This window comes from Thamnophis elegans, chromosome 5 (assembly GCF_009769535.1).
Source record: "Thamnophis elegans isolate rThaEle1 chromosome 5, rThaEle1.pri, whole genome shotgun sequence".
In the NCBI taxonomy this organism is placed as follows: domain Eukaryota; kingdom Metazoa; phylum Chordata; class Lepidosauria; order Squamata; family Colubridae; genus Thamnophis; species Thamnophis elegans.
Window position 1 is genome coordinate 67014003 of NC_045545.1, and position 144179 is coordinate 67158181.

The 144179-nt window shown below is 37.9% G+C and overlaps 1 protein-coding gene across 2 annotated transcripts; it reads left to right on the forward strand.

Moving 5' to 3' along the window:
• Positions 1-29015: 29015 nt before the first annotated feature.
• CBFA2T2 (CBFA2/RUNX1 partner transcriptional co-repressor 2) lies at positions 29016-111076 on the forward strand. Of its 2 annotated transcripts, none has more exons than XM_032218849.1 (11): positions 29016-29136; positions 91872-92015; positions 94007-94248; positions 97120-97209; positions 98792-98973; positions 101459-101709; positions 102629-102714; positions 104062-104257; positions 106502-106573; positions 108962-109152; positions 110469-111076. In XM_032218849.1, exons 1-11 carry the CDS (start codon positions 29094-29096, stop codon positions 110757-110759), a joined length of 1788 nt encoding a protein of 595 aa, XP_032074740.1. In that variant the 5' UTR covers positions 29016-29093; the 3' UTR covers positions 110760-111076. The 2 variants fall into 2 exon arrangements, with proteins under 2 accessions (XP_032074740.1, XP_032074742.1); XM_032218851.1 differs by having other exon boundaries at positions 108965-109152.
• Positions 111077-144179: the final 33103 nt, after the last annotated feature.

Consider the following 144179-nt stretch of genomic DNA (forward strand, 5'->3'; position numbering starts at 1 on the left):
TTGCCAACAGAACTGCACCAACCACATTCACAAGCAGCCCAACATGATATAATTTTCTCCTCTTCGGTTAGCTCTATTGATCTTGCCCATAAACTCTGGGTAATGATTTCCAATCCACATGGAAACGGGCTGTGGCAACTAAAATATCATTCTTGGGTTTGTCTCCAAATTTTCTATTCAATATGGAGTCTGATCAGACCAAAGCACTCATTAAACAGCACATAACAAACAAAGAACGCCAATTGGATCTGGCCAGGACCTCAGACTTCATTGTCAGTGGATCCAACAGGCATTCTGCCTCCCCCATGGTATCTCTAGCTTACCTTGAAGTACCTAGAGCAGGGGTGTCAAACTCGTGCCCTGTGCTCTAGATGCGTCACAAGCTGGCCACACCCAGTTTAGCGAAGGGGGGGGAAGTCGTAATGTCACATGACAACTCCATGATGACAAAAGTTTGACACCCCTCATCTAGAGCCTTTATTCCAGCATGATGTCATGCTCTCCCCACAGCTGCCCCTGAAGGCCGATATAGGATTATTCTTACTGGATAAGAAACAATACCCCAATGTGACTCTGGATACACAGAAACAACATATCTAATCCTGTACCACAGACACATTTGTGCTAACTTCATCTCACCCTTATTGCATAAACAATTGCAGCACATACAATTTTACATCATTCTATCGCTTTCTGGCACCAACCCTGTCAGAGCATAAAAGATTGCAAAGTTCTTTTGCAGCAGCACTCAAATTAGATGGATTTGTGTTTGAGAGACTATAAATTAGATTTAAGGAGGACCCAGTTCACCAAATTTAAAGTGTTTTGTAACTTGATACAAGTAGTCCTTGAGTTATGAACATAATGGAGCCTGCCTGTTTCAGTCATAACTTGTGGTAAAGCAATTGGGTCACATGACTGACCAACTTTATGTTCCTTTTTGCAGTGGTTGTTAAGTGAGCACCATGGTCATAAAGTGAATGTTGTTATCTACGAGCGCAATTTTACTGAAAACTGAAGTAAATGCTGGTTTTCAGCAAACCTGCTCTGAATGTGGTCATGTCACTGTGGTACACTGCAAATGGCCATACATGCAGCATGGTTATTAAGAGGCTGAAGTGTAGCCACATGACCATTGGGGCAACCATCAGATCTTCAAATCTGTAGTGTAAGTAACCTCTCCACCCCATTGTCCATCATAACTTTAAAAGGTCACTAAGTGACAGGTCATAAGTTGAGAACTACCTTCAGATACAGTATTCCAAATGCCAATCTATTATGCTCCCACATTCCTATACAATACTCCTACCTTTTCTTTTACATACTCATTTTTAATCGATACACCGTTTATATCTTCTGGTTTCTAACAACTTTTTTTGACCTTGACATATTTAAGATTTTTTTCAATTACTGTATCCCACCCTCCTTATGACGGGAAAAAACGATTGGATTTGGTTACTTTTATCATGTTGGACTGCTCATGAACTTTGTTGGTAAAGAGTCCATTCAGCCTTAGTATTGTGATCTTGCAGTCCTCCAGAAATGACTTTGGACCTGCTTTTTAAAAAGTCATCTCTATGAAATGGGAGCTCTTCATTCCTGGGAATTACTTTGCTGGAATTTATGGGCAAACTGTGGTTCAATTTTAATTTCATCTGATATATAGTAAGAAAGAACAATTTGGCCATGGAGACCAAATTTCTCTTCTACAGGCTGAAATTTGTAAAATTTGTAAATAGCAATTATCAGTCCGCTGAAATCTGAGCCTAGAACCTGACAGGGATTTTTTTTTACTTGCACTGTTGCAGCAACACTGAAATATTTTAACATGAATGGGGTATAAAAATGGAAGAGTAATTAAGGGGTGACAAGACTGAATCTCACCTATTGATCTGAGCTATTGCTTTATTAGAGGTTGTATCCTGTGGCGGTCATTCACCACCAGAAAGAACATTGTTGGTGGAGTAGACCCCCCTCCTCTTTTCAGCTACTACGCTTTATATTTCTCCAGGGAGCTGGAGGTCTATCAAGAACAGATTGGAGGGAGGTCGCAGTGTAGCAAGGAAGAAAGCAAGCAAGGGGAAATGTAGTTATGCTGTGCTATTGGATGTAGCTTTACATTTATGCAGCCTACTTGTCCTCCAAAGAGCTTCAGGCAATGTAATTCTCCATCCTTTTTTTTTTCCCACAGCAGTCTTCTATGAGATTGTTTAGCCTGGTTTAATCACACACTTGTTTGGCTTAGGTTTTATGATCTATTCTTTCTCTTCATGCAGCAACAGTGAAAAAAGGCTTTGACTTTCCTATACAAGTTTGTGAACTTCTTCAAATGCATCTGGTTGGTCATTGCCTGAGCCAGAATGCTGGATTCAACAGGGCCCTACATTCTTATATTTAAACCATAATTTTACAGACCCTGTGTTTGAAAAAGGAATCTGCTGAATTTCTACCTGCGTCCTCATTAAAAAATGATGCCCAATTTCTGAGATAATCAAGTTGTTCAAGTTATTCTTTTATATAGTTTTACTATACTCTTGCTCTTGAATTCTAGTGCTACATGGACACATCTGTGCAGTTTTCTTTGCAAAATCATGAAGGTATTTTACTTGTCACTTCCCTTCTGCTGCAACTTTTCAAAAACTTTCAAAAACTCTACAGTCATAGGGCTGGCAGGGACCTCCAAGGTCTTCTAGACCAACCCCGTGTGCCCAAGGCAGAGGACCTTATTTTACCTGACTTGTTTGCATTATTTCCAGGATTAATTATAGTACAAATTGGACCTGCAATTCACATATACATATGATGCACATCTTGAATCAATAACATCAGCATTAATTATGGGGGAAAATAGAAATCTTGAATGCCTGGGGTCAAAGAGTTAACAAGCACAACAAAGTACTGTAGTACTGCACCCATTTCATCTCATAAGACATTTGAAAATGAGCAAATTTTTATAGGGTGGTTTTCCCCCCCTCATTGCTTATAATTCCAGAGATCTTTTACATGGTATCCAGGATCTGTTTCTGCAAAGTTATCTGCTGTCCATTTTACACCAGTAACTAATCATTTATGTTTGATAACTTAGTGAAGTCTGTAGCAATGAACTGCTGCATGGTGTCACAGGTAAGAGATGATGACTTCAGTAGTAATAAATATAGGTCTGGGAAAGAGTTTGCTTTTGCTACAAATGTCTTTGTATATAATGAATGTAGAAAATGGGAATGTAAAAACTGACAGGTAAGGAAACAACCTGATTCATTATGCAGAGAGTTATAAACAGTGCAACTGTGTAATGTCATCTACCATATCTTTGGTCTTTTAAGAGAAGAGCCAAGGTGGCGCAGTGGTTAAATGCAGCACTGCAGGCTACTGCTAGATCAGCAGTTCAGCGGTTCAAATCTCACCGGCTCAGGGTTGACTCAGCCTTCCATCCTTCCGAGGTGGGTAAAATGAGGACCCAGATTGTTGGGGGCAATATGCTGACTCTCTGTAAACCGCTTAGAGAGGGCTGAAAGCCCTATGAAGCGGTATATAAGTCTACTGCTATTAATGGGTGGGGAAAGTATAAAAGGATATTTTTAAAAACACAAAAAGGTATTTTAAGCTGCTGTTAAAAATACAAGATACATTAGTATGACAATAAATGTACTCTGAACAGTGAATATGTTTTTAAGAAATCACCAAGCAGTCCTCTGGTGTAGAATGTAGAAGCCAACTGCCAGGCTGGCCTATCTCATCTGCTGGTCTTGAAGGGTTTTCCCAAAAACTCTACCGCATGTCCTCCAGCTGGAGCCCCTACAAGAAGGAGTATCTCAGCTGTCTTGAGCCTTCCTAAAAGAAACAAGATCCTAGATTTCACAGTAGTTGGAATATTTGCCAGTGCAACTCCCCCTTAGACAACCTGCATTGTCCTTCTGAAAAGGGACAATGTGCCATAGCTCAGGTGGCCTCAGATGCCCAGAATCAAGTAGAGCTGTCCTTGCAAAGATAAAGCAAAAGGTGTATGATAGCTGTTACTATGAAGAGAAAAAAGAAAATATTTGGCTGCCCACTACATCCTTTGAGCTTGGTACTGAGCACAGTTGTCTTTTCTTCCACAAGAAGGCTACCATCTCATCTTCTGCAAAGAAATGTGCATGATATCAAGGGTCAGAGCTTTTGCTGAAGAAGGGTCTATAAACTTTGCCTCCTTGGGACATCCAGCCATATAGATAGATTAAATTATGCAACCTGCTCTAGACTTAAATTTAACTTGTAATTTCTCTAGTTTCAGAGTGATTTGCCATAACTCTATAGTCTTTTCTTGTGCTAGAATCATTAAAGGCATTCTTTCAAGCATTGTTTTGTTTCTTCTCTTACTGTTTTGATATTGTTTCAAGCAACATAGCCATGTTTTCTCCTCTTAAATCTTCAAATGATTCCAAACTTGGAAATAAAAAAATAGAATACAGTTTCAGATCCAACATTCTGCTTTGATATAACTGACTCAATCTTTGTTGATTGGCAATGTCGTCTACAAAAAACACAGGCTTTGGTCTGATCCTGTGATTCTCATTTTTTTTCTCGTGAATAGGGGAGGGAATGCTATTTCTTTGTATATTTTTTCTTTTCTTTTTTCCTTTCTTGCATTTTTAGATTTTCTTTCATTTCTTTTTCTTACTTTAGATCAATTTGTATTAGTTTTTATTTTATTTTCCAAAATATTTAATAACAATTATATAAACAGATTCCAAGGTATTATGTAAAAGAGTGAATGTGAACACTATAAAGATGATGAGAAATAACCTTAGCAAGAAACACTCAGTGACTTTGAGTAAGTTGTGTTCTTCAATCCAAATGAGTGTACAGTTTGTTGTGGGGATAAACACAGCAAGAATAGTCATGATGTACTCCTGATTAAATTATTACTTATAATGCACATATGTACAATCTGCATTTTCTATTGGTGCTGCATGTATTTATATAGCTAGGCATATTTGTGGAAGGATATTTCTTTTATCTAATTCCTAGCTTGCAATATCCTTGTTTCCAATGCCACATGCTACAATAACTCATCTAGTTGCCCAATCAATACTATAGATTGCCATTTCAGGCATTTAACCAGGTCTCCACAAAAATGTTCCTAATTTGTGTGGGAAAATAGTACAGCCTGTACTGCAACTGCTCTTCTGATTATTTTTGTCATATTATTCCAAAGTGAGAAGGGATAACTTCTTATCACAAGAACAATTTGTACATCAAAAAATAGATTCTAGTTTTAGGCGGATTGTGAAGACTGCTGTGCCAGCAGCAGGCATTTCTTCAACATCTTTCTCTTCCTGAAATCTATGAACCTGCCTGGTCTCTTGACCTTCAAGAGATAAAAGTTAATTAACACCTTTTAAATATGGAGCACTTTAGTTATTTAGATGACTTCCCTGCTGCATCTGTAATTCTCCAGAATTAGGTGGTTTTTTTGTGTAAAAACTCAATCTATAATTTTTGTGATTATGTATCGGTATTTATTGTTTTTGTTGTTTTCTGAGCAGGAATACAACAGCCACTCTCAAGCTTCAAATCTATATTGTACTTATCATCTCCTGCACACTGGGTCCAATATCACATTGTTTCTATCCTAATCCTTAAGCATTACATAAGGAAAAGATAACAGCATTTAAATAAGACTTGTAACCTCACAAATGTGCAAAGGCAAATTTGGGCTAGCACAGAGGTGGTATTCAGCAGGTTCTGAACAGTTCTGGAGAACTGGTAGTGGAAATTTTGAATAGTTTGCAGAACCAGTAAATACCACCTCTGACTGGATTGTGCAATAACCTTCCCCTGGAGTGGGGAGGGAATGGAGATTTTACAGTATCCTTCCCCTGCCAAGCCCACCAAGCCATGCCACTCCCACCAAGCCACACCCACAGAACCAGTAGTAAAAAAATAGAATCCCACCACTGAGCTAAACCATGACCCATAGGGAAAAAAAACAGAAACCCATGTTAGTTAACTGCCAACATCTAGGCAAAAATATGACAGTGTCAAGTACTGTGAAAATCAGGAGATTCAGACAAGAGCCGAGGTGGCGCAGTGGTTAAATGCAGCACTGCAGGCTACTTCAGCTGACTGCAGTTCTGCAGTTTGGCTGTTCAAATCTCACCGGCTCAGGGTTTACTCAGCCTTCCATCCTTCCGAGGTGGGTAAAATGAGGACCCGGATTGTTGTTGGGGGCAATATGCTGACTCTGTAAACCGCTTAGAGAGGGCTGAAAGCCTTATGAAGCTGTATATATAAGTCTAACTGCTATTGCTATTGCTAATTGAAATAAGTATTAAGATTTATTGCAAGCTTAAGTTCTCTACAAAAATTTGAACTACTAGTGAGTAAGGGAAATTAATGGGAGTCAAGAATTCAAGGTGGGCTGGACTTAGATCTTTGTGGGCATGCAGGGACTCATGACTAATGATGTGTTTGACTCTTCCCTCAGGCTCAGCCTGGTCATCCCCTACAGACACAGTGACAAGTAGTAGAAAGAACTTTGCTTGGCAACCAAGTAAAAAAGTGAATTAGATGAATAAATGGCCTGACTGTATCTCCTGTCTTCTGAATAAATTTCAAAGTATAAGCAATTAAAGAAATGATAAACAAATAATGAACTAGGAATACACAAATTTCTCAATTTTGCTATTGCCATTCATTCATTCAAGCACACTTTCTCTCTAAGGCCTTTGCATGAAATATTTGAGTTATCATACTGGATGTAATAGGAGTTACAGTTTGATCCATTTAGAAGAACAACTGATATGTGTATAAGGCTTCAACTTATGACCAGTCACTTAGTGACTGTTTGAAGTTTCAACAGACTTCCTGGGGGCGGAGGTGTACTTACACCTGGATTCAAAGTTATGATGGCTGCCCCTCTATGTTCATATGACTGCACTTCGGACACTCAGTAACTGGGCTGCATGTATGGCTGTTTCCATCATCTCATAGTGATGTGACTGTGTTTTATAATGGTTTTGCTGAAAACTAGCATTTACTGTTGGTTTTGGCAAAACTGGCTCATAGCAAACCATTGGTTTGTTAAACTACCATAGCGTTCACTTAATTACTGTGGCAGTCACTTAACAACTGGTATTTGCTTAATGACCACTGCAAAAGGGCCGTCTGATCAATTACATAGATGATCTAATTCTTGATAATCACAAGTTAAAAGCTGTAACTTGTAACAGGGGTTGTAACTTGAGGACTACCTATACTTTGTAATTTATAGTTCTGGAGATACTGGACTCTCAAAACAGATGGAGGGTTTTTGCCATCAATAATGTCAGAAGGATCAAATACTTTCTTTTCCTGTGGTTTATGCCCAAGCTGGAAATCCAATAAAATATGCCAATCATTCAGTGGAGGTCAAAGAAAATATATTTATTCAACTCAAGATGGCCAAGTAACATTAGGTAATATCCATGATAGACTGTCCTCTATCTCCCTTCTTATAGGCTTTAGTTTAAAGATTTAGTCAATGATCAGTAGACTGAAATGTGCTAGCTTATTACAATAGTTCTGTTCTATTACCATGAAGATCTTTCTCCTTTTCATATTCTGTCAAAACAGATGTTTTCTTATCTATAGTTAACCACAATGTCTGTATATATGGGTATTTTATCTTCCCTATGCATATTTCTTCCTATGCATAAGATATGTCTTTTTTATGTATGTTTTGCTATGTGATGTTTGTTTATCTATTGTGGCAGGAGCCAGCCTTTTCCTTTAACAAAATAGAATTGCTGCTACCTAGACAATCTTTCATCAATTCTTAATTTAGACTTATTATATGCATATAAGGAAAATATAGCAACAATGGGACAGGATAAGTTAGCAGATAAGATATTTATTTATAGAGAAAGTTATGGCTTTAAAAAGAATTAAACTCCGGCTGCCCAGCAGAACCATTTAAATCACTGAGCTGTTTTTTTTTAAACTTTGGCTGGTCCCAGTCACTAACATAGCAGCTCTGTTTTGTCCTCTCTGAATTTCCAGGCCCTCTTCAAAGGCCTCATAACAGCGGATCCTGCTGTTAAAATATGTTGAGCATTGGTTGAGAGCTGTGTTGTGTGATTTTTACAGCATTCACTCATCAAGTTGGGCATCGGGATCAGATGGAAGGATAGAAGAGTGGACTTTTAAAAGCTCCTCTGACTTCATTGGTACTGCATTCCACCATAGGGATACCAGCTGTGCATCTTAAGGAAAAGACAAAAAAGATGTACTAGCAGCTGCATCCCATATGGAGCAATCCCAAAACAGGGTAAACAGGATACATTTAACTTCTTTCAACTCTCTTTCCAGTATGTAAATGACATGAGCTGAAATGAAGGCCATCTCTGTATGTGTATATTAGAAAGTAATGCTATATCTTTGGCCTTTTAGTAATAACACTATCTCAGACAGGAATGCATTACTTTCTTATATCTTAAATGAGATCTTATCTGAGCTTTTAAAATCAAGTATTGTTGCCAGACAAAATACAATGATCAGTGCAATGCTTCAGTGACAAAATGGTGCAGGCAGAGGTGCATCAACTATTAACTCCAATACTTCGACCTTCATAAGGGATTCACTGTGTGGGAAGCAGACTCAATTTTCGGCATTTCCAATTAGAAAAACCTCTAGAAAAGCCACCCATTAAAGCCAACTGGGTGACTTTGAGCCAGAAACACTCACAGCCCAATCTACCTCAATCTACGATTAGGACTATTTTCTGCCTCAAGTTCATGTGTGCGCATGTGCGCATGAGCGCGCGTGCACGCACACACACACACACACACAAATAAAAAGGTGGATACAATTCTAAAAATAAACCAAACCAGGGTTGATAGAACTCTGTAAGCTTTTTGAAGTATGTCAACCAGCACATAACATGCAGGTACATTCATTCGTATGCGTGTATAGGATCAGAGGTGGTATTCAACAGGTTCTGACCAGTTCTGGAGAACCAGTAGCAGAAATTTTGAGTAGTTCAGAGAACTGGTAAATAGCACCCCTGACTGACCCCTATACTCTGCCTCCCGAGTCCCAGTTGATCAGGAAGAAATGGGGACTTTGCAGTAACCTTCCCTTGGAGCAGGGAGGGAATGGAGATTTTACAGTATCCTTCCCCTGCCGCACCATGAAGCCACGCCCACAGAACCTGTAGTATTTTTTTTTTGAATGCAACCAATCTATAGGATTGATCAAATCACACTGAACTACTTTTCATAAACCTGGTGCTCCCTAGCTATATACTCTGCCTGTCTTTCTGCCTGCCTATCTAGCTGTCTAGCTATCTCTAGCTAGCTAGCTATCATCATAAATATTGGTCCAACCTATCTGCGGTGCACCAGGTTGTGAAGAGATGCTTTAAGCCATAATACGGTTTGTTTCATTTTAGCTTAGTAGAGTATTTTGGCTTGTTACCTTCTTGAAGGATTATAAGCAGATATGAAGAGGGTTGCTCTATAATTCATCTTTTCCTAACCTACTGACTCTGAATCTGTATATATGTGTGATCAAAGTGCCAAGCTTCATTTTCAGTATATTTTGTACTCCATGCAACAAACTCAGTCCATTCCTAAGTGCTGCCCAAGGCAATGTAGCTAGATTCAAAGCACTTTTGCCAAATCTCACCTTCCCCTTCTTTAAGAGAAACTCTTCTTGGCCTTGAATCTGGAGGGTATTGCTTGGTCCCAGTGCTGAATCTAGGTTGTGTCCTTCCTACTTACAACATTCTTGCAGCACAGAAGTCACACTGAGGCTGCCTGGAGAATAGAGGAAGTTCAGTGTCAATGCCCAATATAATACCTTTCAAGGAAGAAATCTTGGAAGAATCACCTCTAAAATATGGTGACTAGACAAGAATGCCTTGATTCTGATCAAGGATATGATGATAGTATGAAAAGCAACTACTGCACTGGGGGAAGCTGCTTAGGTGAACTGACTTTTTATGGACTGCGTCTGACCTATAGTCTAAAAGTTGACATTTTGGATGTAAATAAGATGGAGTCGAGAATACATTATGGCCTGGGAGCAAATATTGTACTGTCTGAAAGGAAAAAATGATAGGAATGATAGGAAGTCCATAACAAATAAAGAAGACCAGGATAGAACATGCTGTCTGCCCTTCCTTCATTCTAGCTGCAGTCTGGTGATAGCAAATGTGGATCTCTAATCTAATAGCCAGGCCATTTAGTGCAGTGGTGGGTTGCAGGCGGTATGCCCCAGTACAGGCGTACTGGTGCCTGCCCGGAGTACTGTATACAGGGCGGGGCATAACCTTTTCCTAGGGGGTCACAGCAAGATCGACAGCAGTTTACAACTTCCGCGACACCTCATTTTAAAGCCCATAAAAAACTGAATTGAATGAGCTATTAAATGTTAAATTTGCTTTAAGAATGGCTGGAAAATTCGATTCGGAAGAACAAAGGATCATTGACAGAATAAAATGCATTGCCTTTCGAGAGGCTCGCGATGCTGGAGCGACGTTTATCAATCGAAAATGGATTGCAAACAAATTGAAACGTCATCCGGATTGGGTTACTGATAATTGGAACAAAACAGCCCAAGAATGTTTCACAAAATTTGGAGAAGGGCGTCCTCTGCAACTGTCCCAAGAAAGCAAAGCCATCATTGCAACTGGCAGTCGCAAACAACGAAAAGGAAACCGAAAAGTGGCCCAAGAAATCCTTCAAATTCGTGGAAAACGAATGACGTCTGGCCGGGAAATTCGCCAGATCTCAATCCGGCAGAGAACATTGGGGCCATAATTAAGGATGAAGTGGAAGCTCTGATGATTCAGGAGCAAGGTCAAAATCGATATTCGGTTGAAACTTTGAGAATGAATTTGGAAACTGTGTTGAAAAATCTGGAAAATCGAACGGAACTGTTTGAAGATTTGTTGTGTTCTTATCCACCTCGTTTGAATGCTGTTCGAAGGGCTAATGGTGGTCATACTGACTATTAAATCGTGTCAATAAACTCAGTTTTTGATGGGCTTTCGAATGGTGTATGAATTATTTGTGTTGTTATTACAAGTGTTGCTGTGACCCCCTAGGAAAAGGTTATGCCCCGCCCTGTACGTGCTCCGGAGGGCCCACCTGCCCGCCCGTTATCCTTACCTGTCTTTAAACTCTTTGGCACTTCTGCACACGTGCATTGCGCATACAGCACCTGTGCGACGCTCCGCCAAGCGGCTGGAGTGTTGCAGAGGCTCACGGAGGCATCGCTGGATGATAGAACGCATGTGAGTTCATGTGGAGGATGCTGGGCCCCGTTGCAACCAGTACGGTTGCAACAGGAACCAGAACCCACCACTGATTTAGTGGTTAGCAAAATATCTAGGTGTTTAATCCTAGTTGAAAGTTTTGATTTGACAAGTAATATAGAAGTCTGGTTATGAATTTATTTCCCATTTTGTTTTCTGGGCTACGGAGGGGGTATTCAGCAGGTTCTGACCAGTTCTGGAGAACCAGTAATAGAAATTTTGAGTAGTTCGGAGAACTGGCAAATACCACTTCTGACTGGCCCCGCCCCCATCTATTCTCTGCCTCCCAAGTCCCACTGATCAGCAAAATTGCGTGCGCACCGAATTGACAGTAATGCCAGCAGCAATTCACCCCTGGTCTAATAGATCAGTAACAAAAGCCAAGGCAATTGTGTTTTTAAGTGCTGTTGAATGCAACAATTCAACTACTTTGTTGACAGAAAGCTAGATAAGGTGACAAACATAGGCCTTGATTATCTGGCCTGATGCAAAGCCACAAAAAATAACAACAACGAAGAATCATTTGATATACTGCAAAATGTCCAGCTGTCATGGCAGAACTGCAAGATTTATTTTCTTAAGGATGCAGGAAGCCAGACATTGTGATCCATTTCCATCCATCCTTTCCACCAAGGTGCAGAATGGACTTATCATAATAAGAATCATTGGTAATTAAACATTCATGTCCTTCTTTCATGTCAATTTGAGAGTAACCTGATAACATACTGTATGTGAGTATGAAGACATTTGAACAGTCCAGAAATTGTAAGAAGAAGATAGTGACTTCTAATTGTTAAAGAGTTCAGACTCTGGTAATCATAGAACACTAGCAAATAAGATGGCTGTACTGTATTTATAGGGGGGAGGGGCAGATATAGCAAAGACTTTCTGTAAGTTCTCCTTCATAAATCCTTCATGAAGGGTTTAATATTGGATAATGGTTTTTGCAGGAATCTGTATTCTAGAAATGATATTGAGAATAGAATCACAAAACTTCTCTGTTTCCAAATATATAAACAAAATCTTCATTTTTGGTTGGTGAGATAGAAAGGATTTCCTAATGTGAGGTGTTGGGGGAATATGAGACGTCATGGCTGGGAGTTATACAGTCCAGATAATCAGAAGCTAAACCCTGAATATGCAGGGTTATGAGTCTGAAAGTGTGACTAAAGAAGCTAAACTTGCAGAGATTCCTGATGTTGATAGCAAGACAGAAAAGATCCATTTGCTCAAATCTAAGAACTGAGCATAAACACTAGCCATTCATAATTAGAGCTTCAAGAAGGATACTGAGAGGCTAAATAGGAAGTGCATACTGTAAGTCACACCTGTGAAAGATTCAGTAAAGTCTGCTATAGAGTGCAGGTCTATTTCAAAGCCTACTTGAGTCTATAGTATAACAGGAATGACTAAACGTGGAGCATCACTTTGAATGTCTCAGATAAAATTAATTTCTGGGGGACATGGTACCTGATGTCTCAGAAACTGAGTCTTCATTATTTTCACAAAGACCAATCCTAGAGAAATTGAGGTACATTTCTTTCCCTACAAGTATTGCACTTAGTTGGTGTTTCAGAAGTAGTGGAAGTAGCGCAGTCATGCACAAAATGGTCAGATTCTTCAGAGAATTAAACAGTATAGGATATAAATGTAATAAATATGAGAGTTAATTATTTGATGCAGTATTTCACATAATTCTAAACAGCTGTGATTTAAAAGTCTGCTATTAATATCATTCAGGGACATCCTGAATGTATGTTTATTTGAATGTTAATCCCTTTACAGTCACTAAAATGTACTCCCTGGAAATTGTGTATATAGAGCTGAAGGTTTAATGTGTTTTTGTGTCTCCTCAGTAATCTTGTTTAAAATCTCATTGTTACTTGAATGGCATTTTGAAGAAGGTTGTTATACAATTATAGATCAACCATCAAATCAAATTTTCAACTTAGGGTGGGGGAGGCAGCCTATAAATGACATACTACAAAACCTCCAGAAGGAAGTGGATTCAGAAACATATAAAAATGAGTGACAACTGAGTAGGAAACTCTTGGACCATATGGCAGCCTTGAATGGTTATTGCAATGTTGAAAGAGAGCTGACCAGCTGGGGAGCTAGTAGTTGTTTGCAATGGTAATAATGGGTATCAGATGGTTGGTATGGAATAGTTTATGGAAAAGAATAGATAATAAGCTACACTGTTTGTCAGGAAATAATTTCTGATTTTTTTATGCTGAATTTTTAAAAAATATATTCTCATCTTCATTTATCCCTTGTGACTGTGTTTCTTACTGTAGGAAGCATGCTGTAATCATCAGAACTTTTCTGTAAATTTAATAAAATGTATCATACATCAGCCATCAAAAGTTATTGTGTATAAAGTAATATGCAGCCACTCCCAAAACTAATATAAAGAGGAAGTCATCCTAACTATGAGGCTAATTATCCCCTCAGTATCTGTGAGTTGTATAGGATTAGGAATGTAACCAATCTGGGCAAAAATTCAAGGAGAAGAAAAAGAAAAGCAGAACCCTTATTATATCCAGATATTCTCTGGCTTCTTGCTGAAGGAAGGAAGTTTAACTGCTTCTTAGAATAGCAAGCAAATGCCAGATGCTTTTCTGAGCCATAAGCTTCTGCTGAGAGCCTGAGGAGTTTCTGTGTGCCAAGTTTTCAAAGTGCAAGGAATATGGCAATTGGGAGACAGATTGGACAGAAACAAAATTAGGATCCCACTGGACATAACTGCATCTTTAACACTTAATGAGATCATCTATGACCAGAATTTCAAACAGAACTCTGGGTCTTGCACCAAAATCCACCAGCTTCCTTTTTGGAAAAACAAATGATTTCATTCGTATTATTGTTATCTTTCTTCCACATAATACTCTATGTACAAATGTAATATTACCAGATCCTTACTGTAGCAGTCTAGACTGCTAGTAGATTACTACTATACTAGCAAAGAATTAAGAGTTGTTTACTTCTCTTTGCTACAGTCTGATATTCCTCAGTATTTTTACAGCCCAAATCTGGTAGTCCTAGTAAAATGTTCTAATAGTAATAAGTATCAAAGTTATAAACATCTTATTTCAGGTTGCTTTCAAAGAAGTTTTTATTCATAATGCTCCAGTACAAATGCAGGCTCCAATCAACATTAAAGATCCACAATTTATATACTTTATTTTTAAAATGTGGATGCTACCCTCTTCAAGGGTAGCTTATATATTGATTTATAAAGTTTATTTGTTGATTTGATTTTTGATGCCAGACAACTTCAAAGCTAATTATTGAAGAGAATTTTAAGAATCTTATTACAGGATCAGGTAAATGAAGTATTAAATTAAAAGATTTGTAAGAAATGATACTATTTAATAGCTCTACCTCAAGGATGAAACTACAGAAAAGACTTGAATTTACTCCTTAGGTTTAGCTCTTTTCTATCCTTTCTAAACTGTTACATAGATGGAAATAGAGCAGGAGAAAAGTATGCTATTTTTGTCCTTTCTCTGCTATTATGGCCCATTTATAGAAACTTTATGGAGCAAACAGGGTAGACAATTTGGTGCCGCCAATCCCCCTTTTGCTCTTAGATTCCTCTTGGTGCCCACAATTATTCTCTTGACTTAGAAAGCTTATTGTAATAAAATAATAATAGTCTGGGATCCTGCAAACGACAAATTGTAGCATCCGTTATAAGAATATGTTTGGCTCACATATGCTACATGTTCCTTTGCTATGGTAAAGAAGATGCACAGACTAACTTCTGGTGAATACATACTTTGTGACCTGTCAAATTGTAAAAATCATTATAATAGTTATCTTGCAAACAGGCAAATCTTCTATGACCCTGGGTACTGCATTCATCATAGGCTCTGAACATTTTAAAAGTGTTCTCTCCCAAATGTTTCTCCCCTATGTTTTCTACCTCTTATATCCATGGAAAGTCTATGCATAATTTAGAACGCTAGAAAATCGAATTGAAATTGAGAGAGCATCTATCAACAGAGAATGATGTATCCTACAAAGAACTAACTCCTACATGTGGATGGTAATTAGGGGTTGTATGTCCTTCAAATTTCTGGAGATTGCTGATACATCCCACACAGCTGGGTAAAATCAAGGAAGTAAGAACTACACAGTCTTCTGTGAGTTTTCTTTAATGAGACTCTTGGGGAGCATATAGAATCTTGGAAACTGCAAGAGGAATTTCTAATCCTCATTTATAGTAATTTCAGAGGTTTTTTTTTTAAAGGTTTGAAAAGTTTGTTTTTAGTTTCTTTTTTTTGTCTGCTGGCTCAATTTCCATTTATAAGAAGCTGCCAACAGATTTGCCTTCTATCTCTTTATTGTTTATGTCAACTTTCCCTTCCATTACTTTCCCAGCCTCCACATCTTTGCTGATCACAATCTTTGAATGTCCTGCAACATGAGGGAAAAACCTCCTATATTTGTCATTTTGATTTAAGGTGTAAACCTAGGCATTGTGGTCTGCATGTATTGTCTATTCTATGTGGCAGTTTCTCTCCAAAGTCTGTCATCTTTTTTGGTTCTTCTCCCTAAGGTGCTTTCCAGCTATGAACTGAGCTTTGTTGCTTTTTTGCTTCAAGCAAGAGTTGCAGCATTAACACCGCTGAACAACTTGTCATAGGAAATCATCAATGTCAGTCTCAAAGCCTACTTTTAATTGGCAATGAATGCCCCTGAGTGTTCCACAATTTGAGATTTTATTGCCCTTCTTTCCTGTACAGCTACAGAATGGTACATTCTTCAGTTTTGTTTGGTTGTGGCTTGTATGTTTTCCAAACTGCTCTAATTCAGACTGTCATGCAGAGGGTGTCATCAGCATGAGAGCCAATGGAATCTGCTGTCAGCCTGTCAGAAGCCAGATGGTATCTGAAGTAGCCATTTGTCTAGTTTGCATGACTCCAACCTGAATGAAGTACAATTTGGGAAACAGTTGCATCAGCAATGAAATTAGGGCCATTTTTATTTTTTTGGTACATTCAGGTATCCAGAATGAAAACTACATATTTTTACTCTTATATTTTCCCCATTTTTAAATGCCAAATATTACAGATGTTCTATTGAATAAAAGAGATAAGATTGGACTGGTAGGCTAGAAGGTCTTAAATCACCTTGAATTTAATTGATTAACATTGGACATAATGTATTCAATATTGCACCAAGTAATGTATACAGATCAATATTCTAGTAAGAGTAATACTGGCCATATTGTTCCCCAGAATCCTTCTAATAGACTAGAAAAGATCGCTATTAATTTCAGAGAAAAACCTGATTGCAAGCACTGGTTGGATTCAGGAAGAATGTTTTAGAATTTAAGTGACAAACATATTTACATTTCAAGACCGTTTTGAAGTAATTCTATTCAAGCACCATTCCAAATATTTACCTAAGCACATGGACAGTGATTAACTATACTAAGTGTCCCTATTTCCAGCATTGTACAGATGGTACATCTATTCACATGAGCCAGGGGAGTTTGGTATATGCATTTCCGTGAAAACAGGAACTTCAGTGACAGTTGTCTACTCATATGGAATCCTTCATGATGCAACTTGATATGCAGACATCATGGGGAGATGTACATCAGGTCTGCAATGTCAGGGACAAATCTACTTGACATAGCTCTGTTTCTGCTTAGATGTTTTCATAATAAAACTAATTCTTAAGAGGCAAACATCATAAGCATCATCTCTGTCTGAGATTCATATTAGACCAGGATTGTGATACAGTAGGGAAACATATTATTTCTCTGTTATTTCACATTATCAGTTTTCTTCCCAAGAAACTGAGGGACGCTGTATGTTGAGCTATCCTAATACTCTTATCTTCTCCTCTCCAACAGTACAATACTGATGGAGAGATTTGAGGCATGGTAACTGCCAAATGAGAACAATTTCAGTGACTAATTTATTATATATAGGTTACAATCCTCTTTTCTTTCAAATATATAGACAAGTTATGGGATTCAATTCTTTAAGGTTTTCAGAGAGAGAACATGTCAATCTTGCATATGTCTTACCTTCCTAATTGTTAGAATTGGCTAGCAGGATATTTGTCTATAGGGCTGCTCTCTGCCCATGTAATATAATTGAATCTGGAATCATTCCAACATACAGCTCTCACCTGTGACTCCTTGAAATACTATTTGTGCATTGATGTCACACCCCAGCATGTATACTAGCCAGCTGTCTTATTTGGTAGTGAAGTTTGGATGAAAGAGGGTCTTCTTGAGAGCTGTGTACACAAGTTAAGGAATAAGAATGGCACTGAGATATAGAAGTAGCCAAGTGCAGAAATAACAATAGGTATACGTAAAGATAACTTGTTTTTTCAGTTGCTTCATGTTATTTGGAATCCTCTTGATCAAAATAATGTGCTCAACTGTTTATTTCATCTCAAAGTACATAGATGCATAAATGTAATTCCTATTTGCAGTACTTTGAAGCAGCTGTATCTTTCCCCAATTCCAAAGCAAAAGAAGAATGAATAAACAATGAAGATAAAACACAGAATGGGTTGCTTCATAATTGTGCTTTGTTTTTTTAAAATATTTCCTCATTTTCTGTTTCAGGATAGGCAGCATCCTTTCTACATATAAGGCAAGAAAGCACATAATACTATCTAGCCTCCATGTATTTGTCACTTTAAATGGTAACGAAAAGGGCAGGGTGGCTAAAACTATGACCCCAATTGTACTGGTCCAGATCCAAAGAATCTCTACAGATTGACAGAATGTCTGCTTGTGTAGGTTGGCATCTCTACCATCAGCCAGCCATCTGCAACTCCTTCTGCCTACTCCCGTATGAGGAAAGAACCTGGACTATATCATCCACTGCCAGAAGCAGAAATACTACAAATTGACAGAAAGCCTGCTGCTATGGGGTTGGCATAATAATCACCAGCACCCTGACCCCAAGTCCACCATCTGCAGCTCCTCCTGCCCCTCCCTCTGGAGGGGAGAACCTGGAACATGTATTCTGACAACTGCCAGAAACCAGGAGAGAACACAGATTAGTGGAATCATTGCCTTGTTGTCTGGCATCTTCATCGCCACCCAGTCCTTGCGGCTGAAGTTCTTTCTGCTTCCTGTTTCTGGAGAGAAAAGCTAGAACTCAGTCTGTAGCTGTTATGATTTCCCATTGAATTTAGTGATTTAACAAACAGTGTTCTGGAAACCCTGGGGTTTCTTGGATTCTTATCAAAGGCTACTCTGTGAAAAGATCAATAATAATGAAGTTTTCCTTACCCTGCCAATATTCTGCACAGTTACTATTCTATTGATTATGTTCTCTGGTAATATAGTCTCAAAACATGTCAAACAACGATAAGGCCGATAGTCTTGACATGAACTGATTTGCAACACTATTTGCCTGTTCCTTCCTTGCTTCTTCTAGCACTGTATTCTGGCTGGCTGGCCCTTGACTTGTCCGCCCTCCCTATCTCTGTGTGCTGCTTCTTTATCCTCCTTTCTGTCTAAAGTCCACCCAGCCTCTGCACATGACTCTTTCCTGCTATGGCTTCATGATCTCCTTGGCACAACCAGGCTTTGTTGTGTAGGGTGGCTGGGCATACTTAATTTTGTATTTATCTGCATCTCTCATATTTTTGTGGCAACACCTGCATGGGTCTCCAGGGACATATAAATGGTGGTTGGGGAATGTAATTTTGCTTTGAAATGTTTCAGTCAAGTTGGAGGATTTTTTTCAAAACTTTAAATGAGAAGAAAAACAACTTTGTGCATACCAAGAGGTGCACAAATGCTGGCTTAAGGCATTGAAGAGTAATTTCTGAAGAGAACTATACACAGATGGCCTTTCTGAATGAAATGAACTGGGGATGGCAAATAAAAATTATGGAGCAGCTGGGTTAACTGTTTTCACTGAATATAGCTCGGGTTAGTTGAACACTGTAAAATCATTATGAAGCTTACTGTGCACAGCAGTATTTTTTCTAATCCAATGCAGTTCTGAAGAATTTCTCAACTGTGTGTATTTGCAAGGTTTATGTAATCAGAAGTTGGGGGAGGGTCAGTCTTGAAAATCTATCAGTGCAAAATTAGAGAATAATTTTTTCTCTGGAAAATTAAAAACCTGAGTGGAAAGGATAGCAATAGCAATAGCAGTTAGACTTATATACCGCTTCATAGGGCTTTCAGCCCTCTCTAAGCGGTTCACAGAGTCATCATATTGCCCCCAACAACAATCCGGGTCCTCATTTTACCCACCTCGGAAGGATGGAAGGCTGAGTCAACCCTGAGCCGGTGAGATTTGAATAGCCGAGCTGCTGAACTGCAGTCAGCTGAAGTAGCCTGCAGTGCTGCATTTAACCACTGCGCCACCTTACCTAATTTCCTAAAATGGAAATTCTAGAGAGAATCTACCAAAATACGGCAACCAACTCCTTCAGTCTGGCTGAGTACATTTTCAGATACCTGGATTGTGAAGGTTCTATTGATTATCACAGCATTAAAAACTATTTAGACATGGGAAGATGATGCCTCTCAAAAAAGCAAGATGGACAAAATTCTCAAGTTGTTAAAAAGGGTTCATTAGCTTGCACTTTCTCCTACCATTTTTGTGCTGATCTGACTTCAATTGATCATGCTGTGCAGGTTCAAGTGTAATTATACAATTTTTGAATGGCAATTGCACCTTCTTATTGATTTTGACTACTAGTCCAGGTTATCTGCAGCAATTAGTGAAGGGATGTCATTTTTCCCCTCCCAGAGCCACAGATCTAAATGGGTCTCTTAGGAATATTGAGTGACATGCTGAATTCTTTTTTTATTTGTTTTTGTAGGGTGGGTGGGTGGGTTGGGGGAAAATAAATGTTCTAATCCTCCTGGAGGCTAATATGTTTATGTCTTAACATAAATGGTTTAAAAAACAAAGCAAAACAGGATCATTTTCCTGTTAATTTTGGTGACAGATTGCTGGATCCTTCTGAAAACCATACAAATGAGCTTTGAACAGCTAAGATTTTGCTTTTCCACTTCAGCCCAGTGGAATTCACTAAATAAGAATGAAGCATGGCACAAAAACTATTATTCTGTAAAGTTACAAAATTATAAGTGTTGAAGAAAGAAGGAACAAATGGTCTGGTATTTTATAATTGATCTCAACGTTACAAAAGTGATCAGGTAAAGTTCTTTTTTGATTTGAGGAGCCTGCCTGCAGAAATTATCTTGATTGATTTTGCCTCATAAATAGACTGAGCTAGACTGCCTGCATTTTGCCATGAAAAATGTTTCTTTTCCTTCTCCACCCTCAGAATCAAAGTGCAACCTTCCCCTTTTGCGTTACAGAGGCATTGGATTCCACACTGTTTCTCCTTGTGGGCCCAAACCAACTTTTCTTTGCTATAGTGGGAGAAAACACCCACCATAATTGCCCATTCCTTGTTGGCTTGCTTTTTCCTCAGCCTCCGAGCCCACATACAGTACCAGCTCCTAGGTTAATGGGTTTACTTTATCATGCCTAGAAGGTAATGGTCTTGGCAAGTGGATGTTAATTTGTTATTCTAAACCAGCAGCTGTGTGGTGGGTTTGAAAGAGCAGGTGGCAGCCTAGCAGTCACTGGGGAGAAGTGGGAGGGGGCAGCCTAGGAGAGGAGAAGGTTACTCAGGAGTTCACCATGTCCTGTATTGATGGATTAAGCATCTTGTGACATCAGATTTTGGATTCATGCCAAGTCTATTTATTCTGTTTCATATGCATATTCCCCACTTCCCAAGATTTACTATTAACCAGTCTTTACTTTCAGATAAATTCTTTGATGCTTCAGCTGTTGCCAAGTTTTTTTGCTCTAATTTCCTGATCTATTGTTTCTCACCCTTTCTTTAAAAAGAAGCTTGGGAATACAATAATGAGTTGAAAATTGCAAATTATATGTTGGAGTCCTCTTCCATAAATGTTACAGCCTAAGCTCATATTGGCAGGCTTTGAGTGGAGAGAAAGGAGAAGAAAGTGTTTCAATTTTCACTCCTAAAGAAACAGCAAAAGAATGAAATATATGTAGAAGTACGTAATCAATCAAATTACTGATCCTCACATGAAATAAACTACCCAAATTCTTCTGTAGATAATTCAAGTTTTGACTTTTTATCTTGTTTTCAGTTGATTTAAAAACGTTACTGCATCAAATAATCTTTTTTGCTTAATATTTCCCATTTGTTCAACTGCAAAAGATGCTGGCTTTCCAGAACCATTTAGATTAACACCACAACAAATTTACTTAGAAAGGAGTTAGATGATTTGGCAGATTTCAAGCCATATATTAATTCCTAAAATATAAATATTTTTTAAGTATTTATATTCAAATAAATAAATGAAAAAAATCAAATTGATAATTTCAGTATTAATATACTGATATTTGCCTAAAGATTCTTAAGCTATATATGGGATGCACACAATTTGAAAATACAAGATTATTATAAATAATCAATTTTACAACACAGAATCTAGCCGCAAAAGGAAAATGGCAGGTTAGGGTTGAATATATTTGGTTGTAGGCATATACCTGCCAGTAAACCCATTGATTTTACTAAAATTTATGAACAAATGAGCATGCTTATTGTAACATTATGCTTTTTAATAGTCACTTTGAATATGTCCATTTGGAAGAGAACAATCAGATATACCTTAAACTAAAAAAGAATTTCTTGAGCTCTTTGTAATGCAATCAAAAGCAAATGGAAAGACTCTTTTCAAAGACTAATCCCTCTGAAACATCATGACAAAGAGCAGTATTAGTATATCTGGATGAGATAGAATAATTGCAAATTCAAAATATTTCATAACATATAAATTAATCAGATGGTGAGATAAATCCAGTTATGCTCCAATTCATATAGAATATGAGTGAAAATGTCCATAACTGATATTACAGTAACCTGTAATGAACAGAAAAATACAGATTAAAACAAGATATCTAACTATTCATATAGGACAATAGTAACAAATGAATTATAGTAAAAATATAACTAGTCTATTTATTAATATGATCGCATAATTTCATTAGCCTCAGCATAACTTAATAGTTTAGCATTCTCTAGATTTACTTCTGAAATTTTTATATTTTTACATTTTTATAGAATTAAATTAATAACCCTGTACTATTATACTGCATTTATAGAATTGGTTTGCCAAATTTATTTGACCTTGAATTACACATTTTAAACATTGGTAAAGAGTTATTTTGGTCACTGATTTTCTGACTTGTACAGTAGACTAATTCTTCAGCCACACTCTCCGATTCTTCTTTAAAAGTATTAGCCAGCAAGCAAAGATGTTAAGAATATACAAACTTATCACCTGATTAATGAAACAAATTGTCTATGGATCTCAATCTGGAGCACAGTGGGACTTCAGTTCCCCTAGGGTCATCAAGCAAATTTCCCCTCAGGAAAGAGCTGTTGTTCCTAGCATCTGCTAGGCAGAATGCTCCCAATGTCTATTTACTTTTCAAAAAGCAAATACTAATTTCAGGATGCTGTTTACGTAACAAAGCGCATATAGCTTTAAGCCATTGCCTTTTTCTAGGTGTCACATGGCATTGCTGTGTATTTAACATTTTACTGTATGTTGTTTTGCTAATGGCAGATGGCAGGCAGTCTGCTAGGCTAGGCACTGAGATAGGTTCCTGCTATTCTGCAAGTGAGAAAGTGTGAAGTTTGTAAAATACAAGACAGAAAAGTTTTTGAACAACATATCTGAAAATTTGAGGAAAGATACTTGAAAACTGCTGATTGGGGCACTGAAAGAGAAGTTAAAGATAAATTTGTCCTGTGACTGACTTCCAAATACTGACTGTAAGCAAAATTATTGCCCTACACCAGTCTTTGGAATTCAACTTTAACATGACCATAGTCTTTGTGTGTGCATGCATGTTTGTCATTCTTTTATTGAAATGTATTTTGGGTGGAAGCTAAAAATCAAAATGATCTATGTGCACTTTTATTTCATATTAATTCTATCAATGTTTTAATAATCCAGCTTTGGGAAAACATGCATTTTAGGCAGGCCAGAGCAGCATATTAGTGATGCTACCATAAAAACATCAGTTAGGTCAGAAACTTTGCCTATTTTGTTTTAGATTTATTTGACAATCATGTCATTACGGTATATCACCAGTATAGTATGCTCATGATACTCATTTATATATCTCCAACCTGGATGAAATGAATGATGCTCTGGACATTTTTTCATGGTGCCTGGAGGCTGCGGGGGCTTGGATGGGGAACAACAAACATCAGCTGAACCCTAGTAAGATGGAGTGGCTGTGGATCGGTTCTTTGGCATCCAGGAGTTTATTATCTTTAGTTTTGGATGGAGTTGCACTGGGCTCACAGTTCCTGCTCAAACAGCAGGTGGCAGCTGTAGCTAGGAGAGCCTTTTGCTCAACTTTCTATTGTGTACCAGTTACACCCTTCCTGAATAGAGAGGCTCTCTGCTTGGTTACTCATGCCTTGGTCATCTCCCATCTGGACTATTGCAATGTGCTGTACATGGGGCTATCCTTGAAAAGTATCTGGAAACTTCAGTTGGTAAAGAATGTAGCTGTGCGAGTGATCCTGAGTGTCCAAAGAATGGCACATATAGCACCTTTGTTGTGTGAGCTGCATTGGATGCCAGTTTGCTTCTGGGAACAAATGTTGTGGACCCCATCAGTTAAAGAATTCCAACTGGTGGGTCCTGGAAGAGAACTTTCTCTGCCATTGCCCCCACCATTTGAAACATCTCCCCTCAAGAAGAGCCAGGCCCCCACTCTCCTGACATCCCAGAAAGCTCTGTGCTCTTGCTTAGGGAACGCAGAGGAACTCGCTTTGAAGAATCCTTTCTTACTAGAAGCTTCAGGAAGTACTGTATAATGATATCATTTTGCATCACAAGGTGGAAAAAGAAGGGGAGGGCAAGTACATTTTGCTGGACTGAGAAACCTATAACTCTGGATCAGTGGTGGGTTTCAAATTTTTTTAGAACCTCTTCTGTAGGTGTGGCCTGCCTTCTGGGAGTGGCTTGCCAGCCATGTGACCAGGTGGGAGTGGCCAACTTGTAAAATGTGAAATTCACTTAACAACGCTCTTGCTTAGCAACCAAAATGTTGGCTCACAAACTCTGGCATTTGAAGCACACGAGTCTTAAATCTGTCAAGTTACAAGATCCTTGCACCCCTAACCCTTTAGAAAAAAAAAACATCAGGGGTGTTCAAACTTGACAGCTATAAGACTTGTGGACTTCAACTCCCAGAATTCCTCCTCCAGTCATGTTGGCTCAGAAACTCTGGCATTGAAGTTTGCAAGTCTTAAAGTTATCAAGTTACAAGACCCTTGCACCCCTAACCTTTTAGAAAAAAAACCTCCAGGGATGTTTAAACTTCACAGCTTTAAGACTTTAAGGTTTAGATAGGACTCTTAGAGGTGGGCAGGGTGATTGGTGAGCCAGCCAATCAGTGAGCGGTGGACGGGGCAAGCATGGTGCAGATGGGCGAGGAAGGGAGCTGGAACCGGTTCTAAACGGCACGGTAAATTTGTGGAACCTCTTCTATAGAAGAGGTTAGAACTGTCAGAAACCCACCTCTGCTCTGGATCCATCCCTCAGGACAGAATTTCTCCACTTCTGGTATGACTGCCTTGAAAATGATCAATGGGCCAAATATATTCCACAACCATTCATACTAAATGAATGAAATATTGAACAATTTCAATATTTTTCTTCCTAGTGTTTTTTCCGTAGATGCAAGTTTTTGGTTATAAGAGAAATTGATTGACCAGGTTGTCACCCAAGACTGAGAGACTGGCCCAATTTTAGGCTTTCATGCCTAAAATGGAACTAGAGCTCATGGTCTTCTGGCTTATAGCTTGGAGTCTTAATCAGACTCTCCAGGAAATTTGAGGGATTTTATGAGAGACATGAAATTCAATATATTTTAAAGCTATATCTGTATTTTATCCTTTAAAAATGTTTTTTTTCTAATTTTTACATTTTAAGTACACATTGGAGAGCGATATTGGAACCCATAAAGTTTGAAATTAATCAGGCAGAATAAAAACCTTACCAATCCTAAAGTCCGTCCCATTTACCTCATGTAATTTCAATGACTAAAACATTTTAAAAGTCTTTCTAAAAGCTATCACTCTGAGATAGATCACTATCCTTATCTTTAGTTTAGCTCAGGGAGCTCAAATGGACAATCGATGACTTTTCAAATTGACTTCTAAGTTAAATAGAACTTCAACATTCTATTTGAACAGTCTTTCTGCATTGATGTTCAACCACTTTGGTATTGGAGAAAACCCAGAGTACAGTGAACAGTTAAGAAGACAAATTCTCACTGAGGTTCAAATGACCAGATTCAAATTATCCTACTTGTGAAGGCCCTAGCTCTCTAAAGAAGGCTTTAATGCTGGAAAAGGTGGAAGAGTAGGGAATGATTAGCAAACAAGGTAGCTAGATTCAATTACAGAAGTGATGAATATGCTGTTAGAAGACCTGAAAGAGCACAGTAGAGGCACATCTTTTTTTGTTGTTGTTTAAGGTGTCACAAAGCTCTTTCCTGTTTAAACCCTTTAATTTTATCCAGGAGAGTGTAAACCAATAAAGGAGAATATTTGTATCTCAGGGCTGAAATGAGGGGTCCTTGGTGCTGCACTGATGATGTTACCTAGTTAGGGTAATGAAACGTCTGCAAGAAAACAAGCAAGCTCAGAGAGCACCAAGGACCCCTCGGAATGTAAACCATATGAGTTAACCATTTAACAACTGAAGAATGTGTTAAAATTTTTGAGCTATTTCTGAAAGCAAATCCTAGCCATACAATTGAGTCGCTGATCTAAGTATTTCTTCCATTATACAATACAATACAATAGCAGAGTTGGAAGGGACCTTGGAGGTCTTCTAGTCCAACACCCTGCCTAGGCAGGAAACCCTATACCATTTCAGACAAATGGCTATCCAACATCTTCTTAAAGACTTCCAGTGTTGGGCATTCGCAACTTCTGGAGGCAAGTTGTTCCACTGATTAATTGTTCTGTCAGGAGATTTCTCCTCAGTTCGAAGTTGCTTCTCTCCTTGATTAGTTTCCACCCATTGCTTCTTGTTCTACCCTCATATACTGGTAAAACTGAATCTAAAACTTATCTGAAAAGATAAGCCTACAACCTATACTACTAAGTTCATACCCCAAGCTCTGGAAATCATTCTTCACAGAAAGTACATCTTTTTGGGACAGATCATTTGTGCCAAGATGTAGAATAGCATCAACATCACATTATGATTAAGTATAAGTGAAAGGAGATGTTACAAAGAATGGGTGGGAGGAGGAGTTTGCCAATCTATCAGGAATTCCTTGGAATTCCATTTTAAGTGCTCAGAAGATACCATGCAAATTTCAGGCTAGTCTTCCTATCTTTTAAAACAAATTCTTTGTGCATTAGAATACAGTATTTCTTTTAATGCTGATAAGAAAATAAGCATGTTTCAAGTGTCTATGGAGATTCTATAATCCAGCTCATGGTTATCCCCAAAGTGTGTTTTCAAAAGGCAACTGGATTTTATTTTTAAAACAAAGTCAATTTGCCTTTTGAAAAACACCTTAGGGACAAGCATGCTTCAAGATTATCTAATCTATATCAACATGCTTCAGCATTTTTAAATTTAAAGAGGCAGATATATCATTTAGCAAAGCATGAATTGTTTTAACCCAGTAAAAATTACCTGTATGCATGTATGTATGTATTTATATATCCTATATTTATTATTTTATAAATAACTCAAGGTGGTAAAATACCTAATACTCATTCTTATTTTCTCCACAACCACCCTGTGATGTGTGTTGGGCTGAGACACAGTGACTGGCCCAAAGTCACCCAACTTGTAAAAATACATAGCATTTCCCTATAATAACTTATGTACCCACACTTCTTTTTTCTTAGCATTTTTTTCATCAAGTTGAACATTTGTGGACTTACTGGACTTAATCTTCGTAAATGTCAACGTCCATAAGGCAGTGACCGTTGCATTGTGAAGGCCAGGGGCAGGACGTCACGGATTACAGCTCGCCATTGATTCCGATTTAGGGCGGCTTGTTGGGCATCGGTTATCGAAAAATGGAGTGGTTGAAGATCGTGAGCCACTTGGGATATCCACGTTTTCTTTGGGGCATTTCGTGCGATTTTCCACCCATCCGGTCGCAGCGAGTTAATCGATCGGTAAGGTAATCGGCTATTGTCCATACGGCAAATGTGTCCAAACCACCTAAGTCGTTGTCTTCTTAGGTAAAGTTCGATTGTAGTTTGGTTTTTACACAGCTGCAATACCGTTTCGTTTTTCCACCAGTCCCCATTGGTTGCAACATGAATTGACCTAAAGGCTTGTCCTCTAAGTCTGATATTGTAGGCTGGAAGAGAATGACTGGGCCAAAATCCCCCAACCAGCTTGTATTTTTCTTGTATACACATATGAATATCAATTTCATACCCAATCAGTATCTTTGTCATATTTTTAAAACAATGTTGTACTGTATACTGTAAGTAACCATAATAAAGCAGAATTCTATTATCATTTCAAAGACGGTGACTTTCAGAAGGGGATTGAATTTCAATAATTCCCTACTATTGGGAATTAAGGGAAGGGAGAAAACTTTTTCATATAACAGCAGTTGTTTATATATTCCTTTCTCTGAACTCTGTTCAGGCATCTATCTCATGGCTTGTTATCTGCAAAAGCTTGTGATAATAAACATGGTTAACCTTTATGACAAAGTTTGGTGATATATTTTAAAGATAAACCTAACTTTTTACATTTTCCCTTATGACAATGGAAAACCAGTGGAACATAAGATCGATAGAGGAACAGAGGCAGAAATAAAAAAATAACAGGAGTAGTCAAGAGCCGAGGTGGCGCAGTGGGTAGAGTGCAGTACTGCAGGCCACTTCAGCTGACTGCTATCTGCAGTTCTGCTGTTCAAATCTCACCGGCTCAGGGTTGACTCAGCCTTCCATCCTTCCGAGGTGGGTAAAATGAGGACCCGGATTGTTGTTGGGGGCAATATGCTGACTCTGTAAACCGCTTAGAGGGCGCTGAAAGCCCTATGAAGCGGTATATAAGTCTAAGTGCTATTGCTATTGCTATTGCTAGTCCTCTGAGTCAAGCCGTATTCCTGCTGACTTTGTGGACCTGTGGTTTTAGTTTGCCTACCCTTTCCCCCCACCTCTTTCCAGTCAAGCCAACAATCCTGATATTTCCTTGTGGTCTCCTATCCAAGCACTAACCAAGTCCCAACCTGTTGTGTTTGTTAATTTGTTTTTTTTGGCAAATTTCTTTATAAGTTAAAAATAACAGAACATTAAATAGTCAAAAGCATAACCAGTAATAAAATATTAAACATTTAGCTTTCAATGGCCGTCTTAGAAGTTAATTTCTACTAGAAAGACCTAAAGTTCGTAATCCTTCCTGAGGAGGAAAGTTCCACTGAACTCAAGACAACCAAACTCCTCAGAACAAAATGTGGGTCCAGGGATATGAATCCCTCGCCCCTTTTGCCGCTGCGAAACCTCTCCTTAAACACCCCCCACCCCCACCCCCACCCCCCCCAAAAAAACCTGCCATAGCGCAATTCCAACCGCTCCCCCTCGAGACACACTGCGGTGGGAGGAGTAAAGTGGCGTCACGGGAGGGGGCGGGGTCTAGGCAAAGGCCTAGCGCGGGGCCGGGAGCGTCGCTGCTTTCTTGCTGGCGCTCGCGTCCGTCGGCTCGGCTGGGAGAGGACGAAACAAAAGGAAGAAGTCCATGCCCGGATCAGCGATGGTGGGCATTCCGGGAGCTTCTCAGTGTAAGATCCTCCTCCGCTTTAGTAGCGATGCTGCCTCCTTTCTTGACCCCTTCCCTTCCACCTCTCCTCTGCTCATCCTCTCACTTAGCGCTTCTCACGTCCTTAGGACCGCAAGCCAGAGCGACGCCGAGCTCTGTAGAGGCTTGGGAGGCTGCAGTCCCAGGAAGGGGTTTAATTCTCCGTAGACGTGGCTGCGGCAGGCTTGAGGTGCTTGTCTCCCTCTGGCATTCCCCAGGCAATGTACGCGCACCTTCGCTCCTCTGTTGCGATTCTACCCAGCCTGGGGTTTCACTCCCCGCTTCCCACTTTTCCTTTACCTCTGTGGTTGGAATAACGTTGCGTATCTTTCCTTACTCCTGGACCTTCTCTTTTCGTCTCCCCCACCCCCTTCTCTTGTGATTTCTTCCCTCCCCTGCCTTCCGAATAGTTTCCACGTTCATTTGTTAACAGCCCTTTCCCAACTTGGTGGCCTGTGGAGGTGTCCATCCTCAACTAAGGATAATGGGCCTTGTAGTCCAACACATCTGGGAGCTATTTAGTTAGGGAAGTCTGGTCTGTAAGACCCAGTTTGTATCAGGTAAGTGGCAGCCGCTTCTCTTCTAAATGGTAGTTTCTTATTTTCTGCAAACCCATTTAGGGTTTTGCTTTTTGGTACTTCTCATCCGAGGAACCCTTTCCTCCTTCATTCTTTCACCAAGAACAATTTTTGTAGAAGTCTTTATTGTCTTCTTTTGTCTATAGATTGGGTTGCCTAATATTTTGGATTGTGCTGGTATATGTTTCTGTGACAGCATTTTGAAATCAGAAGGAAATTAGGTCAATGAAGAGCTGATATTTAGAACTGATTTGCTAAAATGTATACCAGGCATTGACCCTGCGTTTTTCACTCTGACAGTTAAATAACTCTGCAGTTGTTTCTCCCCAATAGTGCTGGGAATAGTAAAAGGATGCCTGCTTTGTGGAACAATCAGCTTTATTAAATAAATATGTAGGAAGCATTTGCATTAGCATTACAGACCTTTATTCCTTTTGGAACAGAGATCACTATTAGGAATGCCTTGAAACATTAAACATTCTTCATTTCCATTAGAGAAATCTTGCTGTTGGGTCCAGTGTTACTAGTTTTGAACAACTCAGGTAAATGTGACCTTAAATATTCCCATCTTGTTTTTTGAGAATGATAGCATATTGAAGCTTTAACAACATTGCTGTCCTCAGATTTAGATTTAAATGTTTCCCCTTTAACCATGGCATTGTGTGGTGTGTGGGTGTATGTTTCAAATTTATCTTTTTCCATGCTATTTTCTCAGTGGAGGGAAGTTATGAGTTTTTGTACATTTTAAGAATGGAAAATAAATCATGAATAAATGACCATATTTTAAGTTGGATTGTATATAAATCCAGCAGAAGTCAGGTTATTAGTAATTCTTTATTAGTACCATAGATTAGAATTTCCAGTGAAACCATAGTAGAAAGAAAAATTAATGTGTTTTTTGGAGGGAGGAGAGTGTGTACTATTGTACTATTCAACCCAGGTAGCTTTAATGTTTATTTTAAAAACAAACTTGTTAATCATCTTATATTCAGTAATCTTTAACAGCATTATGCTCAAATGATTGTAAAATGTATTCATTATTGTTCCATAGTATTTATTCCAGCATTATAACCTGGAATCAGTCAGTGTTCAAAGCTGTTCATGTTGCCAACTGGTTGAGGATGATGAATTTTGTAGCTTAAGATTGTTGGAAGATGCCTGGCTAGAGAAAAATGATTTATACCAAAGTTTTGATCTTGCAACACGATAGTGTCACAATCCTTTGTGGTACTCTGAGACAGCAATTTTTATTTATGCAAGACTGAGCGAATCAAAATAGTGAACTATTTTGCTAATTTTATTTGTTCAATTCAGAAGTTTGTATGTTGCATTTTAAGGCAGAATTCTAAAGGTAGCATTGAACAAGGTCATAATACATCAAGAATCAATAATCCTGCAGTTTAGATTGGATGTTACTTTTGAAACAATGCTGAATTTACTCATTAAGTGTTAGCAGAATAACCCCACATATATCCCTCAAATATGGGCGATATTGGCTTTCTTGTGCCAGCAGTCTATTCATCTGATACAAAGATTGCCTTATGAACTGAAAAAGCTGTCATTACTTGATCTTGCAATATATAACATGTCAATTTCAGAAATTTAAATTTGGCCTGGAAAACTGCATAAATACATATTCAGTATACCATGTTATAATTGGATTCACAATTATGCTTGCATTTTATGAAAAAGGTAAAAGACTGCAATACCTGTGTTGCAGCCCAATAATCTAGAAATATATAGAACATTAGAGAATCCTTGCTAGATCAAACCAAAAGTCTGTACAGTTCAGCATTACACAGGGGCTAACCACATGTTTTTGAGTAATACATAAGTAAAATATGGGAGGAGTAGCAATCTGGTAGCTACATTGAAAAGCACAATACCTTCAATAATGTGAGTGATACTGAGCTATTATGATTATTAGCAATTGCTAGCACTATCTTTTATAGATTTAACCTTTCAATGTGCCAAAATGATGGCCATTGTTACATTTTACATTTTAATTCTGTATTTAATTTTACTTCTATGCTTTATTTTAACACGAATCATCAGCATGTTTAAGAGATTTTTTTTTTGATGTGGCCAGAATTGCAATGTAATTCAAATACTACTAACTGAAGTTAAATAAAAGTATTATGATACTAGTGGTTTTCTAAAAATATAATTTTCTACTGATTTCCCATATATGTTTGCCAGTGTGGAATAGGCATATATAGGCTAGATGTTTGGTACACAGCCCATTTTATCCTAGGATCATTTTCCTTATTCCACTAACGTGTGAGAGATTGTTCTCCCATTATGCATGACATTTTAGATGGATACCATATATATTGCTTCCTGCAGTAATGCTCATTTTCCCATTTACTAAATTCTTAGAGATTTTTTGTTACTCCTTGCACAACTGAGAACTTTGCTCAGACTTAATTCCTATACCAGTTTGATAAGTAATCTTGGTTTCTGCTTCCTATTACTGCACTCTATTTATGAGTCAATTTTTGATCCCCAAATACCAATAGCATACTTCTTAGGTATTTCCCAAGGTTATTAAATTTGCTTAGAATGTGGGAGTCTTTATCAGAAGTCTTTAAAAGTCCAAGATTTGGATGATTCCAAACATATATTATACTCAACACTCGAAAAGGTTAATTAGGCATACATTGGCAAAACCATGTTTTGCATTACATTCTTTAGCAAAGGTTGTCTTTGTGAGTACAGATATCTTCCCTAGTTTTCCCAGAATACATGTTAATCTGCCCCATTTATATATATATATATTTAATTAATTTTAAAAACTAGCATTACATTTGTTGCTTTTCCTAGTTTAGTGACTATTCCTAGTTGACCTTTATTAGATAATTAGGGATTTTACATTTTAATTCTAGAAAAGTTCTCAGATAAATGTTATCCTATAATTTTGTTATCACTATTTACCTTGATTTACTTCCTGAACATAGCAATTTAGGCAGAATTAACTTACCTGTATATTTTGTAAGATCCACTTCCCATGTATCAGTGATTTGGTGTTTTTTCCCCTTTTCCTTTTATTTATTTTTAACTTGAATATCAGTAGTACTTCCTTCCTTCAATTTCCTTTAGTGGACAGGGTTCTTCAAGTGATTCTCCAATGCACTTAAGTCATGGTTATATGAAAGGTTGTGCTGAAGAACAGCTCATCTCTGTCCTACATTGTAGTATATGCCCATTTGTTCTAAAAACTATTAAGAATACAGAGACATTGTAGTACTCTATTTGACTTTCTGACCCATTTTAAAAATATTTCAAAAACAGCTTGATTTTGAGTTTAAAATACTTCCAGACAGGTACAAACAACCTATTTTAAAATTGAGACAACTCTTCGGAATAAGAAATTGAATATTTTCTGCTTTAAACTTAAAGTTTATTTTGTTACGACCAAAAGGATAAGAGTTTCATAAAAAAAAAACTACTTAATATGCCATTATGAGGATTCAGTACAAAGTTACATACAAGTATCTCTTTTTTTGACATGAAATTCCTAAATAGAATTTATCAGCAGGTGTGTTTCTGTTCAGTTAGATGACCATTGACCATCTTTCCTCACTACAGATGTTAAGAAGTATAGAACTAATTAATATTGTCTATGACAGCTCTTTTGAACGGGCACTGTGTTTGCCTTTTTTGTACATTTAAGCAATGAAATTGTATTGTTAAAAACAATTACAATTCCAAGCATTTAGGTAAATTTAGTCCCATTGTTTAATTCTCTGTTCCCCTCCTTAACCACATCATTCATACATGTCATGATCTGCCAATTTCATGTAACACGTCATGCATCCATAAATGCATCGGCAAGTCTGCTTGCATTTGGGATATGCACTAAATTCTTTCTTTGATGCAATAAAGTAACACAGTTCTCCCTCTGGCACTTCTTATGTACTTTCCTGAAAGTTCAAAACACACACATCTTGGTTTTTTGCATCCTATTTTCTTTTAAATGAAGCCACATCTATTTGTCCCTCCCTTTTGTTAGGGTTTCCCAACATCTGTAGAAATGTTCCGATTCTTGTTGCTTGTGGCATTGTAAAAGTGTTCCTTTTTTGTCCAGTATTCCTATCTTCTCCCCTCCCCCCAAAGAGGATATTTTAAACTAACTAATATTTCTATATTATTTTCCTATTACAGTAATAATTTTCATAATAGCTTTATTTTTTATTTAAAACTTTTGTATCCTTTTTTCATGGTTCAGTGACTGAAAGCTTAGAAATATTTGATTAAATACCATTTCTGTGGTTAGTAATCTAACTTCTGAAGAAATTGGAGACAAGAGACTGATTTGAAACACTTTCCATTTTTTAGATATTACCTCCATCTTTGTTAATGTAACTTCAAAAGTATTTTTTGGTATTAAAAAAGACAAGTCATTTGAGGCTTGCCTACTCTCTAGTCCTTTTGACAAGTGACTATTGTGATTTTGTTAATTATGATTAGCAGTAGTAGTATAATGCTGCCATAAATCTTTCACAAATGAAATATACTCCCATGGGGGATCAAATAGAGAATTTTGTTAGATTTTAATGAAAGTTACTTTATTTGTATTGTAATTTTCCTTTGAGAATCCTAGATTTGCAGTTGATCTTAATTGTACTAAAGTCAATTGAGAAAAAATATGATAGACACATAGTTACCAAATGGGTTTCTGATCTATGCAATAAATTAAAGCTGGATTGCTCAAATCTACATCCAGCATTCTATTCTCTGTTCCACTTTGACTGCTTACTATTGATAGTTATAAAGAAAAGTCCTCTATAGATGACAATAAAGGTTCAAGAGTATTTAAGTAGTTTTCCTTTAATACTTGAATATTCATTATAGTCAATGCTCATGTGATATAGCTGGCTTAAAAAGTTACTGCCTCTGGGCTTGAAATCAACTTAAAAAATCCTTCTACCATTGATAAAAGACCCAATGAGAGTAAATAAAAACTGTTTCTCTTTGTGATGTTTGTGCAAAGTTTGTTTGCCTGGCAATTGAATAAGAATTTACTTTAGATTCTTGAAGGTTGGCATGTTTTGTTTTCCTTTATTGAAGGCTAATACTATAGGATTCTTTTATCCAATTGTTTTGAGCATAAAAGCAAATAAAAGGAACACTTGCATGTTTGTAATATTTGCATACTGTGTTTAAACTTTTTCTGTACCTGTGAATATCTCAGATTGGAAAACTAATAATGATTGCCAAATTAGTGCAGGGAAATACATAGAAGAAAAAAATCAGTATCTGTATTTCATTATCATCCTGGGGGCATCAAGATTCATATTGATGCATCCCAGTGGTACCTTCCTGTTCCTGGAACTGAGGCTTTCTTAGTATTAGTTCTGACATAATTATCCATTTGTGAGTGCTGCCAGACAGCTCTTAACAACATATAATTTGCTTTGCTGGATCAGACCAAAGTCCATTTAACCCTATTCCTTGTTTCCAACAACAGCCAGCCAAAATGCCTCTGGATAGTCACAGTAGGTAATAAATAGTAAATCTCCTTTGAGCCAAATTCTATTACTGATGACTTCATGGACATGTCCAAGTTGTTTTTTTGGCAAGACCATAGAAAAGATTTGACACAGCTGTGGGAATCTTCCCCAACAGATGTTTACATATATAATAATATCCCCATCCCAGTTCTGTACTCCATGCATCTGATCTGTGAAAGCTTATGTGAAAATAAGTATGTTAGTCTTTTAAGACATCCCGGCTATTAAAAACAGATAAGCATTAGATAATGTACATTAATAGATATTTTGGATACCGCTCAAGATTGATTGGATTCTGCTGTTTTAACCTTTGGATGGTGAAAAAGGTTTTGCTGTAGTTCAGATTAACTTTCTAAAGCAAGTCATGTGCAGGTATGGATTTTGCCTATTTTATTAAATGCTTTTTATAAAATTCCATTTTATTAAATGGATTGCAATTTACTATTCACAACCAACAACAAGAGTAAATGGCAAGTTGGCAAATTAATTTATGGGCAAATTGAGTTTAGTGTGAAACCAATCAGGCTTGTCCACTTTCTCCATTACTGTTTAATTAATAGTCAAGCCTTTAGCAAATAGGTCATCTCATGATATTACTGGTACAGTGAAGGAATATGTTATTTGTATATGCTTTTAATACTAGACAATTTTATTGCCTAATATTTAGGCAATATTTCATAATTATTCTGCTTCATTGTCTAACTTGAAATTGGTTATTTAGCATTTGGTAAAATATTCTAATTGTAAAATTAAATTGGGATATTATAAGGCCCTTTTGTTCTGGTCTTTTCAGATTATTATTATTTATAATAAGAAAAAAATGAGCAACCTAGTAGCTTTGGAAAGACGCAGGTGGAAATAAAAGTAAAGTGGATATTAAGGAAAGCCATGTGTTTAAAATGTAAATTCAAAACTCCTAGGCAAGTCTGACTCTTGATTTCATGGCCACACCAGTGTAGTTTTTTTGGCAACAGAATATAAGTAGTCTGTCATTGCTTTCTTCTGAAAATACGTTTTGATTTCCTGGTTTTGGTTTGTACTCCTAGCTTTACATTCTGAATTGGCTTGACCATGCTTAACTCGCAAGCCAAGATCATCAAGAAGGTTATACCTACCACAGTGTAGGTAGTAGCCTCTAACAATTGATTTCCGGTACATTTTTTTTGTTTTTTTATTCAAGGTTTTTTATTTTTTAATTTCCAATACATTTTGTTGTAGATGTATTATATCCTTTTTTTCAATAAACTTTGATCAATATTATTTTGAAAGTTAACTAAACTGATAGCTATAGCCACAATGGGATAATAAATTTTGTTAATTAGAGATATAATCTATTATGCAAGAACAAAAATACACACAGAAAGGTATCAATTGGCCTAAAGACCAATTTAATCCAGCATTCGTTTCTTCCAGACAATGTGGGTGGGATATTAGAAGAGGGAGTCAAGCTATTCTCCGAAGCCCCTGATGGCAGGACAAGAAGCAATGGATAGAAACTAATCAAGGAAAGAAGCAACCTAGAACTAAGGAGAAATTTCCTGACAGTTAGAACAATTAATCATTGGAATAACTTGCCTCCATAAGTTCCGGGTGCTGTAACACTGGAAGTTTTAAAGATTGGATAACCAATTATCTGAAGTGGTATAGGGCTTCTTGCCTGAGCAGGGGCTTTGGACTAGAAGACCTTCAAAGTCCCTTCCAATTGTATTATTCTGTTCTATTAGTTGGAATCCCAGCATAGGTGCATGTATCTTATGGTTTTATTGAGGCTCAGTGCAGTTTAGTTGTTTTTTTTTTAAATGTAATCCTTCACGTCCAGAGCTTCCTGGATACATGGGTGACCATATAAATTGGATGGATAGGTGGGTAGGTAGATAGGACAGACCTATGGGAAGTCCATTTCAGTATATGAAAGTAATAGCGTTCTCTTTAGATTGCTCTGCAGAAGTAATACTTAATAATTATGACCAGTAGTCATCAGTTGTCTTTTTCTCCACAGGTTTGTTTTCTTGTCTTTCTTTAGTCAAGTCCTAGTTTACTTCTTGAAATATGTATAAATTTTTGGAACTGAATCCAAATTCAAAATATATTTTATGAATGCTTAAATATTTATTCACTTATGAGTCTGAAAAAAGACATGACTGCTGAATCTATTGTTGAGTTTCTTTCATTCAGTTCACTGGTCATCTTGTTTCTTTTTGCTAGATACTTCTGCCATTGAACTCTATTATTTAAATTCAGAAAATTCCTAATCCAGGATGGAAGAATGTTGTTGATCTTTCCTTGAGCATGATTTACTTGTTGCTTCTACCCTCATTAAATAGCTGTGACTAGAGTTGAACTTTTAGAAAGAGCTCAATGAGGAACAATCATTCTGGTTTTGAAATTGCCATCATAAGATTATCTCACAAGATGCCAGACCAAATGTTTTAGAATTTTAATATTTTCCATTCCTTTGCCGGTTCCTTCATAAGAAGCTAACTAAAGTAAATACTTAGTGTCATTTACTTTTTACTTCATCTTTAATTCATTTGAAATAACACCACTGAAGAATCATGTTATTTATTTAAATGTCAGTAATGATCTCAGCAGAATAATTTAAAGTTTGGACTTTGTTTAAGCTGCATGTGTGTTCTGACACATCTATAAATCATTAGTATTTCTTTTTGCTCTTTTTTATGCTCATGTTCTTAAGAACAAATCCATTTCTTATTTGTAGCTGATGTATCATAAAAAGATTTCTATTTTTCATATTACTGGGTAAAGTCAGATTTTTCAGTAAGTATGGCCTAACCATGGTTTGTTTCAACTGCAATTGGCTATGTTCAAACATGCTAAGTCCTAAACTATGGTTTACAACAGACTACTCTGAAATTAAACTACATCGGAACAAGCTATGATATTTGAACTAAGCTTTGAATCATCACTATTTCCGAATATTGGAGGTTTATGCATTAATAGTTGATATGAGATACTTTGTTGTTCTTGCTGTTGTCAGTTATGGGACTGATTATTAAACTTTACTAAAAGAATGATTAAAAGAGCTACAGTCATGTAGAAAGTCTATTGTATTTCTTTCATCAGTCTCCATATAGGAAACCATTCTACCACATATGAAATAGCAAAGCACTTAGACTTATATACTCCTTTACAGTGCTTTACAGCCCTCTCTAAGCAGTTTAGAGTCAGCATATTGCCCCCAACAACTTTCGAAGGAAAAATACTGTACTCAAGTCATTACATTCAGTAATTTAAACTTAGCTTTGCATTAATTAAGCTGATCTCCTTTATAAGAGAAAGAGGATTGGTCTATTGAGTAGGAAATATTCTAGATAATTCCTTTTTCTAAACAATTGACTTCAGTCCTTTATTATGTAGAGATCTTTAAATATCCAAGCAAATAGCCTTTCAATACTTAATGATATAACATCATTGAAGCAAAATTGGGCCTTCTTAACTCTTGGATAGAAATAATTGTATCACCCCATGCAAACTGAATTACCGTATGCTTTTGTTTTTTTGTTTTTGTTTTAAAGAGCAAGCAATAGTGGAATTCGTTTTTCTTCAGTCCTTTAATTTCTTTATCACTCTTAGAGCAATTACGTTAATATTTTCTTTTGGCTGTCATTTTCTCAGAATAACTTTTCTGTGTTTCCTGTACTTTGACTCCCTAAGAGTCTTGTCCCTCTTCAGTTGTTAACATGGAGCATAAGGCATATAAAACTTTCCAGGGTTAGAAGCTAAATTTATCTGATGACATCACTGCCTTTTCTGGCATTTCTGTAACAGAAACAGTAACTTGCACTAAGCTTGCTTTATCTTTAGCCATGTTTTTTTGATTAAAGGCAAAGCTCTGTAAATATTTTTTAAATGATTGAATGTCGAAGCTATAGAAAACACATGGCAGGAGTCAGACACACTGAACACCATGTGTGTTCAGCTGTAGCCTCATCTTTGAGCTTAGGAGTGCTAATGCAAATCTGAGAACTGTGGGTGATAGGTTTATCTGGGATGATTGGCAAGGATTTATAAAGCAAAGGGGGATTTTCTTCTGACCTCCCCTCCTTTTCTCCCCTCCTTTTCTTTTTTCTTTTTCCTCAGAAAAGGGAAATTGGGATCACATTAAAGCCTTAATTGGTTTGGCTCCAGAACTAGTTCAGTGGCTGCCAAATAGTTAATGGCTGCCAAATAGTTAATTTATTGTGTGAGTTTGGCCATGTGCTGAACAACAAATTTGTCTTAAGCAAAACATGATCCTTGGTGTGTGTGTGTGTGTGTGTTTGTGTGTCTGTCTATCTATCTATCTATCTATCTATCTATCTATCTATCTATCTATCTATCTATCTATCTATCATCTTATCTATCTTATCTATCTATCCACCAGATTCCTTAAAAAACAAAATGAATTGTGCATAGCGTAGCCAGGGGTCCTCAAACTTTTTAAACAGGGGGCTAGTTCAGGGTACCTCAGACTGTTGGAGAGCTGGACTGGGTGGGTGGGCGTAGATAGGTGGTCATGTGACTGGGTGGGCGTGGCTAGGTGGGCATTGCCAATTTAACAGTCCATTGAATAATGCACCCAAATTAAACTTTAATTTGTTTTGCACCTGGGGGTGTTTGCATGTTGCTCTTTTGGTTGCCTTTTCTTTTTACTAGATTGTTTTTTTCAGTTGTTTAGGAGTCTAGTGGTCCACTTCAGGAAACTCAGTTTTGCAGTTCTTTTCAGCCCCAAGGAGCTTGAGAAATCTCTCTCTCTTTTTCTCTTTCTCTCTCTGTCTCCCGGTTCTGTCTTTCTGTCTCCCTCTCCTTCCCCCCCCCCTCTCTGTCTATCAATCTCTATCTATCTTCTGGAGGTGGGGGAGGTGAACAATGGGCCGTTTTCACCATTTTTTTGGTCTGGGGTGCCTGTGCATCCCGTTTTTCACTCCCCACCTCCAGAAGCATTCTGCATGCCAAAAACAGGCAAAAATGGCTTATTTTCTGGCCATAAACGGGCAGTTTTCACCCATTTTTTGGCTTCCTATGGCTTCTGTGCACCCCGTTTTTCACCTCCCCCACGTCCAGAATGTCTTTGCAAGCCAAAATTGTTGGCCTTACCTTTCAGTTCCAGCCTGCAGGGCTTGCGAAGGTAAGTCCTGAACTTCCTGCGCTCGCTGAAGGGTGGGCGAGCCGATGTAGGCGGGATTAATGCCTTCGGCAGGCTATAGTTTGAGGACCCATGGCATAAGCCATGTAAGAAATGTGTAAAACAAGTCCTGTTTTACAAAAAAGTCAGACTCTAATAAAGTGGATTTCTATACTATTGGTGTAACTCACTGCAGGAGAAGTGTACCTCTCTGGATTCTTTTGAGATATACCTTTGTTATTTTCACTTATCAGAAGACTATCTTAGAGAAAATTAAATTTCATAATTCAAAGGAAGACAATGTTCATGCTATGGCACCATTTGAAACCATCTTTATTTCTAATGGGGACATGTGTTCTGTGTTTGGAATATTTCTTAAATGTCTGAAATATATTTTATGAAAATTATATTTATTGGCAAATCCTTTAATGCTAGAGGGATGGGTTTAGCAAAATAGAAACTATGTAATATGTCCTGCTGGCTGCTTACCAGTAAAATCTACTTGGCATTGAAATAACACTTTTAAAGATCACCGAGAGATGTCAAAATTATGAATTTTTAAAAGGCTTAAAATGTTGTAGATCCTTATGGAAACTTGGTTTAGGGCCTGCAAACACTTCAAGTCAACTGCTGTATAGCTATTTAGATGAATGTGCACCTTAGTATTCCTACATCAGTATGTGATGCAAGTGTGTCATACATTAAATATTGGATTTGATATTTCAAAAACTCTACACCTATAGTATTAGTTTAAACACTTTTTTTAAAAAAAAAGATCTCCCCTGCTATTCTGTATTATGTAACATGATGTTGTAGGCTATGCTCCACAGCTATATATCCCAAAAATATTTAGTCATCCTAGATATGGCTTACAGGATATCTCGGATCTAAAGTTTCATAGCTTTATCCCTCTAACTCAGTCTGTAGCTCCGTATAGAAACACTTCGACTTGGATTCAGATGAAACGTTTGTCTTACTGTTTTCACATCTCATGGTACGGGTTGCAAAACTCCAGATACACATTAGGTGGCAGGCAAAAGGCACAGGTTGCTGTTATGTAGTAGTCATCTGGGTTTTTTGCAGTGCAAACATGATATCCCTAATTACAGGTCTCAATGTTGGATGTTCTTTTGCTTTTGGAATGAGACTGGTGATTTGGTGCCACTGTATTCCCACAGATTTAATGCAGGACTAATGGATGATGGATTCTCCTGGCATCTAATGGATGACTGGAGTTTTACAGACCAGGTATGACAGTTTTTGATAGAGATTAATCTAATTTTCTTCATTATAGAGATCACTTACTAGGCTGAAAGAACAAACAAGTGCTTCTTTTAATCCTCATACTTGGGGTTATAGTAATCTCATCCAGTATGTGATAAAGCTAGTAATCTTTAAGGAAAATATCTAACAAAGCCTTCCTATTTTTGTTTATGTCTGCTACATCTGAAAGAGCCCCAGGGCTCTTATGAAAAGGTAAAAAAGGCTTCTCCTGCACCCAGTTTCCTTTGGAGGTACAGAAACATCAGCATTAATATAGCTAAATGTTAACCATCTTTTGCTGGGAACTGTAGGGAGGAAGATGAGATCAAGCTGTTGAACTTCTTTGTAGGCAGTCGGCTTTTGCCTTAGGCCTCCTGGAGCTGCCACATGTTCTCCTGACATACTGGCTAACACACTCAGCGTGTGTCAGTTTTTAAGTTTTTAACAAGGCCATGTAGAAGTCACTGCTTTTATCCAGAAAGTCTGGAAGTATACCGAGCCAGGCAAACAATAAGAATCTGCAGTATTCACATATGATGATCTCCCCTCCTCCTCCTCCTCCTCCTTTGATTCTACTGCCAAACTAAATTCAGCAAGTTACAATTAATGAAAATGTTTGTCAGTGGCTTCAAGGAAAGAAATTGAATACACTGATAGAAAATAGGCTGTATTAGGCTGTACATTTTCCTGGGGAGCAAGTTTGCCTCTTAAAACAGCATTAAATAATGGTGCGTCTTATTGAGAAGGGTGCCTATCTGCATATATTCAGGAATTCTTCCCTTTTTGATGTTCTTTTTGTAAAGCTACTGCTATACTGGAAGACACACAAGTATTTGGAGAGGTGAGGGAATGGGGGAGAGGGGCTTTGCTTTGAGATAAGTGATAAAGTAAATAGGTTTGTTAAAGGAACATTATGGAAGCCTGTTCCAATTAACTTACATTTTTAGCATACCAATTTATTAACTTTATATTGAAACGAGATATGATGAATCAAGCATGTTAATGGCAATTCCAGCAGCATAGCTCTCCTCTCTTTCTCACTTTTTCTGCCCACTGCTATAGATCTGGCTCCCTTTTTGGCTGCAGTGCCTTTTAATTAGGGCAATGCTACTCTTGTATAATAGTGACTCAGTAAGTTGCTACTTGTTTTTCACTATATTTAAATTCTAATTTTGTGAAAAACATAAAAGCTCAATAAATTCTTTGAAAAATTGAAACCGTAATTAGAAATAGCACATGGAGCCTTTTGTATCGAATTCATTAGATCAGCTGCACCCTAGGTTGGTACTGATAAAGTTATTATCATCTGTCAGTTGTTTTTTGGTCTATATGCAATGAATCCTGTTATTATAGTAGTCCATTTCCTACTGGACAAATTTTCTGCCATAATTGATTCTTCTATGCAGCCGTATCCAGATTTTTAATTTAATGGCATTGCCTAAAGTTGGTTGAGGGTACGGCTCTTTCTTAGCCATTGATTGTTTCTGCCTCAGATTCTAGTTCTGAGATGTCAAAGAAGCAATAAAGATCTTATAAATTATTCCAAAGGTTTATGCACACTCTTACTTGTATGTGACACCCCCCCCAATGAATTTTTCTACAGTTTATCGACTGCTTGCCTGGTTGAGCAGTTTATTCTTGGCTGGTGACCAAATAGAGTACCTTGTTTGCAAGCAGTTTGTAGTCTCAGAAAGATAGTTTTGAAATCCTGAGACAAGATAGGCATTATTTAAGGGTGTTTGGTGGAAAAAATATAACCTACTGTATATCCTGTTATTTTTTATCATGTATGATTGTATTTAGAAATGTTAGAAAATCATGGTTTGTTGGAGTATCTGTTTTTTTAAAAAAATCCCTTCCACAAGTTTTATCCATTTGTGCTGGGCACTGGTGCTTCAATCCTAACAAGTCCAATGGCCTTGAGCTTCTTGTTTTTGTTACTGTTTTGTTTAGAGAATTTATGTAGGGGAAAATGTGTAGCTAGGCATTGGATGTGCTACTAAAAGTGTGATGGGTACCACAGAGCTGAGTTTCTATTTAGCATAAATTTCTGTGGGGGGGGGGAGGAGAAGGGAGGTGCAACAGTGTGATGCATAGTTGCAGCACAAACCATTTTACTTGCTACAGGTGACAGGGTACAACTATAAAAGACTAGATTTGCATTCTGATGTTACACATGTTTTGCAATTTTTCATCACTATGACTTGTAGCAGATGCCTATACCATTAATAGTTCCATAGCCTTTACATAATTGTAACTTAATAGAAAAGAAGCTAGTAAAGAATAATATATGATGTCTGTGTATTTAGATAATGTGAAGTTGAGCTGCATATATATTTGATTTTTCTAGGTGCAAAAGAATTGATTCTCTTCTGGAATGTTTGTAAGCATAGGAGTCAAAGTAAATAAAACTAGTCTTGTTTAATAAGTTTTATTAAATAAGCTGAAATTGGTTGATTTTAACATTGTCTAAGCCAATAATCATGGTTTATCTGATTGTCCTAGCTTGGCTTATATAACATCAATTAAATACTCAACAACCTACATTATCGTAGTATAATTGAATTGGCATATACCTTACCTCAGACGTTGTCTAGTACCGGGATGGCGAACCTATGGCATGCGTGCCAAAGATGGTATGCAGAGCCATTTGTCGGCACACAAGGTGCATGCGCGCGTTGGCCAGCTAAGTTCAGCCTGTTTTAAAGACATTTTTCACCCTCTCCAGGCTCCAGAAGCTTTATAGAAGCCTGGGGAGAGCAAAAAGCCTCCTGAGGGCCTCTGGGGGGGGGGAGGTTGTTTTTGCCCTCCGCAGGCTCCTATAAAGCCTCTGGATCCTGGGGAGGGGGAAAAAAGCATGGAAAAATTGGGGGGGGGAGCGCCTCTCATGCGTGCATGCACACTGGGGGGGTCACATGTTGCATTATGGGTGTGGAACGCCCACGCACGACCCCCCTGCGCTCCCCCCCTTATGGCACGCGAGCCAAAAAAGATTTGCCATCGCTGGTCTACTACAATCCTCTGGCCAGTGTAAGGAATTATTGCTATGGCTGAACACGATGTGTGAACCCATTAAAGTAATCTTTAACATTTTAGTTGGGTCCATGATAAAAGAAGCTGAACTTTTAGATTGCTGCCTCCGAAAGTCAATATGAAAGTGTGAAATTTATGGGGGGAAGGAAGGAGGAAGGAAAGAAGAAGCAAGCGCTGTAATTCTCGTGACCCGTCAAAACCGCGGTCCACAAAAGCGCGATCGACGAAAGCGTGCATTTGACGTCATCACAGCGCGACGAAAAAAATTAAAAATTGAAATAAAAATAAAATTAAAGCAACCCGATTCACATAAAGGTAAGGGTTAGGGTTAGGGTTAGGTTAAGGGTTAGGGTTAGGTTTAGAGCGTTAGGGTTACGTTTAGCGTTAGGTTAAGTGTTAGCGTTAGGTTTAGCGTTAGGTTAAGGGTTAGGTTTAGGGTTAGATTTAGGGTTAGGTTAAGGGTTAGGGTTAGGGTTAGGTTTGGGGGGGTTAGGTTAAGGTTTTCGCTTTATTTTTACATTTTTCGATCACAGCGCGATGTTTTCGTCGCGCTGTGATGACGTCAAATGCGCGCTTTCGTCGACCACGATTTTGTCGTCTGCGGTTTTGTGGTGGAACCGTAATTCTGTCTGGTTCAATATGCATTTATATGCATGAAAATCTCAAGCTTTGATGTATGAAGTACATAGATGGTTGCTTGTCCCAAGTCAGGCCATTATTACATTTACAATGCCTGTTTGTGGTTTTTCAGGTGTGAAGATTGGAATCTTTTTCAGAACAAACCTGAAATGCCAAGGAGTAAATCCAGGATCTTTTGAATACAAAACTACTTCTAGTCTTTTAACTGTGTTTGATTTAAACAATTGAAGAATGGTTTACAAGAAGATCCTTCTATTTTTTTGAATATGTGTTTATGATGGGACAGTATTGGGACATTTACTTAAAATTACTCAGTAATATGGGTTGAATTATTTTAGCTTAGTGTGATATTATATCTTCACATGATAATGCAAAAATATGATTTGAACTGGTCATTTATTCTTCAAGTGAAAACTTTAGGTTGTGTTCAATTATTCATTTGTTTCAGTGACTTGGCTAAAGTTAGATCCTCCGAAGGGCTTTATGGTAATTAATTTCTCCTTATTTAGTACATTCACATCTCATATATCTTACCAAGTACGTAATTGACTTGAGTGACAATACAAATCAGTGAAATAGGAACAGTCTTTGTGTTGGTGAATTTTTTTTTCTCCTTAAAGAAAACTTTGCAGTACCAAAATTAAATAGCTAAAATGCTAAATATTAAAGCAGGACATATTGTCTATTTCTAATCAGCTACTACCTAGGTAAAATTGTCTGCATTTCTGCTAAGTCTCAATTTCTTTTAAATACTCAGTGTGTAAATGGGAAAAGCCAGGTGTTTGCCTAGAACTGTAGCAGCTGTAGAGCAGATGGAGATGTTTAAAATAGCAAGCAAAATTCACCTGGTCACAGTTAAGGAAAATCAACAAGTGAATTGTCCTCATCAAGATGGAATTAATCTAAAATACATCTTTGAATACTGAGAATCCTACAATCTTCAAGGTTATAGTCTTGGCCTCTCAATCCTTTTTTTCAAACTTACCTGTTTTTTCATTGCTATGCTCAAAGCAATATCCTAACACTATGTAGGCTAACTATTTGTAGACCCTTCATATATAAGCATAGACATACTCTCTGACCTGCTGAGAAATAATTCCAGAGGTGGTATTCAGCAGGTTCCGACCAGTTCTGGAGAACCGATAGTGGAAATTTTGAGTAGTTCGGAGAACCAGTAAATACCACCTCTGACTGGCCCCGCCCCCATCTATTCTCTGCCTCCTGAGTCCCAGATGATCAGGAGGGGATTTTGCAGTAACCTTACCCTGGAGTGGGGAGGGAATGAAGATTTTACAATATCCTTCCCCTGCCACACCCACCAAGCCATGCCACACCCACTAAGCCATGCCCACAGAACTGGTAGTAATTTTTTTTTAATCTCACCACTAATTCCCACTGTATTAATTGATCTGCAATTTTGAAATAAGTGTTTACAGAAGTACAGCCAAATGATGTAGTTCTCCATAGTTATTTCAATATAAAAAGGGTAGTTTCCCTCAAATCAAGCCCAGCTCCTATTGCCTTGATGGTCAAAATGATGTCGTTTTCAACTGTCTGAAAATGTTTTGCCATTGCTTTCCCAAAGGATTTTTTAAAACTTCCTAGTATAGCATATTCGGTAGCTCTGAATTCTCTGTTGGCCTCTTGACTGAAGTCTATCTACCCAGAATTATTCCTGTTTTAACTTAGACAATAAGGGAAGAGAAATTCACTTCTTAGGAGTTGTAGTTCTTTTGGTAGATAGTTTCACATGCATTCCTTCCAAAATGTGTCTAAAATTATAAAAATTAAAACAGGAAATGAAGAATCACTGAGATATTTTGAAATGCATTTAGCAATGCCCATTCTCTATGAGGAAAGAAAAAACGGGAAAAGAGGGAGTAATGGAATAAAAGCAGAGAGGGAAAGATGAAATGCAAAGAACATTAGTTCCCACTGAATAGGCTAATGGATAGTAATGTGTCAAAATTGTCCAATAAGCTGTACATTAATTCATATTTCCTGGGTCAGTCTGTAAGAAATCTTGCCGTTCTTTTGACTTCTGGTCTCTTCTCTCCTGACTCTTCTCTTTTTTTATTAGTTTCCTGTCTTAAGTGAAAACCACAACCTTTCGGGTTTCTCTAGCAGGGAATGAAAGGCACATGGTGATGGTGTAAGAGGAGACCCTCTCAGTCCGTCTGTGCTTGGGTGGGCGGGCTGGTCTTTTCATAAACTAATCACTTCCAGCACTGCTGCAGAATCAGACTTTGTGGAGCCAGGAGCAGGGAGCTTGGAATGTTAGGGCAGGCAGAAAAGGTCTGTCTTGTTTCTCATCCTGCCCATGTTTTTCCCTCCATACTAATAATCTATTCAATGATATGAGCAAATGTTAGTGCTGTTGAGAAAACATATATAAGTGTGCATGTGTATGCATCTTTTGGCCTTTGTAGAAACTACATACTAGAATGGTTTAGAAGGGAAGAAAGAGATGGAAATACTCCTGTCTGCAGTCAAGCAATTCTATATAAATATTTGAGGGAACTATCTAAAATTATTGCAATATATATGTTTGAGTGTACGTCCTTCTCAGTCACACAAATAGTATGGAAAGAGTGGACTTTTCTTACTTACTGGGAGTGAAAACATGTCTAAAACTTAAAATATGTTGTTTCAGCTCAAGAGGATCGCTAATTACCAAAGCCAATTTTTTTGCATAGGCAGTTCTGGAGTATATTATTTACCATAAATGAAATCCCTACCTCATGCCAGCCCTACCTAAAGCGTTGCCCTTGCTGCCTATTTTGCAATTTTAAAAAAGAGTGAAAGTACTATTGTCATGCATTGCAAATTGCTATATTGGAATCACTCTCTGTGGAGCCTCTCATTCATTGCTAATATCCCACCTTGATTGAAAGGTTTAAAGCCTTCCTAATTTTTCCTTTATGCTATCTAGGAATTTAAAAAGTGAAGAGTCAGATTGGATAACTGAGAATACAGAGAATAAAATGAAAAGTGCTTTGCAGTGGGAGTATATTAACTTCTTTCAAGAATTCATTGAGTTCACTGTAGTTGTTCAATCTCAGAACTTCTATTTCCTTTTTGGGGATAAACATAGTCATTTGCATCATGAATGCCTCATCATGTATTTGTGAACACCATAAAAGTGAAACTTAGGTTTGTGTTGGGGTGGTTGCGGCTGAATTTGAGGACAGTTCTATCCTTCAACTGATTTAAAGCCATCCCTGTGTTAAATATTGCTTGCTTACCTACTACTATGTTCTACTGCCTCTGATGCAAAAGTTAGTTCAGCAGTTTAGGAATTTTTGCATGAAAGGATATGTTCTCCAAAACACCAAGGTCCTTCCTTGGTCATCAAAAAAAGAACTGTTTATGTGCCCTCCTGTAATCTGGTGAGAATTCTTTTGCTAGTGCCCTGAAATATATTCCCAGGAAATGCTCTGGTTTTCTTCTGGGCTTGACATTGGACATTAAATAAAAACCCTGCCATTTTGCACAATGTCTGGTGCTAATCAAGGTAGTATATTTGTCCTTAATTTTTATGGGCCAGTCATGTTTTGTTTTGCTTGGTCTGCTTCTATTTTACTTTGGTATATCTTTTTATTTAATTGGTGATGTTTTATATTTGGGGATATTTGTTCAGTGCAAAGATAGACTGTACCAGAGGTGGGTTCCTGCCAGTTCTAACCTCTTCTATAGAAGAGGTTCCACAAATCTACAGTGCCATTTAGAACCGGTTCCAGCTCCCTCCCCCCGCCCATCATATTGAGCATATCACATGACCCAACTTTTTGGTGATTGCAAATGTGGACAGATACTTTCCAGAAATAGTTTGAATATTAAAATTAAAAGTTGAAAGGATCAACTTTTTATTGCAATGTCAACTATAAATTGCAATGCTGTTTAAACTGCTTATATATGTATTGCAGCCTTTTGAAGTATCACTGTATGATCAAATGAGGTAAAAGTTATTGCATGTCTCTTGCTCCTTTTAGAAAGGAGCAGGGAAACAACGTTCAGCTGGAATAAGTCTCAGGGAAGTGTGTACCTCTGGTTTCCTAAAAGCTTCATTAAAGCATGCCAAGCCTATGGTTGCCTTAAATAATCAATTACTTTTAGTGGAGGCAGCAAATCTGTGAAAACAAACCTAATGATGTCACATCATGAACATTAATACAAATCAGTACAAGTTCAGCTTTGTCGGAGTTCAGGAAATGTACTATGATAGGCACAGAATTTTTGGCTCAAAACTTGATATACCATATTTTTCCAGATTTACTTGTGTTTCCTTATAAGCCTCTTTAAAGTACAAGCATGAATAGCCTTCTGTCCTCAGATATTGGTTTCTTAATAAGCTGCTTGGAAAGTGTGTGAAAAAACTGAAAACCAAATTCAAGTGATTTTCCTACCCATTTGAGGCAGCACTATTTATTTTCATAGAATTTTTGCTGTCTGGATTACAAAATTGCTGGCGGTCTCTAATATACTCATTGAGCTAGAATTTATTTATTGATGCCCAAAATTTATTATATTATGACATTTTGGCACACTTATTTTATTTTCTATATGAAATTGTGAATAGTTGATTGGGCAAATTTGAGTAGGCAATACTTATAAAGTTAGATTTCATAAAAGACAAGTAAACTACTATCATTTTACCAGTTTGGCTGAGGTCACCAAACTGTCATAGACAAAGTTGATATTACTGAAAATAGTGAGGCAATTGAATTCATGAAAACATTTAAAAGCAAGGCTAGCTAACTTGCAGACCAAAAGCTATTTATTACTTTACTCAGTTTGCAGTCAGATAGCTTGATACTTAGTTATTCCAGATTAATGAAGATGATGGTTTCAAGGTTGGACGTCTGTCTGTCTGGTGTGCTGAGCAGGTAATTGGACTAGATAATATAAATGTTGTCTTTCTGTGATTTTGTACATGCATTTGTAGTTCATGTGAGAATTCAGAATTCATTAAATCAGAAATAGAGTGCATAAACTTTTGAAAAACTACCTTTATACCGTTCTAAAAGTTATCTAAGATGAAGAGGAAAATCATATGCTTACTGTCATGGCAGTTGTCATTTCCTTCTGTTAGACCTCAAGTGCCTTTTGACAGCTGTATGACATGCAGACATGTAGCAGATCAAAGTGCTTTATTGTAGGGTTGGGTGTGAGTGTGTCTGTATGACTTGGATTTCTACACACAATTTCAGCTAGGGAGAAGATAGGCCATACCTCTTGTCCTAGAATTTATGGGTTATGCTCAACTATGTACATAACGTGCTTTTTCTGAACATATGTCCCAGAAGGGTCCCTAGCACTCCAAAGCAGCTTGAGAACTATGAGTGGGGGGGGGGGAGAGGGCATGTGGAAATAACTGTCCATCAGTCCTTAAATAGACAAAATTGAATTCGCCATGCTGTCAAGAAACCAAAAGCACACAATAATCCTGATGAGAGAAAACCTAACTTTCAAGTACTGCAAAGGCAGGGAACTTATGCATATATCAGTGAACTTCTCAGCTCTCCTTATTGCTGTCCTGGCAGCCTGAGGATGTAACCTAGTCTATTTTCTGCATATCAGATTTGTTATTTTATGGCAAGTACTGCAATAAAATGATTAAGCATATACACTGTGGCTTGTAGTGTTTCCAACAGCTTGTTGGACTCTGTAAACTGCTTAGAGAGGTCTGTAAAGCACTGTGAAGCAGTATATAAGTAAATGCTATTGCTATTGTTCGGGTGTTGTAAAAATGCTTTGTTTCGATCTTGTGGACTTAGTACTTATGTACTTATGAAGGACGTGGCTTTGCATCTCATGGTGGTTGATTTTACTGGTTCTGTGAGCCTTATCTTGTTGATTGGTTGGATACACACAATAGATTAAACCATAATGTGGCTTATTTGGTTTTGGATTCCTATATACAAAGCATCATGTGCTATCTAAATCCAATCATTAAACTGTGATTAAACCTATAGTTTAGTATTATTATTACTATGGTGTTATATTTTTAACCCACTTTTTATATACTTTGTTCAACTCAAGATGGTGAACATATAAAATACCCATGATTCCTATTTTCTCCACAACAACCCTGTGGGGTGAATTGGATTGAGAGAGAGTGTCCCAAAATCACTTGTCAACTTTCATGCCTAATCAGTGGATTAATCTTAACAATGTAAGATTTATTTTAAAAAATGGTTGCATTATGCTAAGCTACAAACTGGTTTCTAGGCCAAACCGCAAACCATTCTACTATCCAGCCTCTATATTTTATTTGAAATTCCTATTCTTTTTGTCAGAATGAGTATATTTCCCATTGCTGGAACAATTTTCTTACAATTCTTTTTTAATTCACATGAAAACCACTATAACAAGAGTAATTGAATGGTTATACCACTTCAAATATATTGTTCTGGATAGATTGGATTTAAATGGTGTTTGTTATTAGTGGGATATTCTCATCAGATAAGAATTGAAACATAATTTTTCTCATTTGTACTTTCTATATGTCCTACTGATTTTGGTGGGGTTATACATCCAGAGTGTTAAAAAGTTCAGGGGTGTTAAGATATCCATTACCTTGTTGAATTCTGAATTGTGTTGCCTTCATCCATTATTATTAAGCACAGAGTTTTTAAGAAGTTTATTGGAACTGCCTTTGGGAGCACAATGGTGTGATTTTGACTCCAGGAATTTTAAAAGCCTGCTTTAATCATTGGCACCCATCTTTAGATGTATAATTAATGGGAGCCAAGCCTTCTTAATTTATGCTGTGTTTGCTGTGATGGCCCAAAAATCCCAGAAGTACTAAGCCATTAATACATGACTATGCTCTGAAGTATATTTTCTTAACTCAAACCACTGGGATTTCCTATCAGGGAGGGGGGTCTTCTATAAGCATGCAATTCCTGTGTTTAGTATTTCTCCCCCAACATCAAAAGCCAATCGTTCCTTTCCCTTCCCCACACCCTGCCTGCTAATTGCTTGCATATGTCACATTTGAATTGTTGCAGATATTGTGGCCAAGATAGGGGAGGCAATTTTTCAGGAAAGATGTACATGCTCTTGGATGTCTTCCGAAAATAAATGTGCTAAGCAGTGGTGGGTTCCGGATCCCGTTCCAACTGGTACAGTTGGAACGGGCCCAGCGGCGTCTACATGGATGCGCATAGCGCACGTGCACGCATCTTACCGCCTCTGTGAGCCTCTGTGATGCTCCAGCTTCTCAGCAGAGCATCACGCAGGTGCTGTATGCACTGTACGCATGCACAGAAGCGCCAAGACTTAAAAGACCGGTAAGGAGCTCGGGAGGGCAGGCCCTTTGGAGCACAGTACCAGAACGGGGCGTACCGCCTGCAACCCAGCACTCTTGCTAACTTGCAAAACTGTTCTATCAGATCTGGTTGCAGTTTCAGAGAGCTTCCATATTTTTCCTTGCAAAGCAGCCCCTGATGAAGATCCCGGAATAAAGTTTGGCCGTTTCTCCTCCACTTCCTGTGGAGAACTTACATGGGTTGGTGTAGACGACCTCCAAGGCCTCTTCCAACTCTGTTAATCTATTATCTATTATCTTGCCATTGGTCTACTGCTATAAGCATGTGTATTTATTTTCTGTTTTAGCCCACAAATGCTGAAAATGCATAGGTTTGAATTATTTCATAAATCATCCATCTTAATAAAAATTGATTTAACATAGTGTCTATGGAGATTCTTGGACTTTCTGATTTTTCTTTGAAGACATTCCGCTTCTTATCCAAGAAGCTTCTTCCACTCTGACTGAAGAAGAGAGCTACAGAAGCTTCTTGGATGAAGCTTCGGCAGCTGAAGAAGCTTCTTCTTCAAAGAAAAACAAGAAAGTCCAGTTGCTCTTTAAAAAGCACCTTTGGGACCTATAACTCTCAGGTTCTCCTCTTTCTCAGTAAGTGTGGTTTCCGCCATCTAAAAGTTGCCCATCTCTGTTTTATAGTGTGGGGGTCATTACATAGGGACACTGCTCTTAAAAGATTATTTGATGGAAATAATTGGATCAGATATTATTGATCAATTGAGCACATAGAACAGCATCTTCAGTCACGAGTGTCTTGAGATGCCAACATGTACTGTGGTTTCCCGAAAATAAGACAGGATCTTATTTTCATTTGATCCCCGAAATAAGCACTTGGCCTTATTATTTTTTGAGCTGTAGGAGGCGGCGAGTGTGGTCACCTCATGGCTGCTGCTGTGTTGCAATATTTTTGGGGAGAGCTTATTTTCGGGGGAGGGCTTATTTTCAGCGAAACAGGGTAAGTGGAGGCTGTAAGAGTATATTATGATTTTACTAAAGACTTGGAAGTTTCTGAACACCCTTTAAGGGTAGGGGTTTATGGGAATCAAACATGGAAGTGATTTCAGTATAAATTATGGCAACAGGTTTTAACTTACACAGTTGATAATTCAAATGAAGAAAGAAAGCTTTAAAACTCTTAGAATTTGGATTCCATATAAAATGGAAATATATTACAAAAGCAGTTTCTCTTTTAGTTATTTTGCTATGCCGATTCATGGCTTCTAGCTGGAGTGATTTATACCACTCTGATGGATTGGCTCTGGAATTATTTGATGACTGTTTCTGTTGTCTTTTGTATCACTTGGGCATTACTTTGTTAAACACTGCAACCTTAACAGATTGGCAGTTAGATTGGCACAAGGCAGGCAGCCCCAGATTCAAGGCTTTCTTTGTCTTGAAGGCTCACTGTACCTTACTCACAGGATAGTTGAAAGCACTCTGTACATCCTTCTTGAACTCCAGAACGAAGGGGAGTCTGGAGTAAAAACAAAACTAATGAATATAATATATTTGTCCATTAAAGTATTTATAGACACAGACAAGATACCGTATTTTTCGGAGTATAAGATGCACCAAGGTTTTGAAGAGGCAATTTTTTTTAAAAAGTAGGTAGGTAGATAGAGGGATAGAGAGGGAGAGAAGGAGAGAAATACAGTAGGTAGGTAGGAAGAGAGAGAGAGAGAGTTAGGTAGGGAAGTAGATAAAGGGAGAGAGAGAGAAATACAGTAGGTAGGTAGGGAGAGAGAGAGAGTAGTTAGGTAAGTAGATAAAGGGAGGGAGAGAGAGAGAGAAATACAGTAGGTAGGTAGGGAGAGAAAGAGTGAGTAGGTAGGTAGGTGTTTCTGCTGGCACAGCACTTGATCAATGTAATTCTCATCAATCAGTTAAACAGCTTTCGGAAAGGGAAAAAAAAGTTTTTGCACTCTGCAAACCTCCCCAAAACAGCCTGTTTTTCACGAAAACAGACCCATTTTTTTCAAAAAAAAAAAAAAAAGGCATGAATAGCCTTGGGGGGGAGGTTGCAGAATGTTCGGGGGGGGGGGGGACAAGCAAAAAATGGCCCATTTTTAGAAAAAACAGGCCCGTTTTTTGGTCAAAAAATGTGCATGCATAACCTTATGCGGGCTTATAGAGTGCTGCTGGGGGGGGCAAAAACGCCCCGTTTTTCGCTCAATTCTGCCCTCCCCAGCTCCCAGGAGCTCTCTGAAAGCCTCCATAAGGGTATGCACAGCCATTTTGGTGAAGGGGCGGGGTTTCAGGGGGCAAAAAAATTCTGTATTCGGTGTATAAGATGCACCCAGATTTTCAGCCTCTTTTTTGAGGAAAATAGGTGCTTCTTGTACTCTGAAAAATATGGTATATATTTATATTTGCAAAGTCGGGTGAGACCTATGAGGGTTTATATGAAACACATCTCATGTTTTGTTAGTTTGCCAAGGTTCTGTGGTTTTTTGCTTAAGAGGTTTGATGAAAGTTACTTTTTATTTACAAAACTCTCAGAATATGCCCTCCCCCCTCCAAAAAAGGCTCCAAAGCAAACAAAAAACACAAGGCTTTTGAAAAGGGGCAGTCCATTGTCCACAAGGTGCTGTCCTGCTCTTTGAAGGTCTTGCTCACTTGGGATGCTGAATAGTTCTAGCACAATATCATTTGTACCGTTGGCCAAAAACAAATTACGTGTCTTTAACACATTAATGTCAGATTAAATGAAAGCTGCTGGTAGGTGTGGATTTAGTGACATCAGTTGGCAAAGATCCCTGATAACAGAGAGAGCAAGCAGTGGGGAAGCAAAAGACAGCTAGTTAGAAGGGGTGTGTGTGTATTTGTGTGCATTTGTGTTCGTATGCATGTATACATCTATACATAGATAGACATATCTAGAGATGCTGGCAAGGTAAGAGCTGGTCTGTTTGGCAGGACTTCTCCATCTGGGATCCATCTGTGTTTCTCTGTAATCGGACAGGCAGCTCTAGCCAGTGAAAAATCGCAGATGTGAGGAAGCTGACACATGTCCAGCTAATGAAAAGAGAAGGAAGGCTAGTTGCAGACTGAGCTTGAAGATTAAGAGCCACAAAAGAGGGACCATTTTTATTCATATTTTTAAAAAGCCTTTTCCAACAGAGGCCTGGTTTGTTTTAGCATTTGAGTATATACGGTAAGCAAACTGCTCTGGATATTTATCTAAAGGTTGTAGATGTCAGGATTGCTAGGTATAGTTTGTGTACATGCTTAAATTAGAAGCCTAATTTTCTTGCTGTGATGTGACTGTGTGCCTGTGTAGGCAAAAAAGGAAAATGTTAACAGATGATATACTTTAAAATCCTGCATCCTCTTTTCTTTTTAATCCCCCTCAGTTCGAGTGCAACGCTGCTTAGTATGTTCATTCAAAACTTCATTAGAAGAGCTGAATGCTTACATGGAATGTTTGTGGTTCCAAAAATAGCTAACAGCACTAAAGGTCCATTTTTATTTTTTTTGCAGCTTAGAGAGGAATGCAAGCTTTCCAAACTCTAATTTTCTTCAATACTATTTGATCATTTTGTGATATATTTATTTATTAATATTTCATATTTCTTAACCACCCATCTCCCTCGTGTGTATGTGTGTGTATTTCACAATAAGAAGTGATGTGTGTGTGTGTGTGTGTGTGCACATACACATATATATTTAGTCAGGCAGTCAGTCATGGCTCATATGCTGTAATAACTTTGAAACCTAATGAGTTGGTTTTTATTAAAAATAATTTTAACTTAAGCGTTTTCACTTTACAGCTTGTTATGGTTATGTTACTGTCTTTGTGCATATTGGATTTAAAAGGAAACTGATAAGAGTTGCCCATGATATCTATGGTACACCTGTGTTTGTGTGAGTGAGTGAGTGAGTGAGTGAGTGAGTGTGTGTGTGTGTGTGTGTGTGTAAATATATACTCATACACAGAAACACCCAAGACAAGTTTATTCTGTTTCATTTTTCTCTGTGTTTCCTGAACCAAAAACATTAGGATTGGATAACAATTACTTTCACCTTAGTTATAGTTATTCAGAGATGACTCCAACTATGTGCATATTCTCTTATCCTTTGCTTATCCTTTGGGGGAAGGATGTCTTTTCAGTTTTGCAAAACAAGTGCAACTGCTAGGCTTTATTATTTCTTCTAAGCGGTCCAGTTAAAGCAGTCATTTCCCCTTTAAATTGTAAGTTATTGTGCCATAATTCATCATATTCTAGTGTATACCCCTTCTTTTTTTTCTTTATGTACACTGTGAGCATATGCATCAAAGACAAATTCCTTGTGTATTCAAACACACTTGGCCAATAAAGAATTCTATTCTATTCTATTCTATTCTATTTTCTGTTGTCTATTCTATTCTGTACTCTACTGTACTGTAGTATACTATACTATACTATTCTGAATTCATAGAATCTATTCAGTTTCAGTTCTATATAATATTATGATTAAAATACAATTAAAGCTTTTTTAAAAATTGAAACAAAGTAAGCATCAAAGATAAAAACAAACATACAAGAAGGACAGACTTGGGAGCAACCATATATAATGTCCATTATATGTTTTTAATAGGATTTCAAAGTCTGAGATACCACAGAAAATAAATGAGACAGGAGACAGAGAACAAGAAGTAAATATAGATGAGGACAGAAGGGAAAAATACCCGAAAAGGGGAACTATCACTAATTTAATATCACAAGATTAACTGTATAATGTTGAGAAAGAATGTAAAGCTTTTGAATATTCTTGTACCTAACACAAGAAAATAAATGTTTGATTTCCAAGGAGCACCAAAAACCCAACAAATTCAGCTGAATTTGAGAGGAGAATGTGAGTATGAATTGATATGATAAATGATAGAGCTTGTCTTGAAGAGAGTGATAGACTGGATGTAGGGAGAGGAGGTTGTTACTTAATAGGGATACTATGATATTCAGCCAGCAGTGATCCCTGACTAAAGTTAAAGCAAAACATGCATAGGCATGCATGTTTGTTCTTTTTTCACCAGCTTCAATGTTTCCAGAGTTGATGGGCTGTGAAAATCTGGGAACACCCCACCTCCCCACACACATATAGAGAACAAATGTATATAATAAAAGGAAATAACCAATGTATAATGATACCTTCATAAATATTCCAACCTATGTTTATTAAATAAATATAGAATATTATTACTGTATTCTGTGTAAATAGAAAGGAGTAGGATTATTAGAGAACCAATCTGGTTTTGTGGTATAGTACAAGATACACTACAAAATAGTAAAAGACAAATCGCAACACAAGACTTCAGTTAGCAATTCTGCTAAAAGTGCTATGCGCTATTGAGTTAATGGGAACAAATATCTCTGCAAAGGTATCTAAACAGGTAGGATGAAAAATAGTTTATAAAAAATCCAGGGTTATTCTGGAGAATAACCAGATTTTTAGCTATTACTTCTTAAACCTGATTAAAAACAATTCGGTTACTCAAATGTCAGGATGAGAACATTTGTTTTTGCTTTCTCTTGCACCTTATTCATAGGGCATAGTGACATTTAAGCAGTTTAATTGATTCTTGTTGGTTGTCTTCTAATGATACCAGCAGAAAAAATTACAATTTTAAGACTCAGGGATGCAGTTTGTAGTTTTCTTCAACTTCAGGAAATAGGTTGGTGTTAGAGTATTCTTTACCAGTTTAGGGTCATGAATAGCATAGTAGCCTATCTGGAGCAGTAATTAATCTCTGAAAAGCTTATTTTTAAAAAAATAGTTTTTATTAAAGGATTTTACATATGTAAGTACATTTGAAGAAAAAGATATAGTAAATATAAAATAAAAGCCATAAGCCACAAAATCAAAAGTTAGTTTTGCAGCAAGTCATGTTGATTTCACCAGAATACTATGTATTCTTACATAGTAGGTATTGCTGATTTTTGTGTGTGTGTGTGTGTGGGGGGGGTGACCTTAATTGTAGAATATAAAACCAATTACTATTAGTCCTATAATTTCCAACCTTCAGGAGTACTTTTCAAGTGAACTTGTTTTCTTTCATCTGCACTACACAGGCACAGTGACTTTGAATATGGCCTTCAGTAGAAACAAACAAGGCTATTCAGGTTGGCCATAATGAAAGCTTATGAGATAGCCATAGAGAAAGTCTTCATCTGTTAGGGTTTATGAAGCTGAAAAATAATGTGCTGAACTATGCTTTTTAATTAAATTCAAAAAGTGTGCTAGATATCATTACCCTTTAAAAAAAAGTTATTTCCCAGCCTTGTCTAACCATCTCAGATGTGTGGTATCTCTATAAGAATCATCAATTCTAGGGCAAACCCCATAAACTATAAACTTCAAGGTCCTTTTCCAAAAACATTGAAAACTATCCTGTGGAATTATGGGTAGTAACTCCACTAAAAGTAGTAATGATTTCAACCAGAATTTAAAAGTGAACCATCTAAATGATGATTCACCTCAGTTTATCTTTATTACACTTCCATGTCTATCACCGCTCTTGAGAGACCCTAGGTTTACTTATAAAATTTGTAGAATTTAATCTGGACCTTTTCTAATGAGTTGTATTCTTTGTGCATAGTTGAATGTCATAAAGATTGTGACTTATATTGAACGTTTTGTTGACCACCAGAAAAGATCCTATAAAATCCCAACATTATGGTATATTCTGATCATTTAAAAGGTAAAGGTAAAGTTTTCCTTCACATATGTGCTAGTTGTTCCCGACTCTAGGGGATGGTGCTCATCTCCGTTTCAAAGCCGAAGAGCCAGTGCTATCTGAAGACTTCTCCGTGGTCATGTGGCTGACATGACTAAACACCGAAGGCACACCGAACATTGTTACCTTCCCACCAAAGGTGGTTCCTATTTTTCTACTTGCATTCTTACATGCTTTTGAACTGCTAGGTTGGCAGAAGGTGGGACAAGTAATGGGAGCTCACTGCGTTACTCACTGCTAGGGATTCGAACCGTTGAACTGCCAACCTTTCTGATTGACAAACTCAACATCTTAGCCACTGAGCCACCCTGTCCCTCTATTTACAACTTACAACTATTCATTTAGCGACTGTTTGAATTTACAACAGCACTGAAAAAATGATAGATCTACAGCTCTCACAGTTGTGACTTGCAGCATCCCCATGGCCAAGTGATTGTGATTCAGGTGCTTGACAACTGGCATGTAATTGCAACATTCCAAGTTGACTTCCGACAAGCAAAGTCAATGGGGGAACCCAAATTTGCTTAACAACAGTGGTAAAAAAAAAAGCCATAAAATCAGAGTCAAGGTGGTTAACGACCACATTGCTTAGTGATGAAAGTTCTGCTCCAAATTGATAATAAATTAAGAGCTACCTATATAAATTTAGAATAGACCTGAATGCTTTCAGAATCTGTAGTGACTCAAAAATATTCATCATATTAATGTAATTATATCTTGCAAAGATAGTACCTTAAAAGCTAAAGATTTTCTGATCATAATCATATTTAACCAACCTGTTCCTTTTTAGACATTTTCATTAGTGTGAATCTATTTTAAATTCAAGGCATTTCATGCATTAGTTTGCAGAATATTCTGGATCATTTGGGGAAATGAGAGGATAAACATGGAGTAATAGGTTGAATTCTGTTTTGATATTATTGTCATAGCCGTCAGAGTGAGAAATTTTGAAACCATACATCCATAGATTTGGAAAACTTCCAGTTCTGTGATACACTAGTGCTTAGAATATTAATGCTGCTACTTGTCAATTTTTTTCTCACAGTGCTAATAAAATTTTTACAAAAGCAACCAAATTAAGAATTTATTTTGGGGGATTCCGTTACTTGTTATGATATATTACTGGCTGTATACCTTAGATCATGGGTGTCAAACTCAATTACGTCACATGATATATCAGGACAGCTGATATATATGGATAGCTAGTCCAGAATGCGGCCGCGCGAGTGATCATGGGCGCACCACGGTTCGCCCACATAACACCGATCCTCCGCGAGCTGCACTGCTACCTGTCGATCTCCGGGTGCACTTCAAGGTCCTACTCACCACCTATGAAGCGCTCCATGGTAGTGGATCTGGCTATTTGAGAGACCGCCTTCTGCCAATTACCTCCCTTCGTCCCATCAGATCGCATAGAGTTGGCCTCCTCCGTATTCCATCCGCCAGTCAGTGCCGACTGGCGACTACCCGGAGGAGAGCCTTCTCTGTTGCGGCTCCGACACTATGGAACAATCTCCCCGTGGAGATTCGTACCCTCACCACCGTCCAGGCCTTCCGCACAGCCCTCAAGAACTGGCTAGCCCGTCAGGCCTGGGGATAAGTCTATTTTTGCCCCTCCCGAATGTTGAGTGAATGTTGAGTTTTATTGTTTAATTTACTTTTGTTCACATTTCTTTTTGTACTGTCCTACACTCCCTTTCCTTTGTGATTGTAAGCCGCCCTGAGTCCCCTCAGGGAAAAGGGCGGCCTATAAATGTCCAATAAATCCAAATCCAAATATATAACATCAGTGATGTTTTTTGCCTTTGCAGAGCTGGGGTGGGCGTGGCCTGAACATGACACACATCCAGTCTGCAGGTTGACAGTTTGATAGGCCTGCCTTAGGTATTTTGGTATCAGAATTCCAAACCCTCTGCTCTAAGCTACATTTAAAATCCTAAATAAGAGACAAACAAATATTGGACAAAAGGAAATATAAGATTTGTGAAACTACTTCACTCAAAACAAACCTAGATGCTGTACTTTATTTTATACAGTATGTGTAATAACAGAAGAAATAAAGCCATGGTACAACTTCATATTTGGCACCACTTTCACTTCAACTGTTAAGTTTCCAAAATGTTCCAGAAGAACCAGGTCATAAGTTATCTCAGGAAGTGGATCACTCTTGCTATAGAAAATACAGTTGAAACTCAAAAAATTAGAATATAATTCAAAAGTTTGAGAGCAACTTTTGCATCTCATTTGGAAACCAAGGACCCAGAGTATGGAGGAAGAATGGAGAGACCAATCAAGCACAGTAACCCACGGTCATCGAACCAGTTTTTGGTGCTTTTGGCAAAAGTTGCTCTCATCAGAAAAGAGGACTTTGGACCAAGGAGCAACAGGACTTTGGACCACTGTGCTTCATTAAGACCAGGGTCAATGCAGCCATCTACCAGGAAATTTTGGAGCACTTCATGCTTCCTTCTGCAGACGAGATTTATGGGGATGCTGACTTAATTTTCCAGCTGCCCACACTGCTAGAAGCACCAAAACCTGGTTCAATGTGCTTGATTGCCCAGCAAATTTTCCTGATCTGAACCCCATAGACAATCTATGGGGCATTGTCAAGAGAAAGATGAGAGACATGAGACCGAACAATGCAGAAGAGCTGAAGGCTGCTATTGAAGCATCCTGGTGTGCCATAACACCTCAGCAGTGCCACAGGCTGATAGCTTCCATCCACGCCGCATTGAGGCAGCAATTGCTGCAAAAGGGGCCCAAACCAAGTACTGAGTACATATGCATGCTTATGCTTTTCAGAGGTCCGATATTGTTCTATGTACAATCCTTGTTTTATTGATTGCATGTAATATTCTAATTTTCTGAGATAGTGGATTTGGGGTTTTCATGAGCTGTACGCCATAATCATCACAATTATGACAAATCACAGCTTGAACTATCTTGCTGTGCATGTAATGAGTCTTATCTCATATATTAGTTTCACCTTTTAAGTTGCATTACTGAAATAAATGAACTTTTGCATGATATTCTAATTTTTCAAGTTTCACCTGTAAATCATTCTCAGGAGGGCAGCTGAACAAACCATGGTTACTTCTGCAAACTAGAACCTGCACAATACTAAAAGGCTAATCTGTCCTAAAAGCCAGTAGGATGTCTTCATTTGCAGACTTTCAGGCCCTTTTATTACTTGACCTTCATGGTTTCACTACTAGGGTTTTTTCCTGTTCTATGAGACTGATTGTGACAGCTTCAACTCCTTCTAGGGAGCTGTAGCAGGATAAAGGAGCTTTGAAAGAACTTGTTGCTGAACAGCAGAAGCTGTGAATTTTAAAGATCTTGTGTACGACTGGTGGGGAAGGAAAGGGGGATGGGCAACTTGTGGAGGGTAACAGATGTGTCCTATGCTGTTAACGCGTGCCAGCTCTGTTCCTCTGCTCCTAACACCAGGTGCAACCATTGTTCTGGTAGGTCTCTATTCATCCCGTCTCGTCTGTTTTTCTGCTCTTTCTAGTGCATTGTTTTGGAGGGGAAATTAGCATTAAAAACCAATCCTAAACCTCCATGTCTCTCAACTGCAGGTGACTGTTATTGGCCCCAGCTGCTACTCTTGCGCTTGATTACTTCCATATGGGCTTGTAGTATCCCCTTACCAGTTACTCCAACCTGCAACACATACACTTTTTTATCTGCAAAGAACAATATCCTGAAATCAATTAGACTACCCCATAGGCTTCCTATCAGCCCATATTATAACTATAGTGAATCCATTACAAGTGAAGCTAATTATGCCCTCTTCTGCCCTAGTTTTTTCTTCCCAAATGGGCAATAAAATTGGTTAGTGAATGAATGCTCTGAAATAATGTTCTGTGAGGATTCTTGCTGACTTGAAAGAGTCTGCCAGCATTTCAATGATCTCTAGTGGAAAATATTTAGTCAATGAAGTCTTAATCCAGTAGAACCACTCCTATAAATGAGATGAACAGAATGATGCCACAAGATTAAAGCGATAGCATGTTGCACATTAGTTTGCTAAATTTGGTTGCATGTAGGCAAAATTTAGTTTTTCTTTTAGAGTCAGTTAGCCTAGGGAGACCTCTGAGGTCTCTTCGAACTCCTTTGATTCTGTAATTCAAACTCTGACTAAATGTTTTCCTATATAAGTATTGTTTAAGTGAATAGTAGCTTATTTCTGCTTATTCTTTAGTAACATCCACTGAAAGAAATTAAATCATGGTCGACACATTTCTTCTGCAAACCTAGAGGAATAATAACTTGTTGACTATGATTTAGTATCAGTGGGTGTTACTAAAGCACAAGCAGAAATATGAGGGTTTTATGTATTTATATCAAAACATTCCTAAGCTGGTGGAAGTACTATTTTGAATAACTAAGAGGACATTTTATATTTTAAAAAGCTAGAAGATAGGCAGTGTAATCTGAACAAGAGAATTTAGGACAAGAGCAGGCTAAATTTTAGATCAAAAGCTGTTCTTAAAATAATGGCATCTTGAGATCACATGAGATGGAGTAACATAATAAAGTAATTGATTGCAACATTAAGATTTCAGCTCAATTTCTTTACCTTACAGGTTCATAAAGACTTTCTCCCCAATTTTGAAAAAATATGTTGTTACTTACCAGATTGCTGTTGAATTTAAGAAGCATAACTTTGATGGCCTATGACAGGGGTGTCAAACTGGCAACCTGTGGGCAGGATGCGTCACACACAGGTCACACCCACTCCAACTTCGCGAAGGGGAAAAAGTCACGATCTATCACATGATGGCGCAAGTTTGACACCCGTGGCCTATGAGGTCCATAAAAAGTTTCTTGGGGTGGCATGCATCTCATAGGTTGCCCACCCTTCCATTAGTTTTTACAGGCAATAGTGAGATTGTTTTGTTGTATTTAATAATTAACATATGTTAGATAAGGTCCCCGTTGGGAGAGTGAGTGTGTTCAGAGAAGCGTTGTGAGAGTTGTGTTGTGGAACACACAAACCAGCATATAGAGACACTGCAGTTTAACTAGGCTTTTACTTTCGTGAAAATAAAGGTATCAGAATCCATCAAACAGTCCAAGTCATACACGGATAAGACAGTCAGTCATCAATGTCTTTCAGTTAATCCAAATAACATAATCCATAATCATACAAACAGTCCGGTACACAAAGTTTGCTAGCAGTTGCAAAACTTACAATAGCTCACAGCACTTTCTAACAGCCAGCTTCCAAAACACTCAGATCAGCCCAGCATCTAACAAACAGAGAGCTAACAGTCATTCTGGCTCCCTCTTATGGCTGATTGAGGAAAGCCGCAGCCAATCACATTTTACAGCATGATTTAAAGAAACAGGTATAGCCTTGTTACATGATTTATATATTGCCAACCCAACCATTAGATTATATTCCTAACAACATGTTTTTTAGGACAGTACATCTTAATATTTTATGTAGTTCATAAATATATTGAAGTCAATATTCCTATTAATACAAATAAACTAATTTGTTCTGTTCCATAAAATTGGGACATATAAAACACTGTTCCTCTATCACTTTACCTACATTTTTTTTACAAATTTAAAGTTTTTCTATAGAAAACTGAAACAATGAATCCAACTTAAGTGTCCTATGCTGTTAACGCGTGCCACCCTTCAGCACTGACCAAAAATAGACATCTTAAGAAACCCCAAAGACAAGATCCAGATAGAAAACCAAGGAGTCTATGAAATATCATGCAAAATCTGCCCAGCCACATACATTGGACAAACTAATAGGAGAATAAATGCACGCATCGCAGAACACAAGAATGCAGTCAAAAAAGAAGAAAAAACTTCCTCCCTCTTCCAGCACCTTAAAGCTACAGGACATGAAATTGATTTTGAAAGAACCAAATTAACCTTCAAAACTGAACACTTCAACAAGAGAATAATTATGGAAGCCATAGAAATAGAGAAACACCCCCACAACATGAATAAACGTGACGATACCTCCCGCCTACCAGACATCTGGAAACTAGCCTTAGTCTCAAAGCCCAGCTATGAGAACCGACAACGGACCAAGAATAACACAGGACGCAACCACCAATCACCCTCACCAGACTCAAACCCAAACCCATCCCATAGACCAAATGCAACTACCATCCAGAAGCCAAACCACGGCGGCATCACCAACTGCTGCACCCAGCTCCGACCTCCACACAACGTGGCGTTGGTGGATGGAGCAAGACATGATGTCCCAGATGTGCTCAATTGGATTCAGGTCTGGGGAACGGGCGGGCCAGTCCATAGCATCAATGCCGCCTTCTTGCAGGAATTGCTGACACACTCCAGCCACATGAGGTCTAACATTGTCTTGCATTAGGAGGAACCCAGGGCCAACCGCACCAGTATATGGTCCCACAAGGGGTCTGAGGATCTCATCTCGGTGCCTAATGGCAGTCAGGCTACCTCTGGCGAGCACCTGTCCCTCCTTGCACAAAGGCGGAGGTAGCGGTCCTGATGCTGGGTTGTTGCCCTCCTACGGCCTCCTCCACGTCCCCTGATGTACTGGCCTGTCTTCTGGTAGCGCCTCCATGCTCTGGACACTATGCTGACAGACACAGCAAACCTTCTTGCCACAGCTCGCATTGCTGTGCCATCCTGGATGAGCTGCACTACCTGAGCCACGTGTGGGTTGTAGACTCCGTCTCATGCTACCAATAGAGTGAAAGCACCGCCAGCATTCAAAAGTGACCAAACCATCAGCCAGAAAGCATAGGAACTGAGAAGTGGTCTGTGGTCACCACCTGCAGAACCACTCCTTTATTGGGGATGTCTTGCTAACTGCCTATGCTTTCCACCTGTTGTCTATTCCATTTGCACAACAGTATGTGAAATTGATTGTCAATCAGTTTTGCTACCTAAGTGGACAGTTTGATTTCACAGAAGTGTGATTGACTTGGAGTTACATTGTGTTGTTTAAGTGTTCCCTTTATTTTTTTGAGCAGTATATATACATACATATACACACACATATACACACACATATATACACATATATACACATATATACACACACACACTATATATATATATATATATATATATATATATATATATATATATAGATTTATATATATATATATATATACACACACACACATACATGCATAGTAATACTTCCTATAGCAATGTGATTATCTTACTGTTTGTAGAAAATGGAGCTACTTTAATTATTTCAAAATGTGTGATTGCATATTTAATGTGCATTAATGAGTTTAATTGGCACACATGTAAGATAGGGGTTCTCAGATTTTATCACATTTAGGTCCTGCCCAGTTGCACATTTGGTTAATATTATCAAAGTTGCTACCATTTGTTTGGTTCAAACCAGGCTTTTAAGGTGTGTTTGTGGGGTTTTTTTTGGTATATATGCTGTGAGAATAATGAGTTGCTACTGCGTTTCCCCGAAAATAAGACAAGGTCTTACTTCCTTTTGATTAACAAAATATAGCTTGGGCCTTATTATCAGGGGAGGGCTTATTGTTTTGGGTTACTGGGAGGCTGCTCTCTTGCTGCCGGGCTACCGAAGAACTGGGCACAGCCTCAGAGTTGAATGGCTGTGTTGCGCTGTCGCAGCAGCAACACAGCAGCCATGAAGTGACCATGCTCATGAGTAGCTACCCGGCAACCCCCCTTTCCAGCCAGACACAATGCCATTCAGTGACCTAGGGGTATCACCAAGCTGCGGGAGCACCTGTTTGCCGTCCTCCGGTTCCCGCGGCTCAGCGCCTTCGGAATGCTCCTAGGTCAGTGAATGGGGCTCTGCATGGCTGGAGAGGGGAGGTTGTGTGAGCGGCTTTTCCATTCCCCGCTCGCGTGACTCCCAGGCTCACAATGCCCTTGTCTAACTCTCCCTGCAGAGCCAAGGCCTCTCCGCTGCCGCTGCTGCCCGCCACATGGCTTTTTCTGCAGCTTCCAAAGCATGAAGGTAGGATGCAGAGTCTTCTAGCAGTTCCGCTCTGGGAGTACACTCTATGGTTGTACGCTCTTGGGAGTACACTCTGCCGGCAGCCAGCCCACAAATCTGTCCCTGATCCAAAAGTTGATTTGAAGCATACTGTTCTTAACCTTGCCCCTCTTATTTATTTTAACCCAGGTCATTCCTCTGATTCACTTATTTCCATGTTTTGAGCAAGACTTTGCTTGCGGTTGGCAAAATATGACTTACGCAAACAAGAAAGGCGAACATTAGAATCTAGTGATTAATGGAATAAAGATAGAGAGAGTGAAAGCTTGTGGCATCTTCCCAGACTTCCAAATGGAAAATAATGTCCTACATTAATGAATGGTCTTTTAAAAGAAAAAGAAATGTGGTGGCTTCTAGTATGTGTATTTCCATTCCAATCTTTAATGTCTGGAGTTGATGAATGGAAATATTGTTAGGGTTTCTTATATGTTGCCTTGAAGCGTTCACTGACAAAACCGCGAAGCCCTTATCCGTGCTGACATAAGCGCAGAGGGCAAATCCACGCCGTCCGAAGCACTAAGGAAAAAGGCGACCCTACTGCGATGACATAACCACAGAGGGCAAATCTGCGCCTTCCGAAGCACTCAGCACCCTAACATTAAACCTAACCCTAAACCTAACCCTAAACCTAATCCTAACCCTTACCTTAATTTAAACTGGCTTTCTGCCGCCGCGCTGTTTTAAAGCGTCCTTCTGTCGCCGCGCTGTTGTTGCTGCAGTGATGACGTCGCGGTGATGACGTCGTGGCTTTAGCGACACGGTTTTGTCACCGCTATTTTGACGAGCGCAGTTTTGTTGGGCCACGGCCTTGAAGTAATAAATGATATACATGTGTCTTTGATGTTCATTTTAAAATAATAAGCAAGTTCAATATATTTTTTCATTCTAAAGAAAAATATTTTTATATTCACCAATTCAGAGTGGTTGAGGTTGGGCCATGTGTATTACCAAAGTAATGTGGAATACTATATGTGTGTATTTGTTGAACCAATCAGGATTCTGGGTACTTATATATATCATCTGCAAAATGTTTTCATTCTAGAAGATGCTGTGATTGCTGAGCATATCCCACAAAGTAGCATGAACTCATGAGTAAAATCTCTTTTATTCTTATAGCATTCTTATAATACTGTAGTATATCCTTGCGATTTTTTCTAACCCAAAATCGAATACGTTTTGAGGGGTGGATTAATTTTATTGTACTTACAGGAGAAATATGAAGCTGCTTTTATGGTAGCTAGCATTTTACAGTTTCTCAAAGGGAACTGTATAATGATGTCACAGATGAATGAAAATGGATGAGTATTCCTTTCTAGAATGTATATCCTCATAAAAGGAATGAGAACTGCTTCTTATTCTGCTATTGTATCAGATATGTAGGGAGTTTATGGGAATATATTTGACATGGTCAAAGCTGTTGTAATGCATGCTGTTCTATATATGTGTGTTTGTGTACACATACATACACATACATACAGAAAGACAGATGGACAGATTCATATTATTATTATTATTACAAAATATGCAGAATTTCAAAATTAATTAAAATAAAATGAATGTTGCCTAATAATAAATAAGTTGAAGTTTTCACTTCAGTGTTTTAGAAAGTACTGAATGTAGCTTAATGATTGTGGCATTTTTTAACAAGAGTGGTGTTTGCTTAACTGCTTCAAAAAGATTGTAAAAATCCTGATGATCCACTTAACCAGCATAACTTAATTCTGGGCTCAGTTATAGTCATAAGTCAAGGACGACCTATAGAACAGTGTTTCTCAATCTCAGCAACCTTAAAATGTGTGCCTTTCAAGTCTCAGAATTCTCCAGCCAGTGTTGAGAAATATTGATATACAACACAACCACAATGTTCAAAATGCTAATCAGGAATCAAACATACAGATTATCAGTTTCTTCATATAGTGTAGTGCTTAGCAATTTATTTTTCATGAATTGTACTTAATAGCATATTATAAGGTATAGTGGCCTCTCAGAAAAATTAAGATGGTTTAAGTGTTTTGAACATATAGTAACATTATATTAATATAATATTGCTGCCTGCTGGTTAACCTGGCTGTGTAATAAAATGTAGGTATTACATTGCCACAAAATAGCACTCCTAATGTGTAAGCATCAGTAAATACTATAATTACTCACTTTGCCCAACTTGTTTTGCACGATTTGTTCCTGCTGCCAGCTTATAGGGGGTCTGGGCAATTAATAGCTTGGTTCCCACCAGTTTTATCAAATCTCATTCTAATTTTATCTTTTCATAACATCTTCTAGATTAGAGCTAAAAGAGTATATTTGGGTCCTCCAGAACCTTGGAATTCATCTAGCCCAGTTATTCACATTAAGCCTCCTGCTCAACATTTCCAAATACAAAACACCAAAATCCTCCAATAGTTTAATTTTTTCTTTCTTTTACATTTTCCTACCATTTTGTCCTTTGTTTATATCTCTGATTCTTTGAGGGGGGGGGGGAAGATTCAGGATTCTATCCATCGTTGGTGAATGTGTGATTGGAACATAATTTTTCCTGCTGTCTTTTTTAAATTGACATGAAAATCTTCCTAGCTGGTAGTAATTGAGAAAGTTCTTTGCTTCCAGTTGTTGACACAATCTTTTAACTAAAAATGGCTGCAGAACCTTCTTTCATTTGAGGAGTCACCAGAGGAAATCATAGGATGCTAGGATTCAAAATGCTGTCAAAAGAGAATTTGCAGTTAATTTTACCTCTGTTTTCTGTGCTGCTTCTGTAGCTCATAAGCAAGAGGTTTGTATAGGATACCATAATAGTATTGCTCAATTTTCTCCTGTCATGTTCACAGAAAGTCCAAATCGCTTGTGTTATATTATGTTTTAATTGTAACATTTGAATTTTTCACAGATATTGATTCTTCTTAACAGATACAAAGTTGGTCATGATATCTATCAAATCTATCCGCTGTTTTTCCCAATGTTGCTATGAGAAAAATGAATTTGTATTTGTAGTTCAGCTAGCATTTCTTTTTCATCATAGTTATTTCTAACTCCTTGAGGCCTCTGTTAAAAATATACTTTGTAGCTGTGTTAGCATTGTCCAGTAGCAAAACCTCCTGTTGTGTCTGCTGTCTGTTCAGTGTTCCATATGGTGGCATGGTCTAGGAATAACCTTAGGGCTGGTAAATCCTTTACTGACACAGATGAAGAACTGCTCAAACTGTTGAGATGAAACTTTGAAAGTTTGGTATGGCTGCTTTCAGGGTTTCCCAGATTGGATAGGTGTAGATGTATAGGAAATGGTTTCCATCAGGATTAACAGCAAAGCATAAGGTCAGAATTGATCATGTTGTCCCTTTGAAGGATTTGCCTAGGCTTGATAATTTGCTTGCATTCAAGTCTTCATGATCATTTACCACCTTAGTATTGTTCAACTCTGGGCAATAACTCATGTGTCATTCCCAAGACTCTCTTATTTATGAAGTTCTCCTTTTACTGTCCATTTCAGATTGAATTCACTTTGTTCACATATTTCATTCTGTCAACATTTTCTTTTAGTTTTGTATCAAGTGTTTTATAGTTGATTCATATAAGTGTAATGTTTGTAACACCATGAAGCATTAGATATTAGGTAAATTAATGATTTAGCTGAAGGTTAAACTGGTTGCTTGTCTTGTTTTGTTCCATGCTAACAGATATGAAGAGAGTCCAGCTTTCACAAGAAAATAATTTCCAGCATCTGCTTGCATAATTCATGGGCATATTGTATCTATTTTTCTTAAGGCCTCTTTTTGTGATGCTTACCTTCGGCTGTGCAAACCCAATTTGCTTAATAGCCTTGTAAATGTAATTGAAAGACTTTGTGTCCTAAGTAATTGTGTGGAAGCTCACCTGTATCCGAGCTCTGATATGGCTCCATCTGCATTGTTAATGGTATTACTGGTCCCATGTTACCAACTGTCAGTTTGAAAAATGAGGAACTTTTATTTCTTTTTGTCTGGTCCTTGTGACTGCAGCTTTTAAGCGCTGTTATAGGAGTGTGTTTTATCTATTTTTGTGATTATTATCAATATAAGAAATATGAAATCAAAATTGTTTATTTCTAAATAATAGGCATGTAAACAAGCTCAAAATATAAACTGATATACATAAACCATAATCTAATATGCTGTAGGCTGATTATTATTTTTTTGTAAATTCAACAATTGGTCAGTTTTTTTCACATGCAGTAATCAGTTTGACCACAACAGTTTATTCCCACAGTATGACTAAATTTTCCCTAAGATTTTTTTTAAAAAACTGCAGTGACACCTATTATATTTGCAACTCTAAGAGTCTCCTGGCCCTAAATATCTCCTTTGCTTTTCTAAGTAGTCTGTTTTTATCACTTGAGTTCATTATTATTAGCGTGTTTGAGCAAAATTATTTTTGCCTTCACGTTTCCTTTTGTATTTTTCATAGTGAAGGTTGCCTTGGTGGCTCATCAGTAGCTTAGAAACAGAAGTTTAAGTTGCTGGAGTGGATAGGACTTTAGTTTTCAGAATTACTGCATGAGGAGAGCTCACTTGTTAGACATCAAGAAAAGTTAATTTTGCAGAGATTGCTTTCTCATTTATCTGCTTGCAAACCTGTTTAAATATTCCAAAACGTGAATATTTTTTGTGTGATTGCAAGTCTTCCAAGCCCTACTTTTTGGAGTCTTATGGTAATAATATTACCAGAGATGTTCAGAACAGGTTGTATAGATTGGCTAAACCTTCAACTGATACTTGGATATGTGGTTAGAGTCTTAATGACTTTTCACTTAAATATCTTGTCTATATATCATTGAGCCATGTGATGGAAAGAGTGGACATGTTCTACATTATCTCTAAGGATTTTGGCACATTGTTTAAAGGGTGAAAAGTAGTTATAAGTGTCAGTATCAACTACTTCAGTATGGATATGAATATGAAACAAATAAATTGTTATTTGTGACTTTGTATTTTAATTACAATATTCCTTTCCTAGTTTTGTGTTCTTATTCTTTTCTCTGAATTGGTTTCTTGTTGGGACCTGAATTAGCCAAGATCTGTGCTTCCCAAAACTAGATAAACTATCTAAAATGATTAAAAGTGATTTTTCTTTCAGTTATGATACAGGAACCCATAAATGGTTTTACAGAGCAAATGTCTGAGGTAAAACAGTCAGTGCAAAATGTTATTTCAAAAAAGTACCATTTGATTCTTTCTGGTTAACAATTCATGATGAATTCCCTGTGGGAGCTGATGATGCCATGATGTAATTATTGCTATTTCCTAGCCAGTTACACTTGTGAAATAGGATTTTCCACTCTTACCTTCATAAAGAGCACAATACAAAAGTTTTGGCCAAAAGGGTGGATGGAGGAAAAAGTTTGGATAGCACTGCCTTAATGAATCCATGCAGTCCAAGAGTGTCAGGTATTGATAAATGTCAGTAGGCCTAGAATGAGCACAGTAATACCAGGAGATTGAAACTTTAATTCTGTACACTGTGATTTAGAGGCACATAATTGATGAAATGGAAGTCTGGGGGCTTTGCATTCCTTTCAACAGAAGAAACCAATCAACCTGGGTGGCCATTTTTCTTCATACTGGGCTCTCCATGAAATGATTCCCTGAGTATTAGAGCTTCTGCAAATGGAAAGGATTGTTGGATTGAGGTGACTATGGCTAAAGATGATTGCCTGGGGCGAGGACCACCTATACATCTGGAGAAAGGTTATAAAGTTCTTTTATAAGTATGCTTTAATTAAGCCTCTTGGGCAAGCGACCACTTACATGTGAGAAAGAGGATGTGAGAAAGAGGTCTTATTTAACTCAGTTTGTTGATGAGGAAGTCATTCTGACCCTTCCTGTGCCTGTGTTAAGAGAAAATTATAGAAACCTGATGCCACCTACATTTGTAGGTGGGTTTAAACTAATATAATATTTTAAGAGGAAGAGAGGATTGTATTTACAATCTTAGCTTTATCTCAAAACTCAGAAACATAGGGAAAATGGAAATATGGTTGTGTTTTAGCCTTTTTTAAACATAACAATCTTTCTGCCAATCCAAACTGTAAAAGAGAAACAAGAATGATACTCCATACTCTAATAATTACACATAAATTATAATGAACTTCTTTATAATCTTCCAAGTAGCTCAACTCATTCCTTCCAGTGTAATTTTTTAAAAGAGTTTATAAAATAATGATATTATATGTGGTCCAAGACTTAATTTTATATTTGTTATATATTATTAATTGTTAATAGAAATGGACTGTATTAAGGACCAAGAAGCAACTTTTGCAGCTTATTTGATAGAAAATTGTACAAATCATCCTATTTATTAAATACCAAGTAGTTCAATAATCCATTCTCCTGTACACCACTTGGAGAGTCCAAGCATGGGTTATTTCAATCTGGTTGCCCTGGAACTGAGGAAAGACTTTTCCTTGGCCACGCCTCCAGAAATTTTCCTCATTTTCTAAAATGATCACATCGAATATATATATATATATATGAAATCACACAAAAACATTTGTACCTTTCCCCATTTTGGAAGGCTTGCTAATCACAATATAAAAAAAAACAATAAAATATCTCCAGTATGAAGAAAGTTAATTGAACTGGATTTCCATTAAAATCAATAATAGCTACATTGGTCTCTGTATTAAATTAACTCATTAATTTTAGTATGCTATAAATACAATCTTTTATTGGAAGCAGCAAATTTTAAGATAATTGAAACAATGGCTCAAATCCTTAAGGATGAAAACAGAACAAAAACAAACAAATCAGAAAGTCCAATTGCCTCTTGAAAAAGCACCTTTGGGATCTGGTTTACATTATTTTATCCTGTTTGGTGCATTTCCTGAACTTTTCTGAATTTTGCCATAGGATGTAATGGAGCTAGAGAATGTTCAGAGAAGGGCAGTTAAGATGATCAATAGCTGGAGGACTTTCATATGAGGACAGGTTTCGACAATTTGGGTGCTTTAGTTTAGAAAGGTGGTGAGTGAAAGGGGACCTGATTGAGGTGTACAAAATTATACATTGTGTGTATAAAGCAGACAAGGATACACTATTTTCCTTACCCAAAATACTAGAATCAGAAGTCCCCCAATGGCGTTGAATTTAGAAGAATGGGGGCAGACAAAAGGGATATTTTTCCACAACTTGTTATTAAACTTTGGACTTCACTGTTATGAGATATGGTTCTGGCTACCAGCTTACCTGATTTTTTTTTTAAAAAGGACCAATTCATAAAATTCATGGGGACCCGCAGTATTTGGTGGCAGCATGACTGCCAGTGAGATCCATATGCTGGGAAAGTTGTGGGTTTCCTTGTGTATCTAGTAGACCATTGTGAGAAGGAATTGCTCAACTAAATAGACTCAGGTCTAATCCAGCAGGGCACTCCTTAACTTCTTATGTTCTAACATGTGTGCATACTGATTGGAAAATATAATAATAAAATGTACTGATTGGCAAGTAGAGCCTTGAATCTACAAACATGTGATCTGGTAATGAAAACCATTGTGAATTAATGGAATTCTTGTTCGCCCTCCTGAGGTGTGTAAGAACATCAAGTGCTGAAAAAACTAGAACTTTCCAATGTTGGGTGGGAAATATAATGACTTATGAGATTATCAATAGTTAACATATGGTAATACAGTGTGCTTGCACTTGCAAGGCCAGAAATTGGCTGATTGCTTCCCTTGGCAGGAACGAGGTAGAGCTTTGGCTACAAAAGCACGATTCTTGAGCAATGGAAGGGAAAATCAATGTAATTCTTGGAATGCAGATGGAAATATGTGATGTGTTAAAATTATGCCCTGAATTGAAGCTATCAACATGTGCTATAAACTTGAAATATATTTCTGGGAGTAAAATACTTTTTTTTTTTGCATTTTAAAAAAGTCAGACGTCCCTTTCCTCTCCTTAATAATTTGAATTTTTGGATTTGAAGCATTTTTTGAGATAAGCAGGCAAGATTTCCCACACGTTGAATTAAGCATATAAATCCAATAAACAAACAAGCCAGCATATACTTTAAAGACCATTTTATATTGCATTGTAATTACAGTACATTGTTTGATGTGCCAATTATATCTGTGGCTAATTTTATCAATAGCAAAGTTTAATAAGTCACTTTTACATCATCCTGCAGTTTTCAGATACCAACCCTGCCACAATATAGTGTGTTACCAGGTCCTATGCAGCAGCACCTAAAATTCATCAAATGATACTATGCTATAAATTAGATTTAATGAATACCTGGTTTGCCATATTAGAGTACTTTGTAACTTCCACATTTTGGGCTTCCTTACACCAAGCTACTGTTCCTATTCCTTCTTTTAGATTCTTATATATATACTGTCAATTTTTAATTGACATATCTTTTATATCTTCAAACATTTCATAATTGTTTTAAATTTTTAGTTATTATTTATGCTTCTCTAATGATTACCCATTTTCTGTATGCTAGTCTATGACTGTAATAAAGATTTGATTTGATTTAAAGATTTATGGAGATTTATATAGAATGGTTCCAAAGGAATTTCAGTTAGTGCTGCATAGTAAATGGAAATGCTATTTCTAGTTCAGATTCTTGTCTTCTTTTTCCTTCCTGCATGATATAACAGTGTTGAAGTTTTCTGTTTTGGGCACAGAAATTATTTCCACCTGTCTCTTGTTTGGCTAGCAGACTAACCCTACTGCCAGACTGTTTGCAAGACATTTGGTTCTTGCTCACATCTGTTTCCAAGCTCACATCCTTTCAAAGCTGCTCCCAGTTTGTATGCAAAGCTACTTTGCATTTTTCTGAGCATCTCCCATGCATATTATGAAGCAACTCTGGGTGGTTCACAATTGTTAAAACATTTTTTAAAAACAAAGAATACCAAAAGCATAAAAGAGCATCAGACAAAGGACAATAATGGTAGAAGGGAAATAGAAGAAGAAAGGGGGTTCAATCTTCCTCTCCAAAGGCCAAGTTCTCAAACACCAAGTCTTTAAAGCTTTTGAATCACAACTGTTCAAAAAAAAATTTTTTGGGTGGGGGGGAGACTTCCTTCTAGAGGTCAGGCACTGCAACAGAGAAGGTGCACTTCTAGGCTCTTGATAAGGTGACATTGTTTAGTTGATGGAACCTGGAACATGCCAACCTTTTTAGATCAAACTGGTTGGGCAGCTACTATGTTTCTCAGAAAATAAGACTGAGTCTTATTTTCTTTTAGACTTGAAAATAAGCACTTGGGCTTAATTTCAAGGTGGTCTTACTATTTTTGAGGTGCAGCAGGCCAGACTCGGTGAGCTGGATGCGGCTGGATGCACCATCGCCTCCATTCCGAACTTTCACCATTCGGAATGGAGACTTTTTGGCAAATGGGAGGAAAATGGGGAGGGGGAATTTTCCTGCCTGCCATTCTTCCCTCAGTCTCTGCTTACTTGAGTAATGAATGACAAGCAGGAAAGTCCCCCCTCCCCATTTTCCTCCCATTCGCCTAAAAGCCTTCCACGAGCCTCCCAAAAAGAGAGAAAAAGCAAAGCAGCTGGCTATAGAGCTGCTGGCTTCAGGGAAGTGTCCCAACAAGCAGAAGCGCTGCCCCCAGAAAGAAAAGGGCAAAAGCGGCATTTGCACTGCCCCAGGGGGCCAATGGACTGCAGTTGCACCAGACAGTTCCCCCCCGCTTCCATGCCACCATTCATGCTGGTCAAGCCCATTCCATTATTTTCAGGGTAAGGGTAATATTAGGCCCACCCCCAAAATTAGGGGATTATTGGAGTGGGTCATGTTTTCAGAGAAACACGGTATAATGGGAGATAGGAGGTCCATTATTCCAAAGGATTTTCCCTGCTGTTTTCACATCCTGGCTTTTATAATACTTATTCAGAAACCAGGTACAATTCATAGTTATATCTACTGTTAAGGGGAAGACTTGCATGTGTAATGCCCAACAGCAATGTGGTGAGAAATTCTTAATCAAATTAATTGTAAAAAGACATAGCTGAGCAAGGCAAGTTTCCAAACTGAGCAGTCCAATGTCAAGCCAAATATTAATGATGTCAGATCAAGGGTTGCCATGTTAACAGAATCCTATGGTTGTTAGAAGAGACAAATTCCTGCTGCCTTCCCATAACAAATTTAGTGAGGAAGTCAGGAAATTGCAAATCCCAGGCCAGCAGGCAGGTAATGGACTCCTGCCAGTGTGGGAGAAAGAGTGTGTGGGTGCTCAGTAGATGCAGTTACGGTCAGGTAGAACGCGCAAGGGTGTGATGTGGATTGGGGAGGGTATGTTGAGGGTCAGGGAAGGTTGCATCAGGGTGCATTGAGATGTTCTCCAGTGTTGGTTGTGGGAGGGTCCAGGAATGGGATTATCATGTCCTAATCAGCCCAGAGACTGAGTCATAATTTTAGCCACTCTGACTCTTCTTCCTTGGCCCCGGTTTTGACTCAGTCTGGCCCAAGAGAGGACATTTTTCCTTGGCTCAACATAATTCTTTATTCCTGGACCATCCTAAAATCTTCAGAGTCTGTGAAAAAATTAATTGGAGTTGGTTAGTGGTGGCCGTGCATCGAAGCCGCCGGCAGCCTAGGAGTGTGATCGGCACCACTCCCTGTGGCAATTAGGAAGCTGACTCCATGTGGAAGAGGCAAGAGCCGCTCATGAACCTGCAGCCTCACCGGGATCCCCCCCTCCCAGCCAGAGGAAAATTCCTGTATGCTTCCACAGCCACAAAGGAGCAAGACAAGCCCCCGAACATTGGGAAAGTCTCCAGGCCTTTGCCTGCTTCGTTGGCATTGTTTTTTGGCACGAATTGGAGCCGCTCATTAATCAGCAGCCATTTTCTCGAGCGCCGCACAGCTGGTCACAGCAACAAGGGAGGTCGCCGCAGGAAGATACCAAGGCTGTCCTCACCGGTTATAGAGAGAAACCTGAAGCCACAGGGGACAGAGGACCAGGAGGAGACCGGCAGTAGCGTGGCTGACATTCCAGGCTCGGAACTTCGCCTCAGCAGCAGTGAGAGGCCTGAGGCGTTCCTAAAGTTTCTTGGCGGGCGTAAGTATAGAATGGAATCAAGGTTGCAAATGACGATCACATGATTGCGGATCCCTGCAATGGATTATAAGTGTAAACTGGTTGCCAAATGCCCAGATTACGATTGCATGATGGGAGGGTGCTTGGATGGCTGGAACTCCAAAGGTCAGTCATATTCCCTTCAAGAGTGCATTCACCAACCAGCCACATAGAAAGGCTGAAGCCTTCAGTGGGTACAGATCACAAAGTAGACAGATTATTGATTCCCCCACCCCCTTCCTCCTCTCTAGTTTCTCATAACAAAACAGATCAGATTATTCTAGCCAGAAATCTCACCTGGCTGCTTGTTGAGGACTATTGAAATTTGGCTGTGGGCGGCATAAAAATTTCGGTTAAGTGTGCAGGTGGCCTATCTCAATTTATTCTCATCTGCATTAGTGTTCCAAGGCCCAAACTAAGAGCTTTCCTTTTAACGGGGGATTGAACCTGAGATCTCATGCTAAGTATGCATCGTGCCAGTGAAATGTGAAGCAACACATCACATTATTTGTGATGAGCATTGAGCTTAACACTGAGCACCAATACCAAATGCCATTGGTCTCAAAAAGCTCTTAGAATTGCTGTATTGTTCCCATAGATCACCACCTATTTCTGATGCATGCTGTCTGATGGCCTATGCAATGGGAGTGAGTGCATTTCTTTGCAATCCATATTTTATGGCCTTTCAAGAATGCAGCAGGGAATAGTGTGAGCTTGTCATCTCAGACTACAAGAAGAATTTTTGTAATCTTTCTAAACTTTGTTGTCAGGCATATGGTGCTACATCAGTTTCCTTTATATATGGTGATAGGTGTTTAAAAATCAGTCAACCTTCCACACTGTGATATTTCTAGCAGAGTAGCTGTGAATCCTGGGGCACTTAATTCAGTGCATTAGAAGAGGCCCATAGTAGGGAAAAGTCAGGACATCTTGCCCAGAAGCTGAACAAATTTTCCTAACTATCATTGAGAGGTAACCCACGCCTTACTCTCAAGTGTGAGCTCTTAAAATCTATCATATGTTCCTATTCACAGATTGGCTTCTGGGCTGGAGAAAATGTTTATGAGATAAATACATGTCCTTAGTTTTGAATGATAGTAATGTACCAAACTTCTACTTTGGATGATAATTCTAATCATTTCAGAGCTTAGGGTTTACTTGCTTGCCAAATCTTTGATTTGTGAGTGGCCTGGAATTAGATCCTAAGTTGTAAAAAAAGTATGTGAAGAATTTTGCTCCTCCCCCTACGTTTCAAAGAGAGCATAATTAGGTTTCACTTTAGAATAAGGATAAATATATATTTCATGTTGAAGCGTCGGAAGATGTCCTGGGTCTGGAATTTAAAGGAGACTTAATAATAGGAACTATCACTCCAGAGTATTCTTAAGTCTTCCTTGTTATGACTGACCAGTTCTGTACTTGGAATCATTAATCTTTCTCATGTTTTCTTGGCTGAAGCATATGAGAAACAGATGTTCACATCTGGGAAGTTTGTGCTGCACTTCTTTGTTGAAGTAAAAAAGTTTAAATTGTATCAGAGATTGCTGGAGAAAAAAACAAAGCTTCTACTGTATTTTTCTCAAGACATGAAACTTATCTGCCACTTTATTAAACTTTTGTCATATTCAAATTTAATCAATATTTAAATCATTGGGATGGAGATAAATGCACTTTTTATTAGATTTCTAGAAATTTCCTAAAGACTATTGTCCTTTATATAACTACTCTACAATTAGCTCTTCTGAATTTTAGCAGTCAGTTCTTCTGACTAACATTTTTTTCGACTGCTGAGTTAGAGCAACTTTTTGCATATCTATACCATTGAATTGTGGATGTTTCCAGAATATGTATGTACAAGTAACTGTACTAAGAATAGATTATTGGATAAGTCAATCAGACAATCAGAATAGAGCTGGAAGGGACCTTGGAGGTCTTCTAGTCCAGCCCCCTACTCAAGCAGGAGACCTTATATCATTTCAGACAAGTGACTGTGTAATCTCTTCACCTACAAGGTCCCTTCCAAATCTGTTAATCTGAATCTATATCTGCAAGTCTCTTAAAAACCTTCAGTGTTGAAGCACCCACAACTTCTGAAGGCAAGCTGTTCCACTGGTAAATTGTCCTCACTAATCAGTTTCTCCTTAATTCCAGGTTGCTTTTCTCCCTGATTAGTTTCCATCCATTGTTTCTTATCCTGCCGTCTGGTGCTTTGTAAAATAAACTGAACCCCTCCTCTTTGTGGCAGCCTCTCAAATACTGAAATACTGCTATCATATCTTCCCTTTTCTCCAAAGCAGGGGCCTCCAACCGTGGCAAGTTTAAGACTTTAAGCTTTGCTGCAGTGGTGGGTTCCGGATCCCGTTGCAATCAGTACAGTGCACAGGGGCCAGACGTCCACTACTTGCCCGTGCACAGCACGGGCATGCATACTTACCGCCCATGACACGCCAGCTGCTCAGTGGAGTGTTGCGCAGGTGCCTTATGCTCCATGTGCGTAAGCCCCAATCTGCTCAAATACAGGTAAGGAGGGTGGGTGGGCCCTCTGGTGCACCGTACCAAAACGGTACCTGGTGCTCCTAGCAGGCACCGGTAAGCCCGTACTGGGGTGTACCGGTCGTATTCCACCACTGCTTTGCTGGCTGAGGAATTCTGGGAGTTGAAGAACACAAGTCTTAAAGTTGCCAAGGTTGGAGACCCCTGCTCCAGACTAGCCAAACCCAAATCCTACAACTGTTTTTCATATGTTTTAGTCTCCAGGCCTTTAATCATCTTAGTTTCATGAGCCTCAGCTGTGAATCCTTGAGTCCTTGGTATGGTTTGCCACAAAATGAACTCACATGGGTGTTTGTTTTTTTTAAACAAGATTGTGATTCTCTTAGCTTAGCTTTTATCACAATCTTTAATTTAAAGATAATAGAGACTTCTCTTTCAGGATTTCTGTAAGAAAGTGTGCTTTCTCATAATGTACACTTGTGACCAAGTATTAAATTAGCATGAAATAGACCAATAATGTTGTTACCTTGAAAAACTTTGCCTCACTACTCAGTCATCTCATGCTTACAAACTTCTTTGCATTCTTTTATTTCACTTTACATCTTTCATATCAATCCAGCACTCTGCTACCATAAGAATTCATGTGTGATCATGTGTAGTCTCTTTATTGGCATATGTTTATTTCCTGATCTCTGCAAACTCGGTGTTTGATTTTATAACTCAGTATATTGCTGCTGCCTATGATCTTTATTCTACCATTTTCAGTTTCCCAAAGATTTGCTGTGCTCATTTGAAAACAAACATTACTTTTTTTATTTTTGCTTTCCTGTATACTTCCAGAACACTTTGCAATGTTATTTTTCTGACTTTATTCAAAATCTCTCTCTAATAACTCTTTCCACAAAGCCTTTGGCATAACCTATTAGTTATTCCCTATCTTGACTTAACCAATCAACAAAGATTAAGCAGTATATGTAATTGAAAATACCATTGTGTTTACTTAATCCTCCCTCCCTCCCTCTCTCCCCCCCCCCCTCTGTCTTGTATCTCTCAGGTTCAATCTTAACTTGCATGATATATGGAGCTGGGAAAGAATGAGGCTTTATTTTAGATTGTTTTATATATAGAAATTGTTACACAGCAGATAAATAAATCAGTGGCTTACATGCATAGAAGAAAGTTGACAATTTTGATGGGAATTGTATCAGACTTGTGGATAACCCTATCATCAGTGCGGAATGTTGCTGAAAAGATTCTCTTGTAGTAAGAGTCTAAATTAGCTTGCTTTGTTTGTTGATTGCTTTTGTATCTAAACATTTTGTTGTTTTTATAGAAAAGGTGGGATAAGAAACCATTGTAAAAGATACCATTTATGGGCATGTGGCATTTCTCCAGTATTATTGAAAGAATTTGAGGACCTGGCTCTGCTTGAGTTGCATGGTGCGTACAGAGCAATAATCAACCTTGGGCTTGGTTAGTGCTTTGAAGACCCTCCCCCTGTCTTTTTAACTTTTAATTCATTCTATTCTTATTTTATCTGGCTCCTTTTATTGAAATACAGTCTTTTTATAGAGCTTTTAATGTTTTTTATTGTAACCAGAGTTACTCTGAGAGATGGATGGCCTCTTAATTTGATAAATAAGATAATTAATAATTAATATCTTTATAGATACGGAAAGCTCTTAGTTCTCATGAATGAAAGCAAATATACGTTTCCCTGGATAACGTTGCAGCATCCAATCTGGATTGGTCACTGCGACCAAAGGTTTAGTCTTCTGAGCTTTTGGACTCATGCTATAGCCCCGGGATGGCGAACCTATGGCACGTGTGCCACAGGTGGCACGCAGAGCCATTTGTCAAGGCACGCAAGGCTTTATAGGAGCCTGGGGAGGGCAAAAAGTGCCTCACCCACCTCCCTCCGGAGGCTTCAGGAGCTTCCCTAAAGCCTCCAGAGCGCAAAAAAATGGCTCTATGGGCAAACCGGAAGTTCGGGAACGGACTTCTGGGTTGCTTGTAGGTCAGTTTAAGCCCTCCGGAGGCTTCCGCGAAGCCTCCTGAAAGTCCCTGAAGCCTTCGGAGGGTCTCGGGGGGGGGGGGAAGCATGGAGAGGCTGTTTTCGCCCTCCCCAAGCTCCCATAAAGCCTCTGGAGCCTGGGGAGGACAAAAAAAGCATGGAAAAAATGGGAGGGGTAGTGCCTCTCATGCGCGCATGCGCACTGGGGGGTGTCACACATTGTATTATGGGTGCAGCATCCCCACGCATGATCCCCCTGCGCTCCCCCCCTTATGGCACGCAAGCCAAAAAAGATTCACCATTGCTGCTATAGCCCATCCTCAGGGAACATCTCTCTACTGGAATGTTGTACACACTATGTGTGTGTGTGTGTGTGCGCACATGTGTGTGTGTATGCATGTGTGTGTGTGTAATATATATACATGGATGGATACACACACATATATATATACATATGGATATGTATGTTTTTAAATAATGGAATATTCTGCTCTATTAACCTTTGCTTGAATATAAAATGAAGCAGCTGTGTGTGGGAGAGACATGTATTTATTTTCGAATTATCTAGTATCTTGTCCATGCTTCAAGGGTTGAATGCTACAAGCTGCTGAGAACTCACAAGAGGTGTTAAATCCTTTCCCCTCCCACTACATCCTTAGAAATCTGAATGCCAAGGGATCGCTTTCCATCAGTGCTCTGACATCCACTTCTCTAAGCATTATGAGCATGTACAGCTTTCTGTGAGGAGCACAGAAGAAAACAGCAATATGATTAAAAACATTATAGATATTAAGATTGTTTCCAAAAATGCTACATGTACTTTTTCGAGTCTATCATTCTGGTTAAGAATATAAAAATATCTGTCAACAGATTGTAAATCTAAATATATCTTCTGCCCATCCCAAGTGACAGGCACCAGTCCAACTTATTTTACCAGCTATAAGCAAGGTGTCCTCACCCTGTTATATTCTATCTCTGAATAAATCTAGATCAGATCAATTCTAGAAGAACTGATTAGGCAAACCATCCAAATGTTTTCTCTCTCTGCTTGGATTTGAGAACAGTGAAGGGTGTTTTCTTCATGTTCCATTTTGTTTTTGTCATTTACTCCTCCTTAGCCTCATCAAAATTTACAGGAATGGTTGAAGCTAAACTGCAGAGGAATATAGAGATTGGTGAAATATCTATATTGAAAATACTTCTATTCAATAAGTGTTTATTGAAATATGTAAAAGGAGACGATGGAAATCAGTAATCTGAAAAGAATGAATTGTATGGCCTTTAATCTTGAAAAATCCAGATGTTTTCTATAAAGCATTTCTTTCAGGCTTTCTGAAAACAATTTTAATTAAATGTTCTACTTGGTACTTCCTGGATTTCTTTTCTGAGAGGGAAAACCCCCTTTTAATGTCAAAGATGTTGTGGACTCCTCATGGTAGTAATTATTTCTGTTGTCTGAAATAAATTCAGTGACAAAAGAGTACATATCTATGCACATTCCATGAGTAAGTGAATTTGTATATATTGATTAAAACAGCCCCTACGTACAATTATTATTTTCTTCAAGGGGTGAGAACCCTTTGAAACTCCAGTAAAATGATCCTATAAGATGGCAACAAACTGCTTCTTTCAATTCTTTTCCCACACAAATTTGTTCAAAAAATAAAATTAAATAAATAAATAAAAGAAATTCAAAACAAATCAGAAAGGTTTTTCCTCCTGTCCCTCATTATTTCTGTTCAGGTGGAGAAATCCATTTTGCATAGTTGAAGAAACCATTGGTTTCAGTCAAAACGGCCACTCTCTTTTGTTATCAAAATGACAGGCCCCATCAGGCAAGTGGTGTCAGGTCACCCAATGAAGGACTTGGCAAAAAAAAATTATAGAACTCTTGATTTTCTACAGTTAAATTCTGGATTTAACAGAAGTGTCATATGTCCAGCTTGGCTAAATAAAAATCATTAGTGCAGGTAAGAAGGAAGCCATAGAGACATTTGATTGTGTTAAGTGCCTTTTATACATATGGGAGCTCAAATCCATAGTTTTTCCTTCTTACATTAACATACTGTTTAGTGTTTGAACACTTAGCCTTGAACACTTGAACACAACATTGAACACTTAGGTTGTCAAGCATTGATATGACTGTCAGTTTTAACCCAGTGGTGAGATTCAAATTTTTTTACTATCGGTTCTGTGAGCGTGGCTTGGAAGGCATGGCATGGCTTGGTGGGTGTGGCTTGGTGGGCGTGGTAGGGGAAGGATACTATAAAATCTCCATTCCCACCCAATCAGGTGGGACTCGGGAGACAGAGAATAGATGGGGGCAGGGCCAGTCAGAGGTGATATTTACCGGTTCTCTGAACTACTCAAAATTTCCGCTATCGGTTCTCCGTAACTGGTCAGAACCTGCTGAATACCACCTATTTTAACCTCAGTACCACCAGTCCTTTTTATATCACACCTGGATGTGGGCAAAATCGGGGCTCCCAAGAGCCCTTTGTCTTTGCTCCACAGATGTGTTTATGGTGCATCTACTGGACATGCCATGAAACCTTCAGCTGTGAAGATGCTCTTGGTAGGTCCTTTCTATTTCTCCCCTAAGCTATCTCTGTGTTTCTTTCATCACCCCAGGCAACAAACTACTTTCGTGGTCAACAGTATGAGGGCACTGTTTGATTTTCCATATTTTATGCATTTCAGGGACATCTTGCAATAACTCAGGTTCTCAAGGATCCATGTCTCACAGTTTAGAACTGCCATTTTACTTAAATCAGAAACTTACTGGCAAATGACCATTTTCTTTAACAGAAAGAACTTCGTTAAAAAACTAACCTACATGTATTATTTCTTTTTCAAGATAATTCCTCCCCTTTCCAATGTGAAAAAATAGCTTGATGGGAAGCTGAAAACAGATGGTGAGCAGCTGAAGTACATAAGTGTGTTGTTCAAAATAAGCATTTAGGCTGGGGAGGTGACAAGCCATATTTACTTTCTTATCCACTCAGTAATACCTTCTTTTAGCTGTTTTAAAATACTTAACACATCAACTACCTGGGAAACAGAACAGATTGATGTTATGGCAGTGGTCTCCAACCTTGGCAAATTTAAGACTTGTGGACTTCAACTCCCAAAGCAAAGCTGGCTGAGGAACTCTGGGAGTTAAAGTGCACAGGTCTTAAAGTTGCCAAGGTTGGAGACCACTGTGTTATGGTATGAAGGGTCCTTATAATGTTGGTGAAAAAGCAACACAAATATCTAACCTTTTTCAGATTCTAAGTGAATCTTCTGTTCTCTTTCCTAAATTGCCTTCCTGTCTTAAAATGTAATTTATTAAATTAGGATAGAGGCATGTTTTTTATTTAAAAAATTTTTTTTTAAATGAACAGGTAACAATAGGTTAATAATACAATTTTTCTTTGGAATTCAAAGTGAAGTGTGTGGCTTGCCTTGAATTTCAACATTGCAATCATGTGAGGGGAGTTTTCTTGTTGTATTGGAGCATAGTCCCTCTGACCACCAGCTTAGAAAACCTGTAGTCTCCTTGCATTCTGTCTTACTAGAAGTGGTGAGTAAACCACTGCAATTGGAAGCCTGAGTACATGGAATATGCATTATATGCATAAAATGGACACATTCATGTTCTTTAAAATCATTGAGTAGATTTGTTTTTATGCTCCATTTTCATTTTCATGTTAATTTGAGGTGCTCCCTTTTTTAGAATACAGATTTAGAAATTGCTTTTCCAGAGTATAATTCAGTATTATATATTTATTTGTAAATAAAGGGCAATAGGGGTAGACTTAAAACTGTTGCAGTAATTTATATACTCTGGATTAGCATAAGAAAGTTACTGAGCTTTTCATTGTGGCTTTATAATAGTAGGTGTTAATTGGTTCATTAATGCTAGAATGGCATGTTGTCGTCAAACAATTATTTTGTGAATGGCCACTATTATTAAACTAATTATTCATCTTGCAATCCATTTCTCTCAGAATTCACTTATAAAACTTTTTGCCCTGAAACCTAGCCATTAATTTAAGAGGGTAGATTAAACTGGGAGGTTAGACTTAAAGAGATTTACTTGCCCTCTGAAAATCCTAAGAGAATCCATTTTTTACTTCAAAAATATGATGCTGTTCACAGGTCTTTAGATAGGGTAAACTAAAGCTATATCAGAGTAGAAGTTTATTTTCAATTGATTGAAATAACAATATTTATTACTGAGAAATGCATTGTACATTTGTAATAATAATAAAAAAAACATTTATGATGGCGGTCAACAGGGAAGTAAATCGGAGTAAGCCATGAAGCTTATGATTTCTAAGTACAGAGCCTAGGCCCTAGATTGTGGAATATTTTCCCCCATTGGTTTCAGTCATCACTGTAATGTATCAACCTCAAGTGAGGAATAAGGGCCTGGAAGCAATGGATGACAGATTTCTATAAATTATCAGATTGGTAAAATAGTTAACCTTAATTTTTCACCTGCTGCCCCCTAAACAAAGTAGGCTTTTCTTGCCTACGCTGTAGTAAGAGAAAGGTCTATTGTTTTCCTGCCTTGCTTTTTATACTAGTAGAACTAAATTATAGTTCTTGCCCAGGTACTTCAAATAAAGAAGTCCTGAAGTTGAGCTCAACTTCTGAGATCTAGCATAACCCTCACTTAGGGGGGCATTTAGGACCAGCAGCTCTGTTGCTAAGTGGCACAGTAATAAAATGAAATATCACATAAATGGCTGTTGCATCCGTTGCCAAACACATGAATCACAACAATGTGACCACAGAGATGCAGGGATGGCCTCAGATTGGAGTTGATTTAAAATCTCCTCCAGTGTAACTTTGAACAGTCTGAAATGGTCAGTAAGCAAGGACTACATGCACTTGAACACATCCATGTAGCTTTCTTGGCAGTTGTAGGGAAGGATTTTGCCATTGTTTCTTCTGGGTTTGATTTGATTTGATTTTCCATTCCAGGCTATATAATCCTGAAACTCTGGTGGTTTCTCAGACAAAAATTCTAACAAAGTCTGGCCTTGTTAGTTTTTGTATCCAGACAAAGGTCCAGCCAGGTGTTGTAGTCTGCATTCAAATCATTTACAAACATGGAATTGTATGCTAGAATTCTGTTTCACAGTTATGTATGCACCTAGAGAATATGAATCTTGCCCAACATAGAAAGCTCTTTTTTTAAAGGAGCTGTATAGTAGCTCTTGACGTATGTTTATCCACATTGATAGAATTCATTTTTCTGCATTGAATGGAATGATAGGGAACTTTGTGAATAATGTTCTCAAGTTCTTAATGCATAATTTTGAGCAGAAAACATAAAGGGTATCAGCAGCAGCTGGTCTAATATAGGGAAGGGAAAACATCTGGGTTGGGGGAGCATAACTCATCCATTGTTGGGCTGCAGGAGATCTTCCAGTGGCATCATTGGAAAGGGTGGGATTCAGAACATTGGCCCCATTTCTTCATAATTTAGAGGAATTTTACAAATGGAAATAGAAACGGCTCCTCTTCCTGCTCTTATTTTAACCTCTTTTTAAAATTGTACGAATTCATCAGTTATTTTGCAGAATTTCAGCATCTTGATATTGATTCACGGACTGATCGGGAAACGCATGTGGCCAACAGTCAATGGGTTGAGCATCTCTCCTAGTGTGTTATAAAACAGACCTTTTCCACTGTGGTTTTGTAAATAACAGGTTGCTTCATATCTTTTGCCTGTTATGTGACAAAACTTTTAATGAAGAACTGCTGTCATGTCTATTACGATTGGAGAGAACCCAAACCATTTTTCTCCCCTCCATTTACTGTTTTTCTTCTCAGAAATAGGGACTGCCAACTCCGGCAGAATGTGTGACTTAAGCAGGTGTTTTGAATTTCCACAGGGTTTTTAGGTGAAGGACAGTAAAAGTCAGCACTGTATACAGAAGAGTACTTTTGCTAGTTAAGATCCTCACCTATTTTCTCACACTGACGCTTCTTCCTATTTTCTAAATCAAATGAACAGATTGCCAACAGAAGTTGTACAATAGGACTTTGTTTGTTTGTTTGTTTGTATCTTGCAGAGGCAAATCTAGGCAGTTTACAGTCTTTTAATAAAATGCCATGTAAAACATTAAAACAATAAAAGACCATAAATTTAAATTTCAGTTAAAGTTCTTTTTTATTTGCATTTTGGTCATTCATTGAAATCCTGAGATTCCTTCCATTTTTCTTGACTTTGCTTCTTCCATTTTCCTGGCTTAGCAGTTCTTGTTTCTCTCTGGAGGAATTTTCCTGATAGCAACCAAAATACCTCAGGTTGCTATAAATGCCTTCTTTAACTTTAATAGAAAGCACAGTTGCTTTCTTATCTGCTTTTGCTGTATTACCCATTCTTAAAGTTATATTAGTTCATGATTCTGGGATGACTTCATGTTCTAGATCAGGGATGCCCAACCCCCGCGCTGTGGCCCACTACTGGGCCATGGAAGCACCAGGCAAGTGCACAGGCACATTCCCACTTGTGTGCTTGCTGGCTGCCCCCCCCCCTCCCGATCTGCCAAGCCGGAAAGATTGTAGAACTCTGTTCTACATAACCTTGTCAATTAAACCTAAATTAATAACACAAGGACAAGAATATCTCCACATGAACGTTTTTCCTGACTATCAATTGTATAGGAGCTTCTAGAAAGCTACAAAACTTTGTTATTGATTGATTATTGACCTCCACATACTTTATGTATGTATCTATACTGTAATCACAAGGAAAGGATTTTGCACACATTAGTTTTTTGGTAGGCAAAACTTTTCAAACATGAGATTTTAACACTAGTGGTAGGCAAAATAGGAACAAGTTGAATAACAACTTTGAAAATTGACGTAGCAGTGATTTAAATTCTGATTGAATAATCTGTTCTGGACTTTGGTGTGAATGTAATGATGAATTCTTTTTTGTAAGATTGTATTAAAGAGTTCGAACAGAGTGGGATACTGGGATACTCAAACAGACTAATTATTTTAAAACAAATTAATTAGTTAACAGTCCTGATCAAACATTGCATTAGTTGGTAGAAATGCAGAAATCTGTAAAACCAAGAAATTGGCTACTACATGGAAACATTTCTTTATCTTGCCATAATTACATCAGGCTAGTATTATGCAGTATGTATTATTGCAGAAGAATTATGGCTTGCAATATATCTTATTCTAATTAAATTAGAATTAGTAGTTAGTTCTAATGTTCTAGGAAGAAATATCTTTTCCTGTATAGTTACTGAATAAACAATTAACTTGTTTATAAACTAATAAAGACTACAATTTCCACCCTTACTAAAATATGATTAAACCTCTCCGTATTCAAATTTTGGTTTATTCTTATTCTTAGTTTCTGCGCAGGTTGCTGTGTAGAATCTTGAGTGACAGTTACTAATGACAAGAAATAGAATCTATAACTTCATGTCTAAACTTCTGATTGGGCAATTCAGTCTGTCTGCTAGCGAGTATTGCTGAATTCCAACATTGTGCCAAGTGTTGAAGGTTGGTTGCAATGTGACTAACTGCTAAGATTTCCTGTGGGTCTTTTCACACCCATTGCTGAAAAAGCAGGTGGTTTGAAGTGAGGGCTCCCTCTGGGGTTTCACACTCCATGCACAACATGCAAAAGTGAAAGACAACCATCCGTTCTGTCCATCCTGAGTTCCCCCCCTTAACAATGGGAGAACAGGGAGGGGGCAGAGAAGTTGAACACAGATGGATATGTTGGAAATCTGTCAATATAAGGAAGTGCTGCAGCAGTGTCCCAGATTGCTTGGGAAGTAATTAAATGAGACAGACAACCATTTGTTTATTGAACAAATAACGGGTGTGTTGTTTAAGCAGATAAGGAGAATACATTTTGATAGACAACAGTATAAGAACATTTCTTGCTACAGGTTGGTTAACACAATGGATTTGACATGATCAAAATAGTAGCTGTAGGTGCTGTTTTGTGGGTCCTTTTGTGATTTTAGAAAAAATGTTTCAATTGAATTCTTCACCGTTTCAGATACAATTCTAGATTCCCCTATTTTATTTTAAGTATAAAATACCAATATTCTCTTCTATGTTTTGTAAAGGAAGCTTTATAGATAAATACTCCTTTGCCAGTCTGTTATGACAGGCTTCATAACCACTTGAGAGTAATTCCCTCCTTTATTCTACCTTAACATCTCTAATATAATATTGAATTGGGAATATTCAAAATGAACCTTACTGTTAGTGTCCTGGATCCATGAAAATATTTTTGTTTCCATTCATCATTCATGATGCTTTTCTATTTGGTAGGAGGAAGAAATAGATAACTGTTTTTTTTTAAATGTCTTTTGAACTCATTGGGACACTTTTTATTAACAGACTTACATATGATTATGTTGTTAAGAGCCTTGCACATAGATATAATAGAAATTGTTGGATGCTATTAAAATATATCTAATTGCAGACTAAATTCAGACATTCATTTCTATAAGGGGAATTCTAATAATTTCCATCAAGTTGGTCTGCCTATATATTCTATTGGTTAAGAAAGGTCCATGACTAGTGGATTCTGCCCTGATTAGGGGAGTGGACTAGATGAGCTTCCATGGTCCTTCCAGTTTTATGTTCTGTACTGTGTTTGACCTGAACCAATTAATTGGACTTAGTCTCTCTGCCTTTGTTATTCTCTCTCTCTTACATATGGACTCACTTTCTTGGAGATCAGATTCCTCAAAGAGTTGTTATGTAAGGATTCTTGAAATATAATGTATAGAAGTGTTTTGAACTCTCTGAACCAAGCACTATATAAAAAATTAAGATGATTCAAACCTGCTTTTTGTGTGTGCCCTATTTTTGTATTTTTTGCCAAGAGTCACCACAATATCCGTTTCAGGCAGATTTTTTTACTGTATTCTTGATTTTTTTCCCACATGCCACTTTAGTTGCTGGTGAGAAGAGAGTATCAGTGATGCCAGGATCCCCTGTGGAAGTCAAGATACAGTCAAGATCTTCTCCATCCAGTATGCCACCATTACCACCTGTCAACTCCAGTGGCCCCCGGCCTGTTTCGTTTACCCCAGCAGCATGTAAGAAAGTTGTAATTTGTATTTGAGATTATTATTCCTGAATGACTTTTTGTTTTTCTAAATGAAAATAAATCATTTTAAGAAGCTCACTACAGGTCTTTTCATTTTAATACCAACAACTGTCACATGTCAAAAATGGCAAGATGACAGATGCAGTGTTGTGATCCATGCTCCGCCCCAATGTGTATGACTGCAGATGTTGACCTCCCTCACCACAAGTGCTGATGGCCAGAAGTTGGAAACAGCTTTTTGAAATACAATTGTCTTTTTATTTCTAACCAACAATGGGTAGAAGGGTTTTTCTCCAGCAGAATAACTTTTGGGGAAAGGCTATGTCTTTGTGTGATTTTGTCATACCCATTGCCTGGAGAAAGGGACAGTAAGAAGACCGATGTTTTTCTACTGATGACATCCAGATATGAGATATTTCATTGTTTTTGGAGGACAGAACTCATAATTATCAAATAAGCCGAGGTGGCGCAGTGGTTAGAGTGCAGTACTGCAGGCCACTTCAGCTGACTGCTATCTGCAGTTTGGTGGTTCAAATCTCACCGGCTCAAGGTTGACTCAGCCTTCCATCCTTCCGAGGTAGATGAAATGAGGACCCAGACTGTGGGGGCAATATGCTGACTCTGTAAACCGCTTAGAGAGGGCTGAAAGCCCTATGAAGCGGTATATAAGTCTAACTGCTATTGCTATAATAAATTTCACCAAACTAAATAAAAGTAAAGTAACTTTTTTGTGTTTTAATTTTGAACTGCATGAGCATTGGGTCATATAGTCTAGCATTGCTAATTCTAAGAACAGGTACTACTCAGATAATGACTAAAATCTCAAGTGTTGATCTTGCTCCCCACCCCATCAGGCCTAGGAGGACCAAACCTGCTTCCCGCCCCACCTGGCCCAGGAGTCCTCAGCCAGTTATAGATATCACCAGTGTGTTCCAACCTTCACTCTTTTTTGCAGCTGCTGACAGGTGGCTTCTGCTCCATTCTCCTGATTTTTCAGAACTCCTAGCCTTCTGAATATTCACAAGAATGGCACCCACCCTTGCAATGTTTTGGAAGTCTTCCAAAAATTCATGAGAATGGTGCCCACTCTTGCAGTACTGTGGAAGCCTTCTACATAATTGTGAGAATAGCACCCTCTGAGAAGAAAACCTTTGAAGCACTGCAAGATCAGATTCCATCCTGGGGATCACTTGGAAAGCTAGACGAGCTTTCTGAATAAATGGGAGAAGATGCAGAAGCCCTGTGCATTCAGGCAGAAGCTGCCTGTTGAAAGTATGGAAAAAGAGTGAAAGTAATTGGGGTGCTTCGCATACACCGGTGAGCCCTGTAACCCACTGAGGCCTCTCAGGCCTGATCAGATGTGGAGCAATCCCAGGTTTCTGTGACGGCAGGAGGTTTGTGTATGTTGGTGTGAGCTGGGCGCCTCGTTGATGGAGGAAGAGATAAATGAGTGGGGTGTTGCAGCACCCCTGCAATTGTAAGGGCTGGTTGGACTTACAAGCACCCAAATTTTCATCACGTCACTCTGAGGGTATTACAGTAGCCTTAAATTTGGCCAGAGAATAAGTGCCTTCATTCAGCACTGTTACAGTTGTGAATGATTGCTGAACGAATGGTCATTAGTGAGGACTATCTGTACTTGGTATTGTCCAGGGTCTTAGGAAAAATAAATTCTTCATCAATTGGCTTTCGTAATTGGAGGCCAAGAATTCTAAATCCTGGAATTTCATATATTCCTACCATTATTGAGCTAAGGGATCCCGTCAAAAAGGTTTATTTTAAAAAGTTAAATGTGACATAAGGGCACACAGACACACACACACACACACACACACACACACACACACACACACACACACACACACACCAGATTGTCTTCCTTACAATACATTAGTCTCACCGTCTTGGAAGCTTTTTGCAGCTCATTGGTGAATATAGCATATTTCCTCTTCATCGTGCATCTTTATTTCCTCACCGTAGTATCTAATGGGATGAATCATTCTCCCCCAACTTTGAATGGAGCCCCTTCACCTCCCCAGAGGTTCAGCAATGGTCCTGCGTCATCTTCCTCATCTTCACTGACGAATCAACAGCTCCCAGCTACCTGTGGGGCTCGCCAGCTGAGCAAACTGAAACGCTTTCTTACCACCCTTCAACAGTTTGGCAATGATATTTCACCAGAAATTGGAGAAAAGGTCCGGACTCTTGTTTTGGCATTAGTGGTGAGTATTAAAGCACCAAAGTCAGCCAAAACTGCAGAAACAGTGGATTTATGTTTGGTTATGGCAGTCTTTGTCAACCTCAGCTACTTTAAAAGGGGGAGCCTGCAATTACCAGAATTCTCAGCCAGCAGGCTAGCTGGAGAATTTTGGGAGTTGAAGTTCATCTTAAAGTAACTCAGGTTGTCAAGCACTAGATCATGTCATTACGGTTGGTAGGAAACTACTGTGGTTTATTTATATTACCATCTCTGCTCTGTTATTTATCTTTGCAATTTTGAGATGTTCAGTTTCCAATAACTGCTGTTATCATTTGGAACGTGGTGAAACCTGGGTTTGCAGCAATATAGTGCCAGAAGTGGGATCTGATTGCTCTTCTCTGCACTCTTTCTAGAGTCTCCACATCTTTTCTACATCATGATGACCAAAACTGAATGCAGTATTCCAAGTGTGGCCTTACCAAGGCATTATAAGATGGTATTAATACTTCACGTGATCTTGATTCTATCCCTGTTTATGCAGCCTAGAACTATGTTGGCTTTTTTGGCAGCTGCTGCACACTGCTGGCTCATATTTAAATGGTTGTCCACTAGGACTCCAAGATTCCTTTCACAGTTACTACTGTTGAGCAGTATAGGCTGCATAAACAGAGGGATAGAATCAAGATCACGTGAAGTGTTAATACCACTTTATAATGCCTTGGTAAGGCTACACTTGGAGTACTGCATTCAGTTTTGGTCACCAAGATGTAGAAAAGATATAGAGACTCTAGAAAGAGTACAGAGAAGAGCAACAAAGATGATTAGGGGATTGGAGACGAAAACATATGAAGATTGGTTGCGGGAACTGCGTATGTCTAGTGTAATAGAAAGAAGGACTAGGGGAGACATGATAGCAATGTTCCAATTTCTCAGGGGTTGCCACAAAGAAGAGGGAGTCAAACTATTCTCCAAGGCACCTGAGGGTAGAACAAGAAGCAATGGGTGGAAACTAATCAAGGAGAGAAGCAACTTAGAACTGAGGAGAAATTTCCTGACAGTTAGATCAATTAATCAGTGGAACAACTTGCCTCCAGAAGTTGTGAATGCCCCAACACTGCAAGTCTTTAAGAAGATGTTGGATAGCCATTTGTCTGAAACGGTATAGGGCCTAGGCAGGGGTTGGACTAGAAAACCTCCAAGGTCCCTTCCAACTCTGCTATTGTATTGTATTGTATTGATTGCTAAAAATGCTAATGACTCTTGGCCTGCATTCATAAAATCATAATGTCCAGATCTGTACTGTGTTGGCAGGCTCTGGCAACTCGATTCCAGTGATCCAAATCACTGTAACTAATCATAGTTCAGAGTGTAATGTTTAAAGACAGACATTAACAAATTGTAGTATGTCTAGAAAAATATAACAAGGAATGAGAGTATATTGGAAAACAAGATTTAGGAGAATTGTAAAAAGAGCAAAGTATATTCAGCCTGCAAGAAAGAAAATAAAGGAGACATTTGGTAGCAGTTAAAAACATGTAAAAGATGAAAACGGAACAGATTTGTTTTATTCTCTGACACTTCAGAAGGCAGGTTCAGAAATTGCAAGGTGGCAGATTTTAGTTAAGCATTAGGATAAGGTTTTTTTTTAAATGATAACACTTTTTTTAAGGTTGCAGAATAGGAAGTTTCCCTTTGTGGGAAGTATTAAAGGCAGAGGGCAGACATCCATTTTTAAGGAAATGTTATGGTTGTATCCAATTTTGAGAAGTAAGTTGGTCTAGAACAGGGGTGTCAAACTGAAGGCCTGGGGGGCAGATCTGGCCTACGGGGTGCATAGATCTGGCCTGTGGAGCTGCCCTGGAAAATGTGAAGGACTGGCACACTGTGCCTCTGCCAGCGAAAACGGAGCTCACAAGGGCTCTGGACAGCTCTGTTTGTAGGAGACTGTTGTAGTTGAAAACTGAGCTTGTGAGAGCCACGGGAAACCCTCCCAAGCTCTATTTTCACTGGAAGAAGGTTGCAGGAGGTCATCGCAGCTGAAAACTGAGCTCGGGAGCCCGTTTCTGCTGGCAGAGCACTCAGGCAACCACAGCCAGTGACATAAGTATAATCTTTATTGTCATTGTACTTAAATACAACAAAATTGGTTATGTTATATCACATGAGTAATATTGTGCTGGCCATGCCTACCCTGGCCACCCCTACTCCCCCTGAGGTCAAACACAACTGATGCAGCCCTCAATGAAATTGAGTTAGACACCCCTGATCTGGAAGATCCCCATAATGTACTTCAGCCCTACGATTCTGTCTTTAGTTTTTACTTTTTACCCAGTTGATTTTTTAAAAAATCCTGGCTTTAAGTATAATTTGTATTTTCAGATGAAAATGTTTTGTTACTTAACAGTGATGAGGGCGATTAAGATTGCTGGTTCTTCCATAAAATATGTAAATCCAGCTTCTGATGCAAATATAGGTTCAGGAAAATAAATTTAAAAACAGGGAGACTACAGATAGACCTCACTTAACAACTATTCTGCAACTGTTTGATGTTACCATGGCACTGGGAAGACAATTTTATGAATGATCCTGACTATTATGTCTGTTACAGCATCCCCATAGTCGTCTGATCAGGATTAGGGTACTACAAGGCTGGTGGGCATTTACAACCATCATAGCGTTCCAGATGATCACTATTTGCATGCTTCCCAGTTGACTTCCAACAAGCAGAGTCAATGGAGAAGCTGGCAGTAGAATTGCAAGTCAAGGTCACATGAAGTTTTGCTTAATGACCACAACTGGAATGAGGTCATAAATCTATTGTGGTCATGTGTTGATAAACAAACAGAGTTGCCAATTGTCATTTAATTCTGATCAATTTCCTTTCTTTTTGCAGAATTCAACAGTGACAATAGAGGAATTTCATTGCAAGCTTCAGGAGGCTACTAATTTTCCTTTGCGTCCATTTGTAATCCCATTCCTAAAGGTAATTATTGTACCCTGTTGGTAAGATTTCATGACACATTAGAATGATTTTATAATATCTCCCAAAGGATCCTTATGGAATACACAGAACTCTGTCTCTCTCGCTCTGTCTCTCTCTGTCTCCCATACACACATACATACAACCTTACTATCTTCAACAGAACCTGTTTTAACAAGTAAACAGGAAAATGTTCATGAGATCTGATTTCTTTGTAGCAAATCAAAACATAAGCTAAATAAGTTATATTATTCTATAAATTATATATTTTGTTATGACTTGATTAATACTGTTCCCTTAAGTTTTGTTGTTGCTCGATTTGAGAAGATTTGAAATTGCGGAGATAATAAAAAAGAATTGTTCTGTTTGCCACAATTTTATGTAACAAAAGAAAAAGGAAAAAGAAAATGTCCTCTGGATAGCCATTGCTAAAATGATAGAAAAGTGTGCTGTTGTTTGTTTTGCTCTGAGCCAGATTTTGTTCAGCTTAGTCAAAATCACTGGCTGAAAAATTATAGTGGAATCTGTAAACTAAATGTGTTAGACTGTTCTAAATCATAATCTTCTAATGTGTTATAAAAACTAGTGTTACAGAGGAAGAATTTGCAGAGATTGGATGATTGCATGAATATTTTTAAAAAGTGATAGTTAATGAAAAAAGTGAGAATTGCCACATTCCCAAAAAGATTTATTAGAAAATATTAAAAAATCAGTTTCTTCCAGATCCCTAATATGAGGACAAAATAAGGAGGCTTTTAAGAAGAGACTGGATAGCCACTTGTCTGAAACAGTGTAGGGTCTGCTACTGAGCAGGGGGCTGGACTAAAAGACCTCCAAGATTCCTTCCAACTCTGTTATTCTTTTATTCTGTTCTGTTAATCCTCTCCATTAAAGCCAAATAATTGATTATGCCCAGATCAGAAAATAAATTATGTATCTACTTTTTGCCTGCAATATTTTACCGGGTGTCACTTTTGTTATCTAAGTTAAGGAGTGGTCAATGCATATGGTTTCCTCTCCCCCCCCCCAATGTACAGATGATTCATGTATATTAGAATATGGACTGTTATTGCATGTTCAATACCGACTTGAGGTCTGGTTCCTTACTTGTTTCAGCATTATTCCCATTTCTTACATAGGATCATGGCTAAACCTATACCTCTTATGGGCATTTCTCCTTTAAGGAAAGCAGAAAAGGAAAACAAACTGAAATTCAGATTTCTCTTGTATCTGATAAGGTTGTTCATTGGAGCCTATTTGGTCATTTGTCTCCAAGGGACAGAATATCTTGTTTATTTTTCCATAGAGCTACGTGAGGTTTAGCCTCTTTTTCCAAATTGTCCTGGCTAGAACAGGATGGCTGCTAATTATCATTCAGCTGATGACAAGTGTTATCTGTGCTAATGGAAGTCACATTATTTTGTCATAGTAGTTCTTAGGAAGATTAATACCATTTATAGCTGAGTGTTGTTTGTATTAGGAGAACCTCTGTTTCAAATCTTGACTTGCTGCTTTACCCAAAGAATAAAATCAACTTCTCTGTAGCTTCAGAACCTAAATGGGTAACTGTATCATTGTTTTGTAGGCAAACCTTCCTCTCCTCCAGAGGGAATTGTTGCACTGTGCTCGAGCAGCCAAGCAAACCCCTTCCCAGTACTTGGCCCAACATGAGCATATTCTGCTGAATACAAACACAGCCTCCCCAGCTGACTCTTCAGAATTGCTAATGGAAGTAAATGGAAATGGAAAGAGGCATAGTCCAGACAGGTAAGAGGATTCAAGTAACTCAGAAATCTGCCAATAGAGATATCAAGGTATACAGAGACACTTGTTGAGATGAGATAAGAGACATGGTAGCACAGTGGTTAGAGTGCAGTACTGCAGGCTACTTCAGCTCACTGCTAGCTGCAGTTCAAATCTCACCGGCTCAAGGTTGACTCAGCCTTTCATCCTTACGAAGCGGATAAAATGAGGACCCAGATTGTTGGGGGCAATATGCTGACTCCATAACCCGCTTAGAAAGGGCTGTAAAAGCACTATGAAGTATATAAGTCTAAGTGCTGCTAAGTGCTATGAGTAGCTATAAAAATAAAACAAATAAATAGTCCTCGGGGTTTATTTCTATGTCCCCTCTTAAAAGCTTGTTGCTGTATATTTAGAAGTCAGCTACTTTCCCAAAAGGCTATTCTCCACTCCTTTACTGTTACCTTTTTCAGAAAAAAAGGAAGTAGTGAGGAAGGAAAAATAATGGGAAGGAAAAAAAATGCTTAATGTTTAGGAAGAGTTGGGAATTAAGATCTGGCGATAAACCAAATGTCTCAATAAGAGAATGGGATCTATAAAATGGGAATGGTGGAAATGAATATGTATGCAGAAGACATGCGTTGAAACCCATAGAATTTTGTTTTTTTTTTAAAAGACAGAAAAATCCAGGTGCCAATGTGGAAATGTTTATCAGGCGAACATATTTTAGATTGACAGTTTTTAGCTAGATTATGGAAATGCCCTGATCTACAAGACTGGAGATTGTCTGGAGAACATGAAACTTTCTACATAAGCATTTTATCTGCTCTGAGAAGAGGATTTTTCATCAGTATAAACACAGGCCTCTATATACAGTTTTCTGAATAAAAAAAATATTTTAGATAATTATAATTAAATCAATTTATTTTAAGTAATTTAATTGGTGGGCTAATTGGTTATTCTAGTGTTTCACTTTTATTGTTGAACAGTGTGAATATGTATTAGTGTTTTCCTGAGATTGTACATTTTTTTTTGGACTTTTAAAAATACCAGAACAAGCAATATACGGTATATTAAACATACATTACAAGCCTTTGATACTATAATAAACTTAATGCACTGGTGGTTTTCTGATTTATTTATTTTTTTACTGTTAATCATTGTAACCAAGTAACACCTGAGTTGATGATTTCGACCCATTTATTATAAATAGCCATCTCATAGTATACTGCACAGGAATACTGAATCCAGTTCTTGTCACCACGATACAAAACAAATGTATCGTATCTCTAGGAAATGTGCAGAGAAGAGCAACACAAATTTTGAGAGGCCTGGTATATTTAGCCTAATGAAGAGAAGGCTCAGGCATGACATGTTAGCCATCTTCCAATACTTGGAGGGCTTTCACATGGAAGAGGGGGTTGGTTTATTTTCCAAAGCATCTGAGGACAGGACAAGGAACAAGTTAGGAAGAGATTTGGAACAAAGGAGAAACTTTCTGATAGTAAGAACAATTAGTCAATGAAATAGCTTCCCTTCCAGAGTTGTGGGTTCTCTATCACTGATAGTTTTCAGGAAAAGATTGCCAATCATTTGTCCAGTGTGGCATAAGAATTCCTGCCTCGGGCAGGGAGTTGGACTAGAAGTCCTCCAAGGTCCCTTCCAGCCCTATGATTTTATAATATATTTTGTTCTGTAATATGCTTTTGAAAAGGCTGTCTTATCTGAAACAAGTTGGGGTTGATTAATAAAGTTTCCCTTTGGACTTTTTTTTCAACTCCCCCTTTTTACCAATATTTGAAAGGAATTGGGCATATCAGACACAACAAAGAAGCTTTGTAGTAATATTGGATGGATTTTGTGCAATCTTTTATTTTCAGGCAAGTCTCTAGAAAGGTTGTTTAATAAGAGTTTTTCTACACACAAATCCCATTTAACACTTTTTATATTTGCATGGGTAATAGTTGAAGAGGCTACTCAGGTGATTTTAGAAAACAAATGCTGGCAATCAGCAAATAACTATTCTGTGGGAACTGAATTAAAACAATGGACTGAATTTAATGCTGCAAGATGAAACAAAAGGGTACCTCATTATTTACTTACTTATATATTGTGTTTTGCATTGGTTTTACCTTCAGAATGATTGGAAATACTGAACACAATTGAGTATTATTGTCTCTGTGCTATCATGTTACTATTAGGGCATTGTTTTTCAAACTTGGCCACTTTAACATAGGAACTTTAATTTTCAGAATTCCCCAAACAGCATATTGAAGTCCACACATTTTAATGTAGCCAAGTATGAAAAGCACTGTCATATTTGTCCATATTTTTGAATGTCATCAATATATGGGAACCTTTTCTTATTCTTTTTTTACTGAGTTTGTGCCTTGTTACTAGTTTTCTTTGTTGTATCATGGGCAGTATATGAAACTCTGCAAGTGAATAGAATAATGTAATAATTCCCTGAATGCTAGTGGACATATTTCTTTTCTTGTCTTGCTTACAGAAGGGAAGAGAATAACTTTGAGAGAGAGCCAATCCCTTCAGAGCCTCCTGCCAAAAGGGTTTGCACCATTAGCCCAGCACCTCGGCACAGTCCATCCCTCATGTTGCCCATCATAAACGCAGCTGGGCAATTTCACCCTACACCACCTCCTCTACAGCATTATACCCTAGAAGACATTGCAACATCCCATTTGTATAGAGATGCAAGCAAGATGCTGGAACACAGGGATTTGCGAGAAAGACATAGTATAGGTAATGAAATCTGCCCGGTGTGACAGATATGCCTATATTTTCCAATGTACTCTAATTCCAGTCAAAATGCTGATTGCCAGCATTTGTTTTTTAATTTTATAATGCCTTGGTAAGATCATACTTCAAATACTACATCCAGTTTTCATTGCCAAATATAAAAATGATTGTTGAGACTCTAGAAAGAGTACAGAGAAGAGCAACAAAGATGATTAGGGGACTGGAGGCTAAAATATCTAAAGAACAGTTGCTGGAATTGGGTAGGTCTAATTTAATGAAAAGAAGGATTAGCGGTGACATGATAGCAGTGTTCCAATATCTCAGGGGTTGCCATAAAGAAGAGGAATTCAAATAATTCTCCAAAGCACCTAAAGGCAGGAGAAGAAGCAATGGATGGAAACTATTCAAGGAGAGAAGCAACCTAAAATTTCACTAAGGTGAAATTTTCTGACAGAACAATTAATCAGTGGAACAATTGCCCCTAGAAGTATTCTGTGAATACTCCAACACTGGAGGTTTTAAAGAAAAGATTGGACAACCATTTGACTTAAATGGTATATGGTTTCCTCCCAGAGAGGGGTTTGAACTAGAAGATCTCCAAGGTCCCTTCCAACTCTGTTATTCTGTTATTCCTATTCCAATGTAAAATATAAATTTGACAAATTTTAACAGCGGTTAAGCATTTCAGGATGAAGAACTAAGTATCATATAGTAGTTTCTGTTATTTCATAGCAAAATTTGATGTTCTTTACTGATCTTACAGATGCCCATGGTTTTGTAAATCCAATATGTCTTTATGTATTGTATATTTGTGTTAATAGAAATAATCTCTTTCACCCCTTCCTCCTTTTTTGGTATCACACATCAGGATTCTAGATTATACAACTTTCAGATTCTAATATTTCCTTGCATTTCCTAACAGGATTAAATGGAGGTTACCAGGATGAACTGGTGGATCATCGCCTAACAGAAAGGGAATGGGCTGATGAATGGAAGCATCTGGATCATGTAAGAGCCTGGGATGAAAACAAAAGCAATGTACAAATATGACTGTCCTACTGCTCTTCTAAGCATGAACTTCATAACATTCTATTAAAATTATATACATAGGAACCAATCTTATAATAATTCAGGTTGTTCATGTAACCTGATAAATTTCTGGCAGCAGCTCTTCGGCATCTTGGGCAGAGGTCCACCTTATCACTTTCTACTTGACCTTTTTATTTAGAATTAAATCTGGATTCTTGACATACAAAGCATGTGTTGTATCTTTGAGCTGTGACATGCATATGCACAGAGCCAACTACATGTCTGTATGGTTAGGTGATTGTTTAGTCTAAAGAGGATTTACTGGTAGAGCATGGGTGATGCATATACATGGTTCTAAGTTTGACTTCTGCATGCTATGCAGAGATACCAGGGGAGGGGAGGAGAAGAAGGAGAGAAGCAACCTGGAATTAAGGAGAAACATTCTAACAGTGAGAAGATTTAACCGGTGGAACAGCTTGCCTTCTGAAGTTGTGGCTGCTTAATCAGTGGGTTTTTTTTTTTAAGAAAGACTGGATGGCTACTTATCTCAAATGATATAGGTCTCCTGCCTAAGCAGGAGATTGGACTAAAAGACCTCCGAAGCGTGGCACGACAAAACCGCGGTCCACTAAAGCGCGCCCGATTAAAGCGCGTCGCTGACGTCATCAGCAGCGCGACAACAGCAACCGCGGAGAAAAAAGGGCGCTTTAAAAAGCGCTTTGAAAGCAAGCCAATTCAAGTTAAGGTAAGGGTTAGGTTTAGGGTTAGGGTTAGGGTTAGCGTTAGGTTAAGGGTTAGGATTAGGTTTAGCGTTAGGTTAAGGGTTAGGTTTAGGGTTAGGTTAAGGGTTAGGTTTAGGGTTAGGTTTAGGGTTAGGGTTAGGGAGGTTAGGTTTAGGTTTAGGGGTTAATTTTAGCTTTAGCGCTCACAGCGTGCTTTTTTCGTCGCGCTGTGATGATGTCAGGTACGCGGTTTCGTCAAGCGCGCTTTAGTCGAACGTGGTTTTGTGGTGGAACCCTCCAAGGTCCCTTCCAGCTCTATTCTGATTGATCAACACCGTGTTATCTTGCCTATATTTCAAATGCTCCTATATAATATCTGTTTTATAGAGATCCTCATTTTTAGTGCCATTTATTTTTATACAGACTAAATTAATTATTGGGAAGTAGCTCATTGGATATTCCAGAATCTGTTCCTGCAAGATAGAGCTGTTACAGAAAAGCATAACAAAAACTCTTACATAGGCAACTTTGCAGGAAAACTCTGCTTACTGTCCTTTGTGAAGCCGACATGTTTCAAAATGTCCTCTTCTTTTCCCTGTTGAAGGCATTGAATTGTATTATGGAAATGGTAGAAAAGACCAGGCGTTCCATGGCTGTCCTCCGCCGTTGTCAAGAAGCTGACAGGGAAGAGCTCAATTACTGGAAAAGACGATGCAGTGAGCCCACTGAACCACGGAAAGGAGGGAGCGATTCAGCCGTGCGTCAGCATAGTCCTGCGAGCTCAGACACAATCAACAGTGGTATGCATGGGTACCCTGAATTTAAAGCAGTGACTTTGTATTCGTGTACTCTAGATCAGTATTTCTCTACTTTGGCAACTTTAAGCTGGGGAATTCTGGGAATTGGTGTCCATGGGTCTTACAGTTGCCAAGGTTGAGAAACACCGATCTAGATTTTTATCTGAATAAAAGAATGAAGAAAAATATTTTGTATTCCTTTACAGCGCTCCGTCTGTAAGCTTAAGCACATTTAAAGGAGTTAAAGAGTGCACTATTACCAATAAATATGGAACAACATAAAGTATCATTGCCCTTTTTTTGGACTCTTATCTCTTAAAATTAAAGAGCAGATCTCAAGTTAATGTTGACAAAACTTGTTGCAAAAATAACAAATCAATTATGATTCTAAACTTCAACATTCTGAAGTAGAACAAAATCCTCTGCACTCTCTATTACTATTTCAGCAGTATTTTAAGCATAACAGTGTTTTTTAATCATCTCCATTGATTTGCATCACCTTACTATGAATTCAATCATGGATGTTCTCATGATATTGATGCAGATTGGCTTCAATTTCACTGTCCCAAATTCAAGTGCAAATTAGCCATGGGAACTGAATCTAGAACTGACATCTAGGTTTTTTTTTTTAATCTTACTCTCCCTTCAAAACCATAAGCATACTGAAGTTGGAAAGAATATTACTTGATTTTTTGTGAAGGACACATTACCTAATTTATTTGTAACATTTGCATCATTTCAGAGGTTTGGATGTAACTTTCATCCAAAAGGTTTTGAAAGTGACTTGCATATAGTCAATGCCAAAGGCTAATAATCTAAAAGATAAGATACAGCAGGAGTGGGAACCAGGTAGCCTCAGAGGAAGTTGTGATGGAAAGCAGCTGTCATCCATTAACCTTGTAGGGAGACCTGCTTCATTAAATTCCTTCTCCCTCTGAATTGTTTCCAGCTGGCCATTTCTTTGGGATGAGTACGTAGTTTAAGTATTGGTGCCTGAATTAGCACATTGCATCCAGATTGGAAAACAAAAAGAAGAAGTAATGTGTATTTCATATTCCAAGCTACTTCTTGGCTTTAAATTCAGAGTAAATTTTCCAATGATAAACATGAATATTCTATTTTTTTTCCTCCTTGTTTAAAACAACAGTTAATTCTGTTGGCTGCCTTGAATACAGAAAGGTAGGCTATACATTGAATAAATAAATAATCATCCAAGTTGGGTTTGCAATATAATGTTTTGAATTTGACTTTTGCTTGGGTTCCCATACCATTAGCTGTAACAGTTTTCATGATGCTCTGGTTTCATTTCCTCTGTGCTTCTTTCTTCAGTCTGCCAGTACTTTGCCACAATTTTGCTAGCGTTGACTTGGGTCAGTTCAAGCTTGGGGGTTTCTCTGAGCATTTAAGCATTTTGGCTGTGTAAAACTCCACGCTTAGGAAATGAGTTTGCTATTAGTATACATATTGAATGCATTCTATATTTGATGAATGGTAATCTGGAGGCCAGATTTTCTATCAACGGCATCTGTGCAGTCCTTAATGTATAGGTTTAATTGTACTTTTAAAATGCTTTGCTAAACTAAAAGTCCATTCCATTCTTTCTACAACACTGAGCCAAATACGCCTTTTGATTGTCCTCATAGCATTTGGTAATGTATGTTGTTTCTGCATAAATGCCATTTCTCCTACTTTGGCTAATAGAGATTGACATTAGTTGAATTGTAATATTTTGAGCTATATACCAAAAAAAAAAAAACCCCACCCTTCCACAATGCTGCCTTTAAGTTTGTATTCTACCTTGTTGTGTATAGACTCTTAGGGAAAAGAAACATGAGACATAAATTAGAGGTGAAGTATACTTATGTCTGGGTAAAACAAAAGCATTGTTTTCAATTTTGCAAATTTTACATCTAATTACCATATTATTTGGGACTGGGAATATACAGTAATCTGTATGAAACATTGTAAATAGGGCACTATTAGCAACGATTATGTTGTGGAATTTAAAGATGGAAATTATGCTACACAAAAAATTATGCAGTGATTTAAATTAAATTAAAAATTAAAAATGATCATCTATCATTTTGACATTGTTGAACACTGTTTAACCGCAGATATCTCTTGGTTTGGTTTTAGTAATTAACCCATCCTGCTCTCTTGCTACACAGAAGCTGAATATAATTTTTTTAGCTTGGTAGGGCTAGATTTCCATGTTTAATATTATTGCCATCCTTCTTTCTTCTGCAGAATCTCAGCGGGAGAGCAGTAGCAGGCCAGGAACAGCAGGTTATGTCACAGAAGAGATATGGAAAAAGGCTGGTAAGTAAGTAAGCCTGTTTCAATGCATTGCTGCGAGACATTATTTTGTTTAGAAGCACCTAGTAAGCACAAATTCCTATCACTGATCTAAAGAGACAATATCTAGAGAGCCAGAGTAAATCAAAAATTCCAAATAAATAGCAGAGGTGGATCTGAATTACAACTAAGCAGGCAAGCAGCTTGTCTGAGAAGCTGGCATGCGGTCCAAGAGTCATCCTAGCATATTCAGACTGGATATTTTCTGGGCAACTGGTGGCAGTGGCAACATCCACTCTGTTTCAGAAAAGAGATAGCAGAATTGTGAGGAAACAAAAAAGGAAGTGGTCCTCTCCCTGAAGGGGCAAAGGAAAGAGGACAAATGGAAAACAACAATCAATATGTCTTGGTTTACGTTAAAGGTATAATTTTTCTACCTTTTTTGCAAGTGTCTTTGCAGCATTCTGTCAGGCAGTAAGGTTTATCTAGCTATGGATAAATATTTCAAGTAGTTTAGGAGAACTTTGCTTTAAATTGTATACGGTAAGTAATAGTTTCACAACTAATTCAGGTGCTGACTGAAAAGATATGTGTACATATGATTGGTTTGCCTTTATCTTTTGGGAAGAGACATTAATTATATACAATTAATAACTAAATCTTTAAATAAAAAAAAGCTCAGTCAAAAATGAAGATACATAAGCCACAAGTACAAATATTTCTCCTGGAGGGTGACATTAACATGGAAATTGTAACATGGATAATGTAGTTATGAATCCTGTAAGTGAAAGAGAGGTAGAATATAGATACCAAGAAAAAATAGAAGCCTTGAAAAGGCTTGAGTTTGAATTTCTACAAAGACTTTTGTATAATTTTGTATAATTTGGCATTTTTCAGGCATGATTTCCAAGAGTTATGGTGACTCAGTGGTTATGATGCAGTATTGCAGGCTATACTGCCCAAAGTCAGGAGTTCAATCCCGACTGGCTGAAGGTTGATTCAGCCTTCCTGGTTGGTAAAACGAGGATTCAGATTGTTGGGGGCAGTATGCTGACATTGTAAACTGCTCAGAGAGTCCTGTAAAGCACTGTGGAGCGGCATATAAGTCTAAGTGCTATTACTATTCCTCTTCCAAGCTTTTTATAAGGAGGGGATGAAGTTTTATAAATCTTCCCATACCTTCCCTCTCTGATAAGTGAACTGACTCCTCTCCTTTCATATATCAAGTCTGAGTCATTTGCTCTAATTAGTTTGAAGTTAAGCATAAAAATTTTGCAGCAGTGGAAAGATCTTGTCTCTATTGCCTAGTTGTCTTGTCTTTAGAACAGGCAGGCAAATGTGTTTGTTGGATGTCCCAAAGGCGCTTTTTCAGGAGGCAACTGGACTTTCTTGTTTTTTCTTTGAAGACATTTCGCTTCTCTTCCAAGAAGCTTCTTCAGCTCTGACAGAATAGTGGCAAATGGAAGGATTTATACTCCTTGCATTTAAATCCTGCACCTTTGGGACCTCCATGACCTGGAAGACTGAGAATCTCTACAGAGTTTTTGTTGGATGATATTGCCCTTTGTGCCCGCCTCCCCCCCCCCCCCTTGATCAAAATGGTTTCAGGGTGTCTTTTTCTGCTCCACTTTGCAAGTACACTGCCTTGTCAACTTGAGCGCTCTGTTCATTTGGGAAAGCTTGTTTCCATTGATTGCAGGTCAACCCAGCAGTTTATCAGCGATTTTGCAAAAGAAAAAATGAATGCCTGTTCATTTGGGTCAGAACTTATCATTTTTAAAGCTGCCCATTTATCATGAATAACTATAAAACCACAATAATTTTATGAGTATATGCCTTGCAAATAAGAGGTTTCTGGTTCTATTCTTAGCAGAATGTTTTTAAATTACAGTGGTACCTTGGTATTCAACTGCTTTGAAACTCATCCAATATTGTATTTAACTCATTTTGACATGAAGATTTTGTCCTGGTACTCTTTGTTTGTTCAGTACTCAACACAAGCTAGAACTTGTCAGTCAAGTGCCTTGTGATTCACTACATTATTCCTTATGGAAAAAATTGTTTGGTACTCATCATTTTTTTGTACTCATCGTGCCTCCTGGAACCAATTAACTATGAGTATTGAAGTTCTATTGTGTTATTTCTCTTTCTCTGAGCTTGACTTCCCTGCCCTGTTTTACTTGTTTTCCAGTAACCAGTGTAAAATGTTTTCACCTCAGTTTCCAAATAGCTCAACTATTCTAAATAGGAAAATGAAGATGATCCTTAAGTTCAGGAGCGCTTCAGGGTAAACTAAAGTTATGTGTGACTTTGGCCTTTTATTACAGAGTTGATTGGAAGTGTCTTCTTCAAAGATTACATTTTACTTTCCATCATGAAGCTGTTTGATGTACAACCTTTGTTTTCTTTCAGAAGAAGCTGTGAATGAAGTCAAACGCCAGGCTATGTCTGAAGTCCAAAAAGCAGTGGCAGAGGCTGAGCAGAAGGCATTTGAAATGATCGCATCAGAAAGGGCTAGAATGGAGCAGACCATTGCTGATGCTAAACGCCAGGCTACTGAAGACGCTTTCCTAGTGATTAATGAGCAAGAAGAGTCTACAGAGGTGAGGACTAAGCAGAAATACCTGGTGTTTTGGGAGGGCATAGGGAAACTCTTGGACATCATCTTAAAGATGAAGTAACTTTGTGTAGGTTTTGGGGGGGGGGGAAGTTGCCTGGGATTTTAGAATTTCATAAACTACTTTTTATGTTATAAATTAATCTGTCTATGGAGATTCTCAATCATTCAGGTCATGGTTGTCCCAAAGGTGCTTTTTTCAAAAGGCAACTGGATTTTATTTGTTTTTCCTTAAAGACATTTCGCTTCTTATCCAAGAAGCTTCTAAAGTTCTGAATAGTGGAGAATGGAAATAATTACTATGTTTTCCTGAAAATAAGACCTGGTATTATTTTCTTTTTGCTTCCAAAATAAGCACCAGGTCTTACTTTGGGGGCATGTCTTACCCGCTTTTAGGACCACCAGAGCCATGCCTACCATGCCCCGACACCTGTCATGTTGCTACCCAACTTCTTTGCAGCCACTCACAGCCAGACTCCATGAGGCTTATTGCGCTGTGCTGCCTCTCATGGCAGGAGGTTGCATGGCACGTTGTGCCATTGTGTGAGCAACAGCAAAGGTGCAACAAACCTTGAAAGGTTTGGCCATGCAATGCTGCTGCAGAAGAAGTTGGGCCTCGCCCCACCTCTACAACCAGACGGTGGGCAGGGCTTAACTAGGACTTATTTTGGGTGGTAGGGCTTATATTAGGCATAGGCATGAAAATCGGGATAGGGTTTGTTTTCAAGGTAGGTTATTTTTTCAGGGAAACACGGTATATTCCTTCCAGCTATCCAGAAAATGAAAGGAATTGTTTGGGAAGATTGCAATCTCAAAGTCAGTGTAAATATTCAGCAGCTTTTTGTTTTTTGTTTTGCATCTTGAATAATTACGTTCATTTACCATTGTTAAAATTCACATTATAAAGGAAAATGTGCTCTTCAGAAACATGCTATTTGAGCCTGTTACATGGCTCACTGAAGGTTGCTAATTAAGTTATTCCTCTTATATTTGTGCCAAGGAAAAACCTTGTTGGGATTACTAGGAACACCTTCATAGAAATGTAAATTCCCAAATCTATGAACATATCATATGACAGTTACAGCTAATGCAATTATAGCTAGGTTGCCATTTGATAGACTTTGGCAAACTGTTCTATGTTATTCTGGACAACATTTGAATTTGATTATACAAGGAATTTTCTTACTAGCGGCATAATAGCACCTCCCTCAAGGCCTTTTTCCTCCTTCAAATAATAAACCAACTTCAAACTGTTTATTTGGCAGTATCCTTAAAGGAGAAGTGTGTTCTTTGGTTTTTCAGAGCTGCTGGAATTGTGGTCGCAAAGCCAGTGAGACATGCAGCGGATGTAACATTGCTCGTTATTGTGGCTCCTTCTGCCAGCACAAAGATTGGGAGAGACATCATCGAATCTGTGGGCAAGGCCTGCACAGCCAAGTTAAGCCAGTGTCCTTATCAGCCAGTCGGTCTTCAGCTGCCACCCTCAATGCAGTGGATGGAATAGCAAGTCCGGCTCTGGAAAAAACATCCACAACCACGTCTCGATCCTCCACTCCAGCCTCTGTAACAGCAGTAGATACAAATGCACTCTAAAAGGGAACTCTGCATTCAATACATTTTGTTTGTTTGTTATTTTGTACTTTGGAAAACAGAAACCTCAATACATGATTCAAAATTTATATTTCCGCACTTTGGACTTCAGGCAATTTGTTGGGGAGGGCGGCTTTTTCCACAATATTACAGTGACATTTTTAGAAATCTATGTTAGCCCTTCCAATTTGGGATCTCAGAATGATCTCAGTGGTTCCTGGAATACGGAGAACTTTGTTTTAATGGAACTTTCTCAAAAGATACTCTGTGTTGATATAATTTTAAGCTTCTAATCTAGCAGATTGTTCTCTCTTTTTATCATGAAGCAAAGCTGCTTGGAAAGCCTTTTCTCTCCATTTAATGTTCCCATTCTTTGTTTAATCCGAACAATTGAGTTTTCACTACCACCAACCATTGCTATTTGAGTACCTCTAGGCTTTTCACATATTGTGACAGAATAAGTGGACCATTTCATTATCAGGCAGAACGATGTAAATAAAATATAATATAAGCAGCCCCAATGTTCTTTTTACCCTTCGTAGTCTAGCATTGAAGGTTTTTTTCTTTTTCGTTTTCATTATATTCCATCGTTCCTGAAATGGACACATGACTGAAACATGTTGTTCTTGTGCTGTAAAAATGAAGATCCCAAACTATAATGACTCATCGGCTTTTTCACTTACCAATTTTGGTAATTTATGAATACAGAGCAGAATGTTTACGAATTCATCGGAGGGCCTAAATAGATTAAAATGTTCTGTCCAAGATTTTTTTCCAAAACATCTTATTGGATCTTTTAACAAATCAGATTGTTTATTTTGTTATCCCAACTCTGACACACTCTTCTCTGCATAAATATTGATGGCTTTATATATTTTGTTTTAAAGGTACATTAGTGAATAAATTAACTGGCACGTACCACTCATGACTCAAACAGTTATTCCAGTTAGTTCAGGCTTTCATGTTCAGGTTCCCTCTAGGTACATTGGTTTTCCGTTTTCATATTTCCCCAGGTTAGATAACCAATGACATAATTGTCTATGGGATTTCTCGAAGTCCAATACCTGTGAAGAGTGTTGTACTGGAGAAGATAAAGCTATTATCTCAGAACATGTTGGTTAAATTATAGAAGATTCGTGTCATTTAATAACATTCATGAACAGGCAAGGTTAATGTATTTAATTCTCTTTTTCTGTAAGCAAATTAAAATTGTTGACTCTATTGAAGAATTTCATGTATTAAAGTATCCTGGCATCTTTCCAAGATAAGTCATGAAGCTTGTAGGTTCCAAGATTCCAAGATCTACCCACTGGTTTTATAATGTATCTAGTTCTTTTGCCGCATTTAAGAAGGACTTTTTGTGATTTTCCCATCTTAAACATGCCAGATTGATATAGATCAAGATCAGCATATAGTAGGCAAACCACAACCACAGATGGAAAGCAGGTTTTGTTAGCTTTAAGATGCAATTCCTAGAAAACTAGAGTTAATGTGATGATGGTTGAAAAGAATTACACTCTTACAATTATCCTTAGTAACACAGCTGCTTTTTGCCAACACTAACATCAGAAATTATTCGGAGATATATGCATGCATCTAGTTCGAATCTCAAGAGGAGTGGCTTCATATAAAGACTTTTATTTTTGAAAGGCTATCTGAATTTATTCAGATTCATGTTTATGAAAATCAAGTATGCTAACTTCTAATCCCCTACATGTGGTTTACCACAAACATCTGTTTTGCCATACTCAGATATTAAATTGAGATAATAAATATACAGTCCCGAGGAAGAGGGCATTTATATGTAAGTAAAGACTTTATTCATATGATGCCAAAATCTCATGGTTTGATGTCATGTCTCAACTAACATATTGTAGCAAAATAGTTTTCGGGGTGTATGAGATACTCTAAAGCACGGATGTCAAACTCACAGCGTCACGTTGCCATCATGTGATGTATTGTGATGTATTTCTCCTTTGCAGAGATGGGGTGGGTGTGGCCTGTACCTGACACATCCAGCCCACAGGCCGCCAGTTTGACACCCCTGCTCTAAAGTATTATTTGGTGCTTCTTTAGGGTTTTTTTTTTTTTTTTTTTTTTTGGCAGATTCTTGTGTTGCATATTTCCATTAATTCATATGCATATGCATTGCTTGGAGAAAAATATTTGATTTACACCTGGAACTCATCCTTTAGTGATGATTTACCAAAGAGGGATATTTTTTAAAAAAATTAATGCTGTTTAATAAAAAGGAAAATCCAAGGTCATGAGTTCACACATGTTTATAGATACATTTGAGTGTTCACTTTAAGAAAAATGTAGTACTCCAAGGAACTATCAAGTTTAAACTGTTTCCAAGATTTTTCAGTGAATGTGAAAATAAGAATTAAAGCTGTGGTGCTAACATTACTTATTTGTTCCAAAACTGATTCTCTCCATAAAACAGAATGATACAAGTTCGGCTCCAAAGAAAAGTATGAATGTACGTTTGTCTGAGAGAGAGGAAAACTATACGTGTGTGTGAGGGAAAACATTCATTGGCATTCTAAGAGTATATGTAAATAGACAGTCTTCCGTAATTTAACATGCAACTACAATAGCTTGCTGCATATTATGTGAAAAATACATCAATGTACATAGGTTACAATATTATCAGTCATAATTTTAAAATGATTTTTTGAAAATGGAAATGAAAGATATGAAAATGCTACTATGGGAATACTTTGTGGATTCTGTTTTCTATTATATTTTTGTCATTTGATTCTATATTAGGAATTTTTGTTACCAATTTCATGTGCATAACTTATTTAATATACTGTATAAAAGAACCCAAACCGTTACAGATGTATTTAGTTTGTTCTACTCATAGCAGTCAATAAAGACTATGTTCACCTTATAATATGTTGACTTGCTTTGTTTTATTGAATATAATTTCAGCTAAAGGCTGGATTGACACATCATTAATATTATTTAAATCCTATCCCACTTTTTCTCTAGGAAATCAAGACATGGGGATCTTCTTTTGTTTCAGCCTCATATGCATTCTGTTAAGTCTCTCTGATATTATTCCAACACCTTAACTTTTACACCACTACTATATCATAAGCCGTAGCTACACCTTGGTTTTGGATCAGCTTGTGTGAATTCAGTTGCTGTATGCTTGGAGCTTTGAGAATCTTGTAAACTAAGTCACAGTGGATTCCACAAATCAGGATTTAAAAAAAACAGTATAATTTGAATCTAACCAATGGCAACTGTTATGATTTTTCATGCATAAAACACAGAGATTACAGCAGACAAAAAGTCAGTCTGGCATAATTACTTTTTAATGTCTGAAAGCATGTGTAATTGCTGTTATGTTTTCCAAGCCAACTTTGAAAGGATAGATTGAGGTTTCATAAATCAGGAAGAAAAACTGGGAATAGCTACTGAGAACAGTACCAGAAACCCTCAGTAGAATGTGAAAAAGGCAGATTGAGATTTATGAAAAAGAGATGTATTTAATGTATTGTTTTAAGCCTGAAATATAGCCCCATTTTAGAACATCCCCAGATTTATGTATGTAATTGATTATGGGCATTTTGAGTAGACTCACAATTAAGACATTATTTTATTGCATTAAGAAATTATCTTTGGAACAATTTGAGATAAGTAACGCTGACTCTAAAATAATACATATATAAATAAAGCCCAAGCAAAATAGTACTTGCATATAGTTGAATAGACATTTATTCATCTTTACACACAGAAAACTCAAGATTAATCTTCACATTATGGCTTCATCATAGATAGACTATATGATTTAATTGTCTAGATATACTATTATGATGTGCCTTCAATACTGATGAAGTGCTTTATTGCACATTTTATTTGACAAAGTTTCAGGAATGAATCTCTTGTAAATTGCCTGATTTAACTGATTTACATAATTTAATAATTCAGGAGTATTTAATAAAATTTTAAAGGAATATTTTAAAAGCCCATAATTAGGCAAGTTTTTTGATCCAATAGCACAGTTGGATGCTTTTGCAAAAGAGCTATTGTGTATATGTTCAGTGAAAGAATCTTTGATAATGGGGAAAAAAACATTTTTAGCCACCCCTGCAATAATCTACCATCTACCATCTCAGTTTACTTGATTTTTGTATAATTGAAAGCACAATTGAAAGCAAATCATTATGGGAGGGAGGGAGGACACCATTTGCAATGTGTAACTCCCATGTAATTTTTATTTCAATAAACTTGTTTCAATAATTTGACCAGAGAATGGATCTCCGTGCCAAGGGACTGGGGGGGGGTATGTGTGGGTATGGGCATATTAGTGCCCATATCCATACACCCTAAAATTAGTACTCTAATGTCGACATTTAGTATCCCGGAAATCATAGGTATATCCTTGACCTACACTGTAAGAGTAGGAAGATACAGATTCTCCATGGTATTGACGGGGGAGTCCAGGATGGGTTATTCTAGCTCTGCTATCTCATTGATTGAATTGAAATTCTGAAGACACTTCCTTGGCAACGGTCCCCCGTCTTTCAATTCAGTGCCAGTTCGCAGGACTGTTTTCCTTGAGCTCTTCGCTCAGTTTGAAAGATTGTTGGATTTGTGCTTTAAATTCTTTGAATATCGATAGACTACAGAGGAAGAATTTTTCAGCGCTATGAGTAGCACCGTAGATGCCATTGAGGGCTCTATTAGCCCAAATTATAGCAATTGCCACTTTCATGCCCGTTGAGCTCTGGAACCTTGCCCCAGGAGCGTTTCACTGAGGGGAAGGCTAACAATTATTATCTCAGAAAAGATCGTGCAATTTAAACCTAGCGCAGTCGATTTTGCGTGCAGCGACACTATTGCTATTATTACAGGCAGTTTTGGAAGTGACAGCTGCCCTTTGGCGTTCATTAACTGCGCTGATTTCAAATTGACATCAGCAGCTGAGGTGTCGGAGCCTGCTAAGCAATTGACTGTTAGTTGGGCATTAAAGTAGAGGGTGTGGACGGTGAACTGAAGCTTCAGTTCTGAACTATGGTGAGAAGGTGGCCATAGCCCCTATTACCGCACTCAGCCAATGAATTTTCCCACGTCCTCTTCACTAGCGCTAATGGTTCCCTCAAGGCTCCTATTTCAGATCAATGGGATTGGTATGAGATGTTATATGCTCCCAACTGTGGGACCATTCCAGAAGTGTTAGAAATTTAGGTTTCAAAATTACCAGGCAGCAATTCAATTCCCGAATTCATAACTTGTTTTTTTTTTTTTTTTTATTGTAAATGTTTTATTCATTTTTTCATTTTCAATTTTGTACATTCACTTATATACTGGATATTGGCAATAATAATATTATAATCGTAAGAAGAACAAAAAACAAACAAACAAACAAACAAACAAAAAAAAAAAACACCCCCAACCGAAACGCAACTCATAAACCCCACCTATCACTTTCACACATCCCTTCTTCTCCCCCTCCAACTTTCCTTTCTCCCTCCAACAATCACCCCTCCTACTTCCCTTTCCCCTCCTATCTTCCTTTCTCGCCTTTCTCACCCTCCTTCCCCTCTCATCCTCCTTACATTCCCCTCTTCCTCCCTCCTTACTTCTCCCTCTTCCTTTCCTCTACTTCTCACTATGGTGCATTTCTCTATTCCTTACGCCAAAAAGAAAAAAGAAAGGAAAAAAGCAATAAGAAAAAAAAAGAGAAAAATAAAAAGAAAAGATAAGGAACAGCAGTATACAAGTGTATTCTTCTATATATTGAAGCTATATCTCCACCCACCCACCCACCCCCAATGAACCCCCCTCCCTAACCCCCTCCGACTTCCCAGGTCACACACCCGGCACAGTTCAGTACCATTCACCTTCAAAGTATCTTATTAACAATAATAATGAAAATAAAATAAAAAGAACACTCCGAAAAAGAAAACAAAAACAAAAAAGTAAATAAAGTAAAATTAAAAACTCTTTTGCATTATGCTCAGCCTCCCATCATTCTTCAAATTTTAAACAGTATAAATCATTCCATTTATATTTTGTCCTCGTCCCTTAGTTCTTTGATATTTACCCCCATCTTCCTGTAGAATCTCCAGATAGTCTTTCTTAAGCTTATATTCAAATATTAGTTTATACAAAGATCAATTTGTCTTCATATTTTCGCTGCTCATCTTCCTATCCTTCGTTTCACATCTCCATTCCTCCCAAGCCCAGATTGCATAAGATTAGGATCTCACTCTTCACTTTAAAATCCTGAGCTTTTTATATTATACTTCAGACTTGTAGATTCATAAAACATATGCCCAAAATTCATACCAGTTCGTTCAATCCCAAGATTCCTTCATCAATATCCCATTCCACCTTCCTTTCTGCTCCACACTCCATTCACCCCAAACCGCAATTCAAATAAATCTTAGTCCCCGCTTTCCTCACAGAAAACACTTCGTGCGCAGTTTGGATTTAAACTCAAATAAGTCTTGTAAAAGTCCCGTATCAATACACAACTTCACCATTTCATACCAAACAGAAATCCTAAAGTTTTAATCAGTCCAAAAGCTTAGAAAGTATTTTAAAAACGTCGCTGGGTCTGTATTCTTTACTCTTCTGTCCTTCCGGAAAGAGAAGGCTACCCTCTCCCTTATAACCACGTGTCCCGCTGCTTTGTAGATATGACTGAATCCTCAGTTTCCGCTCTTCTGCCTCTCCAGTAGGGGGAGAGCAACTCCCTCCTTCTTGTAACCAAGTGACTTGCTGCTTATCTTTCCTTCACCTTGTCCTTCCGCGTTTCCGGGTGAGTCAGGAAGCCCCGCCTTCAGAATTTTATAATAAAAGTCCCGAGCTTCCGAAACAGAATTAATACGAAATCTTTGATTTTCAAATGTAACTGTAATTCCAACTGGAGCCTCCCATTTATACTTTATTTGACGATTTCTGAGTTCTTGGGTTAAGAAAGTATAACTTCTCCTTGCGTGGAGCATCTGAAGCGGAATATCTTTAAAGACGAACAAATCGTGGTTCTCAATTCGGAGCCTGCTTTTATAAAACTTTTGTAAAATCGCATTTCTGGATTCTCTTGTGAAAAAATATATAATTATGTCTCTTGGAAGCTGTCGTTGCTCCGCCACATGCGAATTCTGGCGATAGATTTTTCGAATATTCCAATCAAAATTAAGTCCTGGGCCTCCCACCAGTTGGCTGAAAGCTTCTACAAAAGTCTGTTTCAAACTCTCTCCTTTCCTTTCAGGCAATCCTCTAACTCGTAATGCAAACGCCTTTGTATTATAATTTATCATTGTAAGTTGTGTTTGATTATTAATAATCTCTTGTTGTAAAGCTTGAATATTAGAAGACAAATCAAGATTAGCCCTCTCCAAAGATTCCAATTTCGTCTCCATTTCTTCAACATAATCTGTTAAAGTAGACGTGACTTCAAACACATTCGCATTCATCTGGGCAATTTTGGCATGTATTTTATCGCATAAATCCAACACAAATTCTTGAATTTCTTTTCTAAAGTCATTAATTATTTGAAAGAGAAGCTCCTGTGTCAAGAAATCTCCAGTAGATGGCGTAGGAGACAAAGGCAGCGATTTGGTAGCAAGTTCTTTAGGCACAAGGGGGGAGGGTTTTTTTGCCTGTTTAGACTTGGGAGGCATTATAGATAAAATCTGAGAATAGACAGATAAACAGTGTCTTCAGCTGGCCAGTTCTCAATAAATTATTTGTGGACTTTGCTCATTAATGAGTAGCGGTCTCCGGGGAAATAAAGCCAGTTAATTACGTCATCAATCACCAACACAGTAAAAACGCCATTTTGTGTCCCAATTGCGCAGAAAAGTTCAAAGGAAAAACAAGGCTGGTGTTTAGATAGTTAAAAAAACAACAACACACACATCACAGAGGTGTGACCCGCTCGTATTATCTTAAAAGCAATTTGTCATTGTCCTGAGTGCGGGGGAGGCTGTCTAGGGCTGCAAAAAGGCAGCTGTAAAGAAATGGCTGGAGATGAAAGCTCGGCTACGTTGGATCCATTCTCTGTTCGCAGCCCAAAAAAAAAGAAGAGGGCTGTGAACTACGAATAAATCCTAACACCTGAGCTTCTGCCTGTCCCTTTCTGCCAGAAAGGGATGATATCTATTGATCTTAATTAGATATACAGACCAGATCTTTAAGAGGGGCTTCGTTGAGCTCCTCGGCGACAGGCTCCTCCCACAGGAAGTCCCCGAATTCATAACTTGTTATGTGAATTTGGGCATTAACATCCCATTCCTTCTAGGTGGCACTAAACTCCAAAAGGCAAGGAAATTCTCAATTGTAATCTCCAAAATTCCATGAATAATGCTTGAGATTAGCAGAAGAAAGACAGAAAATAAAGTACAATTTTTGGACTGTAGTAACATATACTTACTAGATACAGTCCAGAGTATTCTGAAAAGAACCACATTTTTCAGAGTATAAAACGCACCTTTTTCCCTCAAAAAAGAGGCTGAAAATCTGAGTGTGTCATACACTGAATACAGCATTTTTTGCCTCCCGAAACCCCACCCCCTTTACCAAAATGGCCGTGCATAGCTTTTAGGAAGCTTTCAGAGAGCTCCTGGGGAGGACAGAAATAAGAAAAAAATGGGCCTTTTTTGTTCAATTTTTCCCCACCCCAGGAGCACTCTACAAGCCTCCTAAGGACTATTCATGCTCCCCCTTTTTTAAAAAGAAACAGGCCCGTTTTTTGAAAAATGGGCCATTTTTGGGAGGTTTGCAGAATGCAAAAACTTTTTTAAAAAATTTGCCTCTTCAAAACCTTGATGCGTCTTATATTCCGGTGCATCTTATACTCCGAAAAATACAGTATATTAAACTCTTCAGAAAATAAAGTGACTAACAAAGTATCTTTAGTACATGGAAAGGTAAAGCAAGTGTTGCCTTCAACCTAAATGAAAAATAAAAGGCACAGTAAAAGAGTAAGGTTTGTAAATGCATAAATTGCAAAGACGTCTTTCAGAATTCATAATGTTCTATAGATGTATGTGTATATGGTCATATTAGTGCCCATATCCATTCACCCTAAAATTAGTACTCTAATGTGGACATTAAGTATCCTGGAAATCATAGATGTATGAAATCATTCTGCATACACAAATATACACATGCATCACTATTGTTGTCATCAGCTGAAAACATTTTGGCAACCTGGCTCTCTTTTTTTCTAGTTTTTCTAGTTTTCTAGCTAAGATAGCTTTAAAAGCATATTCATGGCCATTTCTTGTAGAATGTGCTTATCATCTGGTTTTAACCATAAATGGAAGGGGTTTTTTTGCTTTAGAGAGTATGCTTTCACAGGAGATGTGGTTGGAAAATGATCCCATAATGAAATAAAGCCACAGGCATCTTGTACAAGAGGAAAGTTAAAAAAGTATACTGTGATATGACTCCCCCTTCCATCCCAGCCTGAGAGTGATGTGATACAAGTACAAAATGGCAAAGCTTGAATAAAGATGTAGCACAAATTTCATATTGGCATATTGAGCTGAGGATCAGATCGGGTGGGTTGCTGCCAGTTTTACTATTGGTTCCCAATACGCGCGCAATGCATGCATGCACCATTCAATGTAAAGTGTTCTTAGCGCATGCACAGAACAATTTACAATGAACTGCGCATGCGCAGTCATTAAAAGCCAAAATGGCGGTGGCCCAGCGGCAGCGAGGGAACTGGTTCGGGGACATGGCAGACCTGGATCGCTGCTGATTCTGCAACCCAGGCCTGCATTTCACTACCGGTTCAGTAAAACCGAGAGCAACCCACCTCTGGATCAGATGACTACATTTAAGCCATTGTTACCTGCATGCTGTCTAATTTAGCAGCCTCTTCTAGATCACAGGTCAGAATAAGATGTCATAATAGCTTCATCCCTGATCTGATCCAGAAATCTCCTTCCCATAATTATTGAAAAAGATAATCCACTCTGCTGAACAAAATACAATACAATACAATAGCAGAGTTGGAAGGGACCTTGGAGGTCTTCTGGTCCAACCCCCTGCCTAGGCAGGAAACCCAGACAAATGGCTATCCAACATCTTCTTAAAGATTTCCAGTGTTGGGGCATTCACAACTTCTGGAGGCAAGCTGTTCCACTGATTAACTGTTCTAACTGTCAGGAAATTTCTCCTCAGTTCTAAGTTGCTTCTCTCCTTGATTAGTTTCCACCCACTGCTCCTTGTTCTGCCCTCAGGTGCCTTGGAGAATAGTTTGACTCCCTCTTCTTTGTGGCAACCCCTGAGATATTGGAACACTGCTATCATGTCTCCCCTAGTCCTTCTTTTCATTAAACTAGACAAACCCAGTTCCTGCAACCATTCTTCATGCCTAATATTATAACAATACTTGAGGTTTCAGCATTATCTGGAAGCAATTTGTGTTTATATTACAGCAAAATCCAGACAGCCCCTCTTCTCTCGGTCTAGTGCAGTGTTTCTCAACCTTGGCAACTTGAAGATGTCTGGACTTCAACTCCCAGAATTCCCCAGCCAGCATTCGCAAAATGCGAAGTCCAGACATCTTCAAGTTGCCAAGGTTGAGAAACACAGGTCTAGTGACTTTGCTTTTGCTGAATGAAAATGAGATGTGAGGAAACTTTTAAAAACCTTAATAATCATATCCTATTTGTACCACAGTGTGGCGTCTGAAGTCCATCTTGAGGGAACCTTTAAGGCTTTTGTTTGTTCAGTAATTATTTCTCTTTCTCACTGTGTGTGTCCTTAATTTCCATATATCTTAGTAGCTCAGACAAAAGCCAAAATGACATCTGACTAAAAGAATTGCTTTCAGCATCTATAACTTGGCACTGTAAAATGTAGAACTTCACTGGCAGTAGACTACTTATTTAGAATCTGACTGGAAAAAGTTAAAATGTTTAGAAGTTGAAATATTACTAATTTTATAATAATCTCTATATTGTGTGTGTTTGTGTGTGTGTGTGTGTATATCAGAAAGACTTGTAAAAGAAGACACCAATGCATTTTTAAAAATTGAGTAACAAGGAAAATTGCATTAAAAATGTAAACATCATTACCTTTTTTCTATATAAAACAGGGAGCCTAATTAAAACGCTAAGCAGGATATCACCTTTGAAGCATGCATTTTCATTTCATTTTTAAAAGCTGTTGTTACTATTTGAGACTTTTCAGAAATCTCAGCCTGATCCAAACTATGGATTTTCAATAAACTGTTGGCTTCATTTCCTTAATAAACAGAAAGCCTCTTAAACATACAGTACATTTGTTAATGACTTTTCATTAATTTTCTGATTGCTAAATATTCGTTACTGTTGTTAATTAGTAGAATTTCAGTAGAGCCTAGAGACCACTCAAAGAAATCCAAACGTTCTATCGTTTTAACTTGCAGATGAAGAAAGATGTTAGCAGATTGTGATTAAACTTTTTGTCCTAGTAATCTCACATTGTGAACTTCAGCACAGCAAAATTTAAAAAGAAGGGCAATTCTGGGATACTCAGTTCACTTTTCACCCCTTTGTTCTCTTAATAAATATGTGATCAATTTAATAATTATTGTTACTATGATATATTTAAATAACAAAAGTTAAAATTTATCAGGCCCTTAGAATATATTTCAGAAACGTTACTGACAAGCTAAGATTGCACATCCCGTTAATCTGTGGTTTGCTTACTATGACTTGTAGATTAAGCCATATCTGGTTAACACATTTCACTAAGTCCAAACCATGGCTTCCAATCCACAGTGAGTAATTTCACATGAGGCAACACAATCCCAAAATGGCTCAATGCAATAAACTAATCCACTGGATCCTTATTTTCTTTCAGGATAACAAAAATTTAATGATGTTTTTTTTTTACTTTCTTAATTAAAGGCATTTCAGTGATCTGATTTTTTTCTATTTCATTGTTTTAAGCTCACAAGACATTAACTTGTGGTTAATTAAATTAAATACAATACAATACAATAGCAGAGTTGGAAGGGACCTTGGAGGTCTTCTAGTCCAACCCTCTGCCTAAGCAGGAAACTCTATATAGTTTCAGACAAATGGCTATCCAACATCTTCTTAAAGACTTCCAGTGTTGGGGCATTCACAACTTTTGGAGGCAAGCTGTTCCATTGATTAATTGTTCTAACTGTCAGGAAATTTCTCCTCAGTTCTAAGTTGCTTCTCTCCTTGATTAGTTTCCACCCATTGCTCCTTGTTCTGCCCTCAGGTGCCTTGGAGAATAGTTTGACTCCCTCTTCTTTGTGGCAACCCCTGAGATATTGGAACACTGCTATCATGTCTCCCCTAGTCCTTCTTTTCATTAAACTAGACATACCCAGTTCCTGCAACCGTTCTTCATATGTTTTAGCCTCCAGTCCCCTAATCATCTTTGTTGCTCTTCTCTGCACTCTTTCTAGAGTCTCCACATCTTTTTTTTACATTGTGGCGACCAAAACTGAATGCAGTATTCCAAGTGTGGCCTTACCAAGGCATTATAAATTGGTATTAACACTTCATGTGATCTTGATTCTGTTGCCTGGATTCATATAACTCATTGAACCCTAAAGTAACATCAAGGGCTAGATTCGCATAAACATTAAGCCACAATCAGCCAAATTTTAATCTATCAAGTCATCCTTTGACTCATTTGATAATGAATAGTGCTACCAATTCAAATTCTAAACAAATTCTAAATCTCTGTTGCCATTTAAAGATCATCTAGAAGTTTGCTGCCCAGATTTAGCAGACCTAGAATAAATAATTAAATCAGGATATATTAAAAATATCTCCTTCATTTATGGTAACTAGAAATGTGATTGTAGATTATCCTTGGAGCTGTAGAGTGTGTCCTATTGAAGAACTGATTATCAGAATTTATTACACATCTCTGAAAAATTTATGTTGCCACCTGCCTGATTCAGATTTAAGGAATAAATAATATGTCTTTTGATTGCATAAATATTAGATTCTAGTAAAGCATATTTGACATTCTTTGATGATTAGATATTTGCCTTAGAGGAATGCCAGCTTGTTTCAAGAAATCCTTCTCAAGTTGTGTTCAGTATTAAGATTTCCACAGAGAACAGTCTTTGATATGCTTATTATTTATATAAAAACTTAGCTGCCTGAGATAAACATATAACCAGGTGCATGGTTTTTTTTTGAGCAATGCTAAATTCAGCACAAGTCAAAATAGTGTTTACTGGCATTCTTTCATGAAATGCAATTTACCATAGTCCTAGTAATTAAGTACTTCAAAAACGATTCCTCTTTATAATATCCTGAACTGGAAATTCCTTTTAAATGCATTTCCCTCAATGTGGAATCTTCTAGATATATCATATTTCTTAAATGCTATACTGCCTAAGGATTTTGGAAATTGGGGTCCAAAAACCTATGACACCAGATTGTATTTTATTTTATACAATATTTTAAATATATATTTAACTGTTTTCAGCATTCAGAGAATGTGAAGTCCTTGGACTATTGAATGAATGAATGGATGAATGAATGGATGAATGAATGGATGGATGAATGAATGGATGAATTAATTAATTAATTAATTAATTAATTAATTCTTTGCTGCCATAGTAGCTCTAAATAGTAGGGCATCCTCTCTTACTATTAAGTCTTCCCTCTTACTATTAAGTCTTCCCTGCTGTGCCATATTTTCAGGTGTGCTAAAACAGATCATCTGCCCAAGAGTGTTTGAACAGTTCTTCAATATCCATTTGCTTCACTCAGTCCATGGGAGACACTTTAACATAATGCAGTCCATTCTTTTAGTCAAGAGTTGACTCACTGTAAAAGAGTTTCTTGGATCAACTTAACATTGCAAGTTAAATATTCGAAACTGAAATTGGCCACTTATCCCCTGAGAGCTTAGGAAAATGTTTTGACCAATGAATTCAAGGGATTTGAGGATATCTCGTAGCTGCATGGTCAGCTCCCAGAGGGAGATGATAGGAAGCTGGACATAAATAGACTTAAATATTGTTTTTCCTCTGCAAAAGATGAGATGAGTAACTATTGAAGTATAGATATCAACAAGTTAAAGCTGTTAGTAGTTTTGTTATAAAAACAACAACCAAAAATATCTTAAAGGAAACCATTATAGAAATCATTGTAAGTCAACTATTATATCCAGGTTATATTTTAGAAGTAACAGAACTGGGTTGAAAAGTCTAGATTACCACCAAATAGCAGCAAAGAGTTAAACTAATCGGTCATTTTGGAACAGCAGTTTTCCAATATCCAAGAGGCTGCCATGAAGAAGAGGAGGCCAACTTATTTTCCAAAGCATCAGAAGGCAAAACAAGAAACAATGGATGGAAACTAATAAAGGAGAGAACCAACCTAGAATTTAGGCAACATTTCCTAACAGTGAGAACAATTAACCAGCAGAACAACTTGCCTTTAGAAGTTGTGGGTATTCCAACACTGGAGGTTTTCAAGATGAGACTGGGTAATCATTTGTCTGAAATGGTATAGAGTTTTTTGCTGAGCAGGGAGTTAGACTAGAAGACCTCCAAGTCCCTTCTAACTTCTGTCATTCTATCATCTGGATTTTTGCAGTGCAGATATGGCATCAATGCAATCTAGGCATGCAGAAATTTATAGACTTAATTCTATAATTAGTAATTTATTAAATTGATACGCTGCCTGATTCTGCGACTCTGGACAGCATATCAATGTAAGAATATTATTGATTTATTTTATTTGTATTGTTTATTATTAAATTTATTAGTCTATGAATGACCAAATAAGACAGGGTGTGCAACCTGAATCCTCAAAGCTGTTTGTTATTGCCAGACCTACTTTCAAATTGTTGAAAATGGGATGGGAAAACATGATTTCCCAGCAACTCTGGTATAAGTTCTGAATAAGTTTAACTTTGTTAGGAAAAGGGTGAGTGGAATGAAGAATCCCAGTATTTCCCTAGCATAAAACCTAGGCAATAACAATAAAGTTTGTCTGATTGTTTTGACATAATCCATTTTATTTTGTAACATAATCCTATGTCTTTGTTCAACCCCCAAAATGAAATATGTACCCTCACAGTTCCCAAAAGGTTATTTTCAATATCTGAATTTCACTTCTTCTAACTAGCAGTCGTGTGAATTATAACAGTTAAAGCAAATATACACAGATTGCATACATATTAGCAAATGCACAACTGACACCTTAATGCTCATCTAAAATGAATTATTTACTTTTAATTTACCGTATTTTCACGACTATAAGCCGCACTGAAAATCCTAAAATTTGATAAAAAACCGGCAGTGCAGCTTATAACCCGGTGCACTTTATATATGGAAAAAGATCGAAAATCTCTCCCTCCTGATTTTATGCTCAAACTTGAAGCTCGCACACGTCCCTTGGGTCTCTCCCTCCCGATTTTACTTAGTACGCTCAAACTTGAAGCACGCACACGTCCCTTGGGTAAGGTGACCAGTGTACATAAAGAAAAATAAAATAGTAAGATAGTGGGATCCTTGCTCATCAAGCTCAGAAAACAGTGATCCCACGATCTGTCCCACACCTCCTCTTTCCCTAAGAGGTGGTGGGGTGGAGAATCCTTGCCCATCAAGCTCAGAAACCAGCGATCCCGCAATCTGTCCCACACCTCCTCTTTCCCTAAGAGGTGGTGGGGTGGAGGATCCTTGCCCATCAAGCTCAGAAACCAGCGATCCCACGATCTGTCCCACACCTCCTCTTTCCCTAAGAGGTGGTGGGGTGGAGAATCCTTGCCCATCAAGCTCAGAAACCAGCGATCCCACGATCTGTCCCACACCTCCTCTTTCCCTAAGAGGTGGTGGGGTGGAGAATCCTTGCCCATCAAGCTCAGAAACCAGCGATCCCACGATCTGTCCCACATCTCCTCTTTCCCTAAGAGGTGGTGGGGTGGAGAATCCTTGCCCATCAAGCTCAGAAACCAGCGATCCCACGATCTGTCCCACACCTCCTCTTTCTCTAAGAGGTGGTGGGGTGGAGGATCCTTGCCCATCAAGCTCAGAAACCAGCGATCCCACGATCTGTCCCACACCTCCTCTTTCCCTAAGAGGTGGTGGGGTGGGGGATCCTTGCCCATCAAGCTCAGAAACCAGCGATCCCAGGATATGTCCCACACCTCCTCTTTCCCTAATGCAGGCAGGGGGGGAAACGAAATGAATGAGTGGCCAGGCAGGCTAGGAAACGGAATGCAGGCAGGGGGGGAAACGAAATGAACGAGTGGCCAGGCAGGCTAGGAAACGGAATGCAGGCAGGGGGGAAAACGAAATGAACGAGTGGCCAGGCAGGCTAGGAAACGGAATGCAGGCAGGGGGGGGGAAATGTTGCAAAAAAAAACGTGCGGCTTATAACCCGGTGCGCTTTATATATGAAAAAAGTTTGAAAAATTAAAGTTAACTGATACTGCGGCTTATAATCCGGTGCGCCTTATGGTCGTGAAAATACGGTAATTTATGTGTATACCCATCAATTGTGATATATAAACTATGAGTTATATCTTAGCCTTACCTATGGTGACTATGGGGTGTTCAACAAATATGCTAAAACAAGCTATAGTGTAGGGTCAAATGCATCTAGACCGAATGCATAAATATCTTTGAGTAGGACAAAAAAAGGTTGAATGATCAGAGTCATGAGTCAATGCAAGTTAAGATGTCCCGTATCCAGGAAAAAATATCTGGCTATGTACCTTTCTTAATACTTTTAATGGGACACATATACATAGCAAGGGTGGGATGAAATCCCTTAAAAAAAATGGTTTATAGAAATAAATGGCTTGTCGGTTATTGTTGTTTTAACAGACTTCCTACACAGCACTGCGTTGGCTGATAGGTCAATCTGTACACTGCACTGAGGCTTCATCTATTTGTTTCAAATATTTACTGAGGAGCCTCTGTAATTATGATGAAAAATAGCTTGTGATTAATAGTTCTTTTAAAAGCTAAAAAATAGTCTAAACCAGCAATGGGTTTCACATTTTGTTACCACCAGTTTGCTCCACATGTACCCGCCCGCTTCACTCCTGCCCTCTGCTCCCTTCCGTGCATGTGGCCAGTCTTCTATGCACGCAGTTTGCTCGCCCGTGTGTCTTCAAAAACATGCCTAAATAGGACTGCATAGAGCCGGGACAGGTGCGTAGGCCCACCCGTGATTTCCTCTACCAGTTCAGGCAAACCTGTCCAACCCAGCTGAATACCACCTCTAGTCTAACGATCAAGGAGACATTTGACTGTGCTGAATCTGTTCTCTACCTAGAAATAGAAAAAAAAAAGACTGTATATTGACTGAAATCATATCAATATCTGACAAGAGTGTCATAAAATGTTAAGTCCTGATGGATCTCCCCAGCATATGTTTTTCCTCTTTGATATTTCCCGGGAGAGCTGCTTCTCTCCGAAATATTATAACTGCAATCCTTGGGATAATGTGAAAGAGGATTCAACTAAGTAGCAAGGAATATTCCATTTGTGCTGGAAATCTGGTTTAAAGATTTAATGGTGATCTTGTTCTTCTTACAAAAGCATTAAGAAAAAAACATAAATGTGTATTCACAGACATTGCTCTTAAGAGGGCAAAAAGCAGACATTTGGAAAAGTTTTTTTTACTGGAAAAACCACACTTAATCAAGGCCTTAGGTTGCTCCTGCCTCAATGCCACAATCTTTTCTTGAAGAGATGTTGTTTTTTAAAGGAGGGTGATGTGAAAATGATTTGTATGTATTTTCTCTCACTAATAAAAACTGTGTCACATGTTCTATATTAGGATCAAGGTCTGAAAACGATCTGCAGCTCTAGAGGCTTAATTATAGAATCCCGATAATGCTAACAAATAGGTTGCATTTCCACAAACTGCTCCATCATTTGCAGGACAAAGAAAAGGATATAAAACCAGCGAGCAGGATATATGCAGTTCAATGAACTCATTTTTTTATATCCATTACATTCATTTCCCTCCGTCACTCTCTGCATTCCTGGTATTTTGCAGCAACATTATAGAATGCAAAAGGCTGATATCTCTCTATTTCGAGGGGAGGATAACAGTATCTGGAATCCTGTCCTGAACAATTGGGTACTTGTAATTTCCTGTTTGGCTTAAGATTCAGAAAATAGTTCTAATACAGGATAAGAACTTTTCATTGTGTTCCTGGTCTCCTGCAGTTTTGGTGCAGATGCCCCCCCCCCCCCCCGCCGAACCTTTGGGAGGGGATTTTGGGGGAGCAAAGGTTTCCAGGGGGAAGTTGTTTAAAGTTGTTTTCCCCACACCCCATTCCCCTTCTGGCAGGAGCAAATTTAGAATCTCAGCTAGTATTTATCAGAATTATTTTTAAGGTGTTTTCCTCTCTCAACTCTGGCACAGCACAGAAAGCAGATGGCTCAGAAACAATGCCTGTTATTAGTAACTCTGTTGATGGTTTTGTGAAACAGAGCATGACTGTAGCCTTTCCCCAATCTAATACCTTCCTAATGTGCTGGAGATTAACTGCTAAAACATATATGGAGATGGTGGGAGTTGAAGTCCAACATATTTCATTGGCTTTCATGGAAGGACTGGGCTCAAACAGCAGATTAATCTAAAATGTAACTACTGTGTTTCCCTGAAATTAAGACATCCACAGATAATAAGCCCAATCGGGCTTTGAAGCACATGCGCTAAAATAAGTCCTCCCCTGAAAATATTGCAATGCAGCAGTAGCCATGAAGTGACCACACTCACCGCCTGCTGCACCTCAAAAATAATAAGACCTACCCAAAAATAAGGCCAAGCGCTTATTTCAGGGGTCAAAAGAAAATAAGACCCTGTCTTGTTTTTGGAGAATCATGGTAGCTAGTTCATGAGTCAGTTTGTCATAGCATTGGTTAATTCAGTAAGCATTGGTTGAACTAATCATGTATGGGGACTGAATTTAGTGTCATTGTGTTAGTGATGAGAAATTTCTGCCATATCTAATGTCCTCTTAATAGCTTAAAATTACTCCCTCAAAGACGCAGTTTTTTAAAGTCAGATAAATAAAGCAAGAGGTTGAAGGGTTGCTGAAAATCAGTGTAATGATTGCTAGTTAAAAAGAATTTGCAAGTTAAAAGCCAATGTAATCAAAGATAATTCTCTAAGGGCTTATTTATGCATGCAGGATCTCCAAATAAAAGTACAAGTTTTTTTTTTCTGAACCAATTTTAAGGAAGATCACACACTGCATTTCAAAACAATGCATGGACTGATTCCCACAGCACTGCGGGACTGAAATGGAATCATACCGAACAACACACAGAGCTGTAAATTGGGATTTATAGACTGTTATGGCTATATTTGGCTCAGCTAAAAAAAAACAGTCAAGCCGTACTGAGCCTTAGTACAATGTGCAAATGCAATCAGTAGATCAATAATTAGCACTGAAGGAATGTACTAGAATATTATTCTGCCTACCCTGAGATTAGATTGGCCACAACACCACTAGCTTTTCACAAAGCTAATAAACATGGTTTGAATTGGACTTGGGGATCTGGGTGTGTGGCAGAACTTGTGCAGTGGTTGTGTTAATTTGGTGATATTTTTGACCTTAGCAGCTGATTGTATTTGTGTGATTCTTATATATAGATCTATGTGTCCATTTCTGGCCAGAATCATGGATTTGAGTTTGGCAATCACAATAAATGAACGAACAAAAATACACATCAATATGTTTTAAAAAAGAAAGTGGTCCTTTTTCAGTCTCTTCGTATTGTTTAAGTTCACGCATGCTAAAAACGTATTCAAGATACACCCACTCTCTTAATACATAGGGAAAATTAGTTATTCTTAACTCTGACAGAGAAGTCATCCATGAATATGTAAATAGTGCTGAGGTTACAGTGACCATGTTTGCACAAAATGCTAAGCCCTAATGTACTGTTTTGCTTGATTTTTGTTTGTGTGTGTGACTTGATAGACGCCTCAGTGAGAGTCAGTGAGGTGTAATCAATAAGGCACTGAGCTAGAAAGTGAGAAACTGAGTTCTAGTCCTCTCTTAGGCATTAAGCCAACTGAGAGACTTTGGACCTGTCACTCTCGCCAAGCCCTAAGATTGAGGCAATGGCAAACCATTTCCAAACTCTTGCCAAGAAAACTGCATTCTCTCTCTCTCTCTCTCTCTCTCTCTCTCTCTCTTTCTCCCCCCCTCTCTCTCTCCCTCTCACTCCCTCCCTCCCTCTCTCTCCACACACACACAATCATCGTTATTAGTTGTAATATATTGTTTGGCAGGAAAATGCTAGGAATAAAAATAATTGCATACAGTGGAATGCCAGCCAACTATATTTTAGACAATAAATCATGGTTATGCAAACAGTAGCATAATTTGTTAGATGTGCATAGTTAATGGTGGCTCATGTATTGCATTTAGCCATAAAGATTGGTCACAATGATTGAACTGGCACAATATACTAAGGAACGTTGTCCCCAGGGATTCCCAGAGTGTCCTCAGGTTCTTTCTTTAATGTTCATTGGATTCTCTGTCTCTGTATTTTTTAAAGAGCATTTAAAAAAATAAAAAGTAGATATTAAATTGACATTCCATAAGCGAAGAACCAGAATTTGGTATTAGATTTAGTTGCAATAATTTGCAAAGATGGACTTTTGGTAAATGGGCATTTTTTGACTAGAAACCATTTTATGGAAAGATCAATCTTCCATGGTGTCTATTGTATGAGCATGCTTTTGCCTACCTCAAACTACATCTAGCATGGTTTGCTATCCATAATGTAGCATCTGAGTTCACTCAACATTTCTTTATGACTTAGTGCAATGCTCCATATTAACTCAGTTAACATGGGAATACAGCTCATTATAGGTTTTCCTATAACCTTAAGTCAAATAATGTTATTGTGAATTATAAATCCAATCTTAATATATCTAGACTTTTTTGAATACCTATTATTTGGTTTATCAGCATCACTACCCAAAGGAATTCAGGAAGCAAGTAAACCCACAGTTCAAAATATTGTGTTTTCTGCAATTATTTACCTTGGAAGGTTGGTAGAAACATAGATTTGCTTATCTACAATTATCTGGGCATGCAACCCCTTCATTAAAATATAATGGTTTATTTATATATAACAGTAAGAACAGATGATAAAGGAAGCTTGAGACTCATTGACGAGAACTTGCCTCCAGGTAAGAGCTACCATTCATGCAGTTATTGAGGATAGAGTATTCAAGAATAAATATCTTAAGAATGTGAAATCTGCTGAATCACAATGAGATCCCAGTCCTTTTTTTTCTATAGTATTCATAATACTTAATTTGCCATACTGTTACTTCACAATGTCTAACTCATCTATGAAAAGTGTGCATACAAGGAATAACCAAGGGCTGAATTTGTATTCAAGAATTGGTATGTTGTGACTTTGTGCAAGAACAGCATCACCAAATTCTAAGAGAGAGAAAAGGAAAGCAAGGCAGGAGAGATCAGATAAGAAAATTAATCTACATAATAGAGGATAAAGACAATGAGGGATTATGAAAGACAAATGAGGGGGACTTTTGGGAGAATCTTCAAGTGAATTGGTGCAAGGAACTTCCTCTATAAAGCAGAGCAAGCCATTTCAAATAAAGGTAAATTTTCTTCTTCTTCTAGTGAAGCTTGACTTTGGATGACTTCGTCGATATCTTTGGATGACTTCATATTGTCTTGACAACAATGTGAAAATGGTTTACTGCTGTCTACTTCCAGTATTATTATTTTTTATTTCTCAATCTAACTTTCATCTCCAATATTCTCTGGAAATCTCCCATCCAAATATTAATAAACTTAGCTTTCAAAATGAATCAAAGTCAGTTAGATGCTGCCACCTAGCTGGGCGACCATCAAGAATGGAGATCCATAGGACTTTTAAAAAAAAAGATAGAATTCAGTATATACTTTCTTAGCTTCTTGAATTTTGACACCTCCTTATAACTTTCCTTCATCTTTATTTTCATTATAGTGTTATATGGGTTTATCTAATACAAAATTTGGTTTGTATTAGGTAAACCCAGCTAACACTATAATGAAAATTTGGTTTAGGCATCACACTAAGCCAAAGCTAAATGAATCTCTTGGAAGGTGCAGCATCCAAGCAAAAGATAATAAAATATGATGGCTAGTTTTGTATGAACATTTGCTTTCCCAGAAAGCTGGACAACTATGGGGATACAGATTTCATCTCACTTATCAATATGCATTAAACTTATATTGTTCCAAATTTTTCTTAATATCCAGGATACGTTTTACTGATCAAAAGAGACAGGCAAGAGATTTTTTTTTGATTCACAAAAGGGTAGAAATGCAAAACTTCTCAGTTCACAGATGCAGGTTGCTTCAGATGAGGAGACTAATAAAGATGAAAAAATGGCAATAAATGATAAGGTAAAAAGAAACTGTGGCTTGGCTGGTGCATGCAGCTGTCAATTCCCGGCAAATCTCTCTCACATTTTTTTTTAAAAAAAGATAATTTGTTATTAAAAATATTTACAGAATAAAGACATTTAAAAGAAAAAGAGAGTAAAAAAAGTGGTAGAAAAAGAAATGAAGAAGAAAGGAGCGAAATAGTACTGTTAGTATGGCTATTTCATGAAGGATTGAGTTGCCCCAGGCTTGCAACTCTTTAAAAGGTCTGAGAATGATAGAGAAGCATTTGGTTAACAGGAATTAACATAAACTGGGCAATTTATATTAGGCTGAAAGGTTGGAGGATCTGAGGTAACACATATAGATTAAGGGGCATTTAGGTACAAAATGCTTCTTGAGGAAAGAACCTGAAAGCTGCATCTGACCTGTGAACAGCATGCTGGGTAATATCCTTCAAAAAGTGAACACAACAGAGTACAAAGCAACACTCATTATCTTATGTCCCCTTTCTTTTTCTAGGCATTGTTCCAGAAGTTTCTTGCTGTCTCTAGTGCCATATTGAAAAAGTTGGCTAAAATGCTGTAATTTCACAATGAACTGGTAAAGAAAGGAATTTTTATAGTCATTCATTGCAGCGTTTGAAAATGACAATTCAATGTGTTGATGCTGTGTAGCTTTTACTTAAGTTTTCAAGGTATTGGAACCATCTTTGGATCAGATCATTCTTCATTTTTCTTTGCAAAGTCCTGCCTTCTTCAGAACCAAGGATGCTAGGATTTTGGTACCTGCTTCTGATCTCATTTCTCTGCAAAAGCCAATGCAGCAGAATGGATTCAGTCAGCAAGATAGAACAGGAAGTCAGTCCACTTGGAAACTCAGCCCACGTACTCAACAGTCAAGGGCAGAGGTCCATCAGAGCTGCCAAGAGTCAAGGTGGTTCACCTTCAAGTAGAGCATTCTGTGCCTCTGTCACTATTGGCATCAGTGATACCACATTAAATACCTGTAAGTAAATAGCACAACACATAATACAATACTTCACACAGCACAGAGTAATTATTTGGAACAGTTCTATCAGAAAGACTCTTTTGGATGGGTAAGAAATGGAAGGAAGATGAAAACCTTTTTAGGATATCATTTTTTCAGACATTTGTTTATTATAAAAGCTTTAAAAAAAATCCTAAAAGTCGTCTTTGTATCCAGTCAGCATGTATAAAGCTCACAAAAATTGTCTCGGATGGAACAAACTAATGTTCACTTAGTTCTGTTTTCTGACAGCATTATATGGCCATTAAAAAGGGCATGTGAGTGAAATACTTTTGTTTGTAGTTGTTTTCTTCTAGTGTTCCAGATAAACTTTTATCTTGTAGATGAAAGTTGCAGTTAATAACCTGTTGTGGCCCAGCAGGATCCAGTTGAGCTGCTGATGGACTCGGATAGCGAGGAACCATGAGTCTGCCCTGGACGATGTGGAGGACCCTGGGCAGGGTTGAGACTCAGAGCAGGGACCAGAGAGGCTGGTTGACCACCAGGAGGCGCCTGAGGCATGGAGCAGTGGGGAGGATCAAAGGCAGTTTGTCCCTGATGCTAGATTGAGAAGGACTGAGAAAGGGAAGCAGCAACTCCATAGGCAGACTCACAGAAGATGATTAAGCACAGGTGGTTGTGGATTGGCTCTTCCCAAGAGAGATTATAGGTGAGGCGTTGGGAGGGGACATTTTCAGGAAACAACCGTTCGAATTAGTAGTTAAGAAAATCTATCTGTGCATTCTAGCCGTGTCTGTTCATTTGGACTATCTGCGTTGCTTTGTTTGAATTATCTGGGTTGCTGCAGAGATACTCTATTGAACGTGAGTTGCCTGGGCCCTCAGCCAAAGGATTCGTTATCTCAGTAAATTAAACAGTGGCAAACAGCCAAGCCTGTGTTCTGGTTTTTCCCCAGGCCGGGGAGGTCAGAACAATAACCATTGATGGATTTTATTCAATCCTATTTCAGGCTACCTAAGTCAATATCTACCATCATTACATTTTTCAGTGCCAAATTCAATAAATGATTGGGATAAGGAGTTGTCTGTGATTACTGCTTATCCAGCCAATTATATAACTATAACTTCATAGGCTTAACTCCTTAAGTCTATCTGTGCCAGATGAAATATAAATCCAGATAACTCAGCATTCTCGTCATACGCTGGTCACGATAATAACTAATATGGTAAAACATTCTGGTTCCCAAACTAGAAGTAATATTTAATCATAATTGTCTATGTGTTTGTTTTAGTTACGATACTTGTTTTATTTTAAGACATTTCAAAAATCTTATTTTAAGAATCATTTGGAGCAAGGGTCCCATTTGTTCATCTCCCATGCAGGACAACTGGACCAAATCAGGATATGAATAAAATAATGTTCACCTAGTAGAAATAGCATTTTCTTTGTGTTTTTTTCTTCTGCTGCTGCATAAATATCTGGGGGGGAAATGTCATCAAGTCTAACTCCCTGTATTCTATAAGATCTTCCTGTCTCAGAACACTGTCTTCCAGAACCAATCAGGTTTCGGCAGAATGGAGATGGTGGTTCTTTCAAGCCTTCCACTTCTCATAGCTATTCTTTTGCAATTCTGCTGCACATACCAGCTGTTGTTTGGGTTGTTTGGGCTGCAACATTAGGAGTCTGCTGGACTAGCACCAAAACCCATGTCCTGAAGGATTGCTGACGGAGAAAGTGGACAAATTTGGCACAAATGTTTTGCATGGGTATGTTCAAAGAGGATCCAATAATCAAGTGATATCAGTTGAAGACTTGGTTTCTTATGGTCATTAGCTTAAAATTGTTCCATGGAAAAACTAGTATCAAATCAGCAACTTTTGCCAACAGGGTATAACTGCCATTCTAGACATCTGTCAAAACTCACCTCTTTCCCAACTCTACTTCCATTCCACATTGAAGAAGCATTATTGATGGATGTTTTCCTGTTGGCTGATGATCTTTTTTAGAGTAGGAAAGATAAAGCCAGGAGATACCACCATCATGTTTGCTTACATGGCCTGTACACTATAAGAAAGACAAGACCTTTTACTGACATTGTGACTTTAGTGGGACAGAGATTGCCAATGGAAAGGATATATATGAAGTTTTCTGCCAACACAAAGGCTGATGGGTACCACTTCATCTCTGCTAGGGAAAGAAGATGCTTCTTCTCAATTCATATTACTATAATTCCCTCTTCCCATGTATTATCATTTTAACAAAAAAATGCAGAAGAGAATACCCTTGTTTTACATATTAATTATCTCCACTGTCCTAGATTTTGGATCTCGGTTCTTTTGCCAAAAGACTGAGCAGGTATCTCTACTCTATTCCAACAGCTTTTTGACAATAATGGTGTCGGGGAAAACATTAAGTACACAAGCTGCTCATCTCTTGCTTTATCCACACACACACCCTTGTTAGAAAGAGACTTTGTTTAAGAAAAGTAACAGATGCCTCAAATCACATTCAGCTGTTTCTTTGGAAGTGTGTCAGCTTATTAACTTTGATGAATCATAGCACTGAATCTTTGAAAGTACCATTCTTGAGCATGTTGTCTGATTTCCTTATTTTTAATGCATCACCCATTTTTAGATATTCAAGACTTACTGTCAGACGCAATCAAGCAACTGTTGCCACTGGACTTAATGAAGTCTGTACCTAAGACAATCAAAGGCCTAAACAAGCTTTTAAAAAACAGAGAAGATCCACATATAATTGGACACTTGGAAAACAAGGTCGACAACAATGATATGCTCAAACTGATGCAAAGTATAACACAGTAAGTATATCCATCATGAGACTGTTCACATGTAAAGCCTGGAAGATCATAGCATGATTTTAACAAATGCTAAAAACCTTGGTTATTACCACACTTGTTACTAAATTAGCTAGGTCTTTAAGTGACCAAGTTAAGTATGTTGCATTGTTGCATGATCCTAGCCTTTCCAACCTTTTTTGTCATAATGTTGCATTTCTGCAACAGCTGTACTTGTAATTGTACTTCTTCTGGACTACAACAGTCATCATCCCATCATTAAGGCCAAAGTTTTGTAAGTTTTGTATTAATGTAAGGATGTTAATAACAAATGAAACCAACTGATAGATATAACAATGGGCAATAGTTTGCATTTCAGACTGTAAAGAATTAACCAAGTCTTAAATTTACTTTTTTTTAATAATAGGAGAAGCCAGTGGAGATTTTTGTTATAAAAAAATGTCCATGCCTTCCTCTTTTCATGCTTTCTCTTGCTTTTTTTCTTCCAGTTTGGCCATTGAAAAAATTACATTCCTTCCAACGTTGATGAGATTTTCCCCTGTTGATGTGGTCCATCTTTCTCTCCCAGTTGAAATTGGCATAGAAGGTAAAAGGTAATTAGCCAAGGATCATGAATAGACAAAAAGAAAGGCACAGATTAACCTAGGCTACCGTCAAAGGCATTTTCTCATCAATTTTGAATAATCTGGACAAAATTGTTATGTCAGCAGCAGAATTTAATCTCTTGGTAGGAGTACTTAGTGTCTCATCTCTATAGATCAGTGTTTCTGATTCTTGGCCACTTTAACAGAGGCGGAGTTCAACTCTCAGAATTCCCCAGTCAGCTTGCCAGTTCTAGATGAAGCTTTCCTTTGGTTAATGTTGTGCCAGCTCTTCCATCTGTATCTTAAATCTATTGACTCAATGAATTCAGTGCAACAAATTTCCAATAACTCATTTCTATCCACAGAGTAAATATCTGTTTTCTAATAAGAGTAAATACATCTAAACAATTAAGAGATGTCCAATCAATTCAAGATAATTATATTGATTTCCAATAAAAATATGATTTGTTTAAATGTTTAATTGTCACTTAAGTTTTTTATTACTATAAGTCTCCAACTTTTATCTAGGACAGTGGTCCCCAGCCTATGGCTCTGGCCCACTACTGAGCCATGGGCTATTCATAACCAGGCCATATGAGTGGCAGGCTGGCATGAGCACATGCACAAGTGCATGCAGCCCCACTCGCATGAGTGATGGCCGCCGGTGCTCGCAACCCCACAAATGAAGATGTGCCCATGGACATGTGTGTGCACCTGCCTTTCACACAAAACCTTCACCTCTCCCCCCACTCCTGCGTTAGGCTGCCAACCTGAAAAGGTTGGGGAATGCTGATCTAGGACTAAGGTCCACTGAAATCAATGGGACTTTATTTTTGGAAAATGAGCATAGTATTGTGGTCCAAATATGCACAAATCTCCTAAAACTAAAATTTAATTCATCCCCATTTTTTTTTGCCATTTACTGACTGCCCTACAATTTTTAAAAAATATTGTAACACAATATCCAGAAATAAATAGCCATAAACATATAGTACTTTTTGTTAACATGTGTATTTTGAGACATATAATATAATACTTTGAGACAAAGTGCACCTTTTAACATGCATGTAAATAACAAATATAGATGTGGAACAGTAGAACAGTAGAATTATAGACTGAAACATTTGAAAATGACTTGGATCAGACATAGACGGATTTTTCCATGGTCTGGAAATTTGGCTACGATTCAGACCTAATTATACTATAATGACCCCCCTCCCAATAATATTACTAACATAAGGATTGTGATAGCTTTTAAATGAACGCAGGTATATTCAGTGAAAAGTTCATTTTCTGCCAAAATCCACAATTCCTGTAGCTAATATTTGTTTCCTTTTCCTTTATTCTTGGGGTTTAGCACTAAAAATGGTTTCTTTGCATCAGCAGTGAAAATCAAGGTAGATGTAATATCTAAGCTTTTATGGGTTCCTTCCAAAGATCAAATATTCACCACTGAAGTTTCCAAAATTTCCATCAATGAAATTCAAATCAAACAGAAAACAAGGTAAGTGATTCATGGGTTACTTGACAAGGATATATGTCCAGAAAACTCTGCTTCCAGGTAAGGATATTAGCAATAACAATAGCACATAGACTTATAGTGTTTTACACCACTTTCTGAGCAGTTTACAGTGTCAGCATCTTTTCCCCAACAATTTGGGTCCTCATTTTATTGACCTTGGAAGGATGGAAGGCTAAGAGCCAAGGTGGCACCGTGGTTAGAGTGCAGCACTGCAGTCTACTTCAGCTGACTGCTAGCTGCAGTTCGGCAGTTCAATCTCATCAGCTCATGGTTGACTCAGCCTTCCATCCTTCCGAGGTGGGTAAAATGAGGACCCAGATTATTGGGAGCAATATGCTGACTCTGTAAACTGCTTAGAGAGGGCTGTAAAAGCACTATGAAGCGGTATATGTTTATGTCCTGTTGCTAAATCAACCTTGAGCCAGTCAAGATCACACTCCAAATTGGAGGCAGAGTTAGCCTGAATTATTCCATTCTAACCACTTAAAATTAATGAAGCTAATGATGGAAATATAAGAGCTATATTAGTGATCTAATCATGACTGTTTCCTGACGTGGTAAGGAGAGAGAACATATGTAAGTTCTACTGCTCTACTGCCAAAGTGACAAGAGGGAAAATGTATCTTAAATCTATGACAGGCAGATAGTATTAATAAGCAGGTCAGACACCTCCCTAATTCACAAGAGTATGAAAGCGGAGGAAATTCAGCACAATTAGACTTGCAAGATTCTATAGTTACAGCCAATCTCATTAGTTTTAGCTTTGAGATCCAAGTTCTTTCCACCAGGATAGATTGTTCATAGTTAGGAGAACTTTTGATTAAACCTATAAAACATCCAAAGGGATAAAAGAGATGAAAATGCATAGACCAGAGGTGCTCAGCCTGTGGTCTGCAGATCCCTGGGGGAGGGGTGTCCAATGTCAAGTGGTCTGTGAGGGCTTGAAGAATTGTTACGATTTAAATCTTGAGTCAAATCTTGGTGGTCCATGGTCATGGTCTGTGGCCACAAAAGTATTTAACGGGATCCATGGTGAAGAAAATGTTGAGAACCATTGGCCTGGACAATTCTAGTCTCATCCTAATCCTGTTTAATGAATTTAGGTTTAAACCCAAGATTACAATATACAGTAGAGACCGAACATTTATTGTAACATTAAAAGTCTTACATGCATAGTAACACAATCAAAATAACAGCAAAAATAATTTATCTTACTCAGTCTAGCTGATCCAGTTAAAAAGAACATGCAGTTTATGCTCTGGACAATTTTGATTGATGTGGTAAGTTGGCCAATGTATCACCACATAAAGTACACACAAATATTAACATTTTTGCTTTAATGAAAGTGATCAGAAGTTCCTCAGCATAGGTTTGAAAGCTAACCAATATATATTGAATGCAGAACGTATTTTACTACCTTCAGTTTATACTAGCTTTCCCTGATCTGGTGTGATCATGAGGTGCTCTACTCCACCATGCTGGATAGCAGTACCAAGAGTAGTATTCCCCAAACATCTGAATGACACCATTCAGATGTTTGGGGAATAGAGAAGGCCAATTTATATTAAACTAAAGGAGCAAATTTCAATTGATAGATATATGTAGACTACTTAAATGAGATTTAATCACTCCAAAATTGAAAAGCAATACAAGGGAGGAGATTACTAATGATTTGCAGTGCTTTCTTTGTCATTTAGATACATGATGGTTCCCTTCCCCACCAATTCCTTTTGATTTACAAGTGTAGAATACTTACAGAGGTTTTCATATGTCAAACATCTTTCCTTGATTTTTAAGTACATTTTGAATATAATTCAAATTTATTTTATTTGTATCCTTTCTCTTTAAGATTTATCAGTGCACTCAACTGGTGGCTGATCTTCTTAACGTCTCATTTACGACTATGCTCAATTGTAAGTTGCAGATGATATATACTTAACCTCAGTCTTTATCATGCTTCCAAGGAGGAAAAACTTTCTGGGGAACAGCATAGAAGGGCTAGTTGAAAAACATAATCTCGGAAGGAAAATCAGCTGATTATCCATGTACTGTACGCTCCAAGGAGAACAGCTGGTATTCTATTTCACAGGGTTTTACTAAAGATACCTCAAAACAGTATTTGTTCTGGAACATCCAATGCTTCTAGGAATTTCTTCTGCACAAATCCTGGAGCAGCATAATTTTCAATAACAAATAACCATTAATTGCCTTAGTGCATTAAAAACATGGGCCAGATTTCATTACCTACATGCAAATTGGATACTTATTTCACTTCAGGGCTGGTCCAGTTTACTGTAAATCTTGCTTTAAAATAAAGAGTTATAAGAAAGTGGAGCAGAAATGGTGAATTTGTTTGACATCAATTAGCCTCTAATCAACAGATGATGTAAGCTCTACTGATATAGCTGATTACAGTGTCATATTCCAGGATGGAATGCAGTGTAATAGCCCTTCCTAACAGAGCTTTATAAGCAGCCATTTTCCATGAATTGATAAGATTGTAGATCATGTTTCTTAGCCTCTAAGATATATGGACTTCAATTGGCTGGGGAATTCTGGGAGCTAAAGTCCACACTTCTTAGAGATGTCAAGGTTGAGAAACACTATTGTAGACATATTTAAGTCAATGATTTCTTTTAATGTCTTTGTAGCTGCAGCTCCAACTGGAACATTTGAGGCCATCCAGTATGATCTAACAGGTTGCCCCACGGTAACTGAAAAACATTTCCTGGTCCCATATCAGGCAGGTATTACATTTGCTTTTTGGTTCAGAATCTGATAAGAACTGGCTGTGTTATGAAATTACTGTTAATCCTCAAGTCTTGAATTTCAATAAGCTTTTCTGCCTTTATTATTAAGGAGGTCTGCTGTTTACAGATAATTTTGATATCCTTTTAGATTCCATTTTTGCATATATATTAAAAGGGCTGAATTTATGTTTAAAGTGCAGGCTGCAAAAAGCCCAGAGAAAAAGAAATTCAAAACATTCTACCTTAACAAACTAGGCCTGGAGATTGCTATAGGTATCTTCAAGATTTTATACTTCCGATTCTTGCATTGAAACTACCAATTGATTCTTATTCGCTTGCATTCCACGTGTCACATCCTTAATTCTTTTTTGTTCTCAATAAGGCCCTTTTTCCTTTACTGGTTTCTCAAAGACCCATCTTCTCAAAAGTGCTCCAACTCCTCTAAGGTGCATATTGAGAGTTTTGCTCCAATCCCACTTTGAATAGTGGGATCAAAACGAATAGTTTTCCCTCATAGATGGATCAACAGAAACCTAAAAGAGAGAGCTGAGCTTTCTTCCTATCCTTCAGATGTGTTTTATTTAAAAACGAATAGTTTCAACACATGTAAGCCCACATATATGGCTAAAATCATGCTCTACTGTTTACAAGCTAATTGATCTCCAAACGAATGAAAGGCAAGGAGGTAAACTTAGCTTTTCAGTGTTAGAAGCCAAAAAATGGGAAAGAAAGGCTTAACTTTTATCGGAACCATTTACAGGCTCAATTAAAATTATTGGGCGATGGTAGCATCACTGATCCTGCCTTTAAAGATTAATAAATACTTCTGTATTGTCATGTAATTCTCATCAGGCAACATTCAAGGTTTCTCTACCAGGAAGACCACCTGCAACCACACCATTCCTTGTGATGCCACATTCTGGAACCAACCTGCACATGGTCTTAAGCAAGGATTTTATCAGCTATGGGATTGCTGCTATGACTGGTGGAAGTAGGGCCACACTTAACAAAGAAGCAGGGGTGAGGTCATGATTGCAACTAGCATTGAGCTTCCATGTTATTCAAAGACACAAAACTAATGATTGAATAGTTTTTGCAATTCTGTGTTTCAGGACCAGTTAATGCACCAGTTGTTATGTAGGGAAGAATTTAATATATGGTATTACTTGTGATTTTCTTCAGATCATCTTTTTGGCCACTCTAGACCACATGGATTTTGGATCAGGCAATGCTGTGTTCAATATTCCCCTTACCTCACTTTTGGATCTATTGTTCCCATTTGTCTGGGTATTAAAAATCAATAGCAGCTGAAAGAGAAACTGATTTTAGGCAAATCCATGAAAGCATTTCAGAAATTAAGCCAGTGACAGATGTTCAAATTTAATTCACTTATCAATATTTTTTGACAGGAGAAATGGTTCATGACAACTGCATTAGCAAATGCAATTCCTAAGGTCAGTGAATTTCCTTTTTGGACCATTGTTTTATGCAGTCTAAATCAATTGCTTTATATTCTTTATGTATTAGTGTCTTTTTACATTTAGTAGTTAAGTTCCAGTGAATTGGATGGAGCTTACAGCCATTCCTAAGATTGGAAAGTTGAACTTCTTTGGGTCCAACATGCCCAAACTGAGTTTTATTTGCTTAAAAGAAAATAATACTATCATCATCCACTGGCTGTTACTACATATTCATTTTAAATTATTATATTTTTATATGCACTGATATATTTGTACATGTTGCGTGTCTACAAATTCACTTGTTAGATTTGAATTCTGTTGAATATGAATTATTTATAATCACAGTTCTTTTGTCAGCCCAAACAACTTTTGCACTCAAAACCTTACCCCATGATAATGTTTTTAGGTTTATTATATGTTTCTGGGAAAATATAAACTTGATCCTGTTCTTACAGGTAAAATGAAGCAATATAATCCAATAATTCACTTAATTGTAGAGAGGTGAAATGAAGAAATTAATTCTCAAAGACAAATTCACATAGCCATTCAAAACATAGGTAGAATGACATGGCGTACAATTATGATAATGCAAGCAATTCACCATTGCAAAATATGATTTGTTTAACATAGCCAATGTGACTGTAATTTGATTCTAAATCCATTGTAATTCTTCCTTATTTATGAACTAGTCTTGAGGTAATATCTTTTTATATAATCTCTCTAAAAATGATAGAATATATAGAATATAAAGTAGCAGGTCAGAATTTGGTTATTTATTTACATCACACAAATTCTTACATTATAAAGGACACCAGATGCACAAAATAAAACCTGTATCTCACTAGTTACAAGAAATACAATGGATTTATTATCCTGGTGAAGTACAAATCCTTTATATAAGCAAACTCATGTTTTGTTTTCAGATATCTGAGCATTTTCC

Excerpts from the sequence above, each read along its gene's own strand:
- CBFA2T2 (XM_032218849.1), top strand. The coding sequence starts at position 29,094 with ATGCCCGGATCAGCGATGGTGGGCATTCCGGGAGCTTCTCAGT. Across the intron at positions 92,016-94,006 it reads TTCGTTTACCCCAGCAGCAT|TATCTAATGGGATGAATCAT; the intron begins GTAAGAAAGTTG and ends TCCTCACCGTAG. Across the intron at positions 97,210-98,791 it reads TTGTAATCCCATTCCTAAAG|GCAAACCTTCCTCTCCTCCA; the intron begins GTAATTATTGTA and ends ATTGTTTTGTAG.